This window comes from Balaenoptera physalus (assembly GCF_965194825.1).
Source record: "Balaenoptera physalus genome assembly, chromosome: 5".
In the NCBI taxonomy this organism is placed as follows: Eukaryota; Metazoa; Chordata; class Mammalia; order Artiodactyla; family Balaenopteridae; genus Balaenoptera; species Balaenoptera physalus.
In genome coordinates, this window is record NC_138884.1 from 485,694 (window position 1) to 629,872 (window position 144,179).

At 41.9% G+C, this 144,179-nt stretch overlaps 2 protein-coding genes and 1 long non-coding RNA gene across 6 annotated transcripts; 2 read left to right on the top strand and 1 right to left on the bottom strand.

Moving 5' to 3' along the window:
• The first annotated feature begins 35,695 nt into the window (after positions 1-35,695).
• Positions 35,696-57,070, top strand: TDO2 (tryptophan 2,3-dioxygenase). Of its 2 annotated transcripts, XM_082461805.1 has the most exons (13): positions 35,696-35,801; positions 36,024-36,129; positions 37,460-37,550; positions 39,498-39,568; positions 40,591-40,718; positions 42,219-42,405; positions 43,712-43,819; positions 51,875-51,986; positions 52,581-52,638; positions 54,016-54,095; positions 54,638-54,728; positions 54,843-54,988; positions 56,472-56,582. In XM_082461805.1, exons 1-13 carry the CDS (start codon positions 35,767-35,769, stop codon positions 56,492-56,494), a joined length of 1,236 nt encoding a protein of 411 aa, XP_082317931.1. In that variant the 5' UTR covers positions 35,696-35,766; the 3' UTR covers positions 56,495-56,582. The 2 variants fall into 2 exon arrangements, with proteins under 2 accessions (XP_082317931.1, XP_082317932.1); XM_082461806.1 differs by lacking the exon at positions 54,843-54,988 and having other exon boundaries at positions 56,472-57,070.
• Positions 57,071-59,232: 2,162 nt separating this feature from the next.
• CTSO (cathepsin O) lies at positions 59,233-81,899 on the bottom strand. 3 transcript variants are annotated; one of them, XM_082461801.1, is made up of 9 exons: positions 81,321-81,894; positions 75,481-75,577; positions 74,573-74,681; positions 73,864-74,003; positions 70,831-70,998; positions 69,269-69,390; positions 63,584-63,747; positions 62,913-63,005; positions 59,233-61,000 (listed from the first exon to the last, which is right to left on the bottom strand). In XM_082461801.1, exons 1-9 carry the CDS (start codon positions 81,851-81,853, stop codon positions 60,966-60,968), a joined length of 1,461 nt encoding a protein of 486 aa, XP_082317927.1. In that variant the 5' UTR covers positions 81,854-81,894; the 3' UTR covers positions 59,233-60,965. The 3 variants fall into 3 exon arrangements, with proteins under 3 accessions (XP_082317927.1, XP_082317928.1, XP_082317929.1); XM_082461802.1 differs by lacking the exon at positions 70,831-70,998 and having other exon boundaries at positions 81,321-81,899; XM_082461803.1 differs by lacking the exon at positions 75,481-75,577 and having other exon boundaries at positions 81,321-81,558.
• Positions 81,900-83,262: 1,363 nt separating this feature from the next.
• On the top strand, positions 83,263-85,725 carry LOC309662100. Its single transcript, XR_014264515.1, has 3 exons — positions 83,263-83,438; positions 83,538-84,731; positions 84,939-85,725. It is a non-coding gene; the product is annotated as an uncharacterized lncRNA (long non-coding RNA).
• The last annotated feature ends 58,454 nt before the right edge of the window (positions 85,726-144,179 follow it).

Here is a 144,179-nt window from a genome sequence, read left to right on the forward strand (position 1 = left end):
CAAATATATTCTCCCATTCTGAGGGTTGCCTTTTTGTCTTGTTTATGGTTTCTTTGGCTTTGCAAAAGTTTTAAGTTTCATTAGGTCCCATTTGTTTATTTTTCTTTTTATTTCCATTTCTCTAGGAGGTGGGTCAAAAAGGATCTTGCTGTAATTTATGTCATAGAGTGTTCTGCCTATGTTTTCCTCTAAGAGTTTTATAGTCTTTGGCCTTACATTTAGGTCTGTAATCCATTTTGAGTTTATTTTTGAGTATGTTTTTAGGGAGTGTTCTAATTTCATTCTTTTACATGTAGCTGTCCAGTTTTCCCAACACCACTTATTGAAGAGGCTGTCTTTTCTCCATTGTATATTCTTGCCTCCTTTATCAAAAATAAGGTGACCATATGTGCGTGGGTTTATCTCTGGGCTTTCTATCTGGTTCCATTGATCTCTATTTCTGTTTTTGTGCCAGTACCATATTGTCTTGATTACTGTAGCTTTGTAGTATTGTCTGAAGTCAGGAAGCCTGATTCCTCCAGCTCCATTTTTCTTTCTCAAGATTGCTTTGGCTATTTGGGGTCTTTTGTGTTTCCATCCAAATTGTGAAATTTTTGGTTCTAGTTCTGTGAAAAATGCCATTGGTAGTTTGACAGGGATTGCATTCAATCTGTAGATCACTTTGGGTAGTATAGTCATTTTCACAATGTTGGTTCTTCCAATCCAAGAACATGGTATATCTCTCCATCTGTTTGTATCATCTTTAATTTCTTTCATCAGTGTCTTATAGTTTCCTGGAGATAGGTCTTTTGTCTCCTTAGGTAGGTTTATTCCTAGGTATTTTATTCTTTTTGTTGCAATGGTAAATGGGAATGTTTCCTTAATTTCTCTTTCAGATTTTTCATCATTAGTGTATAGGAATGCAAGAGATTTCTGTGCATTAATTTTGTGTCCTGCTACTTTACCAAATTTATTGATTAGCTCTAGTAGTTTTCTGGTAGCATCTTCAGGATTCTCTATGTATAGTATCGTGTCATCTACAAACAGTGACAGTTTTACTTCTTTTCTGATTTGGATTCCTTCTACTTCTTTTTCTTCTCTGATTGTTGTGGCTAAAACTTCCAAAACTATGTTGAATAATAGTGGTGAGAGTGGGCAACCTTGTCTTCTTCCTGATCTTAGTGGAAATAGTTTCAGTTTTTCACCATTGAGAACGATATTGGCTGTGGCTTTGTCATATACGGCTTTTATTATGTTGAAGTACATTCCCTCTATGCCTACATTCTGGAGGGATTTTATCATAATTGGGTGTTGAATTTTTTTGAAAGCTTTTTCTGCATCTATTGAGATGATCATATGGTTTTTCTCCATCAATTTGTTAATATGGTTTATCACATTGATTGATTTGCATATATTGAAGAATCCTTGCATTCCTGGGATAAACCCAACTTGATCATGGTGTATGATTCTTTTAATGTGCTGTTGGATTCTGTTTGTTAGTATTTCGTTGAGGATTTTTGCATCTATGTTCATCAGGGATATTAGCCTGTAGTTTTCTTTCTTTGTGGCAGTTTTGTCTGGTTTTGCTATCAGGGTGATGGTGGCCTTGTAGAATGAGTTTGGGAGTGTTCTTCCCTCTGATATATTTTGGAAGAGTTTGAGGAGGAGAGGTGTTAGCTCTTCTCTAAATGTTTGATAGAATTTGCCTGTGAAGCCACCTCGTCCTGGGCTTTTGTTTGTTGGAAGATTTTTAATCACAGTTTCAATTTCATTGCTTGTGATTTGTCTGTTTATATTTTCTATTTCTTCCTGGTTCAGTTTTGGAAGGTTGTGCTTTTCTAAGAATTTGTCCATTTCTTCCAGGTTGTCCATTTTAGTGGCATAGAGTTGCTTGTAGTAATCTCTCATGATCTTTTGTATTTCTTCAGTGTCATTTGTTACTTCTCCTTTTTCATTTCTAATTCTGTTCATTTGAGTCTTCTTTTTTTTTTTTAATGAGTCTGGCTAATGGTTTATCAACTTGTTTATCTTCTCAACGAATCAACTTTTAGTTTTATTGATCTTTGCTATTTTTCCTTCATTTCTTTTTCATTTATTTCTGATCTGATCTTTATGATTTCTTTCCTTCTGCTAACTTAGGGTTTTTTTTTGTTCTTCTTTGTCTGATTGCTTTAGGTGTAAGGTTAGGTTGTTTATTTGAGATGTTTCTTGTTTCTTGACGTAGGACTGTATTGCTATAAACTTCCATCTTGGAACTGCTTTTGCTGCATCCCACAGGTTTTGGGTCGTCGTGTTTTCATTGTCATTTGTTTCTAGGTATTTTTTGATTTCCTCTTTGATTTCTTCAGTGATCTCTTGGTTATTTAGTAGTGTATTGTTTGGCCTCCATGAGTTTGTATTTTTTACAGTTTTTTTCCCTGTAATTGATATATAGTCTCATAGCATTGTGGTTGGAAAAGATACTTGATATGATTTCAATTTTCTTAAATTTACCATGGCTTGATTTGTGGCCCAACATATGATCTATCCTGGAGAATGTTCCATGAGCACTTGAGAAGAAAGTGTATTCTGTTGTTTTTGGATGGAATGTCCTACAAGTATCAATTAAGTGCCTGTTGTTTAATGTATAATTTAAAGCTTGTGTTTCCTTAATTATTTTCATTTTGGATGACCTGTCCATTGGTGAAAGTGGGGTGTTAAAGTTTTCCCCTTTTATGGCTGTTAGCATTTGCCTTATGTATTGAGGTGCTCCTATGTTGGGTGCATAAATATTTACAATTGTTCTATCTTCTTCTTGGATTGATCCCTTGATCATTATGTAGTGTCCTTCTTTGTCTCTTGTAACTGTCTTTATTTTAAAGTCTATTTTGTCTGATATGAGAATTGCTACTCCAGCTTTCTTTTGACTTCCATTTGCATGGAATATCTTTTTCCATCCCCTCACTTTCAGTCTCTATGTGCCCCTAGGTCTGAAGTGGGTCTCTTGTAGACAGCATATATATGGGTCTTGTTTTTGTATCCATTCAGCCAGTCTATATCTTTTGGTTGGAGCATTTAATCCATTTACATTTAAGGTAATTATCTATATGTATGTTCCTATTACCATTTTCTTAATTGTTTTGGGTTTGTTATTGTAGGTGTTTTCCTTCTCTTGTGTTTCCTGCCTAGAGAAATTCCTTTAGCATTTGTTGTAAAGCTGGTTTGGTGGTGCTGAATTTTCTTAGCTTTTGCTTGTCTGTAAAGGTTTTAATTTCTCCATTGAATCTGAATGAGATCCTTTCTGGGTAGAGTAATTTTGGCTGTAGGTTTTTCCCTTTCATCACTTTAAATATGTCCTGCCACTCCCTTTTGGCTTGCAGAGTTTCGGCTGAACGATTAACTGTTAATCTTATGGGGATTCCCTTGTATGTTATTTGTTGCTTTTCCTTAATGCTTTTAATATTTTTTCTTTGTACTTAATATTTGATAGTTTGATTAATATTTGTCTTGGCATGTTTCTCCTTGGATTTATCCTGTATGGGACTCTCTGTGCTTCCTGGACTTTATTAAGTATTTCCTTTCCCATATTAGGGAAGTTTTCAGCTGTAATCTCTTCAAATATTTTCTCAGTCCCTTTCTTTTTCTCTTCTTCTTCTGGGACCCCTATAATTCGAATATTGGTCCTATTAATGTTGTCCCAGAAGTCTCTGAGGCGGTCCTGAATTTTTTTCATTCTTTTTTCTTTATTCTGCTCTGTGGTAGTTATTTCCACTATTTTATCTTCCAGGTCACATCTCCATTGTTCTGCTTCAGTTATTCTTCTATTGTTTCCTTGTAGAGAATTTTAAATTTCATTTATTGTGTTGTTCATCATTGTTTGTTCGCTCTTTAGTTCTCCTAGGTCCTTGTTAAACGTTTCTTGTATTTTCTCCATTCTGTTTCCAAGATTTTGGATCATCTTTACTATCATTACTCTGAATTCTTTTTCAGGTAGACTGCCTATTTCCTTTCATTTGTTTGGTGTGGTGCGTTTTTACCTTGCTCCTTCATCTGCTGTGTATTTCTCTGTCTTCTCATTTTGCCTAACTTACTGTGTTTGGGGTCTCCTTTTCACAGGCTGCAGGTTCGTAGTTCCTGTTGTTTTTGGTGTCTGCCCCCTGTGGGTGAGGTTGGTTCAGTGGGTTGTGTAGGCTTCCTGGTGGAGGGAACTAGTGCCTGTGTTTTGGTGGATGAGGCTGGATCTTGTCTTTCTGGTGGGCACGTCCACGTCTGGTGGTGTATTTTGGGGTGTCTGTGGCCTTATTATGATTTTAGGCAGCCTCTCTGCTAAGTGGGTGGGGCTGTGTTCCTGTCTTGCTAGTCGTTTGGCATAGGGTGTCCAACACTGTAGCTTGCTGGTCGTTGAGTAGAGTTGGGTCTTAGCGTTGAGATGGAGATCTCTGGGAGAGCTCTTGCTGTTTGATACTTCGTGGGGCCTGGAGGTCTCTGGTGGTCCAATGTCCTGAACTTGGCTCCCCCACCTCAGAGGCTCAGGCCTAATACCCAGCTGAAGCACCAAGACCCTGTCAGCTACATGGCTCAGAAGAAAATGGAGGAAAAAAAGAGAGAAAGAATAAAATAAAATAAAGTTATTAAAATAAAAATATATAAATATTATTTAAAATAATTTAAAAATTTAGAAAGTAAAAGAAAGGAAGAGAGCAAGCAAATCAATAAACAAATCTATCAGTGATAATAAACTCTAAATACTAAACTAAGGTAAACATAAAACCAGAGACAAATTAGATGCAGACAGCAAACCCCAAGTCTACAGTTGCTCCCAAAGCCCACCACCTCGATTTTGGGATGATTCGTTGTCTATTCAGGTGTTCCACAGATGCAGGCACATCATGTTGACTGTGGAGCTTTAATCCGCTGCTTCTGAGGCTGCTGGGAGACATTTCCCTTTCTCTTCTTTGTTCGCACAGCTCCCGGGGCTCAGCTTTGGATTTGGCCCCGCCTCTGCATGTAGGTCGCCTGAGGGCGTCTGTTCTTCGCTCAGACAGGACGGGGTTAAAGGAGCAGCTGCTTCGGGGGCTCTGGCTCACTCAGGCGGGGGGAGGGAGCGGTACGGAGGAGGCGGGGCGAGCCTGCGGCGTCAGAGGCGTCGTGACGTTGCAGCAGCGTGAGGCGCGCCCTGCGTTCTCCCGGGGAAGTTGTCCCCGGATCACGGGAGCCTGGCCGTGGCGGGCTGCACAGGCTCCCGGGAGGCGCGGTGTGGAGAGTGACCTGGGCTCGCACACAGGCTTCTCGGTGGCAGCAGCAGCAGCCTTAGCGTCTCAGGCCCGTCTCTGGGGTCCGCGCTGATGGCCGCGGCTCGCGCCCGTCTCTGGAGCTCGTTTAGGCGGCGCTCTGAATCCCCTCTCCTCGCGCACCAGTTAACAAAGAGGTAAGAAAAAGTCTCTTGCCTCTTCGGCAGCTGCAGACTTTTCCCGGACTCCCTCCCGGCTAGCTGTGGCGCACTAGCCCCTCAGGCTGTGTTCATGCCGCCAACCCAGTCCTCTCCCTGGGATCTGACCTCCGAGGCCCGAGCCTCAGCTCCCAGCCCCGCCCGCCCTGGCGGGGGAGCAGACAAGCCTCTCGGGCTGGTGAGCGCTGCTCGGCACCGATCCTCCGTGCGGGAATCTCTCCGCTTTGCCCTCCGCACCCCTGTGGCTGCGCTCTCCTCCGTGGCTCCGAAGCTTCCCCCCTCCGCCACCCGCAGTCTCCGCCCGCGAAGGGGTTCTAGTGTGTGGACACCTTTCCTCCTTCACGGCTCCCTCCCACTGGTGCAGGTCCCGTTCCTATTCTTTTGTCTCTGTTATTTCTTTTTTCTTTTGCCCTCCCCAGTTACGTGGGAGTTTCTTGCCTTTTGGGAGGTCTGAGGTCTTCTGCCAGCGTTCAGTGGGTGTTCTGTAGAGGTTGTTCCTCATGTAGATGTGTTTCTGATGTATTTGTGGGGAGGAAGGTGATCTCCGTGTCTTACTCCTCCGCTGTCTCGAAGGTCCTTTTGAGATTTGTTATTATTAAAAAAGTAATTTTTACCTGTTTAAATTACAGAAGGTCACGGCTGGGAACTCTGTCTTCTCCACATATTGCATATTGTAGATGTCATGGGGGGTGGTCACCTGAAGTAGTTGGCCAGACGGCTATAGATGTGCCAGACCATGAGCCCCATGGAGCCTGGGACCACCTTGCGAATTCTACTGTGGTTCCGGACAATGTCGTGGACCCCATGGAAGGAATGGAGATGGCAAAGTCATGGTCAAACTCCTTGCAGTCAGTGCGAGGTGGTAGATTTTCTTTGAAAGGCAGAGCTTTATCTTTTCTAAGAGTCTTTAAGTTTAATCAAATAATTCAACAGACAAACAAAACAAGGAATTAGTTAGGGAACCTTAATGCTGTATGTGAAAAACACAACCCACTTAGGTTTAAACATGTTCCCCTTTTATGGGTACACATGAGGACTCAAAATTCATCTTGACCACAGGCAATGACAAGGCTGTTCATGGACGGCCCCATGGGGCACGGATCGTTTAGGAGTCAGGAAGTGTGGACCACCGAGATCTGATGAGAACGTGGGGCTGTTCCGAGGGGGCCTCTTGCTCATGCAACCCTATTCGTGCTGCCCCATTAATGTTGCATTTTCAATAGCAACCCACCCTGAAAGGGTTGCGTACAATAGCTCATGATCTTTAAAAAATTGCCTCTGGTCCAGGCTTCGTTCTGGGAAACTGTGGTACTTTAGCCAATGTCTTAATCTTTCTAATACATTGCTTCTCTCCTGGCAAACAGGCGCGACAATCTCTGCCTCATGAGTCTGTTGTAGTAAATAAAAGAACACCTGGGGATGGCTCGGTACCTTACCTGGACCGTGGTAAGTGCTCACTTCACATTAGCTCCTTTTGTTGTTCTGCTAATTCAGTGGCGATGTGGTAACTGGCAAAGGCTCCTGTCTAAGATTTGTAGTAAATAAAAGAACACCTGGGGATGGCTCGGTACCTTACCTGGACCGTGGTAAGTGCTCACTTCACATTAGCTCCTTCTGTTATTCTGCTAATTCAGTGGCGATGTGGTAACTGGCAAAGGCTCCTGTCTAAGATTCTCATTTAAGACATGAGTCCTTAATAGTCTCACAGATGCTCATAATTACGTGAATTAACCTTTATATCCTTTGCTTCAATTCAGGAGGCATTCTTTATGTCAACGAATCAGCATTAATTTACTTCCATAAGGTCTCATTAAATCATTAGTTAATATTTCATAGGTTTCTAATCAATTAGCTAAGTAAGCTTAAGTCATGGGATATATAATGATATATAAGAGACTCCTATGAACATTTTCTAAGGGACTCCATTTCATCTGCAAAGTGTTAGGACACAATTCCAAATTATATTATGATTATTTTACAGAGACTGTAAACTAAGCAAGAAATTGTGTATTAGTCTGATTAGCTTGACTTTGGACCAACATTTTATAATAGCTCCACAAACCACAAACTGTTTTTTTAAAAAATATTGAATTAGGATATATGTGTGTATATATTATATGTACACACACACACACACACACACACACACACACACACACACACACACGTATTTAAAGTAACTGCACAGTCCCATAGCAAAAGCAGAAATGTCTGAAAAGCTATTATTACTGTTCGTGAGCAAAATAAATTTAATAATGCTCTTTTACATATTATTTAGCCATTAGCAACAAACACATGTGGAGGATTTCCTCTGACAGAAGGACAGCTCAGTCTCAAGGAATCTGGCACCCTTCCCACCACAGGGGAAGAGTGACCTAGTAATCAGTAACTGGCCAACCAAAGTATTGCTGGTTGCAAGCGTTACCTTGAAAAATATGTTTCAAGTTGATCTGTCAAAAATCAGCTCATTTAGGGACTTCCCTGGTGGTCCAGTGGTTAAGACTTCGCCTTCCAATGCAGAGGGTGCAGTTTTGATCCCTGGTCAGGGAGCTACGATCTCACATGCCTCACGGCCAGAAAAAACAAAACATAAAACAGAAGGAATATTGTAACAAATTCAATAAAGTCTTTAAAAATGGTCCACATCAAAAAAAAAAAAAAAAGAAATCTTTAAAAAACAAACAAAAAAACAAAAATCAGCTCGTTTAATATAAATCTACCCTTTGACAACTGCTTGGGCTTTCCTGGAGTGTTCTCTATCTCTTGCTAGGGTTTCAAAAGAGTTCTCAAAAATATTGTTTCAGATGAATGGTGAAGAAACAAGGGGATGTATTACTGTGAGGAAGGTTAGAATTGGTTTAATAAAGAGCCTACCAGCCTACTGGAAACTTCTTACTTTCCCAATAATACTTCTTATGTAATTACTACAAGTGGCCCTTGCATTGAATACTGATCTTTACAGAAGCATTTTGAGGAACATTGAACAAGTCTTGCTGTATTTTGAAATAAAAATTGTAGGCACATGATAAATAAGAATCAGACCAAACCAAACCAAACAAAACAAAAAACAGGTTCTAGCATATAGGAATATTTTAAAACTACATATATTCGACTTCCTCATATAAATGACTTTTTCCTAAGTAACAGAAGCTGTATGACTTATATCCAAGGAATATTGGAAGTCAAATTTCCCCAATGAAAAATATAACCCCCTTTTCCTTTGCTAATTTCTTGCTTCTAGAGATGAAAATTGTAACTGTTCTGAGGATTTTACACCTTTCTTAGCCTGGGCTTTTATTTTCCCAATCTGCTCCATCCCCAATTTCAGTAAGCAGGAGTTCTTGAGGTCTAACCAATTTTCATCAATAACCACACTCATTGTGTGGCCTTTGTATAAAATACAGCAGTCGAGGCTGTGAAACGTGGGGCAGTTTCAATGTTTGTGTTGCTATGTTTTGCCCCATAAAGCACATAATCTGCAAACCAAAAATGCTGGCAGAACCAGCTATGGGCATTTATGGACTCAGGAGAAGCTATTGTAGAGTGAAACCAAAAAACATAATTAAGGCAACCATTTTCTCAGAATTAGAGGGACAACCTCGACGAATACTTGTGGTTTTAGAATCACCTCTAATGGACCAGGCTAATTGAATCTCAGGAGACTCACCGGAGATCGGCTCCTTAGTTTTCAATTCTACCTCTCTTTACATCACTTTGAATCAAAATGCAGCTGGAGTGAAATCTGTGGGGACAAAGATGTCTTTTCCTTGTTGAAGTTTCTTTCTAAATCACAGATGAAACTCTTTTAAACAGAAATAGTAATCAAATGAAAATGATAAAATAAAGCACCAGAGAATATTTCCTCGAGAATAAATGATTGCTGAAAGCATTCAAATTCAATAAAGCACAAAGGCTAATTATTGGTTCATATGAACACTTTTGAGAAATTATTAGAACTTTTATATTAAATAATAAACTGGAGAATATGCATTATTGCGTACAAATGGCACCATCTCCTGACAGAACTGAGGAATTGCGTGTATCTCAGAGCCTTTTAGAAGCGCCATGGTAACATTTTACAAGTATATAACCTCTAACCATCAACATGGTTAGATATGAGTCACAAGTATTTTCTTGGAAACTCAGGACTCGAAGTTGAAACTAGTCTTATATGGAAACAAACTAAGAAATTTCAAGAGATGTGAATGAAAGTCCCAGGGAGACTTCCCCAAGCATCCAATTAAAGATTTCAGGAAGAGGGTCAATCTTAACGACGACTATGCGTTTCTCCCTCGGAGAGCTCCCCTTGGGGTTAATCACAGCTTCAGTTACAGTCTGTCAAAATCCAGGTGCTCCTGACTTACCTGATGACCCTTCCTTCCCTTGCCGGCCGCCCTTCCTTTCTTCTCCTGGGCGTCTTTCTGCAGCATCCTGGAGGTTACGTGTCAATGTCCTGTCAGTGACTCACTGGCTGGACTTCTAGGGGCAGAGTCTTTGGCTGATTTCAGTTTGGGAACAGACTGCCTGCGGGGGCCAATAATGCACCCGGGCAGGGGGACATGGGTGCCCTGGGGGGAGAGCGCTGGAAGGAAACTCAAGAGAGAGAAAGAGGGCCTACAAAGCCGTATTTTACCTGCACCGTGATTTAACCAAGGCTCAGGCATAACCAGAAATTTTCTTGACGTTCCTTTCAGTTTCACTTCCTCTTCTTCTTGCTCACAACCTTTAGTTGCTTCCGCATAGGGCCTCAGTGCAAAGGGAAAAAAGAGAGTGAAACACAGAAAGGAAAGAAGGCCAGCAAGATCTCTCCCGTCCTGCCTACCCTTTACTTGATAAAGAATACAATTTTAAAAAGCCTCATTTTTATTTGCTCACGTGTTCCTCTCTTCTGTGACATTTAAAAATGATGATTTCCCACAACACTGTAAACCAACTATACTTTAATAGAATGGTTTTGAAAAGTAAAAATAAAAATAAAATAGATAATTTTGGTTGCTCTCGCTTGCAGGGCTCTGATACCGCCTCATGGATGCCTCTTCCACTTTAGGATGAACATTGTTGCCTTTTCTTCCTCTCCGCTCGTTTAAAAAGTATCTCACCATCACCTCCCTCTACTCTGGCGACGTGTAGTAAATTTGCACTCCATCTTTGCCTGGCGAGGAAATGCCTCCCCCCACCCTAGCGTTTGCCTTCACCGCCCCTGTCTGAAATCAAAGCCCAGCATCCTTCTCCCTCAACGACCTCTGCTTGCTTCTTTGTTATTAACTCTCTAAGTAGCTCAATAAAAACACAGACCCTTCCGCTTTCCTTCCTTCTGCTTCCCCTGCTCACACCCTTGGTTTGCAGAGCAGATGCCTTTGGCCAAAGATCGATCCTCAGCTTTCTCCCATCACCACCCCTCAACACGCTCACAAACAAAAGAATGGGGAATTCAATGACAAAGCCAAATCCAGGGGGAATCTAGAGGGTTCTGAATTAGTGCTATCTACCACCCTTGCTCAAGTAGCATCAGCAGCAGAAAACCGCTCATTACCACGGAAGACCACAAAGGATAAAATAACAAGAGTGGATAGGGGAGAAAGAAACCATTTTCTCTGACCTTGCATTTGAATCCAGAGCATAAACAACATTCAGAGTTTTATGCAGTGTCTAGAGAAGTATGCTCTGGCCCACCACCGGTTATACAGACACACTTTTATGGTGTTTTTCAAAAAATCTTACGTGTTTTTAATAAAATTTTTGATCCGATTGAATAGGCATACATCTAAAGGTATAAAAAAGTTATCTTTAGCTACTACTTTTAAATTTAGCTTTGAATTAAAACTTGTATTTTACTATCTCTTTGGGGCAATGCATAACCATTAATAGTGATGCAGTTTCTTTTTTAGATTTAGACAGATTTGATACGACTACAGGGTCTGCAAAGGAAGACAGTGTAAAGAATACCTTTTCTTTTATTGGAAGTAGATATTTTTCTTAATAATCTTGGAAGGGAAAAACAAAGCAAACTCACAGCTTAGCATGTTCTTAAGAAATACTTTAATGCTGCCTTGCTTTGGGTTTGTATTAAGACAAAAACCAGAACTGCTATTTTCTTTATGCCCTGTATGTAAGCATTGTGGGTTAGTGTTTTTGTATTCATTACAATATTTTTTATAAAATACTAAACGGAAGAAATTAGCTACTCTATCATACCTATTCAAAGCAAATAAATTCACAGACCTAAAACAATAGCATTTCATGCAGAAAGGGACCTTATGTTGCCACCAAGGCCAACCCTCTATGTCACACTCCCACCCTCACTCATTCAACAGCGGAGAAAGCTCAGACCTGAAGAGGAAGAATGTAAATTCCACGAGGGCCGGGCTCTTTGGCTGTTTCGTTGTATTTGCTGTGGATCTACCCATCTGGTAGGTAGGAAGCAGTCGAGAAATATGTTGAATGAATAAAAAGTTTGCCCTAGCCTTGCACTGCTTTCATTACACACATGCCATCATGATATAAGAAAACGACTGTAATTTTTCCAACCTTTTATTTTGAAAAATGCAAACTTATAGCAAAGTTGCAAAAACTGCGCAGTGAATACCTATGTACTCTTTACTGTAATTCATTAATTTTAAACATTTTCCCACATTTGCTTTATCTTCCTCGTTAAGTGAAACTTCCTCTTCTTGCTTAAGAAAAGGGACATCCTCCTGTGTAAATAAGATATAAAAATCACATTCAGGAAACTTAACTTTGATACAGCACTCTTATTTAGTATACAACCCATACTGAACATTTCTAAATTCTTCCCCAATCAAACTTTATAATGTTTTATTTCCCAATTCAACATCCCATCAAGGATTATGGATTTTATTTCCTTGTCATTTCTGTTTATTCACTTTTCATCCGGAACAGTTCCCTACTTAATTTATTTTTTGCTTTTTGCGTTTTTTTTCTGTCTTCTCATCACATTGCTAATTTTGAAGAATCCACGTCAGATGTTTTGCCGAATGCCTCTCAGTTTGGGGTTGTACAGTTTCTTCTTCGTCATCAGGCTCAGGTTTAGTATTTAGGGTCATTGGAACCACACGGGGATGAGTGTCCTTCACAAAGCATCACATCAAGGAGCACATGACCTCAGACTGTCCTCCTATTGGTGACAATAAGCTCGATCTCTCGGTTAAGGTGTGTCAGTCAGATTTCTCCTTTGTAAACATACCTTTTCCCTTTGTAATTAATAAGTAATCTGTGGGAGATTAGCCTATCTCGTTCCCAACCTTTCACTCAGTGATTTTAGTATAAATCAGTGAGTCTCATCTTAATTAATTATTGCTATGGTGTTTACAAAATGATGATATTCTCTTTCTATCTTTCTTTCTATATTTTGTTGGCATTCTTCTCTAAAGTAGAGCTTTAACTTCTGATCTCCCCTATTTTAAAAAAAAATTAAAGAATTGCTTTATCATTCTGTACATTAAAACCTATTTCCATAGTTGCTATTTTTAAAAAACTGTTTAAAATGGCACCTTTTCTGGAAGAACTAATGGAAATAAATTTGGTGTATTTACTACTGTCTCATTTTCAATAATTATTACAATTAGTAACTCAAAAATATATTTTAGAAGAAAAACATTGTTAATTTGAGAATACAAACTTGTGATGTTTTGTACTCAGATCAATCAATTTAAAGCACCAAAATACTTAGCTGTAGAAAGGAGATAAGGTTCATGATATTTTGGCTCTCAATTACTTGGGTGGTTATAAAAAGAGTGGTAAGGCAACATATAGACATGCTAACTTTTGGGTGTTCCTTGTAAATAACTCAGTTTCCTCTGTTATATTTATTTTATTCTTTCCTAGCAGATATACTAGAAACAGAACTTCTTGGGTCAACACAAAATCGAGTCGCAGACTCTGTTTCTTTATTCTATTTTTTGATATTTAATAAGATGTTGAACTTGTTATCCAAACAGAATTCTTCTGATTTGCATTTTTGTGCACTGATTAAATGAAATGCCCATCCTTCGATTTTTAAATATAGGAAGCAACTGTTTTGTAATGCACATAGGAGTAATACACACAGGAAAATGTTACAGATCTGTAACACCATCATTAACAATCATATATTAAATGTACCTCGGATATATCCTAATTATTTCTATGTTCAAAAAGCCCATCCCCGGCTGGTGTGTTCAACCTTCTGGAAATGAAAGGCTGCGGGGACTGCTGGTGAGTTTCTCACTTCAGCTCTGCCATACCTGCCATTGGTCCAGTCTGTGGGAGGTTTGTTTGTCACTCAGTTGCTGCCACGCCACCAGGGAAGCAGCCTCTGTATAAGCACCTCTGGGGCTTTCTTCCAGCCTTGCAACTGTTCCGGAAATTGGTCAAGGTAGGGAGGGATTCTACTAACGCTGAACCTGCAGGCCCAGGAGGTTGCAAAATCATGTGTCACCGGGGTCAAGGCTACCCGAACAGCGTCAAATTATCCAAACATTGTACTGGCAATTGTATGTTCCTGTCTCTTTTCTCAACTCTGACCTCTTATCTCTTTGCACAGTAGAACATTTGGGAGAAATTTACCTACCATCCAACGACTTAGAACAAAAATATCGATTTCCCATAATTTTCATACCTTTGGGAACTATTCTAAAGAAGGGTTATAAGTTGTGTGCTTAGTGCATCTTCCAAAAAGAAAGCAAAACAAAAGAACTCAAAGATGGCAATTTTTTTTTTAAATAAATTTATTTATTTATTTATTTTTGGCTGCGTTGGGTCTTCGTTGCGGTGCGTGGGCTTCTCATTGCGGTGGCCTCTCCCCTTTGCGGAGCACGGGCTCTAGGTGCGCGGGCTTCAGCAGTTGCGGCACACGGGCCCAGCCGCTCCATGGCATGTGGGATCTTCCCAGACCAGGGCTTGAACCCGTGTCCCCTGCATCGGCAGGCGGACTCTCAACCACTGCGCCACCAGGGAAGTCCTAAAGATGGCAAATTTTAGAAACTGAACATTCATGAGGTGTAGATCATCGGGCATGATATAATAGAAACGATTTAATTTTTTCTCATGTGAATTTCACACACTACAGTGGGGTTAAAAAAAAATTCACGTCCACCCGGAACCTCAATGTGACCTTATCTGGAGATAGAGTCTTTGTATGGATAGATGTGATCTGTTAAGACTCTCAAGATGAAATCATCTGGGTTTTGGACGCAGGGACACACAGGGCGGAGGCTGTGTGAGGACAGAGGCAGTGATTGGAATGATGCTGCCATCAGCCAAGGGTCTCCGGGGGCCCCAGAAGCTGGACGAGGCAGGGAGAGTTCCTCCCTGGAGCCTTGGTGGGGGCCTGGCCCGGGCCGCGCCTTGACTTAGAATGTTGGGAGAACTGTGAGAGAATAAGTTTCTGTTGTTTTAAGCCACCACATCTGTGGTAGATTGTTTCAGCAGTCCTAGAAAACCTGTACACACACTAGAGAAATCAGATGGATTTTAACTGAGGATTTGTGAAAAAGTTGTGAGGTTCCTTGGCAACTAAGCCTGACGATAAAGCCTGGTTTTCAAAAGTGAGCAGTGAGTTTATACACGAGATGAAACTCTTCTGCAGCTCTGTAGCAAAACAAACGTGACAATCCAGGTGAATGCCAGGAAAGATGTGGAAGATGGAGAGAAATACCTCATGACATCTATATCACAGCAAAAGGCCAAAATCTCTGTAATGCTTTCAGTCCGTCAAGAACAATGAGACGTAGTTTTACACTGTGCTTGGGTTTTGCATTAAATTCCCAGGGATAGTTGTCTTCATTCAACAAAGACAGGACACCTGATGTGGCCCAGGCGCTGCTCCCAGCTCTGCAGGATGCATCCATGAGCAAAACAGACATGACTAACCTTGTGGAGCTGCTGGTTTAGCAGCAAGTGACAGTAAACCTAATCAGTGAGTAGGTTACCTAATGCGTTGGAGAAGGAAATGTGCTAGGGGTATAAAAGAAGTAAAACCTGGCAGGAGAAATCAAGGGTCCTCAGAATGAGGAGACAGTGTGCATGAAGGTGACAAATGCGGAAGTCAGTGTGTAACAGGGAAGAACAACTCTGACTCCATACTGGATCCGCTCCTTCTGCTTTAACCTTCGTGTTCTAGGGGTAGGGGAGAGAGGAGAAGATGAAAATAATGTGAAGAGTCCACCTGAGGTTCATGCTTATGATTCTAAAGTGAACCCAGGAGCATGGCACTAGGACAAGACACATTTGTAATTTCAAATTTTCCTGTAGACGTAAAAAAGGAGAAACAGGTGAAATTAATTTTAATCATGGCTCTTTTGTAACAAAATAATTAAAAAGTATTATTTGGACTTGTAATCAACATAAGAATTATTAAGGAGACATTTCCCCATTCTTCTTTTAGCCCTTGGTCTTCAAAATCTGGTGTATATTTTACACTCACATCTCTATTTGGACCAAGCACATTCCAAGTGTCCATAGCCACGTGTGTTTAATGGCTACAGCGTTGGCGGTGCAGATGCAGGTGGTGACGGCGGAAGTGACTGGCTGAGAAAAAGTGAAGTTCAAGATCCTCAGAGGAGGACAGGGAACTGAAAGTCCAGGCTGCTCATAGGACCGTCTAGACGTGTATTGAAAGTTCCAAGAATAAACAAAGGAGAACCTCTGAAGAGAAAGCCAATGAGCAGGTAGGTAGAATCACCTGGACACATGAGAGGACAGTGCAGGATTCTGCCCACCATAGCAACAGTGAGGAGTGATGCAGTTTTTAGAGAGAAAGAAAGAAAGAAAAATAGTCTGAAAACAAGAATAAGAAGTGAGTAGACAGCCATAAAAAAGAACGAACTTCTGCCATTTGCAGCAACATAGACGGACCTAGAGATTGTCATACTAAGCGAAGTAAGTCAGACAGAGGAAGACAAATATCATATGACATCACTTAAATGTAGAATCTAAAAAAAATGATACAAGTGAACTTATTTACAAAACCGAAACAGGTCCACAGACATAGAAAACAAACCTGTGGTTACCAAAGGAGAAAGGTTGAGGGGGATACACTGGGAGATTGGGATGGACGTATGTACACTTTTATATTTAAAATAGATAACCAACACGGACCTGCTGTAGAGCACAGGGAACTCTATTTAATACTCTGTAATGACCTATATGGGAAAAGAACCTAAAAAAGAGTGGATATATGTATATGTATAACGGAATCACTTTGCTGTACACCTGACACTAACACAACATTGTAAATCACCTATATCCCAATATAAAATAAAAATTAAATTTAAAAAAGGGGAGTAGAGTTTCTATTAATCCCCATGGTACGAGGCCTGGGGGGTTGTGGAGAGAAGAAGCAGCCACGTTGGAGGGGACTTCTTTGGGGATGAATATCTTTAGGGGATGTTTTTCTCAGGAAAGTGAAATCAACCTGTTAATCAACAGACACTGGTTTGCTTACAGCTCTTAGGAGGTGAGAGGGTCTTTGCTGGGGTTGAAAACTTGTGTAACACACACATATTTGCATTTTTCAACATAAGTAAAGAGAGATTTGACTAAGTTTATACTATTTAAAATAATTGTTTTTCTAGACATGGGAAAATTCGGGGAGTATTTGACTCTAGTTAATGATTAGTCATTTCTGGGAGGTGGAACCTGGTGACTTTTGTTTTTGACTTGGTGCTCTTTTTGTATCAATATTGTCTTACAATGTGTACATTTTTGTCTGAATAAAGAAAAATTCAAATACCTATTCTTTTCTGGAGGTCCTTTAATTTGATATAACCTCTCTCCTGAAGAAAATACGGGATTTTCAAAAGAATTGTTAAGTGAATGAGATTGTTTTGTGTGTGTGTGTGTGTGTGTGTGTGTGTGTGTGTAATACCAAGTTAGATAACAGATACAAAGGACAACCAAAGTGACCAGTAATGAAGGAAATGCCAGAATATATCACCTCAAATATGCTTCTTTGACATAAAAGTTATATGGAGGTGAAGGCAATTAAGGAGCAGGAAATGCAGGAAAAGTTCCCCACTTTCTGCCTAAAGGCAGGAAATAAATCCTCCTTTTACTCTTATCAGCCCAGAAGTCACCGGAGAAATCTGCAAACAAAATCTATTCCTCTCGCCCTTATATCTCAAGTTATTTCTTCACTATTTACTACCTCAAACCCCTTTGTCCTGTCAATTCTTCACAAACTTATTGTTTCTTGGTCTACAAAATAGAAAAGCTTCCTGCTCTGGTCCTTTCAGGGCTTCGTTCCCTTATGAAGGCTCCCGTGTACATGCACAAGTTCAACAACATTCGTAAACTTTCCTCCTGTTAATATGGCAGTTTGACTTTCAGACACAGCCAGGGACCCTCAAAGGGTCAAGGAGCACTCTTTGCTCCCCTTCTGTAACAATTCTGAGCATTCACTGTACACAAGCTAAAACCAGCCTTCACCAGGACAAATGCGTTTCTCAGACGACATACCAAAGCAGGTGGCTAAAGACAGCTGGGGGGACTTCCCTGGTGGTGCAGTGGATAGGACTCCACCCTCCAAACGCAGGGGTTTGATCCCTGGTCAGGGAACTAGATCCCACATGCATGCCGCAACTCAGAGTTTGCATGCCACAACTAAAGAGCTGGCGAGCTGCAACTAAGGAGCCCACGTGCTGCAACGAAGACCCGGTGCAACCAAATAAATAAATAAATATTAAAAAAAAAACAAAGACAGCTGGAGTCTGTGGGTGCAAGTGTGTTTGCAGAGTCGCTGTTGATGTGCTGAATTGATCTGTCAGTTGAGGAGATAGCCATGGTTCTTTCCCTTCTGTGACATGAGGTCTGCCCTTGGCTGGTGCCAGCAGCTATGGTTTGCAGGCCCATGGTTCTTTTACAATGGCCTTTTTAGCTTGAGGTGACTGAAAACTTTTGCTTAAAATAAGCCACAACTCCCTCAAGTCTGAATGATAATTTGAGTTTAAAAAAAGTTTAAAGTTGCCATTATTTTTCTTTTTTATCAAGATAAATGATATATTTTTTTTCTTTTCCATGATGGGTGATTACAGGATATTGAATATAGTTCCCTGTGCTCTACAGTAGGAACTTGTTATTTATCCATCCTATGTACAATAGTCTGTATCTGTTAATCCCAAACTCCCAATCCGTCCCTCCCTCAGCCCCTCCCCCTTGGCAACCACAAGTCTGTTCTCTATGTCTCTGAGTCTGTTTCTGTTTCATAGATAAGTTCATTTGTGTCATATTTTAGATTCCACATATAAGTGGTATCCTATGGTATTTGTCTTTCTCTTTCTGACTGACTTCGCTTAGTATGATCATCTCTAGCTGCATCCATGTTGCTGCAAATGGCATTATTTCATCCTTTTTTATGGCTGAGTAATATTCCATTGTATACATGTACGACATCTTTATCCATTCCTCTGTCGCTGGATATTTAGGTTGTTTCCATGTCTTGGCTATTGTGAACAGTGCTGCTATGAACATAGGGGGTGCATGTATCTTTTCTGAATTATAGCTTTGTCCAGGTATATGCCCAGTAGTGGATCATATGCAAAGTTGCCATTATTTTTCTGTTTGTTTTTTATAGAATTTCTTTCTCTTACATTTTGTGGTTCTCCTACTTGCAGTTATTATAGTTCATCAAGTGGGTTATACTTTGTCAATCAATTTGAGCAAATATCAAGACAATAATCTCTTTTAGGAGACAAGTTAGTTTATTAAGAGGAGGCAGCCTAGCAGAGTAGAAAACGCATAGTGTTTGCAATGGCCTGACTCTGCCATTGACTGGCTGTGTAGCCAGGAAAGGTCACTCAGATTCTCCTTAGGATCAAGTACAATGGCTTCTCATAAAGTTGTCCATGAATTAAATGAGGTAATGTGTCTGCTCCATGGTGAGCTCAATACTTGTTAGCAATGACTGTTATAGATTAGCCCACATTGTCAAGTACAGATGACTTGTACAAGTTTTTTTTTTGTTAGAAGAATCACAATTATAATTACAAGCAGATGTTTCCAATGTTTAGATAGAAAGATATTACAGCTATTTCAATCTTCAAAGTCATGTGCAGCCTATAGTCTTTTTTTTTTTAACATCTTTATTGGAGTATAATTGCTTTATGTTGTTGTGTTAGTTTCTGCTGTATAACAAAGTGAGTCAGCTATACATATACATATATCCCCATATCTCCTCCCTCTTGCATCTCCCTCTCACCCTCCCTATCCCACCCCTCTAGGTGGTCACAAAGCACTGAGTTGATCTCCCTGTGCTATGCGGCTGCTTCCCACTAGCTATCTATTTTACATTTGGTAGTGTATATATGTCCATGACACTCTCTCACTTCATCCCAGCTTACCCTTGCCCCTCACCATGTCCTCAAGTCCATTCTCTATGTCTGTGTCTTTATTCCTGTCCTGCCCCTAGGTTCATCAGAACTATTATTTTTAGATTCCATATATATGTGTTAGCATATGGTATTTGTTTTTCTCTTTCTGACTTACTTCACTCTGTATGACAGACTCTAGGTCCATCCACCTCACTACAAATAACTCAATTTCATTTTTTTATGGCTGAGTAATATTCCATTGTATATATGTGCCACATCTTCTTTATCCATTCATCTGTCGATGGACACTTATGTTGCTTCCATGTCCTGGCTATTGGAAATAGAGCTGCAATGAACACTGTGGTACATGACTCTTTTTGAATCATGGTTTTCTCAGGGTATATATGCCCAGTAGTGGGATTGCTGGGTCATATAGTAGCTCTATTTTCAGTTTTTTAAGGAACCTCCATACTGTTCTCCATAGTGGCTGTATCAATTTACATTCCCACCAACAGGGAAACTGCAATAGTTTTGCATTACAGTAAATCCCCTACATATGAACGATTTCCATTCTGAGAGCGCGTTCGTAAGTCCAATTTGTTCGTAAATCCAACAAAGTTAGCCTAGGTACCCAACTAACACAATCGGCTATATACCACTGCTTTTACGCTTGCTTCCAGACACCCTGGGCTTGAAATGAAGATCCTGTATTACTGTGCTCTATACAGTCCTGTACAGTAAAGTACACGAAAGCACAGCCCCCTGTGGAGGGTGCATACACATAACAACGTACGCCAGACACGTGAACTAACTTACGTGACTGGACGTGCAAACTCACGTTTGCACCTTTGAAAGTTCACAGCTCGAAGGTTCGTATGTAGGGGACTTGCTGTATTTACTTTCAGAATGTCAGCTGACGGCAGTGCACATGCTCGTGGCAAGAATGTTCCACTGCAACAGGTGGGGCTCGTGAGGAGTCTTCCCGCCCCCCCAGCCTTGAGGTGCTTTCTGTGCAGGCAGACGAAGGCTCTGGTTCCATGCCACCTGTGATGCGGGCATGTGTGCACTTGTGTTCACATTCATGTCATCACCCACAGCCCGTACTTCTGTCCTGGGCAGAGGAGACAAGAATACGGGTGAGCTGGATAGGGGTCTGCCTGTTCACACCCGCCACAGCCTCGACGTCACCGCTCTGCTCTGCTGGGAAGGGTTTTCACAGTCGTAGGGACAGACAGCAGTGCTGGCAGGATGGAGGCATCGCTCGGCCCCGTCACTGTCAGCAAACAGCACTCGGAAAGGCCTGCCTTGAAACAAGTGTAAGCAGTCACGCCGGGGCCAAGCACGCACTTTCAGCAGACAGTAAGTTACACCTGTGACTTGAAATTTGCTGCATATACAACTTTATTGGTAAGTTGTTTTTTTTTAAAGGAATTTCTTTATTTTTATTTATTTATTTATGGCTGTGTTGGGTCTTCGTTTTTGTGCGAGGGCTTTCTCTAGCTGCGGCGAGCAGGGACCACTCTTCATCGCGGTGCGCGGGCCTCTCACTGTCGTGGCCTCTCTTGTTGCGGAGCACAGGCTCCAGACGCGCAGGCTCAGTAGTTGTGGCTCACGGGCCCAGTTGCTCCGTGGCATGTGGGATCCACCCAGACCAGTGCTCGAACCCGTGTCCCCTGCATTGGCAGGCGGATTCTCAACCACTACGCCACCAGGGAAGCCCCTTATTGGTAAGTTTTTATATATTTGCTTTGGAGTTTAAATCCTTTACAGGAGTCAAGCCTCTGATATCATGTCTACCCAGATCTGGGCCTGGCTGATTCCCTCCTACCGTTTGGGCTCGCTGGTGGCACCTCTCGGAGGGCCCGTGCCTTGTCGATCAAGCTTCCCAAGCCCTGCTACTCCCTGTCTCATGACCCTGTTTTATTTTATTCATTGTGATCTAAAATCATCGTCTTTTTTTCTTAATTCATCTTAATTTTTATTGTCATTTTTCTCTTACTAAGAGTATTATCTTTATGGAAGAATGGATATTTTCTGTGCTGCTTGTCATTTGAACCCTTGAGCCTAGAACACTGCTTATACCTTAGCCATCGTGCTCAATATTCTGACTGAATGAATGTTTTTAGGGCAAATTTAAATAACCTTATAATAACATAGTTTAACACTTAAGATTATTTATATTTTGGTACAGTGTTTTAAAAGATTCTCCATTGTTGGATAGATGATGAACTAAGCGATTTTAACTTCTAAAACCCAGGCTGTATTTTAAATACCTAGGAGCTTATGAAATACAAATGCTATGTAGAAAATACTAAGCACTTTGTTTTTTACACCAGCGATATGAGTCTTTGGGTGTCCTGTTGATATTTTATCCTATTAAGTTTGGATGCATCTCTTTTAATTTGGCTGTTTAAACAGATCCAAGCCTTGAAGCAAATTTGGAACTAGTGAGACTTATCCTTTCACAAATGCCTTACTTCCTGGAGAACTAATAAACCTGACTTACAGGTCAGATTCTGGTTATTGCAATTCTGTCACTTAAGCAAATAAAAGTTAAAATCAAAGTCAAATCAGCAAATCATTATCATAAAAATTGATTTCTTTGTTGTATAAGACAATTAAAGATATTCCTAGGTTTACAGAAATGCAAAACGTGGGACTTGATCCTTGATAAAGAGGAGAGTGAGTAAAGGGCTGTAAAAAGAATAAAAGCTTCTTACCTGTTGTGGCTCCTTTACTCTCACACGGAGCAGTTTACTTCTGGTCACCAGATGTGTGGACGCTTTTCCCCCCATCAAGCGATTCTCTTTTCTTTTCCTTCGGAATTACTGATAACTGTTGTTACGTCAACGCAGACTTCAAAATCCCACTTGGACATGGGGTGAGAGTGGGGAGATGGTGGGCAGCAGATTAGCCAGTGGGGGGCACGGGGAGCCAGGGCCCAGGCTCGTTGCCTCCAGACGAGGGCTGCTGGGGGTACGGCCCTCACAGGCGGGGTCTCTGCCCCAGAGCACAGGTGCTCTCGGTGCAGAGGCCACCAAGAGCTCCCCACAAATGTCACGAGAGGGGGCAAGGACAAAACGCATCCAAAAGGAGGAAGGAGGAAAGCGGGACACAAGCAGGTGTCTGTCCTACGATTTCACTGGCTTCTAATGGTTTCTACCTGGAGATGGTGTCAGATCCCCCAGGTTAGGGGTCAGCCCCACAGGACCGCCTCTGACTGCCACTCAGATGCCAACTGCAGCAGTAGTTCCTCGGGTCACCCACAGCCTCCGTCCGATTTGGCTACAAACTGGAGGCTCTCCTGACCCCCTCCTCAGGTCCGATTACTTGCTAGGATGGCTTTCAGTGCTCAGAGAAACACTTCCTCGTGTTTAGCAGTTTATTAAAGGGTACAGATGAACAGCCAGATGAAGAGGGCTGCAGGGCACGGTGTGCGGAGGGGTGCAGAGCCCTGCTGCCCGCTGAGTGCCGCCCTCCCACACCTTCCCCTGTGCACCCAGCGGGCCCTGTGGAGGCCAGGCTCTTGGGATTGCGTGGAGGGTTCATCACACAGGTGCGATGAATCTGTAACCCCATCTTCCGCCCTTCTCCCTTCACAGGAGAAAGGGGCTGGGCCTGAAAATCCCGGGCTTCTAACGGTGGCTTAGTGTTTCTAGTGACCCGCCCTCGTCCAGGACCCCACCCAGAGGCACCTCCTTAGAACAAAAGACACTCCTGTCCTCCAGCAAATGACAAGGGTTTCAGGAGCTGTGTCAGGAGTTGGGGTCAAAGGCCAAATATTAGAACAAAAGATGCTCCCAGCATTCTTATCACTTGAGTAATTATGATGTTTCAAGAACTCTGTGCCAGGAACTATAATCTCCCAGAGAGCTACTGAAGTCTACCAGCTGGGAATTACAAGGCAGCACGTCGGAATGAGAGTCTGGTTTACATTCGGCTCTGTTATCTCCCAACATTGGCAGCCTCGGTTCTCAGAGGACCGAAAATGCATGAATCTGTGAAACAACCCTAATGCGGTGTCTGGCACGTAATAGACATTACAAAAATTACATACTTATTTTCTCTTTCACTTTTTTGAATTTTCTCCATCCATTTGTGCAAATCATTTCACACATATTGGTCAATTATTTGGGAGTGATCAATTTAATCTTGGACTCATGAGAATTCAAAATGCACAGAAGATAGTGAACTGCACCGGAACGACTTTTATTGACAGGTACTCAGCACGTTGTTGACTTCCCCACCTGCCTGTGTGCAAATATTTGCTATAAATATACAATCCACAGTGCCTGAGATTCATAATTTTAAAGCAAATCTCACTGACTTTCTTCAAAGGTTATCCATGTTTATTCCCATGTTTCTAAGTGCTATCGATAGGCTCCTTCTCTGTTGAGTAGCTGAGCGTTTAGATTGGTCTTTGACTCTGCTGAACAAGGGGTGATGGGAAGAGGAGATTCACCTTGGCAGAACGTTCGCTGCCTCCTTGTTTACCTGGGTGGATGCTGCATGCCGAAGATACAAGGGAGAGAACACACCGAGCTCACCTGGAGGAAACACAGCCCAGTGAGCAAAGCAGGCGGAAGACCCCAGATTAGCAATCAAGCATAGTGAGTCTAAGAATTTAAGTACAGAGTCTTGTTGGACACTGGGGAGGCGAATACAGTGCTCCGCTGGGGTTATCACGGAAAGCGTGGAAACAAAGCGCAGGAAGTGCCATGTTAAAGAAGCAGGAATAGTTCGGTGGGAGAGTCGCGGCGAGCGCGCTAATAATGAAGGACTTAGGAAGCTGCAGAACTTAGTCACTGGGTTTCAGATTTATTAAGAGATGTTTGGGTTGGAAGCGATGGGAAATAATATCTGAAAATTGCACAATCAGGGTGAAATCTTGGGTTCTCTGCTAATAAGTTATTACGCAGATTTTGCTGAATATTTAAAGATGTGTTTAGCCTGGCAGCATCAGAATTGGCTTCCCTCTTCCTTTTCAAAGAATTGACTTGTCTATCTGAGCATTTCACAAATTTTCCTGACTCAAAACCCCCTTTAATAATATTTTTATGTTTAGTACTAAGTATTACTTGAATAGTAATAACATGAACCATATGAAGTTGCTGATATTCAACTATTCTGACTTACAAAAGCAATAATTTCATTTGATTCAAACAATATATTATGGCTACATACCTAAACTTTTTCATTATTTTATCCATTTTATACAATTGATTATAAAATGTGTTCTTAGTACTCTTAAAAATTATATGATATATGAAGATTATATCATAAAATTTGTTTTTGTACAACTCATACTATATAGACAATTTTGAATGATTTCTCATTGTATAAATAGTACAGTTATCTAAAACATTATATTAATTTATATAATGAAAAGCATAATCTGGGAACATATTTTAAATGGCAAAATATCACGTTTGACCTAGGGAAAGAATGAATATTAAAATGTTGGTGGGAGTTTCATGACAAATCACACCAGCAATAGTGGACAAAAGCCATTTCTATCCAGTGGGCTAGAGCAGCCTTGCACAAACACATGTCCCACGAGTGTTTCTTTTTTTTCCTTTTCCCTTGGAAACGAGTGTAGAAGGAAAATCATCATTGTGTCTGTACTGCTAAGAGAGCTCCTACATGGAGCCCGGAGGCCACTGGGGAAATGTGACTTCAGGGCGTCTCAGCCCGGATGGAATCTGACCTTCGACCACTTATCGCTTATCGCCCTAGTGAAGGCGTCCAGAACATCTGCCAGAAACTCGAGACACTTTCCAGACCCTCACGCTAAAATAACTCTCCGCAGTCCATGTGCTTTTTGGACCCCTACCCGAAAACGACGCATGATTCCTCAGGGACAAGTATTTCCTGACCCACATCAAGAGTCCATCACCGTTCTCGCCAGGTAACTTTAACAGCCTCGTGGCTTTTTGTCTTTACAAGCCCCTGACTCTTTCTCTTCCTTAGGACACTCTTGGTTTTACCCGAATCTGTGTCTTCCAAACTACAGTTCTTAAGCCTACAAATAAATTCTTTTCTTAACTGCAGCCTCTGCATTGTTTTGGGGTCGACCTTTCACGGCATCCGATGAATAGGCTACACCCCCAGCTCTGGTGCAACCTCGGATGCGAGTGAAGCCCCTGCGGGAGTGCACGGCGCTCCAGCATCTCCTCCGCGGCCCTGGACTTGCTGGTGAGTGCTCTACTCAAGGCTCTCACCTTGGGAGAGGTTATGATTTATTTGTCTGTCCTCTGTTGTTGACTGCTGTTTTCAAGATGTCATTTTCTGTTTGGTCCGGGGAGTAATTACTGTCGAATACGGAAAGTTCACTCTCTAAGGGTCAGTCTGCAGAGCAATTCTTCTGGAACTCCTGCTGGATCTTCGTATGAGAACTGTGGACCCCGGCCCTGCAAGTATTTGTTTTGCTGACTGTGATTACCTGGGATGATTAACAATTAAATTGACCTACTTGGGGCTCCTTTGAAATCCCTGAATTGGTTTACCTAATTTATTTATTCATTTATCTAATTTATTTGTTAGTCTATGTGCCCAGTCAGTTAGAAAAAAGGATGTAAGACAAAATAGGGAAGTACATTTCAACTGGTATTTTGAGGGCTCCAAACACACTAATGAATCCACTAATGCTTCCCTCAGAGAAACTAACTCACGATTACTTCAGAGGATTTCCAAATTGGAAAAACATCCTCTGAGGCTTCTGAAGGTCTCCCTCCGCCCCCCACCCCACCCCTGCCTCTTCCTGTTCCTCTGAATGTCCACTTCAGTGTTCTCCCTGCTGCCCATCTCTCTCTGAACTTATTTCTTATAACACTAAGATTGATCTCCCATAGAAGGCAGCAATGCATCCAATGGCCTGGTGACATTGTCTATGATTATTATGATCATTGCGAAAAAACTATTTTTTCAAAATTCTGACCTTAAAGGGAACAAAAGTCTTCCTAGGAGCAGCTTGCATTTCTCTCCCTGTGCCTTTGAAATGTAAATGTTCTACCAGTCCTTCAAGAACCGTTTTTTAGATCATCACCAATCCTAAGACTGAAGATTTATTTAAAAGACTGAGGAAAGGGGTCTTTTTAAACACAAACTACTAACAGGACTCTCTTGTCCAAACCGCCTTCTTAAAATTGTTTGTCAAGGACAAACACAAATCTTAAAAGTCTTCCCCACAAATTATAAAAGCCATCTAAGCAAGTTGATTTACTTTATTCCAACTGTAATTTATAAACTAGTGACTTTTGTGTTATAATTGATTTATGGCTAAAGTTTGCTTGTTTTTGGTGGCGCCACTTGGCCTGTGGGATCTTAGTTCCCTGACCAGGGATTGAACCCGGGCCCCGGCAGTGAAAGCACTGAGTCCTAACCATTGGACCACCAGGGAATTCCCTGGCTAAAGTTTTAAAAAGAAAGCTATGAGATCTCTGTCTGTGTCTATCACTTTGTACGTCTAGATATGTACATTTTAGATATCGTATTTTTTTCTACCTCTAGATGGTATAACCAAAATTAATTTGTAAAGAGTTCTATTTAATTGACTTAAAGAAAATTAAGTACTTACATAAATTCTCAGAAATATAATAGAAACTAGCCCAAATGAATTTCAGGTTCATGTGGTCTGGGAAATATTTGGTTTTAAATTAACATTTGGTGTAAAACTTGTTTAAGTTTGCTGGTTTAATTAATACAGACATGTTGTTAGAGCTATCAGCATTAAGTATAATACTTTTATTGTACCTAGGTTTTGCTAAAAGTCAAGTAATTTCACGTTATCTTTTACAAAATTTGTCAGCAAGAAAAATAATTTGGTGTGATATTTTCAAAAGTAAATTAAGTAAATGTAAATGGAAAAAGTTTTTAGATGAACTCTTTTAGAATAATTATGTTTTATGATATGTCTACATAAAAATAGTTTCCCCAAAACATTTTGGTAATTTAAAACTTCAGAGTTTTGCTAAGTTTAGTTAAATGCTAGAATGTCTAGATCATTTCCAAATAAGATAAAATACTGAAACCTTTATTGCTAAACAAGTCTAAGTTTACCTACTTTTGACCTCTTTTTCAGATAGACTAAAACTATTGGGTCTATAAGTAAATGTGTACAGCTTGTGCCTTATTAAAAGATTGTGTTATAAAGTAGCATATCTTTTTTAAAATTATAAAATGTATTTATAACTATGCCAAGCCATGTAACAGTAATACAATTCACAATTGTTTAGTTCTTTATTTTTACTAAAAAAATTTAGGGTTTCAAATTATTAAGAATTCTACTTAATATATGTAATTAAAACTCCTAAAATTATAAGGAAAGCATCTTTGAATGAAAGGAAACGTTTTTAAAAAGGTATAAAGAATGGAAAAGCATTTGTTAAGGGAAAAAAAGTGATTTTGTCCTAAAGCTGGTTATCTGTAAATGGGAAAGAAAACAAGGGGCAAATGAAATGGAATTAGAGGGTTGTAAAAGGTTTTTAAAAAAGGAATCTATATATTTTTTCTACATTTATTTATTTATTTTTGGCTGCATTGGGTCTTCGTTGCTGCGTGCAGGCTTTCTCTAGTTGCGGCAAGCCGGGGCTACTCTTCGTTGCGGTGCATGTGCTTCTCATTGCGGGGGCTTCTCTTGTTGTGGAGCACGGGCTCTAGGCGTGTGGGCTCAGTAGTTGTGCCATGTGGGCTCAGTAGTTGTGGCGCACGGGCTTAGTTGCTCCGTGGCATGTGGGATCTTCCCAGACCAGGGCTCGAACCCGTGTCCCCTGCATTGGCAGGTGGATTCTTAACCATTGTGCCACCAGGGAAGCCCAAAAAAGGAATCTTTAGAAAGGAATTTTATGAGTGGCCAATCTGGATAAAATCGGAATAACTTTAATTTAGTAAATGAGTTTTAATAACCAAAGTAAGCTGGTGCAAAGTTAAAATTTGGTTTTTCTCTCCGTTAAAAGACAAAGTTTTCTTAGATTATTGGTCTGGTCTTAATGATAAATTGTAAACAAAGCTTTTCTTTACTTTTAATGCAATCTGTCTGGAAAAACAAAGATTTTTACAACTATATAACCATCTATATTTGCCTGTGACATCTTTAATTGTTATTTTGGTTAAATGGATAGCTAAGCATTGTTTCACAGTGACCCCTGACCCAATTTGACCAAGTGTTTGAAAATTTTTTGATATTTTTGACAAACTTCCCGAAATCAAATTCTGTTCTTTTTACTTAGAACTAACTTTGAGATATGTTTCAGAGGACCCCTGAAATATCTCAAAGATTTGTTCTCTCTCCTTATAAAAAAGGGTCGTTAATTAAGTTTATTTGATATGTTAAAGTACATGGGCAAGAAAGGCTAAGACTTCTTTATAGGCATATAAGTGTTTCAGAAACTGTGAAGTGCCTAGAAATTTGATATTTCTGGTAAATGTTATCAGTCAATTCTATTTATTGTCTTAAAATGTTGTATACCACAAAGGAAATAACCTAATTTCCTTTGTCAATCGCATTGTAATCAGCTCTTTAACCATGTCATTTTAAGTTTTTTGTCATTTCTAGACAGTTATTGTTTTACATTGATGCTTTTACAAACATTTTTCATCTTCAGAGAGATTCAAGTAAGGGACTCTGACACAATCTAGAGTACAGTTTTCTAATGAACTTTCAGATCATCCCATTGAACTGGGAAAGAATTTATGAAACTCTAATGAAGAAACTGATGGCTTCATATAACTGCTAACAAAAGATAAAGACCAAGAATGTACTCCATGGGGCTGAATGAACTGATGGGGATGATTACAATATTTATGGCTTTTTTCTTTTTTAAACCTTGCTGGTTCATTTATGTTTTGCTCTTCCAGGTTTAAAGAAACCTCCTTTCTCAAGCTGTCTATGACGTGCAGCAATTTGATAAAGTATACCTTTGTAAACAAAGATGAAACATTTATCTTATTCTCCCTACCCGATCCCTCCAGAATTCGGAAACTCTTAGTATTTTTATTTTTATTTCAACATAGTTATTTGCATAAGTTCAATAAGAATCTGTTCTCCTTATTACAGGACACTATTGGAAGTGTTATATTACCAAGGCTTTGATTAGAGTGTCATATTTGAGAGAAACAGACTAAGATGTGACCAGACAGCTTTAAGGAACTAAGATTGACTTTATAGAGCCAATAAGACTCTTGGAAATATGCACTTGGTACCTTGGTTACATGGTTCCCAGCAGCGTAACCAGCTTAGTAAGGAAGGTAACTTCCTGGAAGGTGCAGAAAACTCAAGACATTTTGGGGACCTCAAGAAGAGAAGAATTCACCCAAATCTGTAGGTACTGCAGGCAAAGTCTGATAGCCATCCTTTGCTTGTCTTTCCTTGCCTTGAGAGTTCTTTAAAAGTTCAATCTGGGATTCCCTGGTGGTGCAGTGGTTAGGACTTGGTGTTTTCACTGCTGTGGCCTGGGTTCCATCCCTGGTCAGGGAACTAAGATCCTGCAAGCCATGAGGCATGGTCAAAAAAAAAAAAAATTCAATCTGAGATTCCTTATGAAAAGTTCCAGCAAATCCTGTTTTAAAAAGCCTGTATAGTCAATCGTTATTTTTGTTACATGTATATAAATAATCAGATCAAGTTTTTTGAAACCAGACATTTTGCAAACAAGTTAGTCTTAATTAGACTATCTTTGGTAGAAATGAGGGTGTTTTGAGAGATAAAAATTATGTTTCAGTAATATACCTTTGTGGATATTAGGTTCCAGTACTCAGTTGTCTGTGAGGTTTTGCTATTTATCTGTAAACTGGACTAGATCCTGAATTCTTCTGGTTTCCTCCAATATCTGGCTATAATCCTCCAAACTAACATTTTCAGTTCTTCTCCCATTTTTTAAAAACTTGGAATCATTGAGAACTAAAACCGCCCTTTTTCCAAAGTCATGGGAACTAAAATTGGACAACTTGATATAAACCTCAGAGAAATCACCATAACATCATGTCTGTATAGACAATCTTTGTACCTTTTGTATCTGAGCCACTCAGAAAGTTTACCTAAACACCCAATGACAGCATCAGAGACATTGCAAAACATGCTTTGAACCTGACATCTAGAAATCAGCTGGCTCCACTCTGGACTCGGTGCCTTCTTGCGATCCGGATTACAACTAGTGATTCTAATTATGCTTCTGATTTGTTCTCTCTTTGCTGCTGTAAACAGTTTATGCTTTGTATCTTTTGCTGTTGTGCTATGATACCTTCCACAGGAATAATGGTAGCTTGAGGTCTTGAGATGATTAACCACTCCTATAGGACGCCCCCCCCATGAAGATGCATGCCTATGAAGGCTCACTTCCTGGATGGCTTCGTGCTGCTCTTATGGGGCCATAAGCTCTCAAAGGGCATACCTCTCACCCAGCCACCTCTTTACCCCTCAGTGGGACACGCTTTCTGAGAACAAGCCTTCCCGGAAGCAAGGGAGTTGATACTGATGCCAAATAACCAAATGGTTGACCATCAGTGCTTTCTAATGGAAGATCTCAGTCAAAAGAAGGAAAATAAAAATGGAGTTGGTATTGTTAAGAGAGCTCTCCAAAATGGAGGCAGGAGGCCAGTAAGGAAGTGTGACCTGTGCACATTAGCCTGGATGGAATCTGACCTTTTGACCACTTATTGTCCAAAGAAGGCATCCAGAACATCTGCCAGAAACTCAAGATACTTATCAGACTGTTACCCTAAAATAACCCATGACAGCCTGTCTTCTTATCAGATCCCTACCCTAAAACAGCTCATGCTCCTTAAAGACAAACATTTCCTGGCTCAAGCTGGAGTCCGTCACAGTTCTCACCAGGCAACTTTAACAACCTTCTGGCTTTTTGTCTTTATAAGGCCCTGAGTCTTTCTCTTCCCCAGAACACTTTTTTGGTTTTACCCGAATCTATGTCTCCCAAATTGTGATTCTTAAGGCCCCCAAAATTTCTTTTCTTAATTACTGCCCTCTTCATTGTTTTTTGGATGACTCTAGTCATCCTAAATCGACACAGAGGAACGAAATAGTCCCTTAATTGAGCCATAATTCGCAACATGAGTACCCCTTCCCTTGAAATTCATGTGCTAAGAGTTTCTTTTCTGTTTCTTATGGGTCTGCCATAATAGTTACAACTGAGCAAATATTACTTGTTGATGGCTGTTCCAGAGTTTTACCAAAAGACTTTGCAAAGCTCCTACTTGTATAACTAAGTTTAAATTCCAGGTAAAGTTTTTTTTTTTTTTAAATTTTTAAATTTTTAATTTTTTGGCCACACTGCACGGCATGTAGGATCTTAGCTCCCCGACCGGGGATTAAACCCACACCCCCTGCACTGGAAGTGCAGAGTCTTAACCACTAGACCGCCAGGGAAGCACCCAGGTAAGGGGTTTTAATTCTCTTGAGACACCCATCTATGGGAATAAAACAAAACATCAACAACTACAAAGCAACAAAGTAAGGCTACTTCATACAACAAATGGCAATTCACCAAAGCAAATAAATGAATGAAAATGGATTGCTGAATGGCTGCTATGTTTACAGAACTTTATTTGCTTGGAAAGGAAAAAGATTTTGAAAAACAAAGGTAACTATTTCGTTCCTAAATGATGAATAAGAGATCTGCATATTGCTTTGGTTTTCTCCAAAGCAGAGCCTGAGGCAAGGGCTTGAGCGTAGGGAATTTCTTTGGGAACTGGTCCCAGGAGGACGTGAGGTGATGAGACGGGCAGGGAAGGAGGAAAAGCCAAAATCAGGGTTCCTTATGGAGGTCAAGGCTGCAGACAAGTGGGGATCCCATTCGGATGGTTCCAGAAGGGTGTGGGGTGTTTTCAGAATCATCTTCTGAAAAACAGGATGCTGGGGCATTTATCCATGAGAACTCCCCTCCCGGCTTTGTGCTTCTATGTCTGCCACCATCTTTAACTGTTGAGTAAGAAAAATGGGTACAGTTGGGTTGGGGCGTAGGGTGGGGATTGCGGCAGTTCTAAGATTTGAGGGTTATGCGAAAGAAGGAAATGAACCGCTCCTCAGCAGATTACAGGTGGCCTTTTGCTTGAAACCAATGCTGTGTGGCTGAAGGAATAAAGTAAATTCCCCTCACTTTCTAAATTACGCCCAACACCAGCTCTTGCTAATTCTTCCCTTTGCGCCATCTCATGGGCTCACTCTCTACCCCCTAATCTTAGACCAAGAAAAGGACCAGAGACATGGGTTTTTATTTTGACAGTCAAGTTATTTTTGATATTCCTTTAATATTCTTTTAGGACAAATCTGAGAAAAAGAGGTTATTTTGTCTCCCACGTTTTCAGTGTTTTTACTTCTACAGATTGGATGGTTTGGAGGGTTTCCTGCGGCCCAGGACTGTGCGTGATTCCTGCCTTCTAAGCACGGACATCAGGCCGCTTTGCCTCTAGCATTTTCTCTCCGTAACCCGTGGGTACACAGAGTTATGTGCTTGAGGACCTGTGAAGAGCTTAGAAGAGATTACCACAAAGCATTGCCTGTAGCCATATGGTCTCCTCTTTTCACCTGCTCTAATGTCTGAGGTTCTCACCCTGAGATTTCTTTGCGTTAAAGTATATTTCTAGAAGGTCTGTATAAAATATCCAGTACATAAGCTACATTGGGAGCAGTAAGTACTATATTGGTTATAGAAGTTTTAAATCTGATCACGAAGAAAACATTTTCAGTATGGGGTAAGCATCAGGTTGACAAATTGGTTTTCAAGTGGCAACATTTAAGTGTTAGCAAGATGCTGACCAGAATATAACTAGTCCTAAATCTCATAATACTTTCTATTGCAAAAATGAATGAGGACTTCCCTGGTGGCACAGTGGTTAAGAATCTGCCTGCCAATGCAGGGGACACGGGTCGAGTCCTGGTCCAGGAAGATCCCACATGCTGCGGAGCAACTAAGCCCATGCGCCACAACTACTGAGCCTGCGTGCCACAGCTACTGAAGCCCGTGCGCCTAGAGCCCGTGCTCCAAAACAAAGAGAAGCCACCACGATGAGAAGCCTGCACACCACAAGGAAGGGTAGCCCCCGCTCGCCTCAACCAGAGAAAGCCCACACGCACAGCAACGAAGACCCAACGCAGCCCAAAAAAAAAGAAAGAAAAAAATAAGAATACATGTGTTTGAGGGACCGTCATTGTAGCTAATGTCCTGGCTGAAGTAAACAAGCTTTTCTTAGGTTAACTTAGGATTTCTCTGATGCACTGAATTCAAATCTTTGAATAATCAGTTCTCGTGTTGCTCAGCTAAGCCACTGAATTGACACTGCTTAGAAGACCTAAGTGGAATGTTATTTAAAAAAAAAAAAAGACAGAACATTTTTTTGCTTCTAAAATATCTAATTTTTCTAATTTATAGTGAAAACAACATCATTTCCTTATTTCTTTCACTAGTATGGGGACCAGTGAGTGAAGATCACTTCTCAGCCGAAAGGCTTAAAGAGAGTAGAATAAATTATTTAGCTGTATTCTTTGTAGACACACACTTAGTTGAATAACCACGTGGAGAAAGAGGAGCTATTAAATATTTTCTGCTTCCAGACACTCTGGGCCAGCACACCAGGAACTATTGCTACCTCTTCTGCTGACAAACCTCTGTCCAGGGAATAAGCAATGGCCTGAGGTATCTGTAAAAACCCCAGTGGAGTACAGGGATCTAGGATGTGGTTTAGGTGATTTCCCAGCTCTTATAACATTTTCATGCTGCTTATACTTCTGTAAAACTGCATTGATGTTACAATTTATTATAGTCGTAAAATCAGAATTTTCAGGTGGATCAAGATCTTCGAAATTACCATCAATTTTAAACACCTTCATTTCTTTTGATGAAGAAGTTGATGTGTACAGACATTAAGTTAATTTTCCCATATCGCAAATTAGTCAGCCAAGACTAGAAATGAAGCTTCTGACTTCTGATGACATAAATTGATCACTTTAGACGGTGAGAGAAATAGGAAAATCTGTCTCTCTGTGCGGTTCTTTGTGCCTCTCAGCAGTGGGTAAGGAGGGGCATGGAGCTTCTGCCCTGGCTCCAGGGGCCTCAAAGCAACGGTTTAGAAGTTAGTCCAATAAATAATGTTTTCTAGAAAGAATACTTTCTCACAGACATTGTTTGGAACCCTGGGCACATCATTATCGTTTAAAAATTTTCTGCACTGCATCATAACAGGTGATTTGGCAACATTAGAGTTTGGATGCTGCAGTGCTAACTTTGTGCTCTCAAAGCGATGTCACCATCACCATTTTATTAAACATGTACGTCCACCTAACCAAGCTCATTACATATTGTATCCTGGAAAAAAAAAGAAAAAAGAAATAAAAATGAAAACTGTCTGCAGACAAAGTGGGACGACTGCCACTGCCTGGTAATCAGGGTGCGACAGGTGACCAGTAAATTAATAATGTGCATTTAAGTTCCAATTCAATACAGCAGCCTAACTGCTGCTAATCATTAGATGAGATTCAGGCCAGCAGAACTATGAAGAGGGGATGGAAACGGGGTTTAAGCATGAATCCTGCGTCTGTTACATAACGAATTTCTTTCCCCAGAGCCATTCAAGGTCCGTTTGCGGCTGAGGAGTTGTAAGAACATCCAGATCTGAGACTGAGAGGATAAATATTTGTTCTTCTCATACAGTGTACAAGGTCATCCTCTTACACACTGTAACACCATGCAAGTGTGCTCTTGGAACAGAACAGTTAAATCTTTGGGTTGTTCCCTTTGCCTCTTACCGAGCTATTTGCTTGCTACTGTGGATATGAAAGCAGAAGTTGACAAGTCCAATATTGTTAGGCAGAACACTCACACTTCTAGCAAACAAACTGTCCCAAACACAAATCCACTCTAACGTTTACCAAAGTTCAGCTTCTGTTCCAGCTGAAACAAGAGCCTTGGTAAGAGACACAGAGGGGCTGATTGGCTGGGCAGGGTGGGCAGGGTCCATAAAAGGCAGCTGTGGAACATCTGGGGGGCAAAGACATCACCCGGCCAGAGGCAAAGCTCAGGGCTCCTCTGACAGCACGTCTTCACCATGAGTGGGTGCCCATTTTTAGGAAGCAGCTTTGGGTGAGTATTTACCTCGATCCTAAGTATGGGTAAGCTCTTAGGAATGTCAAGTATGAACGCTAATTTCGGAATTTCAAAAGCAAGGGTGAACGCTGTCACCCTTCTTCCCTTGTTTAATAATCTGCTTTGAAAAGTTAACAGTAAGAGAATTCTCGTCACCCCTATTATTACTTACTGTTCTTTCTCCGCTCTGTTTTTTTCTTCTCACTTTTTCATCTGCAGATATGCTTTTAAAAACCTCTCTGTACAAGGCAGTGAAGAAGACAAATCACAAATGGGTGTGAATAGAGCCAGTAAAGGGGGACTTATCTACGGGAACTACCTGCAAGTAAGTGGCAGAGTCCTTACAAGGAGTAGCTTTCATTGCTAGGCGCTAGGTGACATTTTCATGTTTGGGTTTTTGTTTGTCTGTTTGTTTTCTCAGTCGCCAAATAGTTTTCTGGACCTAAAGATATCTCTTTTCATACACATGTATGCTTTTTCAAGTTTTGTTAGAACAATTCAGGAGACTCGTATGTGAAGATTCACCTGCCTGACAGAAGTACAATAAAAGCAGAGAATGCAGAATCCAGCCGAGGAGCACATGGGATAAGATAAAGCACAGATAACTGGCAGTCATTGCACAACTTTTATACCTGAGACCTGGTTACCAAATCCCAGCCTAGATAATTGCAAATGTCGCCAGAAAATTTCCTCTTTTAAATTCTTTATCGTAAACTAGAAATGTTGAAGGCGTATGTTTAGATGAAAGAAAGATGTTACAAAGAGGTATTTGGAGATTATTTTTATCTCTTTTTTTTTTTTTTTGGCCATGCCACATGACATGTGGGATCTTAGTTCCCCAACCAGGGATTGAACCCATGCCCCCGAGGTGGAAGCGTGGACTCTTAACCGCTGGACTGCCAAGGAAGTCCCTGGAGATTATTTTTAAGACGTGAAGTGATTAGAGCCCTTGATGCCCTTGTTGGTGGGTTTCTAAGGATGAGCTGACAGGCAATGTTAAGATCTTCTTAGAATCGACTCTTTAGGAGAATAGAAGAGTAGCAGACACACAGTAGGCTAAGCAAGCTATGAAGCTTTTATGGCACTTTCTCCAAGAGATGGAAGGGACATGATTTCTCAGTGAGGGTAACAGCATTTGTTGTGATAGATTCCTACCAAATATACTTTCTTCTGAAAAGAATAAAACTCATAAATTCAACTCACTCTTTATGAAGAGACAGTAATTGTTTAAAAGAAAGTAGATTGGCTCCTGAGCATTTGGGATTTGGGGGACTTTTTTCAGTATCGTATTCTATTTATTAAAGTTGGTAAAAATCTAGTTTTGCAATTTCAAAATCAGTCTTTCTTTCTGTAATCTTTTTTCCAGCTTTATCAAGTTATAATTGACATATAACATTGCATAAGTTTAAGGTGCACGCACGTTGATTTGATACACTTATATATGGCAAAGTGATTACAACCAGAGCATTAACTAACACCTGCATCATGTCACATAACAGCCATTTCTTTTTTTTGCAGTGAGAACACTTATTATCTAGTATGTAATGCATTGTCATTAACCATAATCACTAAGCTATACGTTAGATCCACATAACTTATTCATCTTGTAACTGGAAGTTTCTACAAAATCAGTTTTTCTATTTTTTTGCTTAAAGTTGGAAAAAGTTTTGAATGCGCAGGAACTTCAAAGTGAAATAAAAGGAAATAAAATCCATGATGAGCATCTTTTCATCATAACTCATCAAGGTAAGTTGCACACAAGGTTGGATGGTAACTCTTCATAGTAATTTTCCATCAGTGATGAGGAAAGATACCACACTTTGACCTGTAAGACGGCGGAGGACTAAGGAATCACCTTTGTTAGGATGCTTGCGAATACTTTGCTGTCAGATAAATTATCATAGGACCGCCTTCTGTGATTTATAACAGTCTTCTTTCTGCTACCTCCGTACTTGCTGGATCAGTTAGGACTCTGTCCTAAACCCAAGGGGGCTTTCTATCTCTTGGAATTCACAAAGAATTTGCAAGCTAAGATGTCACTATTTTTCAACTTGGAACGTTAGAAGACATTTTCAAGAAACAAATCTCTCACATTTACTGTAACTTTACATACCCTACAGAGAGCTGGTACTAAACAGGAATGTGAATTTTGTCTAAAATGTGTGTTCCTACTCTCCATACTTCTGACTTCTGGGTAGTGGTTTTTAACGTAGAGTCCTTGACTTTGGAAGTTTAGGAAGTCCCTGAACTCTTTGAAATTTTGTGCAAAATTTCACAAACGTGTCTTTCAGAGGTCTGTGACCCCCAAACCTTTAGATTTCCTCTAAGATTGTTGGTGTCATAATACTGCCCTCTGGCTGACCAGGGCCCAGTGACTCATGCAGCTCAGTGCTGCATTTCTAGATGTTTCCTTGTCCTATCAATTCTTTGTGCCTTTTCCTCAAATGATTGTTTTCTTCACGGACTGGCTAATATGATCGTCTCCTTTGAGTTAAAAAAAATTAAAAATGGAAAATAATGGGGCTAATGTGTTACTTCTCCTGTTTTTTATGTTGACATTTTTTTCAGTGGCTCGAAGTCAAAATCAGCAGGGGAGGAATCACCGCAGGGCAGCACACGTTGGGAATCAGAAATTTGTTTCAAATCCCATCTCTACCATTAAAGATGGTGTAACCTCGGTCAGGTTTCTTGACCAGTAATTCTCGCCATTTCCCCACCTATACAATGGAAAGAATGATTGTTTCTTCTCATGCATAGAGTTGTTGTGAGGATGACATGAGTAACGTGCACTAAGCACTGAGCTCAAGGTAGAGCATGCAGTCAGCACACAACCAATGGTAGCACCTATCGTCTGATGGGGAGACTTTCCTTCCATCAGAACATGTGGTCAGTGGGTCATGGGACCAGCTACACAAAGTTAAACCTGAAAACGTGACTCACAAACTGATCCAAAAATATTTGGTTTGCTCTTTTTGTCCAAATATGGAAAATAGATTTCTGAAAATCTCCTTAAATGTAATTTAAAGGTATAATTTGATCCCCTTCATTAGAACAGAAGCACAGCCTGTGCCCAAACAGAAGGCACTAGCGATCACTAAGACGATTGGTTTCCATGCTCCTCTAATGACTACACTGGCTGCGTAATTCATCTATTCATATAATAATCACCCAGCATTTATCTCATGCCAAACACTGTGCTAGGAACTGAGGGAAACAGATGATTGTGACAGAGTTTCAGCCTGTTCACAGCTTGTCCTCCCCATAGAGTTCAGTCCCTAGAAACAAATACGTTGTCATACGCATTAGGTTAATTAGTATTAGGGTCTCACTCTATAGAAGTTTAGTATCACTTCCACTTCTCCACACACCTCCAGCTTCCACATGGGAAGTTAGATTTAGATTACGTGCTATATCCCCAAAGACATTAACAATATTTTGTTGAGAGAAGTCAATTGGAAAATAACGTAAAGCATATGGATAACACGCCTGGCATATTCAAGCACTCAATAAAAGGAGGCTGTTATGATTTTATCACTAATATTTGTTTGTAGCATAAAATGGGGCTATATTGGCCTTTATTGATTTTTAAGTTACATTTTGATTTCTCTTTCAGTGTGTTAACCGTGTCTTTCATATAATTATGGTCAAAAGGCTCCCATCACTTTCTAACTGACAATGATTTTCCCCTCGCAGCTTATGAACTCTGGTTTAAGCAGATCCTCTGGGAATTGGATTCTGTTCGCGAGATCTTTCAGCATGGCCACGTGAGTTGCTATGTCACAATATTGTTTTGCATACTTTTTTTGGAGAATGTAGAAAGTATTATTAATGGGAAAAGTTTAACACCAAATGGTGGAATTATAACTTAACGGGGGAAAAACGTTTGTAGCGGAGAAGAGTTTAGTCACATCTTCCCAGCGTCCTTATCACCTTGCTTCAAGGTTCCTTTCAAATTTTAGTTCCAAGCCCCTTGCTTAGAACTCCATATTTTCCCCTTAAAAAAAAGTTATGATGAACGACGGTGGGTTGCCAGGGAAGCTAATGCAGATTCTTTCATCAGGAGGTAGCAGAATTGTATTTCTAATGAACGTTTGCATGGGAAGACAGGAGCAATGGTGAGGAAAGGGAGACGGGGAGAAGGAGGAGGGGAAAGAGGGAGGAGATGATGAGGAGGACCGGGGGGCGGCGAGGACAGAGAGGGGCGCCCCGCGACGCTCCCGCAGCCTCCCTCCCAGCCTGCATCCTGCCCACACTTCCTCCGCCCTTGGAGGACACAGGGCCCGGCCTTGGGTCCCCCAGCTCGGAGCCCCTGCGCCAAGGGGGCTGGGAGGAGAGAACATCCATCCTCGGACAGTGCCCTGCTCGTGCCTGTGAATGCAGACCCCGTCCATCTCAGCGGCAACTCCCGCCTCAGGACGGAGCCCAGGGACCCAGGGGTCTGCTTAACCTGCACGCACGAGACCCCACGTTCCCTGGACTTTATTCCTTAAAGCAAAACTAACAGAGACATTTGCTAAGGAAGCGGTGGGAGTCGTGGTCCAGAATTTACTGAAAACTTGCTTCCATATAGTTTTCTATTTTTAAAGAAAAAAACGATTTTGAGGTTGCAGGTGTTCTTTGTACACAATTCAGAGTTGCTATTAGTTCAATGTCGACCTAAGGCACATTTCAGTGCGAAGGTTCCTCTTTAGAGTAGAGATAGCATAAACAGGAACACGTTGTTTATACCCTATTTAGCGTCTTCCAGAATTGAGGACTGATTACTGCTTCATTTCCTAACCCCCAGGTCAGGGATGAGAGGAACATGCTAAAGGTGGTAACCCGAATGCACCGCGTGGTGGTGATTCTCAAGCTCTTGGTCCAGCAGTTTTCCGTCCTGGAGACCATGACAGCCTTGGACTTCAACGACTTCAGGTGTGCACGCAGCTTTGGCAACACGCAGGGCTTACCCTCCCATTGTGACGGGCTGGACAGAACGTGTGTGTTGTGTTGTGTGACGTTAGGAGCCTGTCCTGCTGACACTTTGTCACTGGGAGCACTTGGGAATCATCACCACACGCATTTAAGCAGCTATGGAAAATGTTTCATCCCTTCCTTTTACGGATGAACATAGCGCGGTCCATGAATTTCAATTCATCGTGTGTGCCCAATTTTTATCCCAAAAGGATTTTAGACAACTTACCAAAATGGCTAAAAAGGCTGATGTAATACACATAACTAAATTTAAATGATTAAAAACTAAAAATAAAAGAGAAACAGGAGTGATATATAAAGAAACATGTCAGCATAAGTTATGGATTAAACTATAAATTTTATTATTTTATATTTTTTAATTTTTATTTTATATTGGCATATAGTTGAGTAACAACTATACTCAGGTGTGTTAGTTTCAGGTGTACAGCTAAATGATTCAGTTATACATATACACGTATCTATTCTTTTTCAAGTTCTTTTCCCATTTAGGTTATTACAGAATATTGAACAGTTGAACTATAAATTTTAGAGGTACATTTCCAGGAAGACATCTATCTATCTATCAATGAAATCTTTTTTTCATAACCAAAATTTGAGAAGAAATCTTCCTAAGAGCATCAGGTGCATTTACTGATGGAACAGACAGTGTCTTCTACATATTTGACGATCAAATGAAAACTGGTAGAATTCCTTTGTAGTATATTTAACACCTTGAAGTCTTAGTACCAGTTAGATGAAGGAAATTTGTAAGGATGTGAGAGCTATGTGGGGTGGGAGTACTCACACTTTGTGATGCCCTATTTTGTGCTAGGCAACATCCCATTCATTTTACTTGTAGGGTCTCACCACTGCTCATAATAATACTAGGTAGTGAGATTAATGAATTGAACTTTAAAGAGAAATGGAATAATATATATATTTTTTGGTCGCATGGCTTGCAGGATTTCCCCCACCAGAGATTGACCCCGGGCCACAGCAGTAAAAGTGCCGAGCCCTAACCACTGGACTGCCAGGGAATTCCCTTGAATAATACTTATAAAGAAGCTTTTAGCACTATTGAATGAAAAATATTGCTCAGTGTTCACCTGTCTTTATCTTAGGAAAAGCTTAGTATACACACATGCATGTACGTGTCTGCATGTGTATGTATAAGTTTACATGTAAACACACACATAGATAAACACACACATACATACACATATGACCTTTCACAAACTATACAAACGTCAACTGACAGTGACAATGACGGCCAGGAGCTCGTCGTCCTGATTTCGGTGAAGTCCAAGTCCTGGTCCAACGTTAGGCAGTTGTGTGTCTGTGTTTGGTGATGTCTGGGAGAGTCACACTGACCACCTTTCCCAACAGAAGAGACCCTTGCGGCGACTGACCTTGACAACCATCTCCTCCCTCCTCTTCGCCCTCCCCCACCTGTTCTCACAGAGAGTACTTATCCCCGGCATCAGGCTTCCAGAGTCTGCAGTTCCGACTGTTAGAAAACAAGATAGGGGTTCTTCAGAGCTTGAGGGTCCCTTACAACAGAAGACACTACCGTGATAACTTCAGGGGAGAAGACAACGAGCTACTGCTGAAGTCCGAGCAGGAAAGGACCCTCCTGCAGCTGGTGGAGGTGTGTGTGCAAAGGCCACAGGGAACGCCTAACTCAGCACAGCTGGTTACTTGAGCTTCTGTGACACCCGGATTTTAAAATTCATATCAAAGTTGGGTCGCATTCATTGTAAATAAGAGAAGAATGATTTTATAGAAATACTTCAGCTGGTAAATTCCACTAATTGAAATATTAAAAGCTCTCTTGAGAACTTCAGAGATATTTATATAATCAATGATATGTTAATATTTAATAACCTCCTTATCTTATTATAACAATCCTTTTAAATATTCTTGCTAAGCAACATTTGATTAGCTGATTTTTAAATTGGGTATGGTTATTTATTGAATCAGCTTTATTTCTTTAAAATATTCCATTATTGAAAAGTTCCACAAGTTGTGGTGAAAATGTTTCTTAATTTGTGTTTCTTAATTTGTTGAAAATGTTTCTTAATTTGTGTTTCTTAAGTTGTGCTTCTTAATTAAACTAAGTCACTAAGATTCTATCCTTCAGAATTTTTCTGCTTCATATCTTAATTCTGTGTGGGTCTGTAAATGGCCTTAAGGAATTATTAATTTGTTTTTGCATAAGTAAATTATTAAATAAGGATTGTATAGTCTTGATTTCCTTGACAAAGTCTTTCCCTTTGCAAATTAAACTTTTATTTTAGTGAATTATACTCTGCTCACTAATCCCCTGGGCATTGTAAGTGTAGATTTAGGTTAATAAATTATAGGTAATGCTATTTAATGGCTTATAAAGATAGAGAGAGAAAGAATCAGAAAGCTAATTTCAAAACCAAAAATAGGCTAAGTGAGAACCCACAGAGATGCATGGATTCGGTTTTATTTCTAGATTAAAAATCCTGTGGCATCTTAAAATAACTGAGCAGTCAGTTGATTTCAAAGTTGCTAAGTATACGATGTCCCTGCACTTAGAAGAAATCATATCTTATACATGTCATGATTCCTTCAGCTCCTAAGACATAAACTATTTTGAGAATAAACCAGAAGCCCTCATTAAAAGAATGCATATATATGTTCATAGATTTATAGAAAAAAATTGGGATTTCTGTAATAATATATTTCTTAATAAAGAGTAAATATCTTTAATGTGATTTCCTTTAAGATTAGGAGAATAAAATATTGCTATTTTATAAATGAAGAAATTGAAGGGAAAGATAAATATTTACACACAAAAAAAACTTAGGATGTATGTTTCTCAAAACCATGAAAATTTTCTGTTTCAAGTTCATAAATGTTTGTTTCAAAGCATTTTACATATTTTAAATTTTACAGTGTATTTACTTGAAAAATATTTATTTCAGGCATGGCTGGAAAGAACCCCAGGTTTAGAGCCACATGGATTTAACTTCTGGAGAAAGTTTGAAAACAACATTGTCAAAGGCCTGGAAGAAGAATTCACAAGAATTCAGGTATTTGTGAAGCCATAAGTAAACATAGGTTTGCTACAGGAGGAAGTACTGGGAATTTCATTTTAACCATTTTCTCTTAATCTTTCATTTTCCTTATGTTCTTTTACAAATGCATCTGCTTGGAATAAATTACATGATTGATTTAATTTTACTGATGTGCAATAAAAATTAAATGAAGAAGTTGATTGTAGGCAAGACTTTGAATAGATGAGACTAATAGACCTTTCTCATTTTTATTGAAAATATCATGTTATGACCAGTTCTAGATAGAAGTGGGCTCACACAGGACCAGTGATCCAATACACTAAGCCATATAACTTTCCTTCACTCTGATGTGTCTGCTGAGTTCTTCGTATTGGCTCTCAGACAATGTCAAGTTTCTCTCAGTTAAAAAAAAATATTGTAGATTCCTCGATTTCCCTCACATTATGGGCCCCATATCCTTTCTTCATGACCAAATTTCTTGAAAGAGTTGTTTCAATTCTACACCTTGAGAGGCTGTGTCACGAGGTGTTTAAAGCAGGGACCTGATGTCACAGTCATGGGTCAAGCCCCCCGTCCCTGCTTGGTGACCGTGTGCCATTGAACCCCTCCTGCTACCTAACCTCTCTTTGCTTCACTCCCTTCATTGGCAAAATGGAAAATACGAGTATCTACCTCATAAGATGACTGTGAACATTACATGAGATTCATATTTGCAGAGTATTTAGAACAGCAGTCAGCATGGTTATTTCTTTTTCTCCATCTAATTCTCGCCCCAGTTCAGTCTGCCTTCCTGCCCGTCATTCACAAATGGCCACCAGTACCTAAATCCAATGGCCATTTTTATCTCCATTTTACTTCACTTCCTACTGGCTTTACTACTAATGACTACTTACACTTTCTTGAACATTTTCCCCCATGGTTTTGGTATCAACATTCTGTCTTCAGCTAGTTTTCTGACCCTTGTTTCTCTATCTCCTTTTCACAAGGCATGGGCTCAGATCACTTGCATTCCCTCTCTGTCCTCTTCCACCAGTGAACTCATTTATACCCACTACTTCAGCATCTGCTAAGACACCAGTAATTCTCAACTGTTTATCTCTAGCTTAGTTAGCTACTTGAATTTCTTTTTTTCTTTCTTTTTTAAAAAATATTTATTTGGCTGCTTCAGGTCTTAGTTGGGGCGGGATCTTTTGTTGCGGGGCGTGGGCTCTTCCTTGAGGTGCACGGGCTTCTCTCTAGTTGTGGCTCGCAGGCTCCAAAGCGCATGGGCTCAGTAATTGTGGTTCACAGGCTTAGTGCCCCGCAGCATGTGGGATCTTAGTTCCCTGACCAGGGATCAAACCCACATCCCCTGCATTGGAAGGCGGATTCTATTTTGTTTTATTTTTTATTTTTTTTAATTTTTATTTTTTTAACATATTTATTGGAGTATAATTGCTTTACATTGTTGTGTTAGTTTCTGCTGTATAACAAAGTGAATCAGCTATACGTATACATATGTCCCCATATCCCCTCCCTCTTGTGTCTCCCTCCCACCCTCCCTATCCCACCCCTCTAGGTGGTCACAAAGCACCGATCTGGTCTCCCTGTGCTATGCAGCTGCTTCCCACTAGCTATCTATTTTACATTTGGTAGTGTAAATATGTCCATGCCACTCTCTCATTTCGTCCCAGCTTACCCTTCCCCCTCCCCATGTCCTTAAGTCCATTCTGTATGTCTACCTCTTTATCCCTGTCCTGCCCCTAGGTTCCTCAGAACCACTATGTTCGTAGATTCCATGTATATGGGTTAGCATACTGTGTTTTTCTCTTTCTGACTTACTTCACTCTGTATGACAGACTCTAGGTCCATCCACCTCACTACAAATAACTCAATTTCATTTCTTTTTATGGCTGAGTAATATTCCATTGTACATATGTGCCACATCTTCTTTATCCATTCATCTATTGATGGACACTTAGGTTGCTTCCATATCCTGGCTATTGTAAATAGAGCTGCAATGAACATTGTGGTACATGACTCTTTTTGACTTATGGTTTTCTCACAGTATATGCCCAGTAGAGGGATTGCTGGGACATATGGTAATTCTATTTTTAGTTTTTTAATGAACCTCCATACTGTTCTCCATAGTGGCTGTATCAATTAACATTCCCACCAACAGTGCAAGAGGGTTCCCTTTTCTCCACACCCTCTCCAGCATTTATTGTTTGTAGATTGTCGATGATGGCCATTTGACTGGTGTGAGGTTGATACCCCACTGTGGTTTTGATTTGCATTTCTCCAATGATTAGTGATGTTGAGCATCCTTTCATGTGTTTGTTGGTGATCTGTATCTCTTCTTTGGAGAAATGTCTATTTAGGTCTTCTGCCCATTTTTGGATTGGGTTTTTTGTTTTTTTGATATTGAGCTGCATGAGCCGCTTGTATATTTTGGAGATTAATCCTTTGCCAGTTGCTTCATTTGCAAATATTTTTTCCCATTCTGAGGGTTGTCTTTTCGTCTTGTTTATGGTTTCCTTTGCTGTGCAAAAGCTTTTAAGTTTCATTAGGTCTCATTTGTTTATTTTTGTTTTTATTTCCATTTCTCTAGGAGCTGGGTCAAAAAGGATTTTGCTGTGATTTATGTCATAGAGTGTTCTGCCTATGTTTTCCTCTAAGAGCTTTATAGTGTCTGGCCTTACATTTAGGTCTTTAATCCATTTTGAGTTTATTTTTGTGTATGGTGTTAGGGAGTGTTCTAATTTCATTCTTTTACAGGTAGCTGTCCAGTTTTCCCAGCACCACTTATTGAAGAGGCTGTCTTTTCTCCATTGTATACTCTTGCCTCCTTTATCAAAGATAAAGTGACCATATGTGCGTGGGTTTATCTCTGGGTTTTCTATCCCAATCCATTGATCTATATTTTTGTTTTTGTGCCAGTACCATACTGTCTTGATGACTGTAGCTTTGTAATATAGTCTGAAGTCCAGGAACCTGATTCCTCCAGCTCCAGTTTTCTTTCTTTAGATTGCTTTGGCTATTTGGCGTCTTGTGTGTTTCTGTTGCAATTGTGAAATTTTTTGTTCTAGTTCTGTGAAAACGCCATTGGTAGTTTGATAGGGATTGCATTGAATCTGTAGATTGCTTTTGGTAGTATAGTCATTTTCACAATGTTGATTCTTCCATTCCAAGAACATGGTATATCTCTCCATCTGTTTGTATCATCTTTAATTTCTTTCATCAGTGTCTTATAGTTTTCTGCATACAGGTCTTTTGTCTCCTTAGGTAGGTTTATTCCTAGGTATTTTATTCTTTTGTTGCAATGGTAAATGGGAGTGTTTCCTTAATTTCTCTTTCAGATTTTTCATCATTAATGTATAGGAATACCAGAGATTTCTGTGCATTAATTTTGTATCCTGCTACTTTACCAAATACATTGATTAGCTCTAGTAGTTTTCTGGTAGCATCTTTAGGATTCTTTATGTATAGTATCATGTCACTGCAAACAGTGACAGTTTTACTTCTTCTTTTCCAGTTTGGATTCCTTTTATTTCTTTTTCTTCTCTGATTACTGTGGCTAAAACTTCCAAAACTATGTTGAATAATAGCAGTGAGAGTGGGCAACCTTGTCTTGGTCCTGATCTTAGTGGAAATGGTTTCAGTTTTTCATCATTGAGAATGATGTTGGCTGTGGGTTTGTCATATATGGCCTTTATTATGTTGAGGTAAGTTCCCTCTATGCCTACTTTCTGGAGGGTTTTTATCATAAATTGGTGCTGAATTTTTTTTAAAGCTTTTTCTGCATCTATTGAGATGATCATATGCTTTTTCTCCTTCAATTTGTTAATATGTATCACATGGATTATTTTGCATATATTGAAGAATCCTTGCATTCCTGGGATAAACCCTACTTGATCATGGTGTATGATCCTTTTATGTGCTGTTGGATTCTGTTTGCTAGTATTTTGTTGAGGATTTTTGTATCTATGTTCATCAGTGATATTGGCCCGTAGTTTTCTTTTTTGGGGACATCTTTTTCTTGTTTTGGTGTCAGGGTGATGGTGGCCTTGTAGAATGAGTGTGGGAGTGTTCCGCCCTTTGCTATATTTTGGAAGAGTTTGAGAAGGATAGGTGTTAGCTCTTCTCTAAACGTTTGATAGAATTCGCCTGTGAAGCCATCTGGTCCTGGGCTTTTGTTTGTTGGAAGATTTATAATCACAGTTTCAATTTCAGTGCTTGTGATTGGTCTGTTTATATTTCCTATTTCTTCCTGGTTCAGTTTCAGAAGGTTGTGGTTTTCTAAGAATTTGTCCATTTCTTCCAGAAATTGTCCATTTTATTGGCATATAGTTGCTTGTAGTATTTTCTGATGATGCTTTGTATTTCTTCAGTGTCAGTTGTTACTTCTCCTTTTTCATTTCTAATTCTATTGATTTGAGTCTTCTCCCTTTTTTTCTTGATGAGTCTGGCTAATGGCTTATCAATTTTGTTTATCTTCTCAAAGAACCAGCTTTTAGTTTTATTGATCTTAACTATTGTTTCCTTCATTTCTTTTTCATTTATTTCTGATCTGATGTTTATGATTTCTTTCCTTCTGCTAACTTTGGGGTTTTTTTATTTTTCTTTCTCTAATTGCTTTAGGATAAGGTTAGGTTGTTTATTTGAGATGTTTCTTGTTTCTTGAGGTAGGATTGTATTGCTATAAACTTACCTCTTAGAACTGCTTTTGCTGCATCCCATAGGTTTTGGGTCATCGTATTTTCATTGTCATTTGTTTCTAGGTATTTTTTGATTTCCTCTTTTATTTCTTCAGTGATCTCTTGGTTATTTAGTAGTGTATTGTTTAGCCTCCATGTGTTTGTATTTTTTACAGGTTTTTTTCCCTGTAATTGATACCTAGTCTCATAGTGTTGTGGTTGGAAGAGATACTTGATACGATTTCAATTTTCTTAAATTTACCAAGGCTTGATTTGTGACCCCAGATATGATCTATTCTGGAGAATGTTCCATGAGCACTTGAGAAGAAAGTATATTCTGTTGTTTTTGGATGGAATGTCCTATAAATATCAATTAAGTCCAGGTTGTTTAATGTTTCATTTAAAACTTTTGTTTCCTTATTTATTTTCATTTTGGATGATCTGTCCATTGGTGAAAGTGGGGTGTTTAAGTCCCCTACTATGATTGTGTCACTGTCGATTTCCCCTTTTATGGCTGTTAGCATTTGCCTTATGTATTGAGGTGCTCCTATGTTGGGTGCATAAATATTTACAATTGTTCTATCTTCTTCTTGGATTGATCCCTTGATCATTTTGTAGTGTCATTCTTTGTCTCTTGTAATTGTCTTTATTTTAAAGTCTATTTTGTCTGATGTGAGAATTGCTACTCCAGCTTTCTTTTGATTTCCATTTGCATGGAATATCTTTCTCCATCCCCTCACTTTCAGTCTCTATGTGTCCCTAGGTCTGAAGTGGGTCTCCTGTAGACAGCATATATATGGGTCTTGGTTTTGTATCCATTCAGCCAGTCTATGTCTTTTGGTTGGAGCATTTAATCCATTTACTTTTAAGGTAATTATTAATATGTATGTTCCTATTACCATTTTCTTAATTGTTTTGGGTTTGTTTTTGTAGGTCTTTTCCTTCTCTTGTGTTTCCTGCCTAAAGAAATTCCTTTAGCGTTTGTTGTAAAGCTCGTTTGGTGGTGCTGAATTCTCTTAGCTTTTGCTTGTCTGTAAAGGTTTTAATTTCTCCATCAAATCTGGATGAGAGATCCTTGCTGGGTAGAGTAATTTTGTTGTAGGTTTTTCCCTTTCATCACTTTAAAGATGTCCTGCCACACCCTTCTGGCTTGCAGAGTTTCTGTTGAAAGATCAACTGTTAACCTTATGGGGATTCCCTTGTATGTTATTTGTTGCTTTTCCCTTGCTGCTTTTAATATTTTTTCTTTGTATTTAATTTTTGATAGTTTGATTAATATGTGTCTTGGTGTATTTCTCCTTCAATTTATCCTGTATGGGACTCTCTGTGCTTCCTGGACTTGATTGACTATTTCCTTTCCCATTTTAGGGAAGTTTTTAGCTATAATCTCTTCAGATATTTCCTCAGTCCCTTTCTTTTTCTCTTCTTCTGGGACCCCTATAATTTGAATGTTGGTGCGTTTAATGTTATCTCAGATGTCTTGAGACTCTCCTCAATTCTTTTCATTCTTTTTTCTTTTTTCTGCTCTGTGGTAGTTATTTCCACTATTTTATATTCCAGGTCACTTATCCGTTCTTCTGCCTCAGTTATTCTGCTATTGATTCCTTCTAGAGAATTTTTCGTTTCATTCATTGTATTGTTCATCGTTATTTGATTGCTTTTTAGCTCTCCTAGGTCCTTGTTAAACGTTTCTTGTATTTTCTCCATTTTATTTCCAAGATTTTGGATCATCTTTACTATCATTACTCTGAATTCTTTTTCAGGTAGATTGCTTATTTCCTCTTCATTGTTTGGTCTGGTGGGTTTTTACCTTGCTCCTTCATCTGCTGTGTAGTTCTCTGTCTTTCCATTTTGCTTAACTTACTGTGTTTGGGGTCTCCTCTTCGCAGGCTGCAGGTTCAGAGTTCCCGTTGTTTTTGGTGTCTGCCCCCAGTGGCTAAGGTTGGTTCAGTGGGTTGTGTAGGTTTCCCAGTGGAGGGGACTAGTGCCTGTGTTCTGGTGGATGAAGCTGGATCTTTTCTTTTTGGTGGGCAGGGCTGTGTCCAGTGGTGTGTTTTGAGGTGTCTGTGAACTTATTATGATTTTAGGCAAGGCTGGGCATGTTATAATTTAACCTTCTAGAAACGTTGTTTTTTCCATCTTTATTTGTTTCTCCATACCTCCTTTTTTATTCTCTGTGGCTTCCTTAGGCTTCCGAAAATGCATCAAGCATCCACTGCATAGAGGTCTGATTTTCTCCTGTTGTAATTCACTTTCTTGCCGATTGGCTCTGTTAGGTCACTCTTCTGACGCTCAGCAAGGCTGCTGACCGGTCCAGTCAGCAGCTCATTTCCCCTGTTGTGTTAGTTTCTGGAATGACCAGCCTCGGGGAAGGGATGTGTTAATTTCTTCTTTCTTGTAGCCATCCACAGGCGGAACAGGGTGGAAGGCAGATTCTTAACCACTGGATCACCAGGGAAGTCCTGCTCCTTGAATTTCAGATTCAATCCTTGTACCCCAGATAACTCTTTCCCTGTCTTCAGGTCTTGGTTCAAGGACAACTTCTGTGGGATGGTCTTTCCCAACCTCTCTGCTACTATAAGTTATTATGGACAACACTGTCCCTTTACACCACTGCCTATGGTTGTAATTTAACTTTTTTCAGTGTTTCAGTCTCACCAGATAGAGATCAAGGGACTCAGTTTTGCTCATGATTTTTATCTCTATCACATTAGCCTGACATTTACTGAACAAATCAATAATCAATTGGCTATAGTGTGCACACACATTCACACATTCACACAACCACAGTGTGGTTGTTCTGATAAATTGAAGACAATTGGGAAAATGGATCTTTGCTCCAGCCCAAGTAATTGAGTTGTAAGTAGTGCATGTGTTGTAAGCAGGAAAATAAGAATTTCCTTAAACAAATCAATAGATACCAAATGAAAAAAAATATAACAGTGGAAAATATCTAAGGAATTGTATTTACAGAATATTGCACTGAAGATAGAATTTCAGTAGAATTAGTAGTATCTTTGACTAGGAATTCTTAATTTCTCCTAAGTGGAATTACCTTACTGCCTGTATTAAATAATTGCTGTCTAAAATTAGACCATTATTGACCACTTGTAGTTACCTCCAACTTTGTCCATCTGAGTCCATTTCTCTTGATAATTATGAAGAGATTATTTGGGTTTAACAAATCATTTAAACTTAAACAAAATATAGAACCAGTGGTATGAGGAAGGTCCTGTCTCATAAGCAGGAATTTCCAAGCTGCAGTATTAAATGATATAGTACATATCCTAAGTACACCCTTTCTGCACCCAGCTAGTTAGTTCTCACAAGCAATGTTTTCTAAAATAAGGATCTCTTCTCTCTTGGGAATGTTAATGCAGTATTTTCCCCAAAGGCCAAGGAAGAGTCAGAGGAAAAGGAGGAACAAAAGGCTGAATTTCAGAAGCAGAAAGAGGTGTTGCTATCCTTATTTGATGAGAAACGCCACGAGCATCTCCTTAGTAAAGGTAGGCATTTCTATTCCGAGGATCCTTCCCCTGAAACGTTAAGACCGTGAGATCAAAAAGTCAAACCTTACTTGGGGGGAAGAAACGCACACTGATATTTCCACTCATAGGAACAAGGAATTTTTCATTTGTCGTGGAAGTTAAGTATTTCCTATACCAGGTTTTTCTATTTTTTTAAGTGACTTAAAATATATTTAATAAACCTTATTTTATAATTCTATAATTTATTTGACGTATTTCCAATAAGGTATTCATAAATGATACAGGAACTGAGTATTTAGGAAAAGAAAAAAGGTCAAGTCCTTTTGTATGTGACTGTTTGTTGATTGATTTCTAACCCTGCCTATTTAAAGGTTTTGAGAATTTAAAGTATGTGTACATATATATGTATATATAATTAAATTTGTCTTTTAAAATCTAATATTAAAATGTTTTAAATGATAGTTTTCCAAATTCTAAGGGATAAAATATTTAAACGAACATTCACATTCTTTTCTAAAAACATGTGACACAATTATTTAAGGTGATGATTGCCAAATGAACATGAGTGCCTTAAATTACCTGTTAAATTAAAACTTGCTATGTGTCTTGCAGGAGAGAGACGGCTATCATACAAAGCACTTCAGGGGGCCTTGATGATATACTTTTACAGGTAAAAGCAAATCAAAAGAGGAGAATTAAGGCATACGGCATGATTGTTTTACTTATTTATTTTTGGTTTTCTTTGGCTGTGCCACACGGCTTGCGGGATCTTAGTTCCCCGACCAGGGATGGGACCCGTACCCCTGGTAGTGAAAGCACTGAGTCCTAACCGCTGGACCGCCAGGGAATTCTCAAAAGAGGTGAATTAGAAGTAAAAATGGAGGAGTAGATATAGATAATAAATCCAGTATAAAGCTTATACATTGCAATCATAGTTTTAAAAAATCATTTAGATTTGGCGGGGGGCGGGGAAGCTTAGAAAATAATCGTGAAGTTTCGTGAGGTTTTTCTTTACTTTAAATAGTAAGAGTCCAATTTTATTCCTGTGGTGGGTAAAAAAAATAAAAATACACACAAATTAATCAATATCCTTTTCATTAAATTCTGCAGAGTGTTGTGTGACCTTAAGTGTCCTAAGGACCCAAAGTTTAATCTGTCTCAGAAACTCAGCCATGAAATGGGTTCTGTCACTTAATGATGTTGTTATTCCTGTTTTGTAAAATGAAAAAGAATGAAGTGAAGACACCTTATAAACTGTTGTTCTGCTTGTTCAGCAATTTCAAGTCCAACTGTCTTCACCATCCGGTGTCTGGGACATCCACGTCCTGTCCTCCTAGCCACGTGGCTGAACAGCCCGTCTTTGTGTTTCATAGATTAAATGTGTCAGAGCAATAGATGGCACACTAGTAAAAAGCTAAAAAAAAAAATCTGTGTTTACTGCTTGTCTTACTTACTTGGATTTATTTTTTAATCCTCTCCCATCTATTTTTCAGAATGACAGCATAAAAAACCCTTCTGTTTTCCTCAACTGTTAGTAAGCATATGCTGTTCAGGCTTATGTATCCTCGGCAGAAAATGCACTGAGAGAGTTGGGGGCTTAGATGAAAAAGGAAACACATATATCAGAGGGAACTGTTACAAGCACTCTTTGTTTTCACGTTTTAACATCTTTGCCTGGAAGAAGTTTCTGACTGTTATCGGCTAGAAAATCCAAGATGGTGTCCGTGTTTGCCTTTTATGAGAAGGGGCGTGAGGTGCGGCTCCGTCTGGTCACTTCCCGTCTATCGAGGAATGTTCTAGACTCTTACACACGTGTTGCAACATGAGTGGTGTTAACCCCTTTTAGGAGATGAGGAAACTAAGCCTGGGAGAGAGATCAGAGCTGTCACAGCTCCTAAGAGGCAAAGGGGATGCTTGTTTCGGGCCCAACAGATGGTAGAATATGTGCTCTTCCTGACACACTGGACTTGCCTGGACACCTTTTATTATTATTATTATTACTATTAGTATTACTATTATCATTATTATTATTATTTTTCTTCGCCAGGGAAGAGCCCAGGTTCCAGGTCCCTTTCCAGCTGCTGACCTCCCTCATGGACGTGGACTCGCTCATGACCAAGTGGAGATGTAAGTCCCCCCGGCCCCCCCAGAGCCGCTCCCGCCCCGGCACCCTCCCCTCCTCCAGGGCTGTGACGGGGGTTGGGCTCCGCTCTCAGGGCCGACCCGCCCGGGGCGCACGGCAGGCACGGTGCCCAGCGCTCACGGTTCCTGGGTGGGCCCAGGAAGACGCTGTGTTTGATAATCAGAAGAAACAAGTAAGCTTTGGGTCGAAGCAAATGTCGCCTGTAATAGCCATGTGCTCATCTTGGCGTCAGTACAACTTGAAAATATAATTTCAATAGCTGGGGTTCATGGAGGAAGGGCCCCACGAGGACACGAGTAGCGAGGGCTCTCGTAAGTCGCAGGGCCTCCGTCCACGGCGTCCGAGGGCTGAACGCAAGGATGGACGGACGCCAGCGCAGCCTGGACCGGCGGGGCGCCGGGCAACCGCCCCGCAGCCTCATCCGCTCACACCCGAACCTCCCACGGGCTGAGGGGTGAGGGGGGCGAGGATCGTTACCGACCCCCTGCCCTGGGCGCACGGGGAGCTAACGCGTGTGTCTGTCTAGACAACCACGTGTGCGTGGTGCACCGGCTGCTGGGCAGCAAGGCGGGCACCGGCGGGTCCTCGGGGTACCAGTACCTGCGCTCCACGGTGAGGTAAGCCGGGCGTCCCTCCTCATCCCGGGCACCCACCGGCGCCTTTTTCTCCACGGAGATGCGCCTTATCTAGGAAAAGTCACTTACGCTCGCTCCTGTCTGGACTGCCCGCAGCCCACGTATCCTTAGATTAAGGGACTCCTGTGGGAGCCTTCGGAGGTCACTGCAAACATCCTTAGTCCTGGAAATTCAGCATTGCATCCTGGGATGCGAGGGCGCGGGGTACCAATGTCTGCATGACCTGGGAGGGCAGGAACCGGGTAACCCAAGAAGCGTTTTCAACTTATTCTGGCTCAGGTCTGGGCTAGACTAGAATGGGTATCGTTGATTCCGCCAGAGTGCTCCTGGCCACATGAATGACACAGCTGAAAATAGGTCCTTGTTTGCTGACAGGACTCTAGTTTATAGGATAAAAACTACTCCCGTGTGCTCCAGGGTGCCTTTTTCACATTGTTTACAAGGAAAGAAAGCAACATTTACTGAGCACGTCAACCATGCTAGAGAGATTTCTAGGGCATTCATGGTCTTACTTTATTTAGTATTCACAGTAGTATAGACAGATGGATATATAGATAGACACATCTGAAAACTGGGAAACTTACAGAGCCCCGTGGGAAAGGAGAATCGAGAATAAATTAGATGTTCACATTTAGTCTCCAAAATTCTTTTTTTAAAATTTTATTGAAGTATAGTTTATTTACAATGTTGTGTTAATTTCTGCTGTACAGCAAAGTGACTCCAAAATTCTTTATAATTCACTATTTTCATCCCTACTCTTACTACCTGATGGACTAAATTATAAAACACACAGTTTCTATTTTCATCATTTGTAGAGATTTTCACTTTCCCTGGGAATAAACGCTAGACTGAATGATTCACAAGAGCTATTGCTTTGAATTTTCACAGTCATTACACATTTTCTCGTTTGCTGAGAATAAATTCTGTAAGCAGCGTGAAACTGTAAACGATTGTGCAACACGAGCACGGCCATCGGGGTGGTGGGAACAGTGAACACAAACAACATTCCTGGTGTGTCATTTTCTCATTAAATCTTCACAAAGGCCTGGTTAGAGGAAGGGAGTGTAGTTTTTATTTTACGGAGTTAGAAACCAAAACAATGAGCCTTAGACAACTGGCCCAAGGTCACATGAGTTGCAAATGACAGAGCAAAATTTGAACCCAAATTTGACTTCGAAGACAACTGTTCTTCTGCTATAAAACGGCAAGTTAAAATAGCTGACTAACAAACACATGGCAATTTTAAATGTGAAAATCACTCTTATAGACATTTATTATAAATCTAAGATGGCATTTCAATTTATTCATGCACTCACGTCACTTACCTGGCAGCAACTTAACGGGTGGGAAATATTTTCTGATGAACAACTAGGAATTCTGTGTGCTTTCAATTTATAATTTTGCATCCTGTCCTTTAAAAGTCAGAAACAAGAACACACCCTTATCTTTATGAAGGTAGCATGGCAACAATAAAGCTCTAGGTTTTAATCTGGACCAGCCTGGTCCGGATCACTGAAACACGTAATATGGTTTTATGGGCATGAACCTTGGATATGGAATAAAAATGAAGCAATCTTAATACTAATACTCTTTGATACGCACAACATGGAACATATAATATAATACTGAATACTAATTAGTCATGGCAAAATATCATTATTTGAGAAATTTAAAAATCTTTCATGTCAGTAAGTCTAAAACATCTGTATATATGTGTTTCTCCAGTGACAGGTACAAGGTGTTTGTAGATTTATTTAATCTCTCAACATATCTGGTTCCCCGACACTGGATACCGAAGATGAACCCAATTATCCACAAGTTCCTTTACAGAGCTGAGTATTGTGACAGCTCTTACTTCAGCAGTGACGAATCAGATTAAAATCATCTGCAAAAATTTATGAAGAACATTGATTTCTCAGTCTGTGGTCTTTTTTCATTGTCTATGAATTTTCATGACTATGCAGAGTCCTAATGTAATATATGTTTATACATATATATAGCATATATAGCACTGTAGCTCTGATTCAATCCTAAAAATAATTTTATTACCTCATGTTTGTGATGATATCAGACTCAACAGTAAGATAAGAAATTCAGTTGCATTGTAGCATTGTACCTAGGGTGTTTTCCTATTAGAGACAATGTCCCTGTGTTTACTTTAATGTAACCATTTAATGTAATGATTTTCTCAGTTTCATACCTTATAAGCTTGTAAACTTCAGCTATTTCAAATATTTTATGCAATAAAATGTGTCATTCTGTACAAAGATGTGTTCAATCAAAAAGTTTTGTAAATAGTAAATAAAATTTAGTCTTTTGACATACACTGTTTTGGAAACATTGTTTGTATTTGTTAGGACTCTTGGTCACCAAGGACAGAAATCTATCGGAAACTTACCTGCAGGGGGTTTATCGGGAAGTTTCTCCCGAAGCTTCCAGAAGTGAGAGAGGCTTGGGGAGCTTGGAGGCACAGGGATGGGTCCAGCTCCTGGAGAACGCCATTCCCCAAACCTTGGAGGACCTCTGTCTCATCTCTTCTTCTCTGTAGGCGCTGGCCTCACTCTGCCCCGTGGGCACCGGCTCCATCCTCAGGCTGTGTCCCTCTTCCTGCACCTCTGGACTCTCCCCAGCCCCAAGGCACGTGTCTGGCAGCCAGAGCCCACCCTAGCGCACCGCAGAATTGAGGTAGCAGGCAGTGTTCTTTCCAGAGGAAAGGAGAGGTGAACAGATGAAGCAATGACCCGGTTCATTTGGCATAAAATGGGTTAGACCAAGAGTTTAGATCACACAGGAGTTCCGTTCTTCTTTTTCTAGCTCAGTCTGTCAATACCAGTGAAATTCCTGTTATGAGGGGAGTACAAAATATTATCAAAGAAATCTGGAATGCGCAGCCAACTTGACCTAGGGTGCTTATCTACGGCAAGCAGTAGGTTCTTGATGGAAGTGAACTATTCTTTGGTCTCAATTACAATTTTCTTATAAGGATCATATTGTCTAGTTTGTCTCTACATTATTTACATATACTTGCTTTTGCCTCCACGGCGTGTGTGTGTGTGTGCAGGTACATGGTACCAGATGGTGGTTAAGCTGAAAAATCCAGAGACAAGTAACGTGGCCAATGACACTCCCTTTGAAATAAGTCAGCAAGTTTGAGATCAAATGCATCTATTAATTATCTACTTTGGTCCAAACAACCAGTTTAATCCCCAGTTTCCTCTCTATGTATTGGGGATAAAATACTTGTAATCTTTGCTTTTTCTCATGAAGTAATGAAGAAATATGTTAATGGATGTTCCGTCCATCAAGATGCCTTGGAATCCTGGAATAAGTGCAATTTGTCAAGGCTTATTCATTTAATAGACAAAATGATCTGATTTAGTTATTCTTATCTCTGTTTCTTGGTATGACTAGGTTATATAGTTGTAGTTTTTTTCAAATGATGTATCACTAATTCTTACGTAAATGTCAAAACCACTAATGCCAGTTAGTACTCTTGCCCCATTTAAACTTGCTTCTAGTGCCTACAACCCGCTTTCAATAATTCTTAAATGAATCATGAAATCGCTGTAAGGCTAATTTAGTATTTACTCTGAGATCCCAGTGAAATCACATCCAGGAACATCTTGGTAATTTTCATTATGACTCCTAATTATCATGTGCAGATTTCATTGCTCTCCGCCCGGCCTCACTGGCGAACGTCCAGCAGCTGGCCAGGGCGGGAGCCCAGCACACGCCCACGTGGACACCAGTGGGTGAGGCTGAGAAGGCAGGAAGCAGCCTCTTTGGGTAAAGCTCCCTTAGAAAAGTTGATATGTTATCTTTTAGGCACTGGGAGCCCCTGAATGGGCTAAAACAGAGGGATAACATGACAATGGTGTCTTTTAGAAATGTAAACCCCGGGGACACAGAGTAGATGGATTATCAATCCGTCCATCACAAACACCTGGGGGGCTGACGAAACAGTTTCCAAGTCCTCAGGTGGCTCCTGGTCTGGGGGCCGTACTCGGGAAGCCCCAGACTGAGGGACACGGGGTCTGGCGGGTCGACTCCTGAGCAGTGGGGGTCAGAGATGCTAAAGAACATGCGTCGAGTGAAGGATGGAGAAAGGAATGGAGAGCGGGGGGGTGATCAGAGGATGGGCCCTCAGGCGTAGCTGACCTGATGGAACATCTAAGATTTCCCTCAGTTTTATTGACTGGGTTATTACATAATGCCGATTACATAATGCTGTTACCCAAAATAGAGACTCTAGGAGATGCGGGAGTTTGTTGTTGTTTTTTAGGTGTTTCTTTGTTGTTGTTTTGTTTTTTTGAGGAGGGGAAGGAGATGGTTTGCAGACATTGAAGTTAAGATGTCTACGGAGAAAACCAAAAATTAAATATACGGATTTGGAGCTGAGAAAACTCTTGTGTGAATGTAAACCACATGAACACTGTGTTCGCAAAATGTAAGCCATGCACATGGACAGAGTCTTCTTAACCCAAAGTCAGATACAGGTTGTTTTATTATAAATGTTATCAAAATCCAGAAGAGCCGAGAGGTATTCATCATTTTGTAATGCAAAAGAATATTTATCTTTGTAAAAGAGTATCAGAAAAGCATTCATATTTTACAGGAATTAGTACATTAACACAAACTAGAACAATCAAGACACAATTCCTTTTTGGCATAGTTAGATATTTAGAATATTAATCAAATAGAATATCAGTTTGTCATTTCTAAACCTGAGTCAACAAATACTCTTTTGAAATTGCTTCTGGTTGGTGTAAGGAAAAGAAATAGCGTCTTGTTTTTGATTTTCTTCTAATAAGGAGAGTGATAAAGGCCAACCGTGAGAGGAAAAATGGGATGTCTCAGTTCTTTTCAGTGGTTATTGCCACCTCTACAATATTGCTTTTAAGATAGTCTACACTAGACAGCGACCGTGAATTTGAGAGAGGAGATACTTACATACGTAGTACTTGATACAATTTTGTTATTTAACTCACACAATACGATCGTACTTATATTCAATCAGAAGAGCAGCTTTCATGCTCTGAGGTTCTTACACGGCCAAGCATAATGACTGCAAAAGAGGAGATGGACCTCGAGGACCAGGGACCAGGTGGAAAGCCAAAGGGATGCACAAAAAGTAGTTAGGATGGGAGTCCGGGAAAAATAAGCAGAACACTGGGACAACAGAGGCTGGGAAACACATTTTGGCTGATACCCCAGATTAATGAGGTTGAACTTTGAAAGAGGTGGTGCGTCCAACTGATGGGCGGACAGACAGGTGAGGTCCTGATGCTGATAAAGGCTTAGAGACAATTGGAGCCAAATAAATGGCTCTCAAGTTGAAATGGAAAGTAAACAATGAGACTTCTTTCGCCAGGGAAGCCGAGCCACCAGGAGGATTTAGAAGTTTCACGGCCAAGAGTAAGAGAAAGAGTTAGAAAATGTGAGAAGACACACTGCGCCTCAATCCGGCAAGAACAAAGTAGGAGATAAAATGTACTGGAACCCTATGGACCGTGAAACCCCCAAATAATTTGTCTTCCAGGCAAGGCTACTTGAGATTTTCCTATCACTTGGTTGCCATATTGGTCATTTAGTTTCGATCAGGCTAACTGTCTGCCTTAAAAGGTAACTTTGTCTTTCTGCTTCTTTCTGCATGATCCGCGCAGGTCACGGGCGAGCAGCACGTGCTGGGGAAGAGCAACTGGCCGTTCAAAATTCTTATGAAATTCCATCCTGGAGGGCTGGGAATACAACTGGGGGGGCACACCTAGGTCTAGGTTGGCTATTCTTGTATGCAGGGCAGCTTGGGCTGGTGATTTTATCCCATAAAGGAAAAGGAATTCTTATCACCTCTTTAATCCTACTGGAAAGACATCATTAAAAATACACAGATGGCAAACAGAAACAATAATCAAACAAACCAGATAACAGCCTTTTCAGAGTGAAGAGACCTAAAATACCTCCTAACCTGACCTTCCTCCCAGTAGGAAACTGTTCCACAGACTTCCTCCCAGGCCACGGTGCTGGTTTTCTTCCTTCTGACTTTGTCCATCTCTCTCTAAGAAGAGAACATTCTACAACTTATCAATAGTTTCAACAGGACCAGGCCCTAGAACCTGTCTTTTGCGGGTAGTTCCTAAAGCCTAAAGGTGAAAATGCCAAGATGAAGTATCTCATCATGAGCCTTCAGTTTTGTATCTGTCTCTTGATCTGGCGAACATATCACACGAATACAGCAGAAACGGATTCTGCAATACCTAAGAAAAAGGAAACGATCAGTACTACTCTATTTCCACCTTATATGCCTTTTAAATAGCAAATTAAAACAATTTTCATTTGGGTTGGGAAAGAGTTAATATCTACTAAGAAACTCACTCACTGGTGATAGTTACCTGTCCATATAGACACGGCAACCTCAAACGCAGATATTAGGAGAGACACCTAATATTTTTATTTCAAGAAACTATTAAAAATCCCAAAACGACTTACGAACTGAACAGGTGAATGTATCTGAAATCTGTATCGCACTCATACATATTGCTTCGAGGCAATACGATAATTTATGGGGTTATTTTAAACACAATTTGAAAATTTCAATTCTAATATTTGAACTTCAACGTTTCAATAAATCACCAGCGTGCTCTGCGTTCTTAGCACAAAAGGACACAGATCACAATGTCACGGCGGAGGTGATTAAACATCCTATTTGAAGACTGGATTTCTCTGCGATTAGCCGCGTCCTTGAAACCTCTTGGGGCCGCGGAATGCTACCCGCTTTCCACAGCTGGTCGTAAGAGTAATGTGATCATCTCAGGGATTTAACTTTCAGGAAATACTCCCTTTCAGAAAGATCTGGATTCCTGTATAATGACCAACCAGGCGGGCCTTGGAGACTTAAACTGGGAAACGGGTACAGGGGAAAGATGACCCCGACTCACCCTTTGCAGCTGGGGGCTGGGAAGAGGGGGGGATGCAGGGTCCTAACCAAGGTGATGCTGAACCAGCATCCGGCTCTCGTCCTCGCAGCACCCCTGCCAGGGCTGTGAAAGCAGCCGCCCCTCAGCCCAGATGCAGGCCCCTCGCTCCGCAGCTGGGGACAAACTGTGGGGGCAGCAGGGCTTCCAGGAGTGGCAGCAGCCCTTTATCTGCAGAGCCCCGGTGAAGTTGAAAGCAGAGGCCTGGCCGGGGTGCTCGTGCTCTGGCTGAAGAGCTTCTGTGAGGCGGACTCTTGTTAATAAATAATTTATGAAAAATTCTTTACTGGGGTGACTGAACAGGCCATTTATTAAAGTACACAGGTGCTGCTCTGTGGAACGACTGAGCTGCCGTCGCTAGACGGAATCAAAACATAAGCCCTCAGATTTTTCCATAACTCTCTTTTATCATAAACATCACAACCTGGGGTGTTCTACAATTTTTAAAAAGTTGTACACACAGCATAGTTTGGGTCCAACTTGATTCAGAAAATATGCTGATTTTCTAGATCAAAAGTTTTAGAACAGAATTTGAATATGGATTTTAGAATATGTTTACATACTCAAATAGCTATTTTAATTTGGTTTGTTGTTAATTAATAAAAAATGTTGTTATTCAACAAAAGAGCATGTTTGGCATTCTCTTAAGCCTCTCAATTCCAGTGAGTAGAATTTTTTGCTGGAATTCTGTAGGTGACGAGGGGCATATTAAATCAGAAACAGCCCTAATATTCAGATTTTCACCCATTTTGATACAAAGAAAAAGTGATTCTTGATGATCCTAGAGAAGGTATTATAATACATAAAACAATGGAAAGTAATACAATTATAAAAAGTAAATTTGGAATTGGAGACATTTTTGGAAAAGCTCAGCCTCCTAAGTGGAGTTTTTTTCTGGTTTGGGAAGTAGTTAACTTTGGTAAATTATCACCATGTCTTACAAGGTTTTGCTCATTACACTGGTTTTTACTACAGTCCCTCTTCCTTTTAAAAGCATGAATGTGTACAATAGTGTCTTTTTAAAAAAACACTGTTGTATTTTTATCAATTAGTTAAAGGGTGACAATTCTTACTGTAAAAGTGATCTGAGTACCCTGGACACACACTCTGGACCAGACGGGCTGTAATTTTAATCTATTCACAGTCTCTTCCTTGACGTTTAGCCTGGAGTTTTGAATATCAACTCACAACTCACCACAAATGTTTCCTCCCATTTTTACATGGACACAGCCGTCTATGCCCCAGGAAGTTCCCCAGGAGTTCCTCACGATCCAGTACGGGATACTTCCTAAAAAACATAAAACAGACCCTGGAGAACATATTTGTGGTGAAAGAATGTTTATTTAAAGTTCAGTTCTTGAAAAGTACAGTGGCTCTAAAAAAAAGGTAAAAAATGTAATGAACTGCTAACAAACCAGCCAAGTCAACTCGAGCAGTACTAGTGTCACACGCCAATCAATGGAAAATGTGTTTGAATTCATTTCACTTAATGCAGTTACTGCAGAAAATGAAAACACACATACGTTTCCAGGGAATTAGAAAAAGGAAAAAAAAGAAAAAAAAGGCTTGTTAGATAAGTATGATGAAATAATAAGCACTTCTCTTTCCCAGCAGTTACCCTAAACATTCCAGATGGAGAATGCCCATTATTTAGGTCAGGAATTTAGTGTCATTTCAACAAGGCATCTACCAGATTGACAGTGGGACCCGCAGGGCGTGTATATCTGGAAGTTTAGTGAAAAGTTGTAAAGCTCATGAGGACTTAGACGTAATAGGACCAAATTTCAGCGTTTTAAAGGATGGCAATCACTTGTCAAGCTGGAGTTCAAGCTGCAAAGCAATTGGTCACATCTCATCAGCACTCACCTGTTTTATCAAAGCCGGTTACCAGAACGGCGTGATTTGCTTCTCCACTAGAGCAGTGATGCTGTATGATGCCTCCCAGATAATCTTGCCAGCTCACGGCGTCTACTACCACTATCAGAGGGCCCAAGGTAAGCAGTGCTTTAGCCATTTCGTCTTCGTGGTCACTACCAAAAGAGGAAATGTTTGGTTAAGAAGTTTAGTTTTTCAGGTAAAAATATTTTATAAAAGTGATCTATTTAATCTGTATATGGGTAGGAGTAGTTTTGGTTGCAATTATCAAGCCCTAATCGATGGAGGCTAAAAGAAGTCTGGAAGACCGGCAGTCCGGGAGGGCTGTGGGACACCAGAATACCAGGAACTCTCCCGAGGTCAGTTCATGGTCCAAGAAGGCTGCTGGAGCCCCAGCCATTTAACACGTATTTCAGACAGCAGGAAGTAGAAAGGGGAAGTGCTTCATTCCTGTTGAGATCCCAGAAGTGATCACACATTCTGCACATATCCACATGGGTCTCATAGGCTAGAACTCAGTCCTATGGCCAAGTCTAGCTTCAGGGAAGATGGGAAATGAAGTTTTGTAGCTGGCTGTCAAAGTACCCCGCTAAAATATAGGGATGCTCTTAATAAGGAACGTGGAAAGCCTGGGTGTGTGGCGATAACTCGTCGTCTCTGCCACACCAGGTAAGAATCAAGAGACCAGCCAACTTAGGTCAGTGATCGTCAAATAAAGAAACTACAGGGAAGGGTTATGCAAAAGTGGTGAATGTAGTTATAGGGCAGGATAGATGCTAAGATGCCAGGAGAACTAGGACCGGACTGGGAAGACAGCAGGAGATGCAGTTACTGCCTTCCTACAAGGCCTTGTATTGATAAAGTCTCATGTTACACAGCATTCAGCCTTCATGGGTCTTAAAAGTACGTGATTAAACCATTAATTTGCATTTTTAAAGGTCAGCTTTGTGGGTGCAGGACACTGAAACCAGGTTACTGATATTTCAGGCCATTAAGATAGCTTTTGGTAGTTTACTGCTGCAGCAAAGCATGGTGGATTAGTGCCCTGAAAGAGTAAATAAGCCCTCATCATGTCAGCTGGAGGCTAGTTTCTATCAAGGGGATATTCTGTCCACAGATGAGGGAAAAACATGAGCGCGTAACAGTGGGATTTACTGCAACAGAAAGGACACATTCATTCTAAACATTCACTCATGTTACCTGTCAAGGTGAAGATTTGTTTTTGGAGATCTGTAAGCAGGCATTTCTAATTTTTGCTACTGTACTAATAGCGGGTATTCATTGAGATGACCTGAGACAAGCACAATTACGAAATCTGGGAAAGCACCGTGGTAGGGTATGGGCTTTGAGGTTCCACAGAGCTGAGTTCAAATTCCAGCTGTATGCCACGTCACCGCACCCACCTTCAGAATCAACCTAAGGATACAATTATAGGTACAGACTTTGTGGCCTGCCTAACCCGTAAATCATACTGGAGGTTTACAATAAACATTGTCTCTCTCCCTCACTTGTCTAATAAATTAGTTTTGTTCAGCACAGGTTTTAGTGTATAATGTATATTTTATTTTATTCAATTTTGGGGGATGTTCTGTAATCTGACCATGACAAATATGATAATCTCTGTATTAACCAGAACACAACTGTCTCCACCTTTTACTTTTTCCATTTTATTTATTTATTTTTTTGGCCGCACCGGGCGGCCCACGGGATCTTCCTGGACCAGGGATCGAACCTGTGCCCCCTGCAGTGGAAGCAGAGTCCTAACCGCTGGACCGCCAGGGAAGTCCCTCCACCTTTTAAAGGTTACAAAAGCTATACAGTAAATACAGGACATCAGTGACACCTTACAGGGACGGTGTGAGGAAAGGAGGAGGATGGGGAAGAGAGAAGCTGGTCAGAACGCGGAGGGCAATGGTACTGTGGGGTGATGGAAATGGTTTAGTTATAATCTCTGCTCGAGGCAGGACTAGGGAGGTTTCACAGCTGTTGGAAAGTAGGAAATAGGCGTGCACGCCACGGTCTAGACCGGCAGGGAAAGGCTCTATTTCGCCCCAGAACTGCGGTCAATTGTCTTTCAGAGCAGTGTGGGCTGGAAACAAGTTAAAATATGCTCCGAACCGTATCTTTATTTCCATTTTAGCCCAATATGGAACTACTATCATATTATCAAATCTTGTTCCATGAGCTTACTACTAATTTTACAGATCAGTGAGATGCAAATCTTGCAGTCTTTAAAGAATTCTCCTAATCTTTACTGTCATCCAGATTTGGTGATTAAGGCGAGTCTTACCCATTACAGACCCTGGGTAAGTGCGTAGGCTTACACCTCAAACTCCCTAGAATTCAGTGTGGTGCACTGCCTCCTAGTTTTTCAGTCTCTTGTTATATGTAGTAGGTTCTTTCTCTTTTTGTTTGTTTGTTTGTTTCACCCATAAATATTTTATTTAAAAAAATTTTTATTTTATATTGGAGTGTAGTTGATACAATGTTGTGTTAGCTTCAGGTGTACAGCAAAGTGATTCAGTTATACATATACAAGTATCCACTCTTTTTCAGATTCTTTTCCCTTTTCGGTTATTACAGAGTACTGAGTAGAGTTCCCTGTGCTCTACAGTAGGTCCTTGCTGGTTACCCATTTTATATACAGTCGTGTGTGCATGTTAAGCCCAAACTCCTAATTTATACCCCTGCCACCTGTCCCCTGGTAACCGTAAATTTGTTTTCTACGTCTGTGAGTGTTTCTGCTTTGTAAATACGTTCCTTTGTACCATTTATTAGAACCCACATATAAGTGACATCATATGATATTTGTCCCTTTTGTTTATTTAAATAGTCACGCTCATATCCTAGTTTGACTCCTGAAATGTTTCTCCTGAGGTCTGATGAGCAAAAATGCAGAATGCAGCCTGAGTACGAATGAGCATTTTGCTTTTATGACTCAGTGTGGTTTTTTCTTTTAGATCTTTTTAGAGTCAGCACAAGATTTTTTGAAGTTTTTGGCTGGTAGCTGTGCCCTGGGCTGATGTTGTCTGAGACTACTCAGAAACTAAGAGAGCATGACTGTAAAAACAGAGGTCGCGGAAAAAGCACGAGCTTCAGAGTTGGCCTGACATGAGCCCTAAGTGGGCCCCGCGGCTCAGGTCCTCCTGTGGAAGCGGTAACATTCCAGTGAAGGGGCCTGCCCAGCGCCGGGTCACAGCAGACGCCTGGGGACCTTCCCACACCCTCCGGCCCTCACCCTGCGGTGTGGCCAGGCAGCCAGGGTCCCACTAGGAGACCCTGCAGCTCCTGCCTGAGGCCCTCCTCCCCTCAAGAGCCTGGAAAGCAAGCCCATGCCCCACTGCTACCCCCGCTGTGCCCTCAGCTACTGAATCCTGGGAGATGATGTGCACCAACTGGGGCGGGTCGTCCTCCCTGACACGCACATCCTGCCCTGCATCCCAGAGGCCCCCAGTAGGACCGAGGGCCGAGTTACCCTCAGGACTAATTTGCGTCCCGAGGACGCACGGCTCTCCCGCTCTGTCTCACGCCCTAGTCCCCTCCCGGCGCTTCCTGGGGTCACTTCCTACAAATCTGATGTTCTCTGTTCTGTCGTAGACTTTCCCGGCTCTATTCACGGCAACGCCATCCTTTCAGTCTTTCAGGGCAACAATCCCGGAGTCCCCTGTGATGCTCTCCCGTATGACCTCAGAAACATCCCTCTATATACCCTGTGGGGCTTTAGTCTCCACCAGGCCTAAGGCCCTTCTTACAACACTGCTGAGGTTATCACTGACGACCTGTCACCTCATCACTTGCCAGTCTTGTTCTTCTCTCCGTGACAGTCACGCTGGCTTCCTTACTGCTCTTTAACTATGCCAGACCCATTTCTGCCTCAGGGCCCTTGCACGTACAGTTGCTTCTGCTGGGAACGCTGTTTCCCCAGGTATCTGCAGGGTTACGTCTTCATTCATATGTCACCTCCTCAGGGACCCTCTCCCTGGGCTCCCGTCCTGAGACTGTACACCCCTCCCCATGTTTCCTCTTCACCTCACTGCTGCTTTGTTCTCTTTAAAGCTATTTCATCTAACAGACCAGGCATACTTTTATTTCTTTCATGTATTTCTTGTCTCTATCACTAAAATATAGTCCTGAGGACAGGATTTTTGTCTGTTTTGTTCACTGCCAAATCCCCAGAACCTAAAACAGGGTTCAGTAAATATTTGAATAAATGAGTAAATCAAAGGAAGTTCTTCTTGCAGAGCCTAACGCGGAGAGCTTGCCGCTGTGTTCTCAGAGTTAACCGTTCGCTGTAACGTGAGGGACTTTACAAGGCCCTCTGCCTTCTAATCCAACGGCTGGAGGAATCCTGCTCAGGCCCCAAGCAGTCACCTTTGCATTCTCTGCCTCTCCCTCTCTCCCTGACGCAGACGAATGCCTATTATTCTTTTGTTTCTTCCTAACTTTTTCAATCTGCTACTCATGACGAGGGATGCCCTGAGTCCTTTCTAATGACACTTTGAAGATGCAGTTCCTTCGTGTGCAGACTCTTCCCTTAGACTCTCCAGGGGCTGACAGCTTAGAGACGCACTTGCTTGTTTAGAAAGTGCGTGAACTTCTCCCTCAAGGGAGCTGGGGCCCGTTTATCGTGGAGTCGGTGCGTCCTTCCCTCGGGGCCTGAGGCCGCCTGGTGAGGGCCCCTCCCGCAGACGCAGACGGGAGCCGGGGACGGTCGGCCGTCCTCGGACGCAAGGAGGCTGGCGTCGTCGGGTTCCATTTCGCTCAAGGATCCAGATTCGCCCGCGATTTCTTTCAGATCCCATGGGGAGACTCCATCTGGACCCAGCGATCCTTTTATATTTACGAAGTAGTAGGGCAGTCTGTCACCTTAGCTGAACTGATTTTAATCTTTCTGCTTTCTCTGTTTCGAAACGCTGTGACAAGCTCCCGTCACAGTTTTAAAAGATGAAGCCAGGCGCTTCATGGCTCTCCTTCTTACGCCTGAGCACCTATTTTGCACTAAATCAAATGGTCATAATGGTCCTCTAGCCGGCTCTGGGTTTTCCATGTGTTTTTAAAGCATTTTTAAATGATTCTTTTCTCCTGAATCTGTCCAAAGTCTCTGTACCCTTCCAGGCCCACCACAAGTCCTCCTCGCCGGCCTCCCCGTCGCGCCTACAGGATGTGCTGCGTCACCTACTCTTCATATGCTCTGCCTGCTTGCCTCTGATATGGACCCTTCAGTTCATGTTTTTCTGACAGCTCATCACTTGAGAAATGCAAGGAACCTAGAGTGCGTTCAAAAATGCTTCTTGGTAAGTAGACTGCTTGACATTGGCTGGAGTCTACACCGAGCAGTCTTTCACTGATTCATGAGTAAGACTGAAATACGCTAAGGGTAAGTGAGACACTTAAACTTGGTAAGAGGTGGTGAGTGTCAATTATACTTTAAACTGGATTTAAATGTGTTAATTTAAGTGTGTTGTTTCTATTTGTAATGACGTGGGAGAAAGTAGATCATATTTAAGAAACAACGTACATAGACCTCCACATTGATTACCAATTTCCAGTAAGAAGTCCGTTTTAAAACAATTAAGAGTAGGCAGTGATGCTGTCAATCAATTTATTAATTCCAAATAATCAGTAGATAATAAATTAAGAGATACAGAGGAAACCGCAACAGAAGGAGACACTTACCGGAAGTCATAGGCAGAATAACCTTTGATTGAAAATCCAAAATGGGAGTCAGAAAAGTAACGGCACAGACCATTCTGGGCTTTAAACGGGTATTCTGAATCTCTCACCAGCTTCACTTGCATCTAAAAGAAAATGCGCACCCAAAATGATTTCTGTCACACGGTTGTGTTAGAAATCAAATAGAACTCATTACCATGTGTCAAAATAAGATTAGCCTTGGCCACACCTTCATTGTGTGGGTATTCTTTGAGTTATGAAAATCTTACATTAACGCTTTAGGTGTTTTATAAGGACATCCTAGGTAATGAAACTCAATGTCTTTCTCTGTCTTTGGCTCCTGCATTTCCTGCATTCCGTTTCCTGGGAGCTCCGGTGATCTGATGATAAAGCCTGGCCCTCCTCCTCCCGAGGGTCCAGGCGTGTAAACCACTCTCCTTCCACGGCTCTGGCCCTGGGTTGCCAAGCCTCTGAGGCTCAGGCAGGGCAGTGGTCCTGGGGTGTGCTCACAAGCGCACTGCCATCCACTTCTCTCGCTGCCATTCAGCTGGCAAATGCCACACAGCGTACAGCTGTCGGGACGGAACCCTCCCCTTCGGAGAGCCGGGCTTATGCGAGCGCGGGCACACGCTCTACCTACTGCCGCCCATGACATGTACAGAGCGCACCAGCGTCCGGTGTGCGGTGACTCAAAACACAGCAGATGAGCAAGAGGGGGGCCCTGGAGCTGGGGGAGCGCCGTCGTGACGACCTCTCACAACACCTCATGGCTGGCTTCACGCCACTGCTGCTGGACCTAGGACAGCGTCAGAGGGTGTGTATGCGCTGGGGAAGCGTCTGGAGGGGGAGAGGCAGGACGCAGCCCCGAGCCAGCTACTGACGTGCAACACGGGCTCAGCCCTGCGCCTACAGAGAGCGCCCGATCGGCTGACCGCTAATCCCCTGTAAACCCGAACACTCAGAAGTTCTACGGAAACGAGTACGCTCTCAGCTTTGTGAGTCATGTGACACACGTCTGCAAAAAAAAGCATCTGTTAAGTAATGTGAGGAAATCAACATAAATATTTTTCTGAACACCGATTGCAGGTAAGATTTTTCACACTTTGGTTTCTCTATTGATGGCTGACCTGCCCAGGAGCCATTCTTTTTTTTTTTTTTGTCTTAAAAATCTGAAGTTGATTTTCACACGGTTCTGGACACTGGAAGTCCAAGGTCAAGGCGCTGGCAGGGTCAGCGTCTGGGGAGAGCTCTCTCCTTGCGGTGCAGACGGCCACCTTCTCACCGTGTCCTCACAGGGCAGACAGAGCTCTCGTTCTCTTCCTCCTCCTCCGATGAGGTCACAGTCCGATCGGGTTAGGGTCCAACCCTATGACCTCATTTAACCTCCAGAACCTCCTAAAGACTCTATTTCCGGATACGGTCACATTGGGAAATCTTCTGATTAATTCAAGCTCTGGTTAGCTACATTTCCGACCCTGAAAACATTACTTAGTAAATGAGAGTAGACTGTCTGAATTCTGAACGCACATTGAACAAGCAGCTTAAAAGGCTGTGGACCTAGTCACCTTGCTGAGCCAGTTCAAAGCGTTGAGCGGGGACCCTCCGTTGCAGCCGCAGTTGCTGTATGAACAGTCGAGGACCTGCTGGACACTCAGCGCCTCCAAAGGCTGCCCTTCTATGGCGCACGCAGACTCCACTGCTCCCACCACGGTGAAGGCCCAGCATCCGCCACACTGCCAGGAACAGGAACAGGACGGTACTGACTATCGAATAACGCGCAAATCAAGCCTGCCGGCATCGCTAATATCTCAGATGATCAAATCAAGTGAGCACAGTCTGGAGGCCCACAGAATATAGACGCCGATCCCGTCGACCTTCTAATTGAAATAAAGAGACGAAACCCCAAATTCTCTTGTAAGCATCAGAATCTAGTTATTCATGAAAGGTAAATTGGTAGTATCACTATTGCAGGTTAGACGATGCAAAATAAAAGTGAATTTTAGAGACTGGGAAAACACTTGAACTGATGGTCTTTTTAAAAAACGAGTCTGCCCAGACAGAGAGAGCAGACTTGTGGTTGCCAAGGGGGAAGGGATGGGGGAGGGAAGGAGTGGGAGTTTGGGGTCAGCAGATGCAAACTAGTGTGTATAAGGATGGATAAGCAACAAGGTCCTCCTGTACAGCACAGGGAACTACATTCAACATCCTGTGATAAACCATCATGGAAAAGCATATGAAAAAGAATATATATATATATGTATAAGTAAGTTATTTGGTGTACAGCAGAAATTAACACAACATTGTAAATCAACTACACTTCAGTAAAATACATTAAATAAAAAATAAAAACGAGCCAGTTCACTGAACAGGTGGCTTGCCTCTAAGGTGTGTACCAACGCCCACCCCGTTCTTCCACCCCTCTGCTCGGCCATCCACCTCTCCCCGGGTAGAAGGCAGGGATGAGGTGAGCGGGGGTGAGGATGCACGTGCCTACGTTGGTCCCTTTCACAGACGGACCCAGGAACTGGGTGAATGACTTTGCAGCCCATCACAGTTACGAACACACAGGAAACGTCCCAATGATGGAGCCCCATACTGCTCGTTCCTCACTGAGATACTGGCTGACAGTCTTCCTGAGTCTGGGTCTCTTAACTTCCTCTCACTGGACAAACTAGAGCAAAAGAATTAAAGGGCTGGTCCTACAAGAAAGGGAGGAGGTGGAAGGAAAGGATCAAGAATTTCATACAAGAAGGAAGAACTGCAGGAAAGGCAGAGAGTGGGATTTGAAACTGGGCGGAACTGTCTTAATCCCGGGACCAGGTACTGCAGGCAAAGCGAGGACGCACAGCTGGTGGTCTTCGTGGAGGGAAGCTCGGAGCCATCCAATGGCCTCAAAGTGGTCTTATTTACACCCCAGCTTCAGTGCCTGGGGCAGGGTACGGCATTCACTAAGGGATATTCCAGCAGGGTGCCCACCCCTTGAGAACTGTAAATGCAGGTCACCTTAGGTTACCCACCTACCGCTGCCCCAGGGGGACAGTCCCTGCTCCAAAACATCTTTCCTTTAGTAAGAAGATTCCTAATTAAAAGTTCCCCTTTAATACAACATAAGCACACCCTGGATGGACTGGATTTCAGACTACATCACCCTTCGTTACGAATCCCAAAAGAAAGCAAATGGTGGTAAAATTTAACCCACAACAATAAATACAGAATCTGAGAAAGCAAAAAGGATCATCCTGACTAGATGGTGACCGGGGAACTGCTGGGTCCAAAGTGCTGGTCTCATGAGAGGAGACTGAGTGACCCATTGAGGTTTCTACTGCAGACAAACTGGGGCCGCATCCCCGGGGTTAGGGACCCACTTTCCCAGGTCAGCGGACATCCCCGTGCCCAGCGGGGGTGCGGGGCAAGCGCATCTGCCCTCCAGCGTCTGCCAGAGAGATGGCTCGCCTCGTGAATGAGCACGCCTACCCACATCTGGGGTCCCGCTTTCCCTCTGATTCCAGGTGATCTTCACAGGCACACTCACGACTTCTGCAAGGTAAACGGCTGCATTTTTTAAATTTGTTTTTTATTGAGTACAGTTGATTTACAATGATGTGTTAATTTCTGCTGTGCAGCAAATGACTCAGTTATACATATGTATATTCTTTTTCATTTTCTTTTCCGTGATGGCTTGTCACAGGATATTGAAAAGAGTTCCCTGTGCTGTACAGTAGGACCTCGTTGTTTATCCATCCTATATATGTACAAGTCTGCATCTGCTGACCCCAAACTCCCAATCCTTCCCTCCCTCACTGCCCCTCCCCCTTGGCAACCACAGGTCTGTTCTCTATGTCTGAGTCTGTTTCTGTTTCGTAGATAAGCTCATTTGTGTCATATTTTAGATTCCACATATAAGAGATATCGCAGGGTGGTAAATGGCTGCATTTACTGCAGGACTTACACACTTCTTTATCATTTAACACATGTAAAACCACACTGCCACTTTTACTACTTCCCCGTCTTTTTTTAGTGTGTCACAAAGTCTTTAGTGCTGAGTCCTAACCTCATTTCTTCTCTAATCCCTCTCATTTTCACTGCCTGATTTTGCAGAGTTGGTGATTTCTAGGAACGTCTGTGTCACATTCCAGCAGAACTGACTGCATTTTTAAGGATCACGGGTACAAAGTGTGCGATCCTGTAGGGGTGGGGATGGAGGTAGGGCTTCTGAGGGAGTTCAGGGATGAACCCAAGAGGCCAGGGCGCACGGGGGGCAGTGCCTGATGTCACGTCGTTTCCCTTTTGAACGGCTCAAGCGTCAGTGGTCAAGTTCACCTCCTCCAGCCTTCCCCCCCGCTCTTCTGCAGAGGCCTGGGGACCGCGACAAGGGGGCTAGGCAGCCGGGGGGGGGGGCGCCCACAGAGCTCACCTCCAGAGTGAGAGCCCGGCCTGACATCCGTCTCCCCCACCAGGGGTTCTCCTGGCCTTGCCATTTTTTGATGATTGGGGTGTGCTTTCACCTACAGCAGTGACGGCTCCTTTACAAGTCTGATCGAACTTGACCTCAAGAGTGACTCAGACGCTGATTAAAAAGGAAAAGAAAACAAACGTACTGTCTGCTGGTTCCTCACTGGGGTGACGACGTGCTTGTCCCTCCAGTCAAATCTTAACGGCAAAGACAGGTTGGAGATGGATGTGTGCGCGCCTGCCAGAAACCGCGGAAAACTGGAAGGTCTGCTTCGTAAATAAATAGCTGAGGATACACAAGAAAAGAAAAGGCAACCAACATTATATTACAGGGATTCCTTTTGGACGGACCTTTCAACAGAAACAGTGGAGTTTCTGATAAAGTCTGCCTTTTGTGCTTTTCCATACATGAAATGGATTAGCCGAAAGCTACAAAGATGACAATCCCTCCAATAGGGCCGGGGCTGTCACATAAAATGACGTGTTTGATAGAAGCAGGTCAAAAAAAAATGAGTATAATTGACATCGTTTGTTTTATCACAACCCATGGAACCATGGGTGTCTTGAATAGAAACGGCACAGAAAACCGGAGGAGAGATGAGGTATTAGCCCTCAGAGCCACGTGGAAATGTCTATATTCACAGTATTTAGTTCTTAAGCAAAAATCCGAAAAGAGTGACCATGGATTTATTTTTCTAACAGTCAGCACCAGGTACGTGCTTGACACTTATTAAGCATTTAATAAATATTAAGTGTTACTCAATTTACTATCTTCACAATTGAACAATTCTCAAAAGTTAAAGAAACAAGTTCAAGTCAGGAGACGAATCAACTAATAGCCCCATCGCACCATACCTTTAAACTCTTCAGGGAACAAATAAGAAAACTGATTTATTCCATAGACGGCAGTGGAGTTTTCACCAGGAAATAAAGAATTCAACTGTCGATGTCTATTAAGACTTTCCTAAAAGGAAAAAAAACCCACACTCATTTATATCACCCATGTTAACTTTCCAGAGCAATCTGCATATAACTTACTTGGAGATAGCTTTCAGATGCAAAAGTTAAAGCTTGATTATTTCCTGCAGATCACGATGGAAGGTCGTCTAAGATAATCAGATTAGATTTATAAATGTTTTGTATTAAAAATATTATCTGATTTCAGGAGTAATTTTTGAAGCTGGGAAAGAATGTTCCAGGAATTATAAATGCATAACCATTTATAATTCCTCTTTACTAAGCATGTTGGAAGCACTAAATATATGTTTATTTAACATAGTGGAAAAAATAAAATAAATTGCAAATAAACACTAGACACTAGTGGGAATTGTCGTCAAAGAGTATTCATGTGATCCAACAACTATGAATCTGGGAAGACTGTCTTCTTGATCTTCGTATTTCCCAGCACAACTAATGAAGCATGAAAAAAGGAGTAAGTAACTAATGAATCAATAAATCTGACTCTCCTTGAGCTTTATAGAGGTCTCTGTTTCATTTTGGGTAAAAAGGCTTTGGGAAAGAGATGCAATCCTGGAAGTGTCCCAGGAAGATGGTCTGGTTTGTCTTTCCAAAGGGAAAATCGGACCATTGTTTACAGATTCCTCAGCTTTGAGTTTTGTTATAATAATCTTAGGCTTGTCTTTTGTATGAACATGCCTCAATTTCCTACTTCTAACCAACTGTGTGGGATAAATAAAACTTCAGGAGACCACCATTTGGTAAGTTTCCAGCTCTAGCTATTCTGTACTTGCTTGTGCACTTACGTGTTTATTGCGTGTCTGTCCCACAAACCTATAAGCAAAATGAGGGCCAGGCTGGTCTGTCTTACTCGCCACTGTGTTCCCCTCACTGAGCACACACCTGGCACACAACAGATGCTTGATTAATATTTGTTGTTGAATATATGCATAATTACATTTTATAGACGTCATGCCCTTGATAGTGCTAAGCTGATTTTTTTTTTTACATATGTATATCTATTCTTTTTCAGATTCTTTTCCATTATAGGTTATTAAAAGATATTGAACATAGTTCTCTGTGCTATACAGTAGGTCCTTGTTGGTTATCTATTTTATACACAGTAGTGTGTATATGTTTATCCCAAACTCCTAATTTATCCCTTCCCCCCCTTCCTCCTTTGGTAATCATAAGTTTGTTTTCTATGTCTGTGGGTCTATTTCTGTTTTGTAAGTAAGTTCATTTGCATCATTTTTTTTAGATTCCACATACAAGCGATATCACACGGTATTTGTCTTTCTCTCTCTGACTTATTTCACCTAGTATGATAATCTCTAGGCCCATCTATGTTGCTGCAAATGGCATAAGCTGTTTGTTTTCAAGCAAATTATTCCTGGGACTTACCATAATCTTATTTTTTCCTTATTGAGCATACCTGGAAGGATTGTTAATCAATGAAATGATCAACAGTTATTGAGTTTTAGACATTTAAAGATAATCTTGATGAAGCAAGGCTTTGAATATAATTTGGAAAGGAGATGTAAAACTCTATAAACAGAACTGAAATGCAAAGCAAGTGTGAGTAGAGGCCGTGTGACAAATCTAAGCCCGCGACTGCAAACTGCTGAGGGGTTCAGAGCCTGCCTTCGTCCTGCAAGCCTCTACTGGCCACTGTTGCGAGCTGGAGGGATGAGGGAAGGCCTGAGAAGGTAGGACCTTTATGGATGTACAGGAAAGGCCGCGGCAGCCAGGAGGATGGGCCTCACAGACCATCCACAGGGAGCTTACCCCCTGCATCTGAATTGCCAGGACTGCGGGGAGGGAGGCCCTGGTGCTCACAGGCCGCACCCAGGCCATGACCAAGCACTCGGCCGCCTACTGGGGAAGGGCCTCCACTGAAGACTGGTTTGGGGTTCGTGTGTCCCCATGGCCTCCTACCCTCCCCTGGCCTGCGGGGCGTCTAGGGGCGCCCTCACCCCTTCTCTCAGCTCAGAGCTGCTGCAGACACTCTCCCTGACCCTCCCCGACTTCCTCTCTCAGTCCTGAATCCTGGGATAGAGAAAAGAAAGAAAGAGAAGACACACAAATCACCAATATCAGGAATGAAACAAGGGCCACTGCAGACGCTTCAGGCACTAGAAGAATCATATTCTGACCACTTGAGACTTGAGGCCAATAAGTTTGACAACCTACGTGAAACGGACAAACTCTCTGGAAGACACACATTACCAAATCTGGATACAAGAGAAACAGAAAACTTGAACAGCTTTTTATCAAGTAAAGGCATTAAATTCCTAACTGAAAATCACTCCACAAAGAAAACTCCAGGCCGAGATGGCTTCATTGGTAAATTCTATACAAGTAAAAAAGAAATACCAATACCAATACCAACTGTACGCACATTCTTTGAGAAAACAAAGGCGAAGGGAACTCTCTGCAACTGATTTTATAAGGCCAGTATAACCTTGATCCCAAAACCAGATAAAAACATCTCAAAGAAAGAGAAATACACACCAATAGCCCTCATGACTGTAGATGTAAAATCCTTAAGAAAATATTAGCAAAACAAATTCAACAATTTATAAGAAAGACAATACATCATGACCAAGTGAGGGCCATTAAAAAAGACTATGTTGGTTTAACATCTGAAAATCAATCAACATAATACAGCCTATTAACGGAATAAAAGAGGAAGGAAAACTATATGGTATTTTCAATAGATGCAGAAAAGGCACTTAACATAATTCATAATCCTTTCATGATAAAAATTCTCAGCAGTGAATGAAAAGAAACTTCTTCAACCTGATGGAAAGAATCGATGAAATGCCTATTTCAATCAGAGGCCAACTTCGAACAGAATCCATTTGTGTCTTATTCCCTACTGAATTAGTCAGAAAACCTAGACTATCTTATTATACATAGTAGATGTTAAAGTACTGGATAAATGGATGGACAGATGAACAAATGACTGAATCAATTCTGACCCAAGATTTCAAGTTTCTGGTATATTTTCATTTTGGCAGTGTATGCATGAAGCTAGAGCCGTTAGAAAATGCCACCTGAACCACAGTGTCTTACATCACTTTCACCTCTTAATGTTTCTGTTAGATAGAAATTGCGGTTTAAAGCATTCTGGATAAAGTTTATTTGGAGGAAATAATCTAGATCTTCAGGGGCTGTTTACGGCAAACATCTGTGGTTCATTCGTTAGGATCATTCATTGTAAAATGACCTCCTATTTATACGTGAACAAACATGCCTCAAAGTACACATAATTTTATTTTTTACAAAACAGAGCATGTAGTCATCGAGGCAAGAATTTTTAAGGTGGAGCTTCTGAAATTTTAGGCAAAACCACATGTGCATTGATATACAAATACTATTCCGAGGTGAGAACATACAACTTTTATTGGTTCCCTTATTGGGTCTGTGGTCTCCCACCGGGGTCAGAAGACCAGCTGCTCTGTGGTCAGACAGGGAGCCTCAGCAAATGTCAGCCCACACCTGGGCTGCAGCACAAAGAACAGGCTGAACCCAACGGCAGGGGCTTCCTGAGCGCCAGAAGCTTCTAAGGAGCGAAAGGGCAGAGGGGCGGCTGCTGTCCCCCCCTTCCCCAGTCACATATCCTGTGAGGCATCCCATAATCATCCCAGGAGGCGCCTGGTCTTCACCCAACAACAGCGACGTGTCGGTGTGTGTACAAGAATCACAGGTGCCACCTGACTTCCGCTCAAGGAATATTCCCGGGGAACTTAGGAAAACCCGTAAGGCAGGGATGACAAAACCTTTCACCATGAACCCATGACGGTGAAAAACATTACTAATCAATCAGATCCTTTCTCTAACTGTGTCAGCAGTTCCCGGAATACCTTTCCACTGCGTTTTGGGCAGCCGCTAGTCAGTCATCAATGCATTGGCAAACAAGAGGACACCTCTTTGCTCTCCCTAAATAAGATACCAAGATCCAAAGGCTACATGTCCTGGTCCTCAGTATTTGTCCACTTTTCACCCTAAAACCTCTCCATTCTCCCTAGCACAACACAGAGCACTTTATAATTTTATTTTAATTTTAAACTTTTTTTTCGTTTTAAGTTGATTATGGAGCCTGGGAATTTTCTAGAATCTGTACATAATTTACCCCGATGGGTAAACAGAGAATCTCAACTTAACCAATTCCTAATCTGACATAATTTTAAAGAGATAAAGCTTTGCAGAGTTATACTGAGCGTCAGTTACAACACATTTTCATCCATCTTGCCAGGCCAGAGGGGTGCTTCCCAATGCTTGTGGGTACCCAGCAAGCAAGGCCCTTTCTATCTGCTCACGTCCAGCTCTGCCCCAGGTCCAAACAGCTGTCTAGGTTCAAACACAGTTTCCAGCAAGTGTGGACAGAAGCCCTCATTGCTCTCCCTTCCGGGCCCCCATCTCAAGAACTAAACTCCCATTGGGAGCAATTGCTTTGAACATCTTTCAGGCTTTCTCAGCTCAAAGTTCTTAAACTTACTGAGAATCTCCCTCACTCTGCCCTTGTCTGCTTACAGCTGTCTATCTCCTGGCATGCACCCTTGCAGAACCCGAGAGGAACTGTATTTTCTAGACATCGTCTCCTGGGTATGGCCTCTAGTACGAGTAACTATACAATATGAGTGAATACATCTATACTTATAAATTATATAAATAGCATAGGTTTAAAATACATATTCATTACTCTGGCCTCCTTGTGACTTCAATCCTCAATTCTTTTATTTTTGAGAAGTACGGCAGTGCTTTTATTTCTTCAGTCAATGAGTACATTAGCAGTGTGGGTGGGATTGATTATTTTCCCCCTAAGGTGTTAGTTCACCACCATATGCCACCAAGCTCAGCGCAGGAATGGAATACAGGACAAAAACCTTGTTCTTAAGCGATTATATCAGTGCTTCTGGTTTTGAAAGCTAGAGAAATAAATTGGCGATAAAAATACACATCTTGGTTTGGGCAAAAAACAAGAATGGACAGAATCAGGCAAGGCTGGCACTTCCTAAACACTGGAGGTCCAGGGCAACGAGCAGGAGAAGTAGAAGAGAGCGCCGCTACAGAACCCCACGAGGAAGCTCAGGAAAATACCAGGAAAAATAATAAATGCGATTCCACTACGCAGCAGGATTACTGATTTCATACTTGCTTTTGATTAAGAAAGAAGGAATTTTCTCTGATAACAACTTAAAAAATGATAATGACCTCTCATGATTTAAAACATATTACACAGTATCGGATACATATTGAATAGAACACAGTGGGGCCAACTCTAAATCATTACCTCTTGCAGCTTGCTTGGTTTCAGGAAAAACCTTATTTATACTGAGCTAACTGGTGTGTTCCTGAGTTTTAATGCTGGCGTGCATCTGAGATTACCAAGCCTTTTCAAAATAATCTGAAAAGGAAATGAAATGCTTCCCCGTTCTCTAAATCGGCCTCCACCAAGTCAGGGGAACTTGCAGAGGGTGCGCTAGCCCAAGGGGCCCGGGTTCAGGAGAATCATAAACGGGCAGGATTCCCTGCGCTCGCTGAAGGCTGGCTCTATGCGGATAAAATTCCGATTTCGGAGGGAGGTGGCCAGCGCCCCCTCGGAAGATGGGCAGGTTTCTCCGCCTACTTCCGCTTCCCATCCCTGAAATGCACAGTTTGGGGAGGCGGCGAGGACGCCCGGGGGCTCCGAAAGCGGGTGCGCCTTCCAATCAGGACCACCTTGGACGTAGCCAGTGGTCACCCGCAGCCGCACGTCTTTCCTGGAGGACCCCTCTGTGGGTCAGCACGGCCTGGGGGAGAGCGACACCCGGACACCAGGGACAGACGGAGAGGCTCGCGGGCGGCAGGCCCGCTCTGGAACGCAGGCGCGTCACCGGACTGCGCGCAGGCGACCCCGGGGGTGGCGCTCCGGTGGCCCCTCTGTCTCGGGACAGGAAGCCCGGGGGACCCCGGGGGTGAGCTCAGGTGTCCCTCCCCCTCCCGGCACAGGAAGCACGGGGACCCCGGGGGTGCGCTCAGGTCCCCTTCCCCCGCCCCGCGGTGCGCTCAGGCCCCCCTCCCCCCTCTCTGGGACAGGAAGCCCAGGGGACCCCGGGGGTGCGCTCAGGTCCCCCTCCCCCTCCCGGGACAGGAAGCCCAGGGGACCCGGGGATGCGCTCAGGTCCCCCTCCCCCTCCCCGAGACAGGAAGCCCAGGGGACCCCGGGGGGACAGGAAGCCCAGGGGACCCGGGGGTGAGCTCAGGTCCCCCTCCCCCGTCCCCGGGGTGAGCTCAGGTCCCCCTCCCCCTCCCGGGACAGGAAGCCCAGGGGACCCCGGGGGTGAGCTCAGGTCCCCCTCCCCCGCCCCGGGGGTGCGCTCAGGTCCGCCTCCCCCTCCCGGGACAGGAAGCACGGGGACCCCGGGGGTGCGCTCAGGTCCCCCTCCCGGGACAGGAAGCCCAGGGGACCCCGGGGGTGCGCTCAGGTCCCCCTCCCCCATCCCGGGGTGCGCTCAGGTCCCCCTCCCCCGCCCCGGGGTGCGCTCAGGTCCCCCTCCCCCTCCCGGGACAGGAAGCACAGGGGACCCGGGGGTGAGCTCAGGTCCCCCTCCCCCTCCCGGGACAGGCCGGCGGGAAGGGCCCCCGGGGAGCGTGGTACCCGGAAGGCGGCGGGCGGGTTGCGGCCGCTCGGCGGGGCCGGGGCGGCGCCGGGGCAGCAGCCGCAGCAGCAGCAGAGCAGCCAGAGGCGCCGCAGCTCCATCGCGCGCTCCCTCTTCCGGTCGCGGGCTCCCGCCGCCGGCGGGTCCGGGGCACTGGGGGCCGCGGGCGGGGCGCGGGGCTGAGACGGTGACGCCCCTTCTTCCCCGCCGCCCGGAAATGGGCGTCCGGCGGCCGCGAACCGCGGCTTCGCGCTGTGCTGGGCGGGGCGCCCGCGCGGGAGCCCGTGCTCCGGGGTCGCCTCCCGCCTCTGGAAGAGAGCCTGAGGGTCGGCGTCGCACGGGGGTGACAGCACCGCTGTCGCGTGACCGCACTTGCTGCGTCAGGCCCCTTCTGCCGCCTCCTTTTGTCTCGGATGGAAAGATGCAGGCAGCCGCGGAGTTTAACTTCACCTTCATCCTGTTTCTTCTGTGGTGGGCTCTGACATTGGGAACCTGATTCCGAAATAATGTCTGCGAATCTGCACGGAGCCATTCATTCAGCAGATGTTTATTAAATACATATCAAAACGTACAGTTGTGAAAATAATGCACGTTTCGGTTTATTACATTATGGCCGTTTCAAACTTTGGAAGCCAGTTTCTTCATTTGCACAGAAAGAGAAACGAAGCGTTTAATTCTTAAGTTTGTGGTTCAAATTTTGTGTGTGTGTGTTTGTGTGTGTGTGTGTGTGTGTTATTTTAGACTGTTTTAATTCCTTTGTACAAGCCAGGTGCATTTTGTAGTTTCGGCTCATTTTGTAGTTCAGAAGAGTGGGGCTCCCCAGATGGTCCCCAAACTCCCCGCCCTGCAAGCGGCAAACCCAGCCTGCGGCCACTTCCTGAAACCTGTGTCCGGGAACCAACAGGGCTGAGGCCAGCTCTTAGGAGACACGTGGGTTTCTGGTTTTCCGTGCGGAGTGAGAACTCCAAGTAGGCCCAGGGGAGAACGTTTTATCAGCATCCCTGCTCGGACCATCTTGGGGCCACGGCCTCATTCCCTGGGGCGTCTCCCCTGAGGGAGCTCGCCAGGTCAAAGCTCGTGCCCATGTTTGTCTCTTGGGCAGTGGTGCTGAGAGGGTGTTCCGGAAGGATACCTTTAGTTCTAATGGTACCTCCTTGAGGTTTGATTTTTGCCATCGTTAGCATATTTCCACTTCCCTCTTTGCTCTGCCAGCCTCTGTTCCTTACACTATCCCTGATGCCCCAGGGCCTTTGCACAAGCGGGTCCCGCCTCACATCACTGCCACCTCCTCCTCGGGGAAGCCCTCCTGATGCTCTCAGCCTGGGACGGGCTCTGGCAACAGAGGCTCCCGGAACAGGCACTCCTGTGAAGCTGCATAGTTTCTCCTTTAAATGTGAGCTTGTCTTCACTCCCAGCCGGCCCTGATGACTGGGCAGGTGGTGATGGCGCAAGAGCTCCCCGAAGGTCTCCCTGGGAGCCTGGGCTCCCCACACACTTTCCCTGTGTCCCCAGCCCACGGCTCCCGGGCCAGACCAATGACGGTGAAACCTGCGCCACTCATCAGCCACAGCTGAGACCACCTCCAGGCCAGGGGGGCTTCCTGGAGGAAAGGGCCTGCAGGTCTGGGAGGCTGGGCAAAGGACTTAGTAGAGGCACGAAAAGATGAAATGTTTAGGAGGTCCTGGGGGTTGGGGAGGATGTGGCAGAGAGGAGGGGCTACAAGGGGTCAGCCTCCCACCCTCTGCCAGCCTGGGTGGGAGGGTGTCCGGTACTGAAGAACAGACGAGGCCCCCCAGCCCCTCGGGCCAGGCTTCTGCACCCTCAGCGCTGGCGAAGGGGATGAAGAGGCCCGGGGAGGGCAGGGGGGCCGAAAGCGCAGCCTCTCTCCTCCCGCCCCCGCCCTCAGCGATGACTACCTGTCCCAGGAGGGGCCCCGTCGGAAGTACACGCCCATGGGACGCGACGCGGCCGGTCCGCAGTGGTACACGGGCCTGACCAGCTCGGACCCCTGAGAAGCCTGCAACACGCTCCCTCGAGGGCTCTGGACAGCCCGCACCCCGAGGCTCATGCCCGCAGGCGCGGATGCCGCAGCCCCCGGGAGCGCAGCATGCCCTCGGGTGAGTGCCCGGCCCCGCCCTCCCCGACACCAGGCCCGCCTCGAGGGGAGGGGGAGGCCCAGAGGTGCAGAGATGACCCCCGACCCCTGCCTACATCAGCGTCTCCGGGAGATGGCCTGCTACGACGGCATCATCCCCGCGCAGTACAAGGCCCCGCGCGCGGTAGGGAGGGTGCTGTGGGAAGACAGGCCCATAGGGCGAGGAGTACGGTGAGCCTGGGCCAGGGGCACGCGACACAGGGGCTGGGGGCGGGGGGGGGGGACCGCCCGGGGCCAGGAGGTGGGGCCGGCCGGTGACCCGGGTCCTGGCCCCGCAGTGATCCACAGGCACCAGTTCGGAGCGGAGCCAATGTGGCGCGCGTCTGACTACGTGCCATGCCTGCCAGCGCCCCGCGCCCGCGCTGCACCGCCCACAACTACCCGCAGTGGGCACGGAACCCTGCTGCGCCTCCACCGGCCGGCAGCCCCCGCCCGTCCACGCGGCCAGTCACTGATGAAGGTCGCGCTGCCCGATGTGGCTCTTCGGGACCCGGCGCCTCTCCCGCAAGGCGTCTGTCCGCCTCTGGGGCCGGGGCCTGGGGCCGTCAGGCAGCCAGGTGAAGGGAGCTCTGAACCAGGACCCTGGTGACCAAGCTCCAGGGCAGAGTCAGACAGACGACCTCTCCTGCCCTCGGCTCCGCCTACCCCGGGCCCCAGGCCAAGGCACAGCCCTGGCCCCGGGCGGCCTGGGCACAGGGAGCCGCACTCGGGCACCTGCCCGGCGTGCTGAGCCTCGCCATCGCCACGGCCAGGGTCTGGGCCGAGCCCCTAACCCCGAGGCTGGGCTCCTGGCAGGCTCAGCAACGGCTCTGTCCTCCAGGCACCCGGCAGGCCCTAGGCTGGCTGGGGCTGAGCTCGGGGCAGGCCCTGTGCCCAGGACCCTCACATCCGGCCCTGTGGTCAAGTTTAAATAAAGTATATCATCGCGCAAAGGCACTTTATTGTACGTGCCTGGCCCGTTTCAGGCCCTCAGCATTAACTATTGTACGTGCCTGGCCCGTTTCAGGCCCTCAGTATTAGCTATTATGTGTTTTATTTGTAAGTAGCTTCCCCCCCCCCCTTTGGTTATTGTTACACTGCTTTCCACCTGCGCAGCTTAGTTCCTAGTCACCCAGTTCTGCACGCTTCCTTCTCCTTGTTTCTAATTTTCTTCAGGTCATTTCACGTCATATTAACCTCATCCTAGAGAATGGACCACAGAAGGAGCAGAAGTAGTGTTCAAATCCGTTCACATCCCGTTCCAGCAGCATCTCAGGTTAAGGATTTTCTGGCGAAGGGGGGGGACCACTTTAAGGATGAAAGCAGCTCTTTTGCCCCTTTCCTATTTACACATTTCTGTCTCCCTCTAACCTTAAAAGAATAATTATAGGAATGAGACCACTTGGCAGTTTAACCTAACTTCTGACTTATGCGCTCCTGAATGCACACCATGCCTTGCCTAACCTGTTGATTCTTTTCCTAGATAAAAAGAAGGAAGAAGGAAGAAGGAAGAATTCAGCAAGTAAAGAATGGCTGTCTCTCTACCCGCAAGGCCCCTTAACAATCCTGCAGGCAGATGAGGCGGAGGAGGTAACATCTGAAGAAGGAGTCAGCCAGCCTGCACGCTCTCCTGCCTCCGTGGTTCACTGAGATTCTTCCCCCCATTTTCCCCTTTAAACACCGTCCTGGCTGAGTGGAATCTTGGGAGTTGGTGTTAGGACACGAGGCCACCTTCTCCCCAGATTGCCGCCCTTTCTGATGGAAGCACCTTTCCTTTCTATTCACACTTGCCTCTCAAATTATTGGCTTTTGAGCGGTGAGCAACTGAACCCGAGTTGGGTAACAAGGAGACCAGGCCACTTCCAATGTTCACTGTCTTTTAGAAGAACACAGATTTGTTTCTCCAATTTAAAGTGCAGAGTGAGTGCAAATTCCTGTGCAGTAGGTCTGGAGTGGGTCCTGATGAGGCTTTTCTAACCATCTCCCAGGGCAGTTGCTGCTGGTAGCAGGGGCCACGCTCAGAATGGCAAGCAGCACACCACCCCGCTGCGGTTTCTCCGCTCCCCTCGCTCGGCAGGGAAAAGAAAGAGGACTGGGGTGTCTCCCTCAGAGAAAATTCATATTCCTTTCTGGTCATTTCATCTCTGCTCATTTCCTTGCACAGTGAGTAATATTGTCCTCTCTGGCCTCAGGGCAGCTACATAATCTGCAGCTCCCCGTGTAAGCTGAGAATGGAGGCCCCTTATTCACACGTTGTTAAGAATTTCAGGGGCTTCAGGGTGGCGCAGTGGTTGAGAATCTGCCTGCCAATGCAGGGGACACGGGTTCGAGCCCTGGTCGGGGAAGATCCCACATGCCGCGGAGCAACTGGGCCCGTGAGCCACAACTACTGAGCCTGCGCGTCTGGAGCCTGTGCTCCGCAACGAGAGAGGCCGCGATAGTGAGAGGCCCGCGCACCGCGATGAAGAGTGGCCCCCGCTTGCCGCAACTAGAGAAAACACTCGCACAGAAACGAAGACCCAACACAGCCAAAAATAAATAAATTAATTAATTAAAAAAAAAAAAGTAAGAATTTCAGGATGGCAACAAGCGCTGAGTCTCTCTGAACACAGGGTCCTGCGTGGTTCCCCGTGCCACACGCCCACACAGGCGGCTTACTAGGCCTTTCTACTATAATCTTTTCTAAACAAGGCTTCCAGGAGTCTTCGGAATTGATGTCAAGGTCAGCCCTCTTAGACTTTTTAGAACCACCATCTGATTTACGTCTTTCGTTTTTGCCTGGGTACGGTGAGTCATACTATTCTCTGATGGAAAATTGATAATAAAGATAATGTACACCTGTGCTGGGTATTAGGAATAAAGACATGAAAGCTTTTTCTATGCATGTTTGATGAGACGATTGCTCTCGGAATGTAGGGGGGAAAGGTTTAATTTAAACAGCGAGCTCACAGATCAATGCTCATATCAACAATGGCTGTTCTTCTGCAACCAGCCCTCTCCTGTAAGTCACTCAAGCTAATATATATATATATTTTTTTTTTTAGCAGAGGTGTGCATTCAGATCATAGCTACTGTTTATTGACAACCTACTGAGTCAGAACATTTAAATACAGGCAGCCACCTTACCCCAGGAAAATTGGTTCAGTAAAAAAGCCATTTAAACTAAATTTATTTCCTAAGCTCACGTCAACAATTGTGTATTGAGCACCTATTATGTGCCAGACGTTCTGGTTAATGAGGATCTGTCAGTAAGTGAGTGACTGAAGAGACAAAAATCCCCACCCTTGAGGAGCTGGCCTCCAGGGAGGAAGGATACACACAAAAATTAGTAAAAGTGTTACAAGGCAATAAAACAGGATACAGCGGGGCAGGAGTGAGGGGTGGGGCTGCAGTTTTCAGTAAAGTGCCTGGGAGGAACCTCTCTGCGGAAGAGACATCTGAGCAGACTTGAAGGAGGTGAAGTGAGATGCTCAAGTGTCTGGGGGAGAGAAACTAAGATGGAGAGAATAGTTAGTGCCGAGGCCTTGAGGTGGGGGTGCGCCTGGCGCGGTTCAGAAGCATCAAAGACGTCCGCGTGGTGGAGAGGAGAGAAAGCGGGCAGAGCAGAAGCGGCCCTCAGACTGTGTACCTCTCTGCGGGTTGAAGGGGAATCAAAATTACTTATTCAGTAGTTTTCAGAAAGGGATTTGAAAAAGTTTTTATCTTGAAAATTGAAGGTTGCACGTTCCTGCTAATTTTTAGAATAAACACCATCAATTTCGTCTATGTGGGAGGTGTAATTCTCATTACATTGGCAGAATAGCACCCTGGGCTTCCATTGCTTCTGTGTTGGTTGTCTGTTGCTACATAACAATAACCCCCAAACTTAGTAGCTAAAAGTACTAACCTTTATGACCTCACACGGTGTCTGTGGCGCAGGCATCCAGGAGCGAACCAGCCGGGTGATTCTGGCTCAGGCTGTCTCCTGGGGTCGCAGATGTCAATGAAAGCTGTTGGGTGATTCTGGCTCAGGCTGTCTCCTGGGGTCGCAGATGTCAATGAAAGCTGTTGCCGCCGTATCAGTAAACAAAGGCCGTTGCAGACCTGGAGCCAGCACGTTTCAGCCGCCTGGATGGTGAGCCCTGAGGGAACTCAGGATGGAAACGGGATGCCCGCCACCCAGCCGTCAGCCACCGCAGGCAGCCTGCAGTGATGCACCGGAAGGAGACTCGCCCCAGAGAGCGGAGGTGCGCATCAAAGGAACAATTCCAGTGAGCCCGGAGCTTGCATCTTCCCACACACCGGAAAGCTCTAACTTCCTTAACTTGAGGTGTCTGGTTTTCTTGACTTAACAGTAATCTCTTGATGTTCCGACTAGCTGGTCTTAGTAGCAAAAACTCCTCTGTATCCTGGCTCCCCCCCTTGCCTCTTTGAAACAGCCCCTCCGAGCCACCTGAGAGGCTGCGTCCCGGGCGTAAGTCCTCAGAATGTCTGCCAAGTAACACATAATTCTCAACGTTTCGCTTGTGCCTTCTTTTCAGCTGACACAGGCAAGCTGTGGAAGGCAGCTGTGGTCATCTGGAGGTCTCACGGGGGGGGGGGGATTCGGTGTCAAGCTCACATGGTTGTTGGCAGGGGTCCTAGGATGTCCTCAGGCTTCAGGATGAAGGCCTCCGGTCCCTACCACCTGGGCCCCCCCAAGGGCTCCATGGGGCCTGCAAGCTGTCTTCCTCAAGAGTGAGCCATTCCGGGGGGGGGGGGGGGACAGGCCAGGAGGGACCGGGATGAGGCCGCGGTGTCTCCCGTGACCTAACCTTGAAGTTGCACGGCATCCTTCTGCCCTGAGTTACACACACCAAACCTGGTGTAGGGTGGGTGGCGGGGACGACACAGGCTGTGAACACCGGGAGCTGGACCCATTGCTGCGTCTGGGAAACCAGATCCCACGGCCTCCTCTCGACACTAGCAGCACACGTGGTCATTTGCGTGTGCGTGAGAACATTGCAGCTTTTCCACTGTTTTCACAAATGCTTCTCAGCCTCTGTGGTATTCAGATCATTATTTGTTATTGTTTCTATCTTGTCATAAACCTTCTGGGTTTTCTTCAGTTTATAATCATTTTACTTCATTTTAAAATGACTTTGCTATGCAGCATTATTCACAATAGCCAAGACACAGAAGCAACCTAAATGTCCATCGACAGAGGAATGGATAAAGAAGATGTGGTACATGTATACAATGAAATACTACTCAGCCATAAAAAGGAATGAAATAATGCCATTTGCAGCAACATGGATGGACCTAGAGATTATCATACTAAGTGAAGTAAGTCGGACAGAGAAAGACAAATACCATACGATATCACTTATATGTGGAATCTAAAATATGACCAAATGAATTTATCTATGAAAGAGAAACAGGCTCACAAACATTGAAAACAGACTTGTGGTTGCCAAGGGGGAGGGGGTGAAGGAGGGATGGATTGGGAGTTTGGGCTTAACAGATACAAACTATTGTATATAGGATGGATAAATAACAAGTCCGTACTGTAGAGCACAGGGAACTATATTCAATATCCTGTAATAAACCGTCATGGAAAAGAAAAAATATATTATTTATCTTGATAAAAAAGAAATATTAAAAAGAATGTATATACGTGTATAACTGAGTCATTTTCTGTACAGTAGAAATGAACCCCACATTGTAAATCAGCTAAACTCCAAGTAAAAAAAATAAAGAAAAATAAAAAGACTTTTCTATGGAGTTATTTTGTTTGTTTTTACTTTAATGAACACCCATGCTTAAGATTTTCTAAGCATTGTTCTAAGTACTTTGCAAATATTACCTTTATTCAATCCTCATAACAAATCCTTGTAGGAGATGGGGTGGTAATTTTTCCATTGTGCACATGGGAAGCTGAGACCCAGAAAAGCAGAGGTACTTGCTCAGAGGTACTTGTTGTGTATCTGATAACTGGCCCATCTGAGTCCAGGGAGCCTGGCTCTAGTTTCTGCTCTGCGACCTCTTCACTGCTTCTTCCTCATCTTTATGTGCTTTATGAAATTCTGCATCTTCTTAAGAGATGCATTATTAATTCATTATCAAGGAACACTATAATTGCAAGAGATATTGTAAACTTTAATCAGCCAAAGATAGTCAAATAATCGGAAACATAAGCCAAGGAAACTGCTCATGTTAAACTAGGGATAATATTTGCATGGATATAAATTTTATAAGAGATTAGTACTTCAGTGATGTTTTGCATGATATGAGGAATTTTGTATCCCTATACAACCTCATGACTGCAGGATCTCAGGTAATGACTGTACTGATGAGAAGGAACCTTACCCATGACCTCTGTTCCTTACAACACCTCTGCAAGGTAGGAATTCTCACCTTCACTCCACAAATGAGGGAACTGACTTGTATGGTGACTAAGGAAATTATTTAAGATCCTAAGTAGTCAGTGGTTGCGATGAGATGTAAATTGAGCTGTCAGATTTCAGAGTCCAGACTGCCCTCAGTTACTCCAAGGAACCTCTGTGGTTGTTTCTTCTTATTTTTATTTAGTGTTGGCTTTTCTTTATTAGTAATACCTTCTTTAGTCCACTATGAGCTTTCTGTGTTCTGGTATGATTACAGGAAAGCGTGACACTCAGTAATGCACTTGAGTCATTGAAGACCTGTTTTTTTTCTTTTTAATTTTTCTCTCTATATTATGGGAGGGATCTTTTTCCTCCAGGCAATGAATTAGCTTGTGTCTGGGCTGAAATATTTTATTTTCTTTGGTCTTGGATTTCACACTGAAATTTTCACTAATGCCACAAAATCCCCCCTCCCCACAAGCATTCCCTTTTGTTATTGTTGTTGCTAATTGGGTTCATAAAGGCACTGAAGTTGTCTTGACTTTTTGCATTGTTTACATTTCATAGGAACTACATAAATCCGGAGCGAGAAAATAAGTTACATAAATTTCTAGGTATGAGAATTTCAGATTTCCTTTAAGGCCAAAGAGAAGAAATGCTGTCTGAACAGCCACTGCTGATGGGCAGGATTTGTTAAGCTTTAGACGTAGCTCATTGCGTTTTCTCAGCGGGAGGGGAAAGCTGCCACAGGAGCTGCTAAGAATGCGGTAAAACAAAAGGCAAGGTGGTAACTCCGCCCACCAGCTTCTAACCAAGAGGGAAAATGTCATTAATGAAAAGCCCTGATGTATACCTCCTTTCTCCAAACAATTAATGGAACAAAATGCCCCAAGAAATGCCTGAAACCATGAGTGGTTTCCATAGAAACCTCAATGCATTTCTATTCTGCTGACATTTGAATGAGTGAGAGCAGAGGAAAGCACTAGCTCTGCTGCGTGGCAGGCACTGTGGTGACAGCTAATGGGTTTACCTTAGAACCATTATTAACTGCTCATAGCAAAATAGTAGCGGTTCTCTCCTCATAGACTTAGATTCTTCCATGGTCTTAAGTATTTCAGAAATATCTGGGACTTGTAGGTATAGACAATACATCTCACAAGACAATAATATTTTGCAGGAGCCTAAAACTCCCTTTCTCTCTGACGTAATCATTTAAAATAGCGGAACTGTGTCCTTTGCATGATCTAAGAAAATAATTCTAGTATCCTTTATTCTCAGGACGTCATTAGTACTAATGTACATCCTGTTTTAATACCTCTCCATTTCCTGGAGTTAGATGGAGCCTGACACGATTACATGCCTTTTAACTTCTATTGTCTATGCAAAAATCACATTATCCCAAAGAGGAGATGTAAGAAAAAAGCAAGACTCACAGGGAGGGACACACACACACACACACACATATAAAACAGTCTTCAGGTGGATTTTGCATAAATGAGGGTGACTCATCCTGACTATAATCTAGCCTTACACTCAACAATCACAAAAAAAATCTATAACCCAGGAAGCATAAAAAAAGAAAGCTACTTGCAGCTGAACTACAGGGGCAGTTAGCTGCAGAAAGATTCAGTTTCATTGTTTTGAAGGATTACGTGGTTTAAATGATTTTTATTGATCACTCTTTTTTACAAATTAATACATTTATTTTTAGAACAATTTTAGGTTTGGAGCAAGATTGAACCACGAGAGCAGTGAATTTCCGTATACTTCGTGTCCCTACATGTGTACGACCTCTCCCACCATCAACATCCCCACCAGATGGTACATCTGTCACAATCGACGGCCTACATTAGCTCATCACTCTTCTCCACTGGGGTTCACTCTTGGTATTGAATATTCTATGGGCTTTGACGAATGTATAATGATATATATCTACCATTATAGAATCATACAGAGTAGTTTTACTGCCCTAAACATCCTCTGTGCTCCTATTCATCCCTCCCGACAGCTGACCCCTGGCAATCACCAATCATTTTATGTTCTCCATAGTTTTGCCTTTTCCAGAATGTCATATAGGTGGAACAATACACTATGTATCCTTTTCAAATTGGCTTAAATTTCTCTTTGTAATATGCATTTACGTTTCCTCCATACCCTTTCATGGCCTAATAACTCATTTCTTTTTAGTGCTAAATAATATTCCATTAGTTGGGTATACCACAGTTTATCTATTCACCTACTGAAGGACTTCTTGGTTGCTTCCAAGTTTTGGCAATTGTCTCTAAAGCTTCTATAAACATCCATGTGCAGGTTTTTTGTGAACATAAGTTTTCAATTTCATTTGAATAAATACTAGAAAGGGCCATTGCTGTATCCTATGGTAAGAGTATATTTAGTTTCATAAGAAATTGTCAAACTTTCTTTCAAAGTGTTTGTACCATTTTGCATTCCCACCATTAGTGTATAAGAGTTTCTGTTGCTCTACATCCTTGACAGCATTTACTGATGTCAGTGTTTTGGATTTTGGCCATTTTTATATGTTACTTGCCATCTATATATCTTCTTTGGTGAGGGGTCTGTTAAGATCTTTGGCCCATTTTCTATCTGGGTTGTTTATATGCTTATTGTTGAGTTTTAAGAGTTCTTCATATATTTTGAATAGCAATTCTTTATCAGATGTGTCTTTTTCAACTATTTTCTTCCAGTCTGTGTCTTGTCTTCTCATTCTCTTGACATTGTCTTTTGTAGACAAAACTTTACATTTTAATGAAGTCCAGCTTATGATTTATTTCGTTCATAGGTTGTGAATTTGGTATTGTGTTTTAAAAGTCATCACAGTGCCCAAGGTCATCTAGGTTTTCTCCTATGTTATATTTTAGGATTTTTATAGTTTGTCTTTCACATTCAGGTTTCTATCTATTTTGTGAAAGGTGTAAGGTCTGTGTCTAGATTCATTATTTTATGTGGCTGTCCAGCTGTTCCAGCACCATTGGTTGCAGAGATGGTCTTTGCTCCATTGTATTGCCTTTGCTTATTCGTCAGAGATCAGTTGACTATATTTATATGGGTCTATTTCTGAGGTTTCCATTTTGTTCCATTAAGCTATCTGTCTATTCTTTCACTGATACCACAATGTCTTGATTACTGTAACTTTATATTAAGCCTTGAAGTTGGGTAGTGTCGGTCCTCTGACTTTTCTCATTTAATAATCAAGGTGGCTCTTCTGAGTCTTTTGCTACTCCATATAAACTTTAGAATCACTTTGGCAATATACACAAAATAACTTGCTGGGACTTTGATTGGGATTCTGTTGAATTTGCAGATCAAATTGGGAAGAACTGACATCGTGACAATATTAAGTCTTTCCATCCGTGAACATGGAATCTCTTCCCATTTATTTAGTTCTTCTTTGATATCTTTCATCAGAGTTTTGTAGTTTTCCTCATACAAATTATGTACATATTTCATTGAATTTGTTCCTAAGTATTTCATTTTGGGGGGTGCTAATGTAAATGATATTATGTTTTAAATTTCATGTTCCACTTGTTCATTGCTGCTATATAGAAAAGAGATTGACTTTACTATATTAACCTTATATCTTGCAACCTTGCTATGATCACTTACTAGTTCCAGGAGATTTATTGATTCTTTCAGATTTTCTGCATTGATGAATCTGTCATCTGTGAACAAAGGCAGTTTATGTCTTCCCTCAATCTGCATAGCTTTCCTTTTCTTTTTCTTGTCTTATTGCATTAGCTAGGACTTCAGTTATGATGTTGAAAAGCAGTGCTGAGAAGGAGTCTACTTACCTTGCTCCTGATGGTCACCATTTTTAATACCATATTTGTGCACTACAGTCTTTAAGGTCATTCTTGAACTAAGACCCCAGGTAATGCCACAGTGCATGTGACATATATAGTGCATAAAACACAGCCTTGAGTTTGGATAGACGTGGGTTCTTATACTGGTTTGCTTATTGCCTGTGTGGCCTTAAGAAATTATCTTTCTTGGGCCTCAATTAGCATTATATATAAATTAGAAATAATTTTTAGTTCTGGTGTTGTTATGAGGATTAGAGATAATGGATCAAGAGTGCTTGAGCCATAGAAGTTGATTCATAATAGTAGCTATAATTGTTTGACTATAAAATTTCCCTTTGGGACAAGATTTAGAACAAACATTTGGAGGCTTTACTCTCTTTATTGTTAAGTCTTTATGCAAAAATCATTTCATATTTGAAGACAGTAGCCCTTCCTTGTCTTTTCTGCATCTTAAAGACCTTTAGTGATCTTGACACTGGACTAAGGGTCATATAGTATAAGAGCTAGCTATCACTATTATCAGGGAAATAAGGTAATTTCCTAATGACTCTAACTTGTTTAGGTTTTATAAATACAGCCATAATTTCTTCTTAGATAATTTCTTCCTACTGACCCAGCAAATTTGGACAATTTTTGTTTAAGTTTATGTTTCTTCATTTAGAGATATTAACAGAAAAGGAGTTTTTGTAGTTTGAAACAGAAAATAGGAGTAACGTGAATGGCACAGCCAGAAGCATGATTTATGCATGGAATTTGGGGAGAGAAAATGTCATGTGAAATTCAGTCACTGGCTTTCTTTGCCTGTGTGATGCATTAAAAGGATCTGATGGCACATGTTCTGTCATTGAGTTGTTATGGGCAAAGATAAGATTGTTAACCTCAAGTCTCAGGCAGGTGGTTGAGAAATAACTGAATAAGTTAAATAAAGCCTAAGCAAGCACAAATCTTCCTACCATGGACTATAGCATTATGAAACAAAGTGGACCAAAGATGAAGATGATCTGAACCCAGGACTTTTAAAAATCACTAGGATCAAACCCTAGAGTCTAATCTCTTTAATTTGCAGATGAGACGTTTCCTAATGAGAGGAAGAGCTCCTAAAATTTACACAGCCAGCCCCCGGAGAGCCAGAGATTAACGAGGTATTCTGACTGCTACTGCTTCTCTGAGGAGACACGCCGTCTCCTTTTTAAACTAAAAATGGTTCTTTTTTCTTTTTCGCCACTTGAAACAAGTTACTACTGCCTTATGTAGTCATCCAACAGAGCTAGAAACCTGAAATAAATCCCCTTTCATTCCAAAATTCTTAACAGATCTTTTTGCACTTACCAGGGATAGGGTTTGAACTGTTGAGAAAATCAGTACACATTGGTTGATGTAAGATATTTAATCTCTTTATTGATTCACATCCCAACGGGTTGGTAGTGACTATTAGTTACTAAACAAAGCTATATTGTACTATTAACAATAGGATAGATAATTCAGAAAGAATTAATGTTCTTTGAGTTCTTATTTTCATATAAGGCATTGCATTTGTATAGTTTTCATATATATTCTTTCACCACATTTTCAAGAATTCTTTGTCCATTTCCTTCTGTCTCCTGAAATAATGGAATGTTAGAAAATGCACTTTTGTAAATATAAAATTATTGAACAAGAACACGGTGGTGAAAGAGTTTGGGCTATGAGTCAGACAGATTAGATTTATACTGGCCTTTCCATTTATTTACTGACATCCTGGCACTTTCCCCAAGTGTGTTTTAGCGTCCACATCTAAAAAACAATATATCAAAACAACCTGTCTTTGAAAAACTAAGTGAGATGAGATATGTAAAATTTTTATTTTGCCTAGCACTTAGCTAATGAATGTTAACTCATGTTAGAATCTGTGTTATTATTCCTACAGGAAAATTTTGCATCACTGTGAGTAGGTAAAACCTTGACACTTTCAGTGGATAGGTGATCCAAATTGATTTTGTTGCTATTTATAAATTTTAACTTCAAGTATAGGATTTCACTTGACATTAGTTAAAACAAAAAACGTTATTTCCTGGTTTCTGCAAATGTGCATGGTTTCAGGTCTGACCACATGAGGGCAGCATGGTACTTTTTAAGACAGGAATGTAGCCTGGCTGGAGCGGGGGGAAAAGAATCTAGCAATAAAGCTATAGAAATCATAGGCACAGAATTAAAATGAGAAGCCTCCATAATGATTCTCTAATCCAAACTTTCAGTTTACAGTGCAAGGAACTGAGGTCCCAAGAGGCCAGCTAGCGAGTCCCCCATCACACACCTGGTGTCTACGGATGGTAGAGCAGAGAAGAGGCGCAGCAGTAAGGAAGCAACAGTAATCGCGTTAGCAGAGCCCCCAAGTTCTCTAAGGGCTTTTGACTACGCGCTAATATTGTGTGTGGCAGAACTGTAGAAGAATTGAGTATTTCTGATAATGAATTAGCCTCCGAAATGTTCCTTTCTGGAGAAATAGACGAATGAAAAGCTAGCGTCTCATTTCCGGAAGACATAAGTGCGTCCTGGAAGGCAGAAGTCTGAACTGTGCGACTTCTCAAGGTTGTCGTTAACGTTTTGCTCACAACCTTGCGTGTGTGCACTGCCTTGAAAGTGCAGCACTGACTGCAGGAAGCAGGAGCGAGCAAGGGACGAGTGCACACGCCCGTCCTGCCTAGGGACCCCCCTTTGTGTAACCCCCTCCCCAGCCACGTATGAACACATACGCGTACACAGCCGGGAACACGCAGAGACATACCCCCCAGTGGCAGCGGCACAGCGGGAATCCGTGCTGGGGGAGAGTTGCTCTGACTTTGCACCCATAGTCTTCACCACACACACACCCCTTTTCCAAGCTCCGTGAATAAGCATCAGATGACCCGGCTCAGCAGAATATGTTTGCTGTAAACCCCAGTGTCCCCATTTCCCTCATCTCCCCTACATCTTTTACATCTTTGCTTTCTTCCCTTCTCCACTGTCATGGTTACCACTCTTTTGCGTTACTCAATCAGCCTTGAAAATTGGACACTGCGATGCTTAATTTTATGTGTCAGCTTGACTGGCCCACAGGGGTCCCAGACATTGGGTGAAACATAACCTGGGTGTTTCCATGAGGGAATTTTTGGATGAGATTAAATCAGCAGACTTGGTAAAGCAGATTGCCCTCTGCGATGTGGGTAGGCCCTGGGCAAACAGGTGAAGGCTGAACAAAAAGACTAGAAGAAAATGGCTAATCTGGAGAATTCCTCCTGCCTGACTTCTTTCAAACTGGGGACACTGGCTTTCTTCCAGCCGCAGACTCAAACGAAACCTTCAGGCCCTTCCTGGACCTGAAGCCGGCTGGACTTCAGACCAGAACGTCACCCTCAGCTCTCCTGGGTCTCAGGTCTTCAGACTCCATCCTGTAAAGGATGCTGCAGGTGACTCACCCTGCAGGTCTTGGGACTTGCCAGCCTCTGTAATCATGTGAGTCAATTCCTTATAATCAATCAAGCAAGCGATCAATAGGTATCTCCTATTCTGTTTTTCTTCTGGAGAACCCTGCCTGCTGCAGACACTTTGGTTCTCTTCTATATGTTTTCAACTGAAACCAGAGTTTTGGTTTATGCTGGCACTAACCTTCAGTCCTCAGTGATCATGCTAGTTTTTGGCATTTAGTGGGTGTTTAACAAGTATGTGTTGACTGAATGAATATGTAAATTCTATTAGTTATCTTTGGAAAGAATTTTTGTTTCTATCAGAGCTCTAGCATTTTTCCTTCCACCTATATGTGGGCATACTGCAGTTACTAACTTAGTACAAAGAAAGTACTTACTTTTTTGTTGCTAGGATACCACTTTGTGCAGTCATGAAGTTATGCATATTATAGTTTTAGGCTGAAGGATGAAACAGACCCCAAGTATGATTAACATAAAGAAGCTTAATATAACAGTGTTAGTTGTCAGTCAGTGTTAGATCATTAGATTTTTAATTTAATTTATTAAAGCCTGCAATAGCACCTTGACAGTACAGACGCCTACATTTTATAGGTAAGAAAAGTGAGATCTCTAAGACTGGTTCATTTGGCCAAGTTTGTGTAGTTAATAAATGAGAGAGTGATTACTGGATATAAAGTCCCCTTATACCCAGTATTTGCTATTTCTTCATTGGCAGACTGCTTCTCTGTTGGCCTGTATCCAGCAACCCCTGGAAATCACCCCCTGGAAACCACCATCATCTACTTCGAAATCCCCTTGGTGACCTGCCCACCGTGATGAGCCCACGGGGTACCACACTCCCCCTTGCTCCCTGGGCATCAGAATCCTGCCCTGTCCTTACTGTGCCTCTTGGTCACCACAGGTATATTCACACACGAGGATCTAGTCCTGTTTTCCTCTGAGCCTGGAGCTCTCTCCTCCCAGCTCTCCACGTTGCTGGGGATCCACACTGCTTAGCCCTTTCTTCCTTTAGATTCAGCTCAGATGTCTCCCCCGACCTCCATAATTGAAGCAGTACACATGCCGGTGGCCATTTTCTTCCCCATTTCTCTGCTGCTTTTCTTCCTAAGACATTAAACTATCCAAAAATATATGTTATTCTTAATTTGTTTTTATCTTCCTTATCTGTACCCCTGGCAGATAGTATCTGCAAACTACAGACAAATCTCCATGATGCTAGAAGCCTATACTGCTGACCCCTATGTTAGAGTGTTCAGTGCTTGATACGTACTAGACCATCCTTGAATGTTCTCTGAAATGACTGACTCTGAGTCCATGAAATAAACAATCTGAAAATGCAGTTCATGAGGAGAAAACTTCCTTATCAGGTGCTCATCTGAACGTATGGTTCAAGGCTAAATAATAAAGTAAAACGTCAAATGTTAAGTGCTAAGTCAGAAATTGCATTATTTAAATGTATTTGTTAAACCTGTAGGGAATTTCTAAACTTTCAAATTGGAGGGATTCCATGTGTGGGAAACTGTGGTTAGTTTTAAATAAAATATATGTGTCTTTAATTATCGAAGATAATGTTATAACCTTGTCTCAAATATTTAGTATCACCCGAGTAGGATTATATGAAGGCTTTTAAGCTCACACTGCCATCGTTTGAATGGGGTTACCAAAGAATCAGGTACAGGATATGTGTCGTGTGAAATGTAACTATACATCTTAATGACAGAGGCAGGGATAAAAGCAGAAACTAACCTATTCTACCATGTTTCATGACGTCTCTGGTATTTAGGAAGCCCAACAGCTTACATTTAATCTTTATTTTAAATCAAAATGAAATGCATACAATTGAATCACAATTTTCTTTATGTTATTAATAGTCTAAATTCATAATATATGTTGATTGATTTGTAGCTTTCAAATAATTTTGAGAATAAACATTCTCATTAAGACGTTGGATGATTCACAGGTAGAACGCACAGAACCAGGAGTCAAGGTTGTCAGGTTCTAAGTGCCAAGTGCTGACGGGAAGAGGTGGCAGTGGGAAAACCGGACCCAGGCTGAGTGCGTATAAATGAAGGATTTGATGAGTGGATATCTGAGGCAGAGGCCAGAGCTCAACCCGGAAGAAATGCCATTTGGGAAATTGTTGCCGAAACGCTAACCCGGATGAAGGTGGATAGGGTGTGCTGTGTCCCTGAATCAGGAGAACGTCCATCAGGGCCCGACACAGATGCCCGCACAAGTGAGGGGCCGCTTTGGGGTTGGCGTGACCTTGAGGTGTCCTTAGCAGGCAGTTACATTGCTCCATCCTGACTTCTTTCCCAGCTGTGATTTTCCTTAGGGTGGTGTTTGCAAGTGATCACCAGACACTAGGTTTTATTATCCATCCTTTTACTTACATTAGTGGGGTGGATTATATTACGGGTCCATAGTTCTTCATCTCTCCCCTGTTGTGCCATCGATCTCCTGGGGATGGAATGGATTTTCTCAACCCGTTGGCTTTGGGCTTCGCCATGAAACACCTGCTTTGGCTAATGAAATGTGGGGCAGAAATCACCATGGGTTTTTCTAAACTGGTGCCTTCTGGGCAGGTTTCAGCCGATGCTCTGGGAACACCTGACCTTTGCTGCTAGAGGACTGTATCTCAGGAAGCTATTTCTTCTTTCTCTCTTTCATCCTGAAGAGAAGACCCAGACCAATCTGAAGCCTGTGATCCCGTCAAGGTCGCAAGGCGAGGCAAGCCCAGCTGAGATCAGCCAAATAGCAGATCACCCACCAACGTGTGAGTGTGGAAAACATGACTGTTTTCGTAAGGCACAGAAATCTGGGTGAGGTTTGCTGTGCAGCATGGTTACAGCAGAAGCCTGTCTAATTCACTCACTGATAAAATATAGTTCGTAAAATAGTGAGTACTGAAGAGAGGACAAAAGGATTAATTGAAAAATGCTTATCGAAATTGAAAAGTTATATGCAGTGTAATTGACAAAATGACCTCACCACTAGTTATTTACATTTTAAATAGCCTGCTAGATCTCTTTAGCATGACGCCCATAATATATGTACAACAGTGTCTAAAACAACCCAGGTCATCTGGACATTGACCTGCGGTGTCTCTGTTTTCATGGCAGGAAGCAACCCTGGGACAAGACTCTATTTTAGGAAGGACAGACGCTATCTGTGCAGTGTGATTTTCCCAGCTGGATTTTCCCACTGAGCATTTCCAAGGGACATCATGTTACCAGCTTAACTGGACCATGTCTCACATGCAAAGTAATGTACGGAACTGGGAATCCCTCTTGAGTGGAAAGCTAATGGTGACCCCTCTGTCTTATGACACAAAGGCCCTGTATTATTGTGGACACTACTCTATTATCTTAAACTGTGTCTGGGGCAAACAACGCAAGAATTGCAGCAATATTCTCATCTCTAAAGGCATGTGTGCTGCAAACAAAAGCTACGTCTGATGCATTTGTTTAGGTTTTTAAATTACGAGCGTATTTATTCATGTGTAGAGATGCTCTTTTTTAGATTTTCCTATTTAATTTTAAATGCTGTGAAGGTAGACCTGGTTGTTTTCTTTAAAGTTATTCACAGGGCGCTCTAGAAAAATTTGTGAAAAGTGAGTACTCAGTAGTTGCTACTAATTGCCTGTGTTCTCCACTTCACTTTGCTACCGAAGACCTGGCCAAAGACTGTCTGAATGAATCCCACCTTTGTTCCAGCTAATAATCCCGCTTGGGGGAGAAGTGAACATTGCTATTTAAAACAAGTAGCAAATATGCATCACACGTGGAAGGAAAGCTCTAGTTACTACATGAATAAAAAGCTGTGATCCAAATGAAAGGCTGAATTATTTTATAGTTCTGAAAGTTCAGAAAATCCAGAGTTTCTGAGACATTTTAGCTTCATATATCATTCGCACATGGGTAACTGATGATTTTACTTTTTAAAAAGTACCAAAACTGACCAAACCTAGAAAATTTTAGTAACATTAAACTATTCAAATCAACATAGGCATATTTTCAAAGATAGCTTGGAACATAAAAGCTTTTAAAATCTACTCCAGTTTCAACTTTGAAATGTTGGTTCTGAGGCTTTTCAAAGTTACAGGGTAATATCAATGAAAGAGGCTGGGAGGATAATGGTTCTAGTTTCTTTTTACAAAATAATTTTTATGATATGTAATAGAATTTCTCGGAAGGAAAGAATGACCTTCAGCTCAAGGGTGTCATTTCTTAGATGCTAAGTGTAACTATAGTTTTTCAACTATCAAATTGATGTTTAGCTATCAAATTCAACTATCAAATGGACCATGCATTTGAAAAATCTAAAAGGTATTAATATATCATTTCCAAAGAGGAACAAACTTCTGTAAATTATGAAGGAATGTTTATTTTCTGTGGTAACTGGGATTATGTTTAAACACCACTTTTATTTTCTGTATCACAGAATTCTATACTATGTTCCTCTCCCAAGGCAATGGGAGCACAGTTGCCAGATTTACAGTTATTGAAACCTTTATTTTCATTATATCTCTATCTTTAATGAGTGCAATACAATCATATTACAATATTGTAGTAAGATTTTCTTTTATATTAAATTGAAGCAACAAATAATGTAATGAAATGCCTACTGGAAATCGCCTAGTAAATAATGATGGCGTCTTCCTCTGTCAGCTACCTTGGAGGTCATGACCCTCCTCAGCAATCTCAGTGAACTAAATGTTTGGTAGTTGAATCTCTTGGTTCATCGGTGATTAGAACTTTCCAAGGGAAACTTACAGTTACAGAGAATGGGCGGGAAAAGCACACAGGAGTTTTAAAATCTTCCCACAGAGGAGGGAGGAGCCAGGATCCTCACTGAGAGGATGGATGGAGCGGTCCGACACAAGGTTCTCCCTGGTACCTCTCGCGCTGCTTGGCGCCCGTAAGTGTTGGGTGCTGAGCAGAGGGCCAGTGGGCAGCATGGCGGCTGCCAAGGTCGTGGGAGATGAACCTGCCTCCGTGGCTGTCAGGCCCGGGGAGCCTGGGAGAGGATGTGGGGCGTCCAGCTCTGTGCAAGGCTGAGTCTGCTGTTAGTCAGCTACTGACTCAGACACAGATGCTGCTTAGATCACCCGGGGATGGACCCGGGCTCCGTGCACCCAAGAAGTATCAGGCTGGCCACTGAGCAAGATCTTTGCCGAGATGCAGAGGACCCCGGAGACCCTGCACAGACCTGAGAGCCCATGCCCTGCGCTTCCTCAGGGCCCCGAGCACCTGGGCACTCACACAAACGCTGTTCTGGGGGGAACATGAAGGAGAGCTGCAGAGCCGAGCTACCAGGCTGAATGGCCTCCACCCCCTCTTGCGTGGAGGCTTGCGAGAAAGACGAGACCCGCTTCGCGGTGGGAGGTTTATGGCAACACCCGGGGCAAGAGCAAACTGTGCACGGACCAAATGTGTGTGTTTGCTGCCGTTTGCTCCATGTCGTTGTTTCTCAGACGTTTCTTTGCCGTGTTTTATATTTGTAATGATCCTGTCATCCACCATTGACTAACATTTTCCCCTCACCCTAAAACTGGAAGCCTGGATCCACAGCCGAAAACTGACAAGAGCAAATCCTCCACGGTTTAAAGAGAACGCCCAGCGGATGCAGCGGGACACCTGCAGAGCCAGCGCCGTGAGCGTGAGAGAACCTGTCCCTTGGAGACTGTGGGAAGTGATGGCTGAGGAGAGGAGGGCGCAGTGGCAGTGGGGGGTCCCGAGACCCTCCAGCCCCGGTCCCCGGGCTCGGTGACCGCAGTCGGGCTGGTGGGAAGGGTGCGGGGATAAAGGCTGGTCTGCAGAAATGGAAACCAGCGCAGCCTGGGGTCTGCTCTGCCGCTGGATGCTGCGTTGGGCAGCCCTCCTGCTCCCCGTCTGATGCCCACCTGGTCAGGGGCAAAGGTGATCGGGGGGAGGAAAGGGGCGCCCACCGGGCTGGCAGGGCCAGGACGCGTGTTTCTCACGGGTCAGGTGGAGACCTCCAGGGGGTGGAGCTGGGCTCTTTCTTTTCCTTTTTTAAATCTAACTTTTATTTTATGGTGAAATATAGTTGATTTACAATGTTGTGTTAGTTTCAGGTGTACAGCAATGTGACTCATTTATACATATACATATAACCACTCTTTTTCAGATTCTTTTCCCATATAGGTTATCACAGAGTATTGAGTAGAGTTCCCTGTGCTCTACAGCAGGTCCTTGTTGGTTATCTATATAGTAGTGTATATGTGTTAATCCCCAAATCCTAATTTATCCCTTCCCCACCTTTCCCCTTTGGTGACCACAAATTCATTCTGTAAGTCTGTGCGTCTGTTTCTGTTTTGTAAATAAGTTCATTTGTATCATTTTTTTAGATTGCACATATAAGTGATATCATATGATATTTGTCTTTCTCTTTCTGAGTTACTTCACTTAGTGTGATAATCTCTAGGTCCATCCATGTTGCTGCAAATGACGTTATTTCATTCTTTTTTATGGCTAATATTCCATTGTACATATGTGCCACATCTTCTTTATCCATTCCTCTGTTGATGCACACTTAGGTTGCTTCCATGACCTGGCTATTGTAAATAGAGCTGCAACGAACATCGGGGTGCGTGTGTCTTTTCAAATTATAGTTTTCTCCGGATATATGCCCAGGAGTGGGATTGCTGGGTCGTATGGCAGCTCTGTCTTTCTGGCAAGCTCACTGTGTAGGGGATGGTAGTGGCCGTGGGCTTGCTAGACCATTAGGGGCTGGAGCTGGACGATCCTGGACTCTGGACACTGAACCTGACCCAAGTATCTCATTTCAGGGAACGGTGCACTAGGCAGGGGCTTCCGAGGGCCTCACATGTGTGCTTAAAGAGGCGCCAGCTCTGGGCCGTCTGCCTGACCGAGGGAGCGGCCGCCTGCCCGCATCAGTTGGATGAACGACAATGACCCAGAGCAGGGGTCCTGGTTCAACAAAGTGGCATCTGCCCTGTTCCCCCCAGTTCTCTCTCCGGCCACAGTGACCCAGGGCTTCAGGCTGACAAGAGCGCGGGTGAGGCGGGAGGAGCCGACCAAGTCTCTTTCGTTGGGCCATTTCACAAGCAGGGCCAGAGGCGGCAGGAGGGAAAGCGTTGAATTAGGTTTGAGACTGGAATTTTAACTTGGACTGGACCAAATTCCAGTAAGGAAAAATATTCAGGAAGTTGTGAAATCGGCCTGCGATGGCATTCAGGGACGGGACAGGGCATTCACACGAGGACGGCAGAGAGGGGTGACTGGAGAAACGTAAAGCCGTTTCATATTTGTAGCCTCAGTAAACTGCTTTTACAATAAAGAGGCAATTATGAATTCAGATCAAAGTAACAGAGACTATTTTGTAAGGAAAACAGGGGAACTAACATGCATTGAGCACATTCGAACAGGCAGGTGGTTTGCCGAGTTCTTACCTATTATCTTATTTATTCTTGCAATGAGACGCATACAATTCTCCTCCTTCAAACAGTGAAGCTGAAACTGAGAGAAATTAAGTAAATTACCTGAGGGCACAGCTAACGAATGATGGACCTGGAGTTAAATTTAGGTAGATATGGGGTTAAATCCAGCTGTCCACGGCCACCGACTGAGATGGGCCGTTAGACACACCTCATATTAACACTTCCTTCGTGTCTGCTTTCTTTTGCATGTCTAATCCGGGGTGAAAGTCGTTCTTTGAGGTACGGCCAATGCTAATTGGGTTTGTCAGATGTATGTGATGATTCTTTGTCAGCTCAGTATGAATTCCCGATAAAAAGGGTAGAGTCTCGCCTTTGTTGTGAACTCCCTGTTTGGGCGGTGCGCGTTGCTGCCTTGGAGATGATGTCCACAGACAGATGTTATCACGACTTTACAAAACTCCCATCCTTGCCTGGAAGCGAAGAGTCCGTCAGAGTTTCGTGGCACAGCGCCATCTGGATGCGACTCAAACCTTCCCTCTGGACACAGGTTCACGCTGAACGACTAGCTTCTTTTCCGTTTGTTTCTGGTTCAGATTTCTGAGGTCACGTTTCAATTTCCATTTTGAAGAGTTGAACAGTGGGCAAGGAAGAGGCAAGGAGAAGCACTGGGCAGAGAAGATGGTTCTTTTAAAAACATTCGACGCTGGAGGTTTTGGTAGAACAACTCTGAAGGCAAGCGGTGACTGAGTGATTGACTCGGATTTTCCCAGCTAAGAATGCCAAGATCCTAAGGTCACAGGTTCATTTTTCTGATACTCATCTGTTCCCTTAGCTTCTCCAAATTAGATAATTTCCCAGTTTCGAGATTTCATGTTTGACTGTATTTGATTGACTCTTACATTCACGTTTCCTAATCTACTTAAAGTTACTAGTTTTATCATTAGAGCTAGGACTGAATTACATCAACTGCCTCTTTTTATCCTGTATTTTAATATCTTCCATTTTGGAGCCAATCAGGGACATTTCCTCTTAACACCCACAGATATTCAGTAATTTCAGACCTTAAGACTTCATATGCTTTTAATCTTAATATTAAATCTATTTGGAGCTTACTTTTTCCAGTTGCATATCTGTAACAATTTAAATGACCTGGGATCCATTCCAACCAGTAAATAGCTGGTCTCATAACAGTAGGCAAAAACATTAGTCCCCCATGAACACGCGCACAGAAAGACACTCTGAGTTGAAGAGGAAAAGAAATTCATAAAACAAAAGACCTATACAGACTTTATTAACAATTTAATTAATAAGCTTTAAGATACAACCTTGGATGATTTCCAGCATTGCATATGTCTTACATTTTGATCTCTAATTTCACAATTGCACCCATGGTTGAGTAACTTCAGACTAACTTCAGGCCAACTGAGTGGGTTTATTGAAGCAGAAGACCAGTTTAATCTTATCCATCCTTGTTAAGTTTTTGAGACTGAACTTGTTAGGACAAGCATCGGCACTTTAATTTTTGTTTCCCACTCTCTTTTTATAAAGCGTAAGAGCAGATGCTTTATAAAAGCCAATGAACAACAGCAACAGAAACAAAGTCAAAGAATTGCACAAACCCTGCTTTACTGACCAAAGTGACGAGGTTCTGAAGTTAAATCGTTGGTCAGAGAACCACCCAAAGTGAGGTAACTCCAAATATTTAAACACCAGATGCTGTACAAATGTCTGAGTTTAGCAAACGAAAGGAGACTTAGGGTTCCCAATGAGTAATATATACAGGGATAGTTTATATAAAACTGGAAATTTAGAAAATTTCAGTCTAAGTTTTTTACTGAGTTTTGCTGTATGTACAGAAAAAAAAAAGGTCCAGAAGGTCCCACTTAGATTACCTTGAACTCCCCTGCTATCAACTTTAAAGGAGCTTGCGGTACCGTTCCTGACCTTCTGTAGGAGTTGAGGTTCCGAAGATCACAGGCCATGGCCAGTGCTGGTGAGGACGAACTAAGAGGGAATGGAAAGTATTGGTCATTGGATGCGGGGAGTTCATTTGATGAGAGCTGCTTAAGACTCTATTCTCAATTCACCTCACCAGCTAAGTGACCACGTGAACCCAGAGATTACATTGTCTTTAGCACCTGTTTACTCTTTTGAGGTAAAAGCACAGAAGCGATGGCCTGGATGCACTCGAAAAAATGATGAGTGATATCAAGCTCCTTCAGTAGTCTTAGGAGCCGTCTCTTCCAAGCGTGATGTCCATCCTACTGAGTGGCTATTTGAAAAGCTCCCTGGGTAAAAACTCTGTGAACTGTATTTTTCTTTTTAGCTGAATGAGAACGTCTGAAAGTCCATCTCCTGTTTTCTTTCATTGACACTAACTCAGTTTGACAGTCTGCACCCAAGAGAACTATACATCACAATGTGAACGAGAGTTGGCCAGACACTTAAATGCTCCTGCAGCCCTGAACTTGCCATTTTTAACTGTTATTTTGTTTGTAGACTGCTGTTCAAGGTACATTCCATGTAAAGTGACTGCCTTTGTTCCACACAGAGTACACTTCTGTTTGTTAGACAGACAGCCTAAATTTTTCTTATTTATTACATTGTGAATCACTTTAGGAGCCCCAGAAAGTAACTTTGCTGTCTTTCCCCTTCAATATTCATCCATTTGTGAACTTATGACAAACTGGTTGTCGATCACAGCCGTGAAAAACAGATGATACGTGATAAATAAATATAAATTGTGCATATAAAGCTGAATGCAGTTTTATCCAGGAAGTAGAACGCACAGTTAAGCCTTCAAACCATTATGTCTTAAATCAATCTAAATTGAGGGATCCCGTTTTCCCATGATTTTTCCTGGTACTTTCGAAATTGCTCCAAAATCAAATCTATCACTCTTGTGTACCATGATGATGTAAAAACTAGAACTCTGTGTCTATGTTACTTCACTTAATTTGCGGGAGGAAAGTAAACTTAGAACACATACTTTGCATTCTTATTTTGTCTTTCCGTCCCTGTTGCTTCATGACATTCTATGTGTTCCCGATTTCAGCAACTGTCTCTAACCTGATGAAACCGTCTTTGGTCTCTTCAGTTTTTAGGGCTTGACATTTGGATGCACGTTGAGTCGGCTGATTCGCCAAAGCAATGGGGGCTTTGGTATAACGTCGGCTTTTATTCTCAGCCATTGTTTCTAGGTAAAGGGAAAGCGATGATGGGCCTGGAGGGAAGACAGTTGTCACAGGGGTCATTTAACCTACGAGAATGTGACACCTTTGAAAGATAGTCAAGAACTGGATGTGCAGAACTGAGACTGGGGCAGGATTCCATGGACATCCGATGGCTTGGCGTTTCTCTTAGAATCACAAGTCGAGCTCCTTTCTTCAGCAGGCAAAGCGCACATCAGCGATTCTCCTCTTGGGCTGAACTGCAGAATCTAATCCTGAGCTCCACTTAGAGATTCTGGTTAATTCATCCGAAGGTCATCCTGATAAAGAGCCAGAGTTGGGCCTGACCAAGGGCAGTGTGAGGCCGCCGTCTCCCTTTCAGACACCGCCCCGCACCCGTTCTCCCCGTTCACTTCGCTCCCGCCCCCTTGCCTTCCGTTTCCCGGGAGCATGTTTCCTGTTCAGGGTAACCTGCTGTCGCCTGTACCTGGACTACTATTTCTGAGCTAATATTAACAAGAGCTGAAATTTACTGAGCACTCACCCAGTCCTGGGCTCCCTGAAGTACAAGCATCGTGAGAGGTGCCAACTGATTCAATCCTCCTGACAATCTTACGAGGTGGCCCAATTCTGCAGCTGAGGCACCAGAGGCCCAGGCTGTGACGTGCGCACGTGTGTGCGGCCGCGCTGGGACTCGATGTCCTTGAACCTCAGGGTCCTCGTGCTAAACTCCATCAAGCCACCTCCTCTTCCCTTCGTGTCATTTAAGCCTTTATCCAAATGTCACCTTTTCTGAGAAGCTTTGCCTGACCATCCTTCCTAAAAGATCTCCCACCTCATTCTACCACTCTACGCGCTAGCCCCTTCACTTGCGATCGTGATATTCATTTATACGTTCCCCTCCAAGTCTTTCCTCCACTGCAGTGCAAACTCCACAAACCTGACTCTGTTTGTTTGTTCGCCACTGTATCTCTAATACCAGAAAAATGGCACAAAGAAGATTTCCAACACAGATGTTGTGAAAGCAAAGAATGGATTTCTGGTTTAAGAGGTATTCAAGGGAGGATGGATGTGTTCCAGGCATTTTTCCTCTCTGGTGTTTGTCTGGCACAGTGACGTCATGATTGGAAATTCCAACCGGAGAACTGAGGCTAAGGACCGTTCCATTTCATGTGCTCGGCCTCTGCTCGAACCCCCCGGGAATGTGGCTTCCGGGGTGCAGGTGCCGTGTCGTTGGCCCTGCACCATCGTCCCTGAGCCCCCGCTGGCAGAGCACGGGGGTCTCCCTTCTCCTCCAGGAGCCCGGCCGCTCCCCATCCCCGCAGGGTGGATCCCGAGGGCAAGGGCGCATCACCGTGCTGCTGGATCCCTTGCCAACGAACATCAGTTTGGGCAGGTGCGACAGTGAGACCTGAGCGAAGGTCTTCAGGGGCCCCTGGCGAAGGGCTTCTGGCTCTTAAAATAAACACAAGGCAGTGAGCACCTCCTCTGCCCTTAGACACTGTCCCCTGTGAAGGGAATTTCTGCAGCTGCTGGTCTGTCTTGCAAGGATGAGATTAGACGGCCTGATGGTTAAGAGGACAGGCTTTGGAGTCCGATGCTGGCTTCCATCCCCAGCTCTGTCACGTGCTGGCCACCTAGTCTCGTGCGAGGTGCCCAACCTCTCTTCCTCATTTCCCTTCTCTGTAAAATGGGTAATGTTGACTATTTTGAGGGTAGACGAGTTAATATGCATCACAAGTCCCCTCATGAGAAAAAGATGAATCATAAGAGGTCTACCTCGTAGGACTATTATGAGGATGGCATGAATTAAAATACGTCTACGGCACTTAAACTGAGGCAGGCACACAGATGGTGTTGACATGTGTAGTGTGAAGCAAAGCAAAATAGCAGGAAGGCAGAGCCCAGTCAGACTCAGGGCAGTAGAACGGAAGCCCGGATTATACTGAATCTGGAGTTACCTTAGGCTCAAAATGCTTTTATATCAGCTTTTTAAAAATAAGGTCATAACCTGAGCCATTAGAATCAGGGTTTTCTGTATCATCCAGTGAAAACCATCTTAACTGACATGTGTCACCCATAAGTGCACAAATAGTGGAACTGATGGCCAGTCATTCCTGAGATTCTGAGAACCACAGGCTTCTTTCTCCATGTTAGTTTGGACCCTGGTCAAGAAGGAAGGAGAAACTCTCACTCTGCTTCCAAAATGGTGACGATCAGCATTTTAATTCAGTCCTCAACATTCAAATGCTGTCCAGCTCAATGACCAGTATTGCTGATAACAACGAGAGGGCCCAGTTGTGAATGCAGACACTGTGAGACGTCCTAGGTTCATGCAGGGTTTTAAAAATCGTCCTCTCTGGCTAAAGCAAGAAGGAAAGCTTGACATTTTTGCTTTCTTCCCAATCTAGCTCCCCTGGCTAAAATTCTCAAGTCCAGAACATGCACTGTTTAATTATCTGACAATGAATGAACCTCAGTGGAGCAAAAGCAGTTTGATCGATGGGTCCAGCTGTGACCATTGTGTAGCATGAGTTTTCTGATTGCTTTAAAATGTTGGCTCTGCAGCTGTCATCTGGAACTTGAGAATGCACTAGCATTAAAATGCCAAACGAGAGAGGTGGCATTCTTCAGGGAACTTCAATATACAATTTGTTACGTATTCTAGTGATGCTGTCATCAGTGTGAATGTTTTTGTTTTTCTTAAATTCCTGTATTAGAGTAATTGAGCAGTTTAGAAGGGGGTTCTCTCAGGACACATTTTTGCTCAGTAAAGGACTGTTTGCTGAAGTCCTATTTTTCTCCTGCCTACGCGATGGTGTTTATGATGGCTAAGACGGTGGAATGTGATTGCTGGTTCCTGCATTCCCACAATTTGTACAATTTATTAAGGTTACCATACAAAGAAGGTCAGTCCACTGTCTTTCTCACCAAGGCTGCCAGAGTGATCAGGAGAGACAAAGGAAGGCCCAGAAACGGGAACACTTCTCTTTGAGTCAGGGAAGCACGGAGACAGTGAAGCAGCAGACTCCGGGCATGTTTCTGAGTCACCTCTGATTGTTTAGAGCCCGCCAATTGGGGTTATTCCTGCCTTCCATTGAAACTACCAGCCCGGTCCTCGTAGAGGTATAGAGGAGAAGAAGATGAAATTTCTATGGAAACTTCAGTGAGAAGAAGGACCTGAGGTTTTCAAATGGCCAAATAAAGAATGACAAGTTTTTCATATAGCACCATTTAAAAATGATGCTTACTTATATCTTTTCTTTGTTGTGCTCCAAAGACCTGCATCTTCCCCAAGTCTGTAGGAGTGAAAGCAATCTAAATGTAAGTAGGGTCTTTTGATGTTCAACTCTGAATAAATGGATCATTAACGTGCATTCAAGGTCAGCTTTTCCATCGTCAAATGAAAGGAGAGAAAAATTATCATTTAGTTGGAAAATATCTGTTTTGACATTACAGGAAGGTGAAGAAATTTCTTTCAAGCTACTTCTCTCTGGAATCCACACACATTAATAACATGGTCCTTTATATAGAAGTCTATCTTTTCTTTTTTTTTAATTAGCATTTTTCCTTGTCAGCGATTTCTTTTTTAAAAATTTAATTAATTAATTAATTAACTTTTGGCTGCGTTGGGTCTTCATTGCTGTGTGCAGGCTTCCTCTAGTTGTGGTGAGCGGGGGCTACTCTTCGTTGTGGTGCGCGGGCTTCTCATTGCGGTGACTTCTCTTGTTGCGGAGCACGGGCTCTAGGCACATGGGCTTCAGTAGTTGTGGCACGTGGGCTCGGTAGTTGTGGCTCACAGGCTCTAGAGCGCAGGCTCAGTAGTTGCGGCACATGGGCTTAGTTGCTCCGCGGCATGTGGGATCCTCCCGGACCAGGGCTCGAACCCATGTCCCCGCATTGGCACACAGATTCTCAACCACTGTGCCACCAGGGAAGCCCCTAGAAGTCTATCTTTCTCTTCTTTTTTCTTTAAGAGTATTTCTGCTCTAAACACACTCAGGTGTGTTTAGCATAGGAACAATTTGTGACCTTGGCCACCATAAGTTCCCAGCAAATGTTTGCTGCTGTTTTGGGTAATCTTGAGGAAGAGAAGAACTAGCTGTGGATGTGTGGAAGGCTTGGTAACATAGTGAGCATTTAGACATTTTTGTTTGGAGACAATTCCATATAAAGTAGAAAATCGTCCACAGTGGTCAGTGTTATATCCACATAAAATATATTGACCTTTGTTTTTCTTTGGCTGAACTGAATTTCCCAAGTGTGGCTTCCTTCTGTTCAAGTGTATCTCTACCTCTTTCACATAGCATTAACCAATAATGATTTCAGGTCTTTTGGTTCAGAGACAATTTTCTTGTTTTTGCTATTTTTCAAGTCTGAAGGTCAAAGATTTAAACTTGTTCACATTCTGGTTAGTAGGAAAGCTACCCTACTGCAGCATAGCTGGGACTGATCCTAGGAGAATCTTGGTCAAAGGAAAGGAGCAATGAAATGTCACAGTTGTAAAGGGTCAGGTGGACACGAAGTTACATTTGGCTGGTTGCTCCGAGTTTGGAATCATAGTGATTATTGCAGGAATTATTGTAAGAGTGACTGAAATGGACTTTCCTATTGTTTCCTTTTTATTTCAAGGTGTATAATTGAGAGGATGGTAGAAATTCACAAATCTACATACAAAATAACAAAGCTTAATAATATGGTTAGATAATTTCTATTTTCTATAAACCTTCTTGCTATGCTTCACCATTACAATGGTAAGTTTTTTTTTTTGTAACAAACTAAAGAAAAATCACATGGAATATATTTTTTTTTAAACAAAAGAGCACAAATCTACTTCACTCTGAAAGCGATTTGCACTTAATGTCTTGCAATGTTTGTTTTTACATTTTCACATAAAATACTGAATTTTTTGTCCTTTGCCATTGGAGGAATTTTTCATCATTTACACGACACAGAAAACACTTCCTAGTCTTTATATATTTAAGTGACCAGTTTGTGCTATATTTATTTGTACCAGTTTACAGCATCTTTTAAAATGTCCTGTTCCCCTTATACAAAAACGATCTACTCTTCCAGTTGGTTGAACACAGAAAAAAACAAAAACAAAAAACAGGGATTGAAAATATAAAAATGTTGAGACATAAAGGGTAGACTAAGATAGAGGCAACATTTATTTAATGGGGATCTGAAGAGAAGAAACAAACGAAAATAGAGAAAAAGCAAAATTAGAAGAAATAATGAAAACTTTTTCAGGCTGATATGTAAATAATTCCTTAGATTATAGAAATAACGGAAGGGCTGATAATTAACTAGGCACTGAGATTTATTATAGAAAAATTGTAGAACAACAAAAAGGAAGATAAATATATTAAATTGAGCAGTGATAAATCACAAATTGTAAACAAGAAATCACAGGAATTATTTTTGACAGTAAATTTCACATTAGCAAAAATTGAGTGAAGAAAAAAATATGACCTTGAAAATACTGAGAGGAAATAACTATCAACCTAAATTATCCTTCAATAGTGAGGGTAAAATAAATATATTTAAAATACGCATTAATTTTTGTCACTCATAGAATTTTGCTGGAATGAAAGGATGAAGTTTATTAGGAAAGAAACTGGACCCAGAAAAAAAACTGTAGCAAAAAAATAAAAAGAAGATGCTGGTAAATATATAGTTTCCATATATGGAAAATATGATAACAATTTAGTGATGATAAATAAGAATTTGGGATTATAAACACAAGGAGGAACTATTTACTGGGCAAATTTTACAATAGAAAAGGGATCAAAGCTTTCCAATTATTATTATTAATACAGAAATATTAATTAATGTGCATCTTTATTAAGTCAAATGTGCACATAAAAATTTAAGGGTAATCAGTAGAAGAATAGGTTCTTAAACATAGCTAGAGAGAAGGTGAATGGACTGAAAGATGTATTTAATGATATTATTTAGAACGCAGTACAAAGATTAAGCATATGTAAAAAGGAAAGTTTAGGATACAAAGACATTTCAGAAAATCTAATATACCACCAATTGAAATTCCAGAAGAGAAGAACAACAAAAAGAGAAAACTCTGGAAGTTATACAGAGAGTATATTAGAGGTGATCAAAGATTGCAATCTGCAGATTCTAGAGGTCAAATGAATTAAAGCATATTCATATTGTGTGAGACTGTATTGTTATTCCGAAATATTTCCTGCTCCTTCCTATGGATAAACAATATTTTCCATCCAATTAATATTGAGCTTGGCAATGCAACTTGGTTTGGTTAATGAAATGGAAATAGCAGTGACATGGGTTTCTTTTAAGCTGAAGTGTTAAGAGCTGGTGTATGTCTTATCAGGCTTTCCTTCCCTTCTTGTCACGGTTCCTGGAAATGCCCTGAATAAAGGCTCCTCTATCAGCCTGGATCCCAGGCAAGTGAAGACATGGAAGCAAAGCCACGGTCAGACCCCAATGGACGTGTAGTATAGATGAGACAGAAACATTTGTTGTTATAATCTGCTGATATGTTTTGAAGGTTTTTCCTGTGTATGCTGTTTAAACTAGCTGAGGAGTTCTCAGTAAGGAGTGACTCTGCCCCCCAGGGGACATTTGTCAATGCCTGGGTGCAGTTTCACGGGCACGACTGTTGTGGGGTAGAGACCAGGGACGCTGCTAATCCTCCTACAACATAAGGGACAGCTTCCACCCCAGAGTTATCCAGCCCCAAGTGGCAGCAGGGCCAGGCCGAGATCCCCTGACAGCCTATCCTGCCGCCTATAGGTACCCAGACACGCTGCAGCGAAACGGCAGATCAGGGAAGACACAGAGTTCTTGCAAGGAACCACAGAGAACTGACCGGCTACGATCTAAGAACTAACAATTGCACTGTCAGCCGACTTCTCCATAGAAACCAGAGGACAGTGGATACTACTTCAAAATCCTGAAAGAAAAGAGCCATAAACATGGAACTGTATAATCAACAAAACTATGCTTTGGACACGAGAGCAAACTAATGGCATTTGTATGTGAACCAAAGCTAGAACATTTGCGACAAATAGACATTAAGTAAAGAGTACATTCCAGCCTCTTGCTACCCTAAAAGTAATCCTTGCTGAGAGGTTTTATATGCAAAAAGCAGTGGTGACCAAGCAAAGTAGTAAATCTGAGGGCATATTTCAACAAACATGGAGTATATAAAACAATGTCTCATGGAGTTAAAGAATGAAGATAAAGCTAAAATACATGATAACCATGATGTGAAAATCAGAGTTAAATTTTCCAAGCTCTTTGTATCATTTGAAGCTGAGTATAGTTTAGTATAGAAGTTTACATTTCTAAGGTTTCTGAGTTAAAATATATGAAACCAGAGTTGGCAGTGTTGACTGAAAAGAAACGCACAGCGTGAGAGTTGTGAGTTCAGTGTCATTTGGGGCAGAGGGAGGGCTCAGAGCTGCTTGAGAGCCTGGCACACAGCCTCTCTGGTAGCTCAGGGAACTGCTCTGAAGAGGGAGGGGGAGGTCGGTATGTATGTGCCTCTAGCGACGGGGGGTACATGCAGTCAAGCACACGCTTTGGCAGAAGGTGGTTGCCTTCACGAGAAGCAGATGTCACCCTTAATGATTTTAGTGCTTTTCTAGGTATGAGGAGATGCAAGAACTGGGCTCGTAAAGTCTTCTCCTGAAAATATCTAACTCTCTGAAGGCCTCTTCTGCCAGTTTTCCCAGAGCACAGAGGGCCTCCTTCCTGATCTCCAGCCTGAACTCCTTTCAGGATGTGTTGAAGGTCAGCGACGGCAGTGACCAGCGACCTCATCCTTGTAGAGGCAGGTGGCCAGTGACAACTTTTAGTTGGCAGCAGAAATACAAGAGAAACTGACAAATCTGCCGTTATCTTGGGTTTTCACTATCACATATGAGTTCATGCCACTCCCACAACCAAAGTACTTGCTAAATGAGACGGTACACAAGTCTTGGAAATACTAAAAAGCAAGTTAGGCTTCTTTTCAGTTCAATATTATAAACCTTTTCAATCGATGGGCAAAACTGGACTAATACCTAGATGGAAAACTGTCAGTTAAATGAAAATACATATACGAAAACATAAAAAAGGGGACTTTGCCACTTCATGTGTCCATATTATTCCCAAGTCAGACTCTGGCTACAGTGTGTATCGACACTGAATGATGGCATCTAAGATTCATGGTTTTATTGTTTTTATTGATAATGTGCAGTCATAAGATAAAGATAGTATTTTTTATTATGTGACCCAAATAATGTAACATTCATTATTTAAAATCACTGGGAGCATTATTAGATACAGCATGTACATGCGAAACAAATGGAAATTAAAAGATACTTTTTTCAGTCATTCAGTATTCATCACCCTACACTTTAGCCAAAGGTGAGAAACAGGCAGATAGAGTTAAAGATTAAACTTATAATTGTGATGCATAGTATCTAATTTTAATATTGAGGTCTGTAGAGAAAAGATAGAGAACAAATTAAAATTATAAAGAGAATATTAAACATGCAGTTCTGGCAGGACACAGATTGGTCTCACAGAACATTTTAGTATGGAGGTTACTGAGAATTTGTTGGACTGGTTTCATCTGTGAAACAGCCTCTCTATATTTCTTTTACTCTTTTATTTTCCTTTGGCAGAGGTACTGCATCTTTGATGAGTGGGCACATTAGATAAGCAGATATTTTTCTCAGACACATCGTCTATTGAATTCTGCGGTCTATAATAGCTGACATACTGATCATTATTTCCATGTTTTAGTGCAATGTAAGAAAATAAACAACTGAAAAAAAACCCCTATTTTTCTTCCATAACTCGAATTTGGCAATCTCATGGCAGAACTTGGGGGGGACTTGGTTGTCTGGAAGACTGTGTCGTTAACCTTGAGGTTGGCTGACTCTGGGTAGGAAACAAAGCTTTAGATATTTTAGCTAATTTGCTCAAAATCCTGGAACAAATGTGAGGGGCATTTGGTACCTGGACCCCAGCAGCGTAGTCTGATTCCAGAATCCATTCAGTTTGCCTTACGGTGTTTCATAAAACTATTGAATGAAAAGATATAGTCTTCGTTTGGGTTCCCCAGAAGACACTGAGTTGAGGATACGAGCATAAGCAGTTGTTTGGGGTTAGGGGCGAGAAAGGGCAGGGGGAGAATGAGTCAAGCCAGGAAAGGAGAAGCAGTCAGTGCTACTGAGCCAGATCCACTGTGGGGCTGGGGCTAACTCCCCATGGAAGCTCTGAGTGGTGGTGCAAAGCATGGGCCGCCTGGGGATGAGAGAGCTGCGACTTTTATAGTCCGAGACAGTCCCTGGTGATGGGTGGGGTGCTGAGAAAAGCAGGGGGGCTTCCCTGGCCCTTCTACACTGTGCCATGCCTAGACAGAGTGGTCTTGGAAGGTTTGCGAGAAAGTTATTCAGGTAGCACCTGCAGATATTAGCGGTCAGGTTGAAGGAGCAAAGCTAGGGGATGGGGATACACTGACAGTTATGAAACGCATAATATATGTGGAATCTAAAAAAAGTTGATATAAATGAGCTTATATACAAAACAGAAACAGACTCACAGACATAGAAAACAAACTTATGGTAACAAAAGGGGAAAGCGGAGGCAGGGACAAATTAGGAATGTGGGATTAACAGACACAACTACTATATATAAAACAGATAAACAACAAGGACCTACTGTAGAGCACAGGGAACTGTATTCAATATCTTGTAATAACCTAAATGGAAAAGAATCTGAAAAAATATAGATATATAACTGAATCACTTTGCTGCACACCTGAAACTAACACAACACTGTAAATCAACTAGCCTCAATTAAAAAAAAAAACCCATATAATAGCAAATATCATTGCACTGTCTTGGCAAGTAAAGTGTAGGAAACAGAAACTGTACCAGACTCGACAAGCCGCCACTGTCACCACCGAAAAGACAAGAGGGATGAGGTAGATGGCTCGTCACCCACTGCACTGGAACGTCCAGCCACATCAGACATTAGACGTCCACAGCAATTAACACAGAAATTAAGCCCAAAGTTGTCTGCTATTCAAGCATTTCCCCCTTCGGGAGGAGGGCTTATTACCCCTGCAGATGGGAGAAAGCCTGAAGACGCCCCTCAGGTGTCAGCTCTCTGCAGGATGTTCGTACCTGCCTGGTCATGGGTCTAACCTCCTTCCAGGGACATCCTGAAGGCAATGGGGCATCAACACGTGGGTTCTCCGAAGACCCTTCCTAGGCCTGGAACTCCACCTGGGATCAGCTGTGACCTTTTGGGGCTGCACTGCAAGAACACACTCTAAGAAACGACCTCTGCTCTGATCTTCATCTCAGGCTCTGACAAAAGGCATTGAAACGATCAGAATACTGTAACATTTCCTCTACTATTAAGTTGTGATGGTACCATTGCCTAAATATGGACCAAAAAATAAACATTATTCCTGTAGATATCTTAACATTTTCCAGTTCTGAAGTAATATTATGTAATATGGCATTCCTCTATAAGCCCTTTCTATTCTTTTAAAAGGAATCTTAGGTAAGTTAATAAGCCAAAGTCCTGTAATGAACAGCTAAACTTATGTCCAGTGTTTAGTTACTTAATTGTCGATAAATTGTTTTGAAAATTAAAAATGTTTCAAATTATGTCACTTGTAAGCTTAAATCCATTTTCAAGGGACTGAAAAAATATGATTTATTTTACAATCTGAAAATATAATTTTGGCCCAAATAAACATGAATTAAAAATTAACAAAAGATTGAAACAATGTTTCACTATTTAGGACGTGTTGTTTCAAAAGCCACAACGTCATCTATACTCATGTGCATTTCATTACTTTTGAAATATAGTTTTACGGAGGACATCTAGCTCCTCTTCCTTTAGTCAGTCAGTTTTATCCCCAGGCACACATGGTTGATTATTATAAAATTTTAATCATTCCAAACAAATAACCATTAAGTAAGTCTTTGTTATAGAAACATTTAAACAGGATTCCAGAACTCTAACAGAGGGTCTCACTGGGCCGTGCCGCTCCCCTGGGGCTTTGGGGTAAATGCTATGTTGCTGCCTCAGTGACTGGGAAAGTCGAGGGTCGCTTGTGTAGCCCGGACCAGGGATGCTACACAGGCTGAAAGTGTGGAATCATCTCACATTACACACCAACCCGTCTCAAGTGTGAATAACGTGGAAAGATGCAGACAGCTCTCTGTTTATAAATACAACTATGAAATACACAAGGAATGCTGTTCTATAATCCTAAATACTAATATCTACTCTGCCATTTTTTTCAGAATTTGTAAACTCACTTTGCAAACATTATTTATTAAGACATATGTGTGTTCTTTGAAAAGTATATCCAGGTCCATAGATTGAGTCAGATAAAGATATTTTAAACAAAAATGTATTGGTGATTTATCTAGTTTTATGAAGTCTTTAAAATTTCCTTTCTGTACTCTTTAAATTTTATAAGAATTAAGTTAAATTTATTTAATTCTATTACTGCAGTAAATAATAGAAATATTTATTTTGAGTGTTTCAAGAATAATGTTATTGACATGATTGAAAATAGACTTTTATAAAAACATATTAACCCATCTTAGCATATTAATTTTCATTCATGGGTATAATGCTTACTATTTACTATAGGAATTTTAAAAATTCTTATTTTCAAAATTCAAAAGTTTTTGAACCACTAGAGTTGATTTTTTTTCCTTGTGATTAATTCAATCCCTGGAACTAAGATATTTATGGACTCACTGTAGGACACTATTTTACTATTCCATTAGACCACAGAGAGGCCCCAAAAATGTAAGCATGACCAAATCACTGAAGAAAAGCAGGTTCTCTGGTATTGAATCAGATATTCGGATCTGTAGATTAAATGTCACTTCATCTGTGTTATCTAAAAGCTGAGAAAGTAAGGAAATTAATGCTATGATGTCCTGATCTGTATAATAAAGGAAGTTAATCACACCACATCCTTCTATTTCATTCCTAGAATTAGGGTTCCAACCAGGTAAACATGTACTTTATCTTTATTAGAGAAAAGACAACTCTATCTCTCAGTTCACTTCGTTCAACTCTTCAGAATTAGGAAACACTGTAAGTGCCGTGAGTGTAGCTGTGCTCTTGATTAGCCTTCCACAGCTAATGGAGAGAATCAGTCACTGAATCAGCTCACAAAACAAGATTTTCCAGTTCACCAACCTGACCTTAAGTTTATACGTCCAATGGGAGGCTTTGCCGTAAAGCATAAAATTAAAGCAACTAAATGAACTGTATTTTGTTTGATCCAAGCCCACCACGAAATTGTCACTTCCTTTGGTGCATTGCTGGGTTAGAGAACTGGTGACTTGCCAGGTCTGTGTACTGTGAAAAGCCTTAGCGGACCAAATGGCTTCACTGATGAATTCCACCAAACATTTAAAGAAGAATTAATGCAGTCCTTCTCACACTTTTCCACAAAACTGAAGAGGAGGGAGAACTTCCTAACTCATTCTATGATGCCAGCATTACCAAAAACCAGAAAAAGATACTATAAGAAAACTACAGGCCAATATCCCTTATGAATATTGATGTAAAACTCTTCAACAAAAATCCAGAAAAACCACATTTACCAACATCTGAAAAAGATTATACACCATGACCAAGAAAAAACTTGGCATGTAAGGAGGGTTACATTCCAAGTAACTGGAATGTAAGGATGGTTCAATATATTAAAGTCAGTGTAATAAACGACATTAATAAATTGGAGAAAAACTACATGATCATCTCAGTTGATGCAGAAAGAGCATTTGACAAAATTCATGATAACACTCAACAAACTAGGAACGGAAGGAAACTACCTCAACATGATAAAGCTCAGATATGAAAAACCCCAAACCAACATTATATTCCAGGTGAAAGAATGAAAGCTTTTCCTTTAAGATCAGGACCAAGGCAAGGATTCTCACTTTTACAACTTCGGCTCAACATGGTACCTGAAGTCCCAGCCAGAGCAATGGAGAAGGTGCAGGAATAAAAGGCATCCAGTTTGGAAAGGAAGAAACTGATCTCTGTCGACAGGTGACAGTTATAAAGCTACTACTCTGGTCCAGGTGAGGGAGGGTGGTGGCTTGGACACTTTGAAAGTTTGGTCAGAGAAAGCCTCTCTTCAGGATCGACTTCTGAGCTGAAACCAGAAGGATGAGAACAGACACGTGGACAGCCAGAAGCAGAGCCTTCCAGACGCTTCTGGCCCACTCTGGGCAGCACGAGAGTGCTGAGCCACGGAGACAAAGGTTCAGGGAAAGACCAGAGAAGGACCCCGTCTGTCCCTGCAAACCCTCTGGGGGGTTGAGATGCACTCGAAGCCATTCCACATCACGGCCTGTGGTCTACACGGCAAGACGGCAATTGTGATAGGAACAGAATGGAGGACGGGCCAATAGAGTACAAGTATCTCACTGTTGCCTCAGAGGAGAAGAATAATCTAATGTGATTTCAGTATTGACAGAAATCTTTTTTGAAAAAAATAGCATTTACGCTTTGAAGGATGAGTATGATCTCAGTAGATGGGAACAGAGGGGAGGGCTTGCCACACTTTTTGAGACTGAGAAAAACTAGTTTCAGTGAAAACTGTGCTAGTTTATTAAATTATATCCAATAAATACTCTCCCACACTAAAAAAAGACTCCCCTCCAAAGTGAAATTAAGGCATGTTACATTAGCCCTCACCCAATTCTATACTCAGGGGTGACATAGGATCACCTTAGAGAAACTCTGGTGACAACAGCCATACTTATGTTTTATTTCGAGAACTTGTTTGTACAAACAGCAGAGGGGAAGTTGGTTAAGTTGGCAAAGAAGCAGATGTATCATCTTTCCTTTGGGGGCCCTATTACATAGCGGTAAGCACAATTAATTGGTAAAGAGATTAGCCCTGTTTTATTTAATCACAGTATGACAGTGGTTAGTAAAGGCAGCGTGTCCAGCTACTACGTGTGAAGTTTTTTACATGGATCACCTCACACTTCACAATAACCCTTGGAAATAGGTAATATTATTATGTCCAATTTACAGATAAGTCCTCTGAGACTCAGTGAGGTTCAGGCTACAGGCAAAGATATGCATCTGTGAAATTCTAAGCTGGAATCACCCAAAGTCCAGCTGACCCTCGAGGCCAAGTCTCTTGTTATTATGTCCCACTGACAAAGTCACTGTATTACTGACTTTTAAGAGAACCCTGCCTTGGAATTCTGTGTACTGTCAGTATTTTTAACCAGATATTTAAAGACCTATTTGACCTCGTTTCTTGGGATACATTTTATCCTCCAGACATTCCAAATAGGGTCGAAGTTGATCCCAAATAAATATAGAAAGCATAAACACCAGCAGAATTGTGTTTTCCAGGGCTTTTGCTAAGTGTTTTTCATTTCAGTACAGATTATCCTGTTATGCAAATAAGGTTCAGCTCTGTGTGTAGCTGTTTCAAGGCTAGTTGCACGCCATCTTAACAGAAGCCTTTGTAGAATGTTGTTTGTTTCATTACTTTTAGATTAGTTGATTAACAACCTGCAACACAACATTCAATTTTGTTCCCTGTGAAAATGTGCCGGCCAATAGGTTTCATACGTTGTTGTTCAATTTATCCACCTATTAGAAGAAGTCATTAAGTGGAAGAAGACAGCTTTTGGAAATAATGAGTTTTTCATTTACTGGTACAGGCATTTTCTTTAAAAAAGTATCGTTAATCACGTAGTTAAACCACTAATTAAAAATGTTTTACTTTGATTTACTTTGTTTTCCTGAGCTACATTAAACACCAGTCTATCATGCGGATGGCAAGCAAAGATCAAAGACCTCTGTGCTCCCATTTGTCATTAAAAATTAATAATAGCTCTGCTTTGCCTTTTTCGTCACGTGTGCTTGTGTATGTGTATATGTGTATGTGAGAAAGAGTCTACTCAAGCGCATATGTGAGATAGTTTCTACTAAAAAAGAAATCACTTTTCAAAATATATGTCAACTCTAGAAGCCAACGAAATGAGTATACAAAATGTATAAAATGTAAATATTTACCTATTGCTGTAATTTTGTTTTTATTTCTATAGCTGTCTTTTTGTTGGTTTAAATGAAAATAGTTGATTTCTAAACTTTCCATTAGACATGGGTTGTGTTTTGAAGGATCTAATATGTTCTAGTTCTTCTTTTTTAGTACGTTTTTACAGCATCACTAGAAGATGAGAAGCAGGAGGTTTTGGTGGAAAAGCAATAGAACGGGAAGCAAAGAGACTTCTGTTTTGCTTCCAACCTGTCACTAACTTGCTATGCAATGCAGATCACTGAAACTTGGGGCCTGAGCTTTCCGCAATTGCAAAATGACAATGTTAAAGCTCATGATTTGATGTTTTCTTCTAGATCTAGTGTACCACGATGTTAAACTATCATTTCATTTTAAGGTGAAGAAACACATTTTCTAAGAATATAGATTCACAAAATATATCTTCTTTCCTCACGTACCTTGTCATTTTACAATGTTTTATATTTTGTTATTTAATTTGAAGGTTCTGAACCACTGGATAAAGGTCTGATCTTGAATGAAGAAAATAATACAAACGATAAATGCCCCAGTATCACCTATTTTTCTTTTTTTCCAAAAGGTAGAAGGGAATCGTGCTGTTAAATGTTTTCCATAAGCTATATCTGAAGATTAAGACATTACTATTTACTCAGTGTGGTACTGCATGCCAGTGTTAATAAAACTGGGACATTTGCTAGCATGTATATGCACTTCAGAGTAGAATCTCGTTCTTATTCTCTTTTTTGCATGTCAAAATTGAAAGCAGTAGAAAAATATAACTGAAGGTATGAATAGATCACTCACCTTGCTCTAATTTACTTGAAAATGTTACCTATTATCAGTTTAGAAGGTTGAGAGCTTAACTGTCATTGGTGTGTGTGCTGATAAAAGAAACCACAGCAACAAATGAAATGTTCTTTTCCATTCTGGCTTGTTACAGGATACTGCGTATAGGTCCCCGGGCTGCACAGTAGGACCTGTTGTTTCTAAAACATGGACCTTAATTATCTTCGTCCACATGACACGTTGTAATGAAGCGCAGGTGCTGGTAAACCTCCTGAGTGAACTGTCTTCATGTGTATATATACATTTTGTATATATGTGTATAAGATAAATTGTATATTAAATATGTATTTACAATTACATAAATATTAAAATATATGCTATATTTTATATACATATATTTTAATAAAAGCCTAAGAGCAAAATGACTTTGTCTGATGTAGCACTACCTCTGAGTAATTGCAAGGTGGACTTTAATAGAAAATGCAGCCCGTGGTGCTATCGGAACCCAGTCTGCAGCTTCTCTGTTCCACAGCCCTGGGCAGCTGGGGTCACTGCTTCTATTCTCTGTGATAAATGCTGCCCCACTGAGCTTCTCAGAGGACACTGTATAGTTATTCAGCAGCAGGGGAGAGGGGCACACATTGTTTTCCTGCCTTCTTGGCCCAGAAGGACGAGTTGTTATCTCTTGACTCAGTTTGAAGGAAGGGATACCCACGGGTAACTTTGTATTATTTCAACTCGTATCGCAAAGTATGCCTAAAACCCCTTTGTCACTCTGGGTTTCTGCCTTGTGGGGACACCCTATTATCTTACTACTTCTCTGCTCTTTTTGACAGTCTGTGCTTTGATCAGTAGGGTTATCTGACCCCCTGCACACTCTACCACGTGGTGACCAGCCTCTGCCATGGACGGGGGGGTCACCTGCCCCTGGTGGTCCATGTGAGGGACCCTGGTCTCCAGCCCTGCAGCCCCGGGCAGCTCAAGGCCCACACGTATTCTCCACGGCTCACGCCCTCTTGCTCTCCTTCTTCTCCACTTGGGCGACATTGTGGACCCAACACCACAGTGAGAAGTTAAAGCTGACTTTGCCTTGGCTCCGAAACACCAGGCCACGCGAGGGTTCTGAAGATCCACCGTGGCAGAGGGGAGAGAGCTTCACGTATGCATGCACAGTCGTCCACAGTTTTGATAATTCCCTTTGCTCACACCCCATCCCTTTCCCTGGCTGCCGACAGGAGGCCGTCTCAGGACCCTCTGAGAAATGTGGACCACTCCTCCCTCCCAATCACCGAGCCAGATGCCCTGGAATCTGGGTGGCTAAAATTTTCTCCACGGTGAGTTAACTGCTCTTATTGATGAGACTGAACTTTGACACATCACACGCCAAAGTATTTCTATAATACAATAAAACTGCTAGTCTTGGGGGACGTGGGTAGGCAAGGTCTTGAAGAGAAATCCTGAGTTTTGTTATATGTACCCTTTCTTCTTGCCAAGCAGCTGAAGGGCAGAAGCTGTGAGAAGACAGTGCTGCAGTTGCAGTTCAGTGGTCCCTGGAAAGGCTGCGTGGAGTGTAAGAAAGCCCTCCGGGGTACACACTAAAGACCTTCCGAAGGATGGTTCCAAGCTGGAAATCACGCTTGTGACAGCGGACACCCTCCAACACAGAATCGAATGGCAGGGAAAGAGGCCCAGGGCATGAGGGTAAGAGCCAGCGATCTCACTCGGCTAATTTTGATGAAGATTTATGGGTAATACTATTATATTCTGTTCTCAAGAGATATTCTACAAAGCATCTGATAGGTGAAGAATTAAGTTATAATTTATTCAAATCAATGGTAAGTAATTTTAAAATGTTCCCAAGAATCCTGATCTTTGAATTTAGAGATTTGTTTAAAAAAAAGAAAAGATCATAAAATAAATAGCTAATGAGAACCTACTGTAGAGCACAGGGAACTCCACTCGGTGATCTGTGGTGGCCTAAGTGGGAAGGAAATCCAAAGAAGAGGCGATATATGTATACATAAGCTGATTCACTTTGCTGTACAGCAGAAACTGACACAACATTGTAAAGCAACAATTTGCTTTACAAAGCAAAGGAGAGGAAAAAAGAAAAGGAAAGCACTGACCAACAAGTGAGTCTGGCAGGGTGTTGTAGGTGGGCCGGCACTGAGGGCACCGGGCCCGAGGGGCAGTGAATGAAGACCCAAACCTACATGCCGAGGGCTCTTCATTATCTGCAGAAAGCCATTCCCAGGTACACAGGTCATTTTTTTAGTTAATTTTTTTCACTAACACCTTACCAGCCTGTTCCCTCTTGTATTGTTTCATGTTTTGACTTAGAAAAAAAAAAAAAGCAGAGCCTGTATTTGTTTAGTGTCAGTATTCAATTGAAGGGGGTGACTCAGCCTATTTCAACCAGGAAATTGCCTTTCTTGATCTTGACGTGGTTTTAAAACATATCATTTCTGGCATGAAAGAATGAAATAATGCCATTTGCAGCAACATGGATGGACCTAGAGATTATCACACTAAGTGAAGTAAGTCAGACAGAGAAAGACAAATACCACATGATAGCACTTATATGTGGCATCTAAAATAATGATAGAAATGGATCTATTTACAAAACAGAAATAGACTCACCGACATAGAAAAAAAACTTGTGGTTACCAAAGGGGAAACGGGGCGGGGGATCAATTAGGAGGTTGGGATTAGCAGATACACACCACTGTATACAAAATAGGTAACCAACAAGGGCCTACCCTACAGCACAGGGAACTCTGCTCAGTACTCTGTAATTACCTATAAGGGAAAAACCACATCACTTCTGAATCTTCATTCCCAATTCCTTTTTGACTATTGAATTTTCTCCAGCTGTTCTCCTCCTGGCTTAACACATGGCAGCTTCTGTAATTCAGAGCAGCGTCTCAGGGGGAGGTCCTCAGGCCTGAAGGGACAGACCGCAAAGGACAGGCCAGGCTGAGATGCTTCCAGAGTCCGGAGTGTTCCTCCCTCACAGGGCGTGGGGATGGGTCTTGTGGGTGAAGCAGTGTGCTTCTGCTTAAATTCCATGATTTAGCATCACCTTCTCTGTGGCAAAAGGAAGCATCACTGCAGATTGGCCCTAAGGCCAGGAAACAGGGAGAGAGGCCCTTCAAAGAAAAGAATTGAGCAGCCGGTTTGCCCCCTTGGTTTCTTCCCCTCGCGGGGCCCAGGGCTCAGCCAGGCCTCAAAGGGCCAGCGGGCGACCCTGCAGCACAGAAGCAGCTGTGACTCACACCGGGGGGCTCCGTGGGGCCTCTAGTTTAATAAATGATGCGGCCCGACTCTGCCGAATTGATGAGCCCCAGGGCACAAGAGGGCAGACTGAGGCCTTTCTAATGGCCACAAAGCACTGGGAGAATTTTCCGGAAAAATCTGCCGAAAACAACTTTCACCCACAAACAGTCACAAACTTTTCAGACAAACTTCGACTTCTTCTCCCTTAGTCCTGTCCTTTACTGCGACGGCCGGCTTGTCTAAGGATGACGAGCTTTCCCACGCGCTGTCAGGGCCTGCTGCTTGGCGGTCAGGCTCCAGGTGTGTTTCTCCATCCGTCTCCACCATGGCTTATCCTCGGATGGGTGTCAGGATTGCCTGAGCCCTCGTTACTCTGTCCCGGGCATTGCTGTGCTCACACGTACCTCAGGCGTCTCACTCCTGCACCTGCGGAGTCGGCGTTACTGCAGAGGTCGGGCATCGTCCCCAAAGACACAGATCGTGGATGGGCTACAGTTCAGGTCACGTTCCAGAACTTACGTGAGTCTGTATCTTGTTTGAGAGGAGAAGTGTAAAGCAAATGACTAATTTGGACTTTTCTATGTTAAATATGCATAACAATGTCTAGTGATATATATATGTATATGTATAATATCTAATCAAAGGCTAGAAATAAAAAAGATAATTTCCAAGTAATAAGAAGTGAAACAGATGAACATAAAATCAGTCAATCAACTGAAGGTAAGAAAACAAGAAGAAAAGAAATGAAGGGGAAAAATGACAAATAGAAAGTACAGAATAAGATGATGGAAACAAATCTGAATAAATCAGTAATGGCAAAAATCACAAGTGAAGATCTTAAAATGTTAAACCTTATGCATCTAATAACATACCTTCAAAATCCATACATAAAAAATTGACATAAGTAGAAGGTGAAATAGATGAATCCACTAAAAGAGTGGGGTTTAATACAACTCTTTCAGAAATAGATTAAGCAGATTCCACTGTTCTTAGAGTGACATGCATTGTCTAAATGTTTATATCACTGCTATGAAATGTTAGTAGCCAAAGGGACAATCCACAGCTGTGACTTGTTGTGTTGTAGCTACTGGTAGCTGCCAAAAGTTAGGGTTAAAGGTATTAAAAAGGCTTTTCCTTATAACCTTGCTACCAGGTAATTTTTGTAGTAGAAAGTAGCAGATAATGCTCTAACACCAAATAATGCTGTACATTCAAAGCAATAAGGCACAAACAGTGCCACTTCATAAAACCTGTCTAAGAGAAAAGTGATGTCCTAGTCTTCCTCTTCTTAGTTGTGATGAGCATTTTATGCTAAATTTTATATTTTTATCTTTTTCAGGAATAAATATAGGCAAAACACCCTTGCTGTGTGCATTAGTTATTGGAATCACTTAACTTCTTTTAGACTTAAACTCAAATTAAAATATACATAATATTACACTACCTGTGCTGAAGTATTTAAAGTTAATTTCTGACACCATAACAAAAAGAAAAGAAGCAAGGTTAAAAGTTAAAGGACTAAACTTCCAACTCATTGGTTAGAAAGTGAACAATAAAATAAATAAAAATAACTCAATAGTAAAAATTAATAGCAAATATTAATAAAATAGAACAGAAGCTACAAACGAGAAAGCCTCAAAGACACAGACCTTTTCCTTTGGAGAGTCTAGCAAAAAGGGTAAACTTCTTGAAAATATATGCAAAGTTATACATTCTTTGAAAATAATACATTAATAAAGCTGAATGAAAGATTAAAATACAGAAAACCATTAAAATGTAATTAAAAGTAGTGGTCTCAAATTAAAACAGCTCTCTCAGATAATAATTTCATTCCAATACACACTCTTTCCTGACATGTATGATGATTCTAGCACAGAATCATGAACGTTTATATGTAAACACACACGGGCTGTAAAGGAAAGAACAAAACAATTCAGACTCACTGGTGAACAGTGATACGAGAAATTTTTCATCTAAATGTACACACAAAAAATCTGTAATGTGTAAATAAAGCAATACGGAATGATCAAATTGGCTTTGTTCCAGGATGTTGAAACAATTACACATCAGAAAATCTGAAAATACAACTCACCACATTTGACAGATTATGTAAAAAAATATGAACATCTCAACAGAAGAAAAGGCCTTCAGAAAAATTCAGCATTCATTCAGGATAGTTATTCTGGAAGCTACAAGGAGTATTTAAGATGAATTTTTAAATTTCTTAACCTCCACTTTCTCAGAGAGGACTTGACCAGAATCCCAAAAATGTAGGTAAGAGTTTAACTGGCATTTTTACTATAACACAATAAAATTGTAAATTTTTATACTGGTCAAAAATATTTCTTGGAAGGGAAAGCCTTTCTGGTTGCCCTAGGATGAGAACCTCCAGCTTTTTGGAGGATAATTGTAGCTATATGCCTCCGAATCTGTTCACAGGACAATAAGGAAAACAAAATAAATCTACAAATTATTACCTGCAAATACAGAAGTAAATATCAAATTCCAGTAGAACTAACATCTAACTCTGGAACTTGCTGACTGAAAAAAATGCACAAGGTGAGAGTTGTGAGTTAAGTTTTATTTGGGGCAAAATGAGGAATATAGCCCAGGGGACAGCATTTCAGAGAGCTCTGAGGAACTGCTCCGAAGAGGTAGGTGGGGAGGTCAGTATATATGTGATTTGGGGAAAGGGGGGTACATGCAATCAAGCACATATTTTTGCAGAAGCTTTCTGCTCGTCTCGTGAAGGTTACTGCTAGTCACGCAGAGCAGACATCACCATGAAGGATTTTAGTGCTCTTCTAGACATGAGGAGATGCAAGCACTGGGCTCATAAAATCAGCTCCTGAAAATATCTAAGTATCTGAAGACCTGTTCTGCCAATTTCCCAGACCACAGAGGGCCTCATTTCTGCTCTCCACCCTGAACTCCTTTCAGGGGGTGTTGAAAATCAGCAGCTGCGGCAGCTCATGATTTAATCCTTGTAGAGGTAGATGGCAAGTGCCAATTTGCAGTTGACAAACTCAAAGTACAAGAATGAGAAGATACAGTAGGTGGAGTCTGGGGAAAATGAACAGAAAAGAGAAAATCCTGCATTAATGGTAAAAATTCTGAAAACTAGTCTGAGACTTGGTAGGTCACAGCACTAGCTATAGACAGCATTCTAAAAATTGTGTGGGAAATTTGAAAATCTGAAGTGGCAGTCTCAGAGGGAGTATTTTTTCTGGAAGAGGAAGAAAATGGAAAAGGAAAGGCACAGTGGGAGACGTGAAGGCAAAGAAGAGTGAAAGTGGGAAGCTAAGGAGGCTGCAGAAACAAGAGAGAACCCTGAACACACCAAGCCCCTCCCTGCATCCAAAAAGCCCCCCCTTAAAGAAACTGCACTGCACTAAACTGACAGTGTATGCTTCTAAAGCAGTAATGTTGTCAACTAATCCAATTTCTCCCACTGTCTGGAAACTCAAGAGGAAAGAAGAAAGAAAGAGAGAAAGAAAGAGAAAGAAAAAAAGAAAGAAAAGAAAGAAAGAAAGAAAGAAAGAAAGAAAGAAAGAAAGAAAGAAAGAAAGAAAGAAAGAAAGAAAGGAAGGAAGGAAGAAAGGAAAAAAAAGCAATCTATATCCACACAAATTTGTTGAAAGAAGAAAACAGAAAATGAGAATCATACACTTACAGTTGTTGAAAATTCCCTACCCTGCAATTAGCTGAACAAACATCTACATTGTGGAATAAATGTAACTGTAAAAAGAATGAGAACAATCTACAAACTTATATGGAGCGATTTCCAGGATATTTTGTTAAGTAAGTAAGTAAAGTGCATAGAGTATACACACTATTCTACTTTCGTGTAAGAAACAGGGGTTTTAAGAACATAAACATGTACCTGCTTGCTTTTGTCAAAAGAAACACAAAAGGACAAACAAAGACCTAAGCCTTTCCTGTGGAGTTGAAAGGAAACAGTGTTCGAAGCATGAGGGAAGAGACACTTCTCTGAATATAACCTTTTGTGTAACTTTGAATGCTAAAAACATGTTACTGTTTGATATATCCAAAAAATACAATCAGGGCAACAAGGAAGGGGAAATACTCAAATCTGAACATTAATGGAATTAGACACTGGAAGTATATTAACAACAAAAATAATGTATCTGAAAAATAACAATACCTTTTCAGCACAGTGCTGTGATACTGGACCCTCCGTTTAAAGACAAAAATAACTGCAAAGAAATATCAGATTTATTTTAATTAATGTGTTGTTGGTAATGGTCCAGATGTAATAACTTGAAACTATTTTGTGTACGTTGTAGGACTGACAACACTACTGCATATATTGATATTTCGGGGCACCAGAGTTCTCATTGTTAAAGAGAGAATACAAAATGGGAAAAATAAGGAAGAATACTGTGATATTAGATTATAATTAGAAGTATCAGTATGAAATAATAATTTAAGAAAAAAACCCTCTATTTGCCACCCCTGACCTCTAAAGGGCCTTGAAATAATGACAACCCAGTGACTGAGCCCACCTAATGGCCGTGTCTTTTTTTTTCTAAATGACACTCCACACGACAAGTTATCAGAATTCTCTGGGGAAATAATTGATTCCAATCTGTAACAGGGGAAGTACAAAGTGAGTCTACAGCATTTTGCTGTGTCAGACAATAGATGAGAACTTAAATGCAAGGGGGACCTCACCATGACACGGGAGCCAGTGTGACAGGTTTCCATTGGCCAAACCTGGGGAAATCTGATAAAAATGAGTGACAGTAACAGATGATAGAACATCTAAAAGTTCAATAGTCTATAGGAATCCTCTTGTGATATTGCGATTTATAATAAGACATTTGTATTTAGTCTTTGTCCCCTTTCTGGCACAGAGCTTCTATAACCCTAGGAACTTCCCAAGTGGTGAGTGAGATAGAGGTGTCTTATGTTATGTTCAAGAGGTGACTTATGGAATATCCCTGGACCACCTAAGGATGGGGAAAGGTTTCCGAGAGAACCAACCCTGTGATTGGAGGTTGGAACTTTCAGTCCCGCCCCTGAGTCCTGGGAGTGGGGGAGGGGCTGGAGGTTGAATCGTCGCCAATGGCCAGGGATTCAGTCAATCATGACTGTGTAATGAAGTCTCCATAAAAACCCAGAAGGATGGGGTTCGAGAGCTTCAGGGTTGATGAACACGCGGAGGTGTGGAGAGAGAGGTGAGCTCAGAGCATGGAAGCTCTACACCCCTCCCCATGCCCCGCCCCATTTCTCTCTTCCATCTGGCTGCTCCTGAGTTGTATCCTTTTATAATAAACCAGTGATCTCGATCTTAAAATGTTTCTCACAGCTCTAGCTGAGCTGCTCTAGCAAATTAATCAGACCTGAGGGGGTTATGGGGACCTCTGATCTACAGCCAATCGGTCAGAAGTGTAGGTGACAACATGAGCTTGTGATTGACACCTGAAGGGGAGGGGGGCGTCTTGTGGGAGGGGCCTTAGCCTGGGATGGGGTGGAGTCAGGATTGAGCTGAACTGTAGGACACCCAGTTGGTGTCAGGGCATCGCTGGTTGGGGACGGAAGCCCCCTCGGATGAACTGTAATTGGCATCTGGACCTTTTAGAGTCAGAATGCCAACTAAAAAAAGAAGGAACAACAAAGTCAGAAAGTCATTCGTAACCTCTCATGTCAGCAAAGCTGCATGCCTTTTGGAGGCTCTAGGCGTGCTCTGCTCCCTGCCTGTTTTGGGTCCCGGAGGCCACCTGCACCCCTTGGCTGGGGTCCCTTCTCTACCTCAGAGCCAGCAGCACATCACCTTTAGGTCTGTCTCTGTCGCTGGCCCTCCTGCTACCCTCTTGTAAGGATATTTGTGATTACATTGGGTCCATCCAGTGACCCAGGGTCATCTCCCCATCTCAAGATCTTTTTTTTTAATTGAAGTGTAGTTGATTTACAAAATCATGTTAGTTTCAGGTGTACAGCAAGGTGATTCAGTTATACCTATATATGTATGTATATATTCCTTTTCATTATGGTTTATTATTACAGGATAATAAATTCTACACAGTAAGATCTTGTTGTTTGTTTATCTATTTTATATATAGTAGTGTGCATCAGTTAATCCCAAACTCCTAATTTATCCCTCTGCCACTGCCCTGCTGGTAACCATAAATTTGTTTTCTATGCCTGTGAGTCTGCTTCTGTTTCATAGATAAGTTCATTTGTGTCATATTTTAGATTCTACATATAAGTCACATCATATGATATTTGTCTTTGTCTGGCTTACTTCACTTAGTACGATAATCTCTAGGTCCATCTGTGTTGCTGCAAATGGCATTATTTCATTCTTTTTAATGGCTGAATAATATTCCATTGTGTATATACCACAGCTCCTTTATCCATTCATCTATCAATGGATATTTAGGTTGTTTCCATGTCTTGGTTATTGTAAATAGTGCTGCAGCGAATATTGGGGTGCGTGTATCTTTTCAAATTATGATTTTCTCTGGATATATGTGTAGGAGTGGGATTGCAGGATCATATGGCAGCCTTCAAGATCTTAAAATTGACCAGGTCTGCCACATACCTTTTGCTCTGTAAGGGAATGTATTCAGTTTCTGGGAATTACTATGAAGAATCTTGGGGGTGAGAATTATTCTGCCTACTTCAAAAGGTTATATGGAAATTCATTACAATATCTTGCAACTTTTCTGTAGGTCAGAAATTTTTTCAAAATTAAAGTCTTATTTAAAAAGTTTACAATGTAAAGAAATTGCTAATGATTTAGGTCTAAAATTCTAGATTATAGTGATTATGACTGCATTGAAATATAGGGAAAAAGTAAAAATGGACTAGTGAAAAACTTCCACCAGGAATTCATAAACTTAATTTATAAGGTTAAAAAATTATGTATATGTGTAACATACACACGTATTATTTTCCATATTTATAAACCTTATAAATACATGTCTGTATATATATATGGATACAAAACTTTGGGGGGCAGAGTTCTCATTTATTGAAGCAAATATAACATGCACACAAGCTCTCTGCTCACTTTCTCTTTTTCTCAGGCTGGCATTGGAACTGATCTCTCTGACGGCCAGGTGGTCACTTTTAGAAAGATCTTTCACAACACAGAGCTCCAGCATCACCTACTCACGTCGATTTTTTTCTAGTACTTTAAAATTTTTTATCTACAATCATTATGGTTCTAACTTTTCCCTCCTTCAAATGATTAACGGCTTGTCCTAACATGACTTTGCATAACATGACTTTGTCCCAACAGCTTGTCCTTCTCATGAACAGTAAATGCTGCTTTTATTAAATATTAAATAACTCAACAGTACTTTGAAATAGTAGTCTCTCATCTGCTTCTCTGAGTTGCTGGTTTGGTGTGGTCAGTGTTTGCTTTTTGTTAGCCAATTAGGTCTTGGGATGACTACACGCTTAATGAAATCATAATGCATTTGCTAAACACGATGAATCATGTCTGCATCAGTCTCTGATGATATTTAATACTAGGATTGAAAGACGCTGGATTTTTTTTTTTTTTGATAGCCCTAAAGGGCAATTTAAACATTCATGGGTGTGCTGCAGAAAGGCTCATAAAACTGACTTTCCAAACTCATTGTGCAAGGTCTCTGAGTCACATTTTAAACCCAAGTTGTAATTTGACAGTAGAAAATTTCAAGTACTGGGGCCCAGAATATGTGACTAGCAACTCAAGCAAGCGTCCCGAAAACTGCCTCTGTCACTGAAAACATGACAATCGCACAGAAAGCTATGTTTACATACTGAATTTCTGGAGTAATTGTTTTGGTTAAAAAAGTAAAATAGGAAGGAAAGGAAGAAGGAAGGAAGGGAGGGAGGAAGGGAGAAAATGGAAAATCATTCACCTAATTCCCTCTATGGCTATCATAGTACATGGGGGACCAAGTACAGTAGGCTCTGGGACCACATAACTCAACATAAATAGTTGTTTCATCAGTCTTTGTGCAAATTATGTTACAATCAAGAAATGTCAAACTTCTGATTAATGCTTTTCAACTCCAAAGAACAGGGGCATTGAAGTATGTTGACAAAAATTAGTATTTTACTGGATTCACTCAATTCTAAGTCTATGAATATTTTCATCCTTGACATTGTGTTCTTTAAATAATGTTTTCAAGGATGAAATAACATAAAACCTAAAATGGTAAGTTTTTATGTCAACTCCGTCTTTCATCTCCTTGTCTGCCCACCCACCCTTCCTCTCACATGTCCTGGACAAGACACTGGGTCCAGTGATGCCTTTGTTATTATTATAGAATTTCATGAATGTACCTTTGTCAAAAATAACCTAATGCCTAGGGGTTTTTTAAATAAACTTATAAACATGTCAAATATGCTAATGTACAACTTTTGAATGAGGTCATCAGTTTTTGAAAATGAAATAAAACTTTTTTTCCCAGAATTTATGAAACAGATACATGAGCTAACCACCCCAGTATAGGTAAGTAAAATAATTTTGAAAAGGTTATTTCTTCTGATCTATCTTCTAACACTGTAAGAGTCATAATAACCTTTGTTGTACACACTGTTAAATGTTTTATTAATAAAATCACCTTTTTACCAAACCCAATGACACGGAAAAATTCAGTGTCATTTATTATCTGAAATGTGGATTTTAGTTTGAAAACTGCATGGAAAATGCTACCAAGGTGACAGTCAGTCCCCGTTGCCTGGGACCATTCTGGTTTGCCCCTGTTGTCCTGGCATAATAATTAAGAGTGTCTCCTTTCACTCTTAAAGTGTCCTGGTTTGTGATAATAAATCATATAGTCACCCTACTCATGACCCGTTCTTTTGATTTTAAATGATAAGAATTTTCCGAAGTGACATCTAGATAGATTGCAAAAGCATTTCTTTTCCAGACATTTATAAATATTTGTTGTCTGTAGCTGTACAAGATATAGAAAAGGTAATTGACCTCGGTCATTCCAAAAACCAACAGGATTGTTATTTCAGCAAGGCAAAATCTTTAGTTGCAATACTAGCCTTAATTACAGGTTTTCTCTGGAAATTCATTTAGCCATCAAAATCATTTAACCATTAAAAGGACACTTTTTTTTTTAATCATGAAGAAGATAAATTGAGACTTGCCACTGAAATGACAAGAACACACATGCTAGTGCCTCTGTGTCTGACAAAGGAAAGCTGAGTTTAGTTCCACGTCAGTCCTCTAACAAATCCTATGACCTTTTAGGAGCAAATTCTTCAAAAGTGCTGGGTTTATTTCCTTATTTCCAGAAGAGTTGATCCAGATCAAGGGTTTTCAACCGTTGGTCTGCTAACCACTCCCGACCAGTATGAAGGGTTCACCAGTCTGTGACATGACACAAAAAAGTAAAATAGTTTCTTGTGAAGTTCGGTTTATTCAACATAAGCATGTGTGTTCTACCCTGAGATGACTTACGTGCTTAATATATTTTGATGTGAAAATAGTATGAGGAAGTTAGTAAATTCCTTAATATGTTTGATCCTATTAATTGACACATTTTATTTATCTGCATTTTGTGTGCTAACCCAAAGGAGTAGTTATGCAAAACAGTTATGATGGACTGGTAAACACTGCTCAAATGGTGTTCCCCCCTCCGTTACGATGGGTGGGAACTCAGCCTTCACGTCTTTATGCTTTGAGTGAATGTGTTCTCATTGATTCTAATTACATCGGATGGAAACAACATACAAAGAAAACTATGAGAACATGGGTAGACTTTAAAGGCCTACTTATGCATTAGGATTTGTGAAAATTCAGTGACTCTAAATGGTAACAGAAATGAACCGTTACTGCTCAAACTTTACCTGACATTAGAGACAAAGCCTTAGAAAGAAGATAAGCGCGCTTTTCTGTTGGGAAGGGCGCTTCTTTTTGTGAGTGCCCAGGTGCCCTCTTGAAACGCAGAGCGAATTTCATAGGATGTGCTTCCTTTTATCCTGCTGCTTGTTCTTGTCTGGCTGCTGGAATAAACGCAGCACCACTGTGGGAGGTCATCCCACCAGCTTTCAGGAAAGGATGAGAGGGCTAGAGAATAGGCGAAAAGCTTTCATTGCGCTGGAGGAAGCGACTTCAATACTCAGGCTGGCAGAAGAGCCTTTGAAAGCATGAAAAGACATACCATGGGTTCTATTAATGGTAAGTTTAATGTATAAAGATGGGGGAAAATGCCCGGAGGGAGGAAGAATTAGTATATTATGAACATTGTCATTAAACCCATTTAAAGTCTTCAATCTAATGACTAGATAGGATCCATTCTGAACAGAGAAATAACATGACAAAACGGATGATCATCCTTTTGTCTGAGAAAAAAGGCTGGCAAACGAAGCAAACCTTGAAAATACAAACATACGGTACTTGGGAACCCAGAGGAGTTTTACCTACTAAACTGTGAATTCATGAACATGCACTGAGCGCCCACTCTACCCGGCGTGCGGGGCAGCTGAGGAGTCCTTGATCCTGGCATCCTCCTAGGCAAGTTATTGCCCAGGGATCAACTAGGGGCCGGCTGAGCAACGTGGGATCGTGCTATTAGGACGAGGTCCATGCCGTGGGTCCTAAGTGCAGTGAGTCTGCAGATTAAACAGCTCACAGAGAGGGGCTATTCATTAGAGAAACCTTCACAGGGGAAGTGAAATTTGAGCTGAGTTATGAAGAAAAGCATTTGGCTAGAACTTAGGCAGAGGAAAGACATCTGAAGGAGAGGAAAACGTGAAGTGAATTCATGAAGTTGGGCGTGAGAACTGACTATAGGAGCTTGTCAGGAAAGTCGCCCAATTTGAATCACTAATGGTAACCGCTGGATAATCCTTCTTTGTTTGGTACGTTTAGAAATGCCAAAACAATCTAGAAAATAGAACTGTATAAAATTAAGAGGAAATGTCCCCGAACTTTCCCACCCATGACTTATTCCCAATGTGTGGCCAGCTTTGAGTTTGTCTTTGAGATGTTTTCAATGCCTTTATGACTCTATTTACTATATCTCATATGTTTATACACATATCATTTTATTATTTTCTGTTTTTTAACTCTCTTAAAAATCCTTAACATATAATAGTTATATTTTCTCATCTTTTACCTTGTATCTTTTCACAGCTGCGTAATATTCCTTCCTGGAGATGCACCCTAATCAGGCAACCTTGCCCCATTGATAAACAGGTTGTTGCTGAGATTCTGTCCGTACAGTTTTAGGGTGAGTAAAACAATATGCAGCACGTGTGGGCGTGCAGCCATGTGTGTATATGCTTAGAAGTGGAGTTGATAAATCAGGGCAAACTCTTTTTATAAATGTAATAGATCTTGCCAGTTGTTGCCTATATTATTCCAATTTTTAACCCCATCAACAGTGTTGGAGAGGAAAGGTGGAAAAGAGTTTCAGACAAGACAAGGGAGTAAAAGCTAGAGTGAGAAGCTGGGAAACTGGCAGGGAATCTTTTGAATCTCTTTAAGTTGATTCAGACCCAGGGAATTTCAGAGCAGCTTTGGGACGCAAGTCTGTTGAAAGCAATAAACTACAATAGCCAAGGTAGCATCTCTGGAAATGTTTTCTCTACTAGTTTGTAGAGTTATCTTTGGCATGAAAAGTAACCTCATGCTGGGCAGAGAGAGGGTCCCTGGAGCAGGAATTGTGTCCATCACAGTGAACTGGTCTCAGATTAACAATTTTCACAGGTGGACGGGAGCAAGGAGGGCTGTTTCTACACGAATGGCCCAGCCTCACCATGGAGACAAAACTGAGCCACTGTAGGTTCTGGTCCATTTTACTCACTGTTCCGATTCCATCCTCTGGCCTCTTGGTTTACTTTGTTCAGTCTGTAACTATCCCTCGTGTTTCCATTCGTAAACAAGTTCCCCAAAATCGTCCATGTGGAAAACAAGAGCATCTGAGAAAATCTCCTCATCCTGATTCTAAGGAAATTTTGGTTTGGATAATTTGAGGCTAAATAAAGCAAGCAAGGAACTGCACAGAAGAACAATAAAAGGCTCCCTAGCAAAAAAGAGGAGTATTTTAGGTGGGATCTGCTTTTCACTTTGACGAACTTCAAAGAAATGTGGTTTCTATGAGTGAAATAAAAGAAGTTGATATAAGACAGGTGGTCTAAGAGAAAAGGTCAGACTAAAACTGTGAAGACAGAATCAGTAATATGAAGGACAAAAATGATAAGATTTCTCAGAATTCAGAGGAAGGGACAAAGGGCTGAAAACAACCAGATGTATATTTTACAACAAGACAATGCATAGGCTAACTACCTACCTACTTAGCTGGCTAATTGGTCCTCTGTAAGACAAAGTGAAAGCTTTGGAAAAAGACAAATATTCAGAGACACAGGGAGAGGGAGGAGAGACAGGGTGGGGAGGAAAAAGTCTGAATATCGACCTCTGTTTACACAGCTGAAGAATAAAAGGTACCAGGGAAAATGATTGGGGTGAGGAAATCGTGTTCAAGGAAAAAGACCTAACGTATCTTTACAAGAGTCTTTTACTGGACGAACAATGAATCTCATATGATTCTTGGTAGAAACAGAAGTTAAAGAGAAAAGAAAAATTGTTACGAGAATAAAATTAGACTATCATCGGATATCATCCAGAGTGTCAGAGTAAACACCGAAAGTATGAACTGGCAAAACAACAACAACAAAATCCAAACACCTTAAAACAGTTGAATAAAGGACAGAATTTGTCTTTGTCTGACTTATTTCAGTTAGCATACTGCCCTCAAGTCCATCCCTGTTCTTGCAAATGGCAGGATTTGCGGAATGGAAAAACAAAAAAACCCCAAAACACCGAACTCACAGGAAAAGAGGTTTACGGTTACCAGAGGCGGGAGGTGGGTGAAGGCAATCAAAAGGTACAGACTTCCAGTTATAAGATAAATAAATCCTGGGCCTGTAATGTACGCCATATTGATTGTAACTAGCGTGTAGTGTGTTTAGAAGTTGCTAAGGGGGAAAACCCTAAGAATTCTTATCACAAAAAAGACTTCTTCTTCTCTTGTTTTTTGGGGGGCGGAGCATTTGAGGTGGCGGGTGTGAACCATGTTTATCGTGGTAACCAGTTTGCAATTACGTAAATCTAGTCATCGTGCTGTGCACCTTACGCTTATCTGGTGCTGTATGTCGAGTACATCTCAGAAGAACTGAAACAAACAACTAAAGGACAGGAATGGGCAATTCATAGGAAAATATATAACAGAGAGAAGTTTAAACCCGTCAGATAAGGGCAGTGCTCCAAATACAGTGCCGACTGAGCTAAAAAGTTGGTATTTTTAACACCCTGTTAACAAAAATTCAGTCTGGGGGAGTGTCCAGTGTTTCATGCAATGAACAGCTGTTAGGGTCACAGATTTATTTACTTCTCCTTCTGGGACTGAGCCTTGATGTTCCTTTGCCTCTGCTCAGCCTGTAAACTCAGAGGAACTGGCCCCCGTAGAGGACAGGGCTTGGTTCAGAGATGGGACAGCCTATGTCAGACCAGGTGGGATTCGATGCGAGGACCTCTGCTGACACTTCCAGGGAGACCCGCCCCTTTGCTGGATTCAGTGCTGCAGTGGTGTGAGCCTGAAGTCGCTGGGGGAGGCTGGGGGACGGTTACCACAATGGGATGGAGCGAACAACTCAGACGGGACAAAGCTAAGCGGTGGGTTCTGGTGGCAGCATTTTAGCCCAGAATGAAGACACATCTCAAGTCACTTAAAAGTAAAAAAGGTAAACCTCTGAAACCCTTGAGTTGCATGAGCCAGGGAGTTCTTCAATGAAGGATCTTAATCAATATGTGTAAGTGCCCTTAACCCCAAATTCTAGGAACGTATGCCAAAGTCTAAGACTAACAGGTACACGTGTGTGTGTTGTTTACCACAGTTTTACAATAAATTAAAATTGTGTTTACTAAGAGATAGCATAACCAGAGAGTGGATAAACCTTGGAATTTTAAAGCGACAATGTAAAGGTTATATGACTAATGATACAATTGAAAAGGCAGCCTTTTTATTTTTTATTAAAAAAATGTTTTTTGTTGGAGTATAGCTGATTTACAATGTTGTGTTAGTTTCTGGTGTACCATAAAGTGATTCAGTTATACATATATATATTCTTATTCAGATTCTTTTCCATTATAGTTTATTACAGGATATTGAATATAGTTCCCTGTGCTCTACAGTAGGTCCTTGTTGTTTATCTATTTTATATACAGTAATTTGTATCTGCTAATCCCAAACTCCTAATTCATCTCTTCCCCCCACACACCCCCTTTTCCGCTTTGGTAACCATAAGTCTGTTCTCTATGTCTGTGAGTCTGTTTCTGTTTTGTAAATAAGTTCATTTGTATCATATTTTATATTCCACATATAAATGACATCATATGATATTTCTCTTTCTCTGTCTGACTTACTTCACTTAGTATGAGAATCTCTAGGTCCATCCATGTTGCTGCAGATGGCATTATTCCACTCCTTTTTATGGCTGAGTAATATTCCACTGTATATATGTACCACATCTTCTTTATCCATTCCTCTGTCAGTGGACACTTGGGTTGCCTCCATGTCCTGGCTATTGTGAATAGTGCTGCAATGAACACTGGGGTGCATGAAAGGCAGCCTTTTTAGATGCTATTAATCTAGGCCTGACTCCATCTGGCCTTGTTCTACTCAAACTGTACCTGGAGTCTGGGTGGTTTTAAGGCTGACCACAGATTTTTCCTCCCCTTTCTTTGTTTCTGATGGAAATGTTGCCCTCAGAGTCCTCTTTGGGTGGAACTCAATTGAGAACAGGATTTGGGGTTTGGATGAAGACATTGGTCCTTGTTACCTTTTTCTATTCTCAGCAGTAATCTCTGACTAATGGGATTCTGGGAGTTTTTATATTTTTATTTTATTCCCTCAGGTTTTCTCCTTTTTCCAAATCTTATCAAATAAGGACCAGTCAGAGAGGCAGGATAAGCCCAAGATGATGTCTTTGTAAGGAGGTTCCCAAAGGTGAAAACCTTCAGGGACTCTGAGGGAAGTCGCAAGTGCGGGAATCAGAGGTGATGTTGTGGGGAATGAGGGTTAGAGCATCACAGAACGTATATCCAGGGTGGGAATTGTAACCCCAGAGGCCGGAGGGCTTCAGGGAGAAACAGAGGTGGGGCTTTGGAGGTCTGAGCAGAAGATTCGCAACGGCTGATATTTTAAACGCAAGAGTGGAGCATTAATAAATGGGAAACACAGTGGTTCCTAGGAAGGCCCAGAAGAGGTTAGACAGAAAGCAGCTTTAGGAAATGTAGTTCTGGGGTGTACTCATCTCAGTGTGCCCCAAACTGGTCTCTAAAAAGGACAGAACCTCTGAGCTAAACCAGCTTCCACATTTTACAATTAAACAGAAAGAACGTTCATGAATGTCTCAAGAATTCTTACGTTATCCTTGACAGAACATCAAAATTGGTTTTGTGAAGTTGAATTAATTCAGGTCAAGTGCATTTGAGATTCCCTCAGTGGAAAGAATAATAAAACTTCCAAGCGCAAACTATTCTTTATCCTTAGTTTTTGAGTGGATCTGCCACAAAAATAAAAAGAATTGCAACTGTTGAATAGCAGCTTTAAAGTTGATTATTCTTGATGGTTATCAGGATTTGTCTATTACAAAACAAAAAGCTACACGTTCCAACAGTTTAGTGTGTGTTTTATGCATTCTTACTTTACCAGATTGGCAAAAGAAACACATCATTTATCGTTTTACTTGTTTTTGTCATTTAAAAATTATTACTAAAAGATGTATGGTTAAAGGTCTTTGAATAAAGGCAATGGCTTTCCAGCTCTTCTTGCTTTCAGCGAAGTGAACTAAGGCTTGATTAGTTTGGGGAACAGCAGTATCCTGAGAAAGACCCACCAGGGACCACAGCCGAATAACCAACATTTTGTTTTCATTCTTATAAGTGTTTTTTTTTTTCTTTTTCACTTAATTCATTATGAAAGAATGCAGCAAAATAAGAATTCCTTAACGCTTGAACATGTGAACTGCTTTTTGTTTGTTTGTTTTGTCAAGGTTGTTGTCACTCTCAGACCAACAGATTAAGACCTTAAAAATGAAATTGTATTAAAATTCTATACATGTAGAGGAATAGATCTTAAAAGGAAAATAACATTTTTAGGTTCAGCTTAGGCAAAAGAAAAAAAGTTTTGATTTAGTATAATTATAGCAGGAAACTTTGAGCATGAATCATAAAAGTCAAAGTTCCCCTGGCAAGTCTCTTCTGCCCTGTTAGTCTAATACACTTGTTTTTTGTTTTTCCTATGACTTTTAAAAAATCATTTTTTAAACTGACATAAAATTTACATAATGTATCTACCATTTTAAAGCAAATGATTCAGGGGCATTGAGTACACTCATAACGTTGTACAACCACTATCTCCATCTAGTTCCAAAGTAGTTTGGTCCCTCCAAAGTGATTCCACATCCATTAAATTACTCCCCTTTCTCTGGTAACCACCAATCTTCAACCTGTGCCTATGGTTTTAGCTAACCATATGGATATTTCATATAAAAGGAATCACACAATGTTGATATTTTGTGCCTGGCTTTTTTCACTTAGCATATTATTTCCAAGGTTCCGCCACGTTGTAGCATGCATTAGTACTTCATTCCTTTTTATGATTAATATTCTGTTGTGTGTATATCCTACAATTTGTTTATCCACTGACCCATCAGTATGCATTTGGGTCGCTTAGACCTTTAGGTTATTGTGAATAGTGCCACAATGAAGGTGTGAGCACCTGTTTTACATTTTTGGCTTGTACAACAAGGCGTGGAATTGCTGGGTCACAGGGTAATTCTATGTTTATCCTTTTGGGGAATTGCCAACTCTCTTCCACGGCTTTTAAGCCATTCAACATTCCCAGCAGCAATGTTCAAGTTTTTTAATTCATCCACATCTTCGCTGAGACTTATTATTTTTCATTTATTTGATTCCAGACATCCTAGTGGATGTGAGTGGTACTTCATTGTGCTTGTAGTTGGTATTTACATAATGACTAATGATGTTGAACATCTTTTCATATACTTGTTAGCCATTTGTATATTTTATTTGAAGAAATGCCCATTTAACTCCTTTTTGACCATTCTGTTGTTTACTTTGACCACTTAAAGAGTCAGGTTGTCTTTTTCTTTTTCTTTTTTTTTTTTAAACATCTTTATTGGAGTATAATTGCTTTACAATGGTGTGTTAGTTTCTGCTTTATAACAAAGTGAATCAGCTATACATATACATATATCCCCATATCCCCTCCCTTTTGTGTCTCCCTCCCACCCTCCCTATCCAACCCCTCTAGGTGGTCACAAAGCACCGAGCTGATCTCCCTGTGCTATGAAGTTGCTTCCCACTAGCTATCCATTTTACAT

Excerpts from the sequence above, each read along its gene's own strand:
- TDO2 (XM_082461805.1), top strand. The coding sequence starts at position 35,767 with ATGAGTGGGTGCCCATTTTTAGGAAGCAGCTTTGG. Across the intron at positions 52,639-54,015 it reads TTGATGATATACTTTTACAG|GGAAGAGCCCAGGTTCCAGG; the intron begins GTAAAAGCAAAT and ends TTTCTTCGCCAG. Across the intron at positions 54,729-54,842 it reads TACCTGCGCTCCACGGTGAG|CCCACGTATCCTTAGATTAA; the intron begins GTAAGCCGGGCG and ends GACTGCCCGCAG.
- CTSO (XM_082461801.1), bottom strand. The coding sequence starts at position 81,853 with ATGGCTCCGTGCAGATTCGCAGACATTATTTCGGAATCAGGTTCCCAA. Across the intron at positions 74,682-75,480 it reads GACAGACACGCAATAAACAC|GAAAGTCTTAATAGACATCG; the intron begins GTAAGTGCACAA and ends TTTTCCTTTTAG. Across the intron at positions 74,004-74,572 it reads GTTCCCTGAAGAGTTTAAAG|CTATTTATTTACGAAGCAGA; the intron begins GTATGGTGCGAT and ends GTGTATCCTCAG.